We start from the raw sequence: 144,179 nt of genomic DNA on the forward strand, positions 1-144,179 counted from the left end.
GCACACCAGTTGTCCCATTATGGGCCAGCTACTGCCAAGCGTCAGCAGGCTGTATTGGCTATGAAGTGTTTGGGCGACAACAGACACACCGCGGAAGTTCTATCCGAGTTCTTGCAACAAGAAACGCAGTCGTGGCTGGGCACAGTAGATCTTGAGGCAGGCAAGGTAGTGAGTGATAACGGAAGGAATTTCATGGCTGCCATCTCCCTTTCCCAACTGAAACACATTCCTTGCCTGGCTCACACCTTAAACCTGGTGGTGCAGTGCTTATTGAAAACTTATCCTGGGTTCTCCGACCTGCTCCTCAAAGTGCGTTCACTTTGCTCACATATCCGACGTTCGCCTGTACACGCCAGCCGTATGCAGACCTATCAGCGGTCTTTGAACCTTCCCCAGCATCGCCTAATCATAGACGTTGCAACAAGGTGGAACTCAACACTGCACATGCTTCAGAGACTGTGCGAACAGAGGCGTGCTGTTATTTATTTGTGGGAGGATACACGGGCAGGCAGTAGGATGGCAGACATGGAGTTGTCAGGTGTGCAGTGGTCTAAGATACAAGACATGTGTCAAGTCCTTCAGTGTTTTGAGGAATGCACACGGCTGGTTAGTGCAGACAACGCCGTAATAAGCATGAGCATCCCCCTAATGCGTCTGCTGATGCAAAGTTTGACGCACATAAAGGAGCAGGCGTCTGCACCAGAGGAAGAGGAAAGCCTTGATGACAGTCAGCCATTGTCTGGTCAGGGCAGTGTACAGGACGAGGTAGCGGGCGAAGAGGAGGTGGAGGACGAGGAGGATGATGGGGATGAGTATATTTTTAATGCCGAACCTTTCCCGGGGGCACAGGAAATTGGTTGCGTGTCACGGCCGGGTTCTGGTTTTTTGAGGGACACAAGTGACGTAGATTTGCCTGCAACTGCCCCTCAACCAATCACAACCGGAGATTTGACAACTGGAACTTTGGCCCACATGGCGGATTATGCCTTACGCATCCTAAAAAGGGACACACGCATAACGAAAATGATGAACGATGACGATTACTGGTTGGCCTGCCTCCTTGATCCACGCTATAAAGGCAAATTGCAAAATATTATGCCACATGAGAACTTGGAACTAATATTAGCAACCAAACAATCAACTCTTGTTGACCGTTTGCTTCAGGCATTCCCAGCACACAGCGCACGTGATCGTTCTCACACGAGCTCCAGGGGGCAGCAGACTAGGAGTGTTAGGGGTGCACACATCAGAAGTGGCGTTGGACAGAGGGGTTTTCTGACCAGGTTGTGGAGTGATTTTGCTATGACCGCAGACAGGACAGGTACTGCTGCATCAATTGAAAGTGACAGGAGACAACATTTGTCCAGTATGGTTACTAACTATTTTTCATCCCTTATCGACAGGGGCGTAACGACCGCGGTCGCAGCGGTCGCCATTGCGACCGGGCCCCGCAGGTCAGGGGCCCCGGGCCGGCAGGTCAGGGCAGGGCCGGGCTGGACATCGGGCACTTCTGGCAAATGCCAGAAGAGCCGATGCCAGTAGTGGGCCGCTGCACTGTTCCTCCCCCCCCCCCCCGCCGCCGCCGCCGCCGCCGCCGCATTTAACTATACCGGCGTCTATGACACCGGTATAGTTCAATGCAATGATGGAGGAGAGCGTCACCTGACGCTCCCTCTCCCATCATTCCCCGCTCTGCCTCTGACAGTACACTGCGGGTGCGCGATGACGTCATATCATCGCGCACCTGCAGTGTCCTGGGCAGACTGCAGCCACCAGGAGCAGCGCGGGCAAAAGGAAAGGTGAGGAGAGTTTTTTTTTTTCTTTTTCACCGGACTGTGGGGCCATTATCGGGGGGGGGGGGGAAGATGAGATGCGGGCTGTGCTCTATATACCCCTGTGCTGGCTGTGCTCTATATACCCCTGTGCTGCATATACCCCTGTGCGGGCTCTGCTGTATATAGCCCTGTGCGGGCTGTGCTGTATATACCCCTGTGCGGGCTGTGCTGTATATACCCCTGTGCGGGCTGTGCTGTATATATCCCTGTGCGGGCTGTGCTGGATATACCACTGTGCGGGCTGTGCTGTACATACCACTGTGCGGGCTGTGCTGTATATACCACTGTGCGGGCTGTGCTGGATATACCACTGTGCGGGCTGTGCTGGATATACCACTGTGCGGGCTGTGCTGGATATACCACTGTGCGGGCTGTGCTGGATATACCACTGTGCGGGCTGTGCTGGATATACCACTGTGCGGGCTGTGCTGGATATACCACTGTGCGGGCTGTGCTGGCACCCAACACCATGTTGCAGTGCAGGAGATTCCTGCAACAGTCCGAGGCGTATCTAGGGGAAGGGGGTGGGGGGGCGTCATGGAGGTAGGGGGGGGGGGCCCCATTTGGAAGTTCGCACCGGGGCCCATAACTTTGTAGTTACGCCACTGCTTATCGATGTTCTCCCTCAACCGTCATTCCCATTTGATTACTGGGCCTCCAAATTAGACACCTGGCCAGAATTGGCAGAATATGCATTGCAGGAGCTTGCTTGCCCGGCAGCAAGTGTCCTATCAGAAAGAGTATTCAGTGCTGCAGGTTCAATATTAACCGAAAAAAGGACTCGTCTGGCTACCCAAAATGTTGACGATCTAACATTCATTAAAATGAACCACAACTGGATTTCGAAATCTTTTGCCCCACCTTGCCCGGCCGACACCTAGCTTTCCTATGAAAAGCTCTTGCCTGTGAATTACTTTTCTAATGTCTAATTTGCTGCAGCTGATTGTACAGCATACGACATGTTTACACCTCCCTAAATGGCAAAACTCCCCACACGGGGCCGTGGTATCGCGACTTGGCGCAAGCACCCGTGAGACTGCTGTTTGTCTGAAGAGGTGGGTGTGCTCGCTTTTGGTTGACGGCATTGCTACTGGGTCCCTCATAGTACAATGTAGTGTCTCTGGCGGTGGTGGTGCGCACCCAACGTCAGACACACCGTTGTAACATGAGGGGCCCTGGGGCGGTCCCGCCGGCCTCAAGAGAGTTCCCCCCTACCCCAGCTCAAAATGTGCTCTACCACGTGCAAAATTATGTCGCACAGCTCCACCAATCTTTAGTCTATTCGCTGACATCATTCAATGTCTGGCACTGACAATACAAATTTGTAGACATCTATGATGCAACTTAAAGTAGTCTGTGTCTGTGTCCTATATTGGCACCATTAAATAGTTACTGCCAAATTACTATGTCAGAAACTCAGTAGATGAGCCCACCCCTGTACCTAAGTATGCCACCTTTTTTTTTGTTTTGGTTGTTTTGCGAGACATTAACATCTATTTATATTTTGGGAGTACTGGGACAGACACTCCTTGCACTACTCCTCCACTCACCACCAAGCTGCCTGTGTATCCATGTAACCGCTGTAAAGCTGCCATGAGCCTATTGTATGTTATTTTAAGGCCTTTGATAGCCTGTCTGCGGTCCCTACTTTAAATACTCCTCCACTCATCACCAGCTGCCTGCCCGTGTATCCATGTAACCGCTGTAAAACTGCCATGAGCCTATTGTTTGTTATTTTAGGCCTTTGATAGCCTGTCTGCGGTCCCTACTTTAAATACTCCTCCACTCACCACCAAGCTGCCTGCCCGTGTATCCATGTAACCGCTGTAAAACTGCCATGAGCCTATTGTTTGTTATTTTAGGCCTTTGATAGCCTGTCTGCGGTCCCTACTTTAAATACTCCTCCACTCACCACCAAGCTGCCTGCCCGTGTATCCATGTAACCGATGTAAAGCTGCCATGAGCCTATTGTTTGTTATTTTAGGCCTTTGATAGCCTGTCTGCGGTCCCTACTTTAAATACTCCTCCACTCATCACCAGCTGCCTGCCCGTGTATCCATGTAACCGCTGTAAAACTGCCATGAGCCTATTGTTTGTTATTTTAGGCCTTTGATAGCCTGTCTGCGGTCCCTACTTTAAATACTCCTCCACTCACCACCAAGCTGCCTGCCCGTGTATCCATGTAACCGCTGTAAAACTGCCATGAGCCTATTGTTTGTTATTTTAGGCCTTTGATAGCCTGTCTGCGGTCCCTACTTTAAATACTCCTCCACTGACCACCAAGCTGCCTGCCCGTGTATCCATGTAACCGCTGTAAAACTGCCATGAGCCTATTGTTTGTTATTTTAGGCCTTTGATAGCCTGTCTGCGGTCCCTACTTTAAATACTCCTCCACTCACCACCAAGCTGCCTGCCCGTGTATCCATGTAACCGCTGTAAAACTGCCATGAGCCTATTGTTTGTTATTTTAGGCCTTTGATAGCCTGTCTGCGGTCCCTACTTTAAATACTCCTCCACTGACCACCAAGCTGCCTGCCCGTGTATCCATGTAACCGCTGTAAAACTGCCATAAGCCTATTGTTTGTTATTTTAGGCCTTTGATAGCCTGTCTGCGGTCCCTACTTTAAATACTCCTCCACTCATCACCAGCTGCCTGCCCGTGTATCCATGTAACCGCTGTAAAACTGCCATGAGCCTATTGTTTGTTATTTTAGGTCTTTGATAGCCTGTCTGCGGTCCCTACTTTAAATACTCCTCCACTGACCACCAAGCTGCCTGCCCGTGTATCCATGTAACCGCTGTAAAACTGCCATAAGCCTATTGTTTGTTATTTTAGGCCTTTGATAGCCTGTCTGCGGTCCCTACTTTAAATACTCCTCCACTCACCACCAAGCTGCCTGCCCGTGTATCCATGTAACCGCTGTAAAGCTGCCATGAGCCTATTGTTTGTTATTTTAGGCCTTTGATAGCCTGTCTGCGGTCCCTACTTTAAATACTCCTCCACTGACCACCAAGCTGCCTGCCCGTGTATCCATGTAACCGATGTAAAACTGCCATGAGCCTATTGTTTGTTATTTTAGGCCTTTGATAGCCTGTCTGCGGTCCCTACTTTAAATACTCCTCCACTCATCACCAGCTGCCTGCCCGTGTATCCATGTAACCGCTGTAAAACTGCCATGAGCCTATTGTTTGTTATTTTAGGCCTTTGATAGCCTGTCTGCGGTCCCTACTTTAAATACTCCTCCACTCACCACCAAGCTGCCTGCCCGTGTATCCATGTAACCGCTGTAAAACTGCCATGAGCCTATTGTTTGTTATTTTAGGCCTTTGATAGCCTGTCTGCGGTCCCTACTTTAAATACTCCTCCACTGACCACCAAGCTGCCTGCCCGTGTATCCATGTAACCGCTGTAAAGCTGCCATAAGCCTATTGTTTGTTATTTTAGGCCTTTGATAGCCTGTCTGCGGTCCCTACTTTAAATACTCCTCCACTCACCACCAAGCTGCCTGCCCGTGTATCCATGTAACCGCTGTAAAGCTGCCATGAGCCTATTGTTTGTTATTTTAGGCCTTTGATAGCCTGTCTGCGGTCCCTACTTTAAATACTCCTCCACTGACCACCAAGCTGCCTGCCCGTGTATCCATGTAACCGATGTAAAACTGCCATGAGCCTATTGTTTGTTATTTTAGGCCTTTGATAGCCTGTCTGCGGTCCCTACTTTAAATATTCCTCCACTCATCACCAGCTGCCTGCCCGTGTATCCATGTAACCGCTGTAAAACTGTCATGAGCCTATTGTTTGTTATTTTAGGCCTTTGATAGCCTGTCTGCGGTCCCTACTTTAAATACTCCTCCACTCACCACCAAGCTGCCTGCCCGTGTATCCATGTAACCGCTGTAAAACTGCCATGAGCCTATTGTTTGTTATTTTAGGCCTTTGATAGCCTGTCTGCGGTCCCTACTTTAAATACTCCTCCACTGACCACCAAGCTGCCTGCCCGTGTATCCATGTAACCGCTGTAAAACTGCCATAAGCCTATTGTTTGTTATTTTAGGCCTTTGATAGCCTGTCTGCGGTCCCTACTTTAAATACTCCTCCACTCATCACCAGCTGCCTGCCCGTGTATCCATGTAACCGCTGTAAAACTGCCATGAGCCTATTGTTTGTTATTTTAGGTCTTTGATAGCCTGTCTGCGGTCCCTACTTTAAATACTCCTCCACTGACCACCAAGCTGCCTGCCCGTGTATCCATGTAACCGCTGTAAAACTGCCATAAGCCTATTGTTTGTTATTTTAGGCCTTTGATAGCCTGTCTGCGGTCCCTACTTTAAATACTCCTCCACTCACCACCAAGCTGCCTGCCCGTGTATCCATGTAACCGCTGTAAAGCTGCCATGAGCCTATTGTTTGTTATTTTAGGCCTTTGATAGCCTGTCTGCGGTCCCTACTTTAAATACTCCTCCACTGACCACCAAGCTGCCTGCCCGTGTATCCATGTAACCGATGTAAAACTGCCATGAGCCTATTTTTTGTTATTTTAGGCCTTTGATAGCCTGTCTGCGGTCCCTACTTTAAATACTCCTCCACTCACCACCAAGCTGCCTGCCCGTGTATCCATGTAACCGCTGTAAAACTGCCATGAGCCTATTGTTTGTTATTTTAGGCCTTTGATAGCCTGTCTGCGGTCCCTACTTTAAATACTCCTCCACTGACCACCAAGCTGCCTGCCCGTGTATCCATGTAACCGCTGTAAAACTGCCATAAGCCTATTGTTTGTTATTTTAGGCCTTTGATAGCCTGTCTGCGGTCCCTACTTTAAATACTCCTCCACTGACCACCAAGCTGCCTGCCCGTGTATCCATGTAACCGCTGTAAAACTGCCATAAGCCTATTGTTTGTTATTTTAGGCCTTTGATAGCCTGTCTGCGGTCCCTACTTTAAATACTCCTCCACTCACCACCAAGCTGCCTGCCCGTGTATCCATGTAACCGCTGTAAAGCTGCCATGAGCCTATTGTTTGTTATTTTAGGCCTTTGATAGCCTGTCTGCGGTCCCTACTTTAAATACTCCTCCACTGACCACCAAGCTGCCTGCCCGTGTATCCATGTAACCGATGTAAAACTGCCATGAGCCTATTGTTTGTTATTTTAGGCCTTTGATAGCCTGTCTGCGGTCCCTACTTTAAATACTCCTCCACTCATCACCAGCTGCCTGCCCGTGTATCCATGTAACCGCTGTAAAACTGCCATGAGCCTATTGTTTGTTATTTTAGGCCTTTGATAGCCTGTCTGCGGTCCCTACTTTAAATACTCCTCCACTGACCACCAAGCTGCCTGCCCGTGTATCCATGTAACCGCTGTAAAACTGCCATAAGCCTATTGTTTGTTATTTTAGGCCTTTGATAGCCTGTCTGCGGTCCCTACTTTAAATACTCCTCCACTCACCACCAAGCTGCCTGCCCGTGTATCCATGTAACCGATGTAAAACTGCCATGAGCCTATTGTTTGTTATTTTAGGCCTTTGATAGCCTGTCTGCGGTCCCTACTTTAAATACTCCTCCACTCATCACCAGCTGCCTGCCCGTGTATCCATGTAACCGCTGTAAAACTGCCATGAGCCTATTGTTTGTTATTTTAGGCCTTTGATAGCCTGTCTGCGGTCCCTACTTTAAATACTCCTCCACTCACCACCAAGCTGCCTGCCCGTGTATCCATGTAACCGCTGTAAAACTGCCATGAGCCTATTGTTTGTTATTTTAGGCCTTTGATAGCCTGTCTGCGGTCCCTACTTTAAATACTCCTCCACTGACCACCAAGCTGCCTGCCCGTGTATCCATGTAACCGCTGTAAAACTGCCATGAGCCTATTGTTTGTTATTTTAGGCCTTTGATAGCCTGTCTGCGGTCCCTACTTTAAATACTCCTCCACTCACCACCAAGCTGCCTGCCCGTGTATCCATGTAACCGATGTAAAGCTGCCATGAGCCTATTGTTTGTTATTTTAGGCCTTTGATAGCCTGTCTGCGGTCCCTACTTTAAATACTCCTCCACTCATCACCAGCTGCCTGCCCGTGTATCCATGTAAGCGCTGTAAAACTGCCATGAACCTATTGTTTGTTATTTTAGGCCTTTGATAGCCTGTCTGCGGTCCCTACTTTAAATACTCCTCCACTCACCACCAAGCTGCCTGCCCGTGTATCCATGTAACCGATGTAAAACTGCCATGAGCCTATTGTTTGTTATTTTAGGCCTTTGATAGCCTGTCTGCGGTCCCTACTTTAAATACTCCTCCACTCATCACCAGCTGCCTGCCCGTGTATCCATGTAACCGCTGTAAAACTGCCATGAGCCTATTGTTTGTTATTTTAGGCCTTTGATAGCCTGTCTGCGGTCCCTACTTTAAATACTCCTCCACTCATCACCAGCTGCCTGCCCGTGTATCCATGTAACCGCTGTAAAACTGCCATGAGCCTATTGTTTGTTATTTTAGGCCTTTGATAGCCTGTCTGCGGTCCCTACTTTAAATACTCCTCCACTCACCACCAAGCTGCCTGCCCGTGTATCCATGTAACCGCTGTAAAACTGCCATGAGCCTATTGTTTGTTATTTTAGGCCTTTGATAGCCTGTCTGCGGTCCCTACTTTAAATACTCCTCCACTCACCACCAAGCTGCCTGCCCGTGTATCCATGTAACCGCTGTAAAGCTGCCATGAGCCTATTGTTTGTTATTTTAGGCCTTTGATAGCCTGTCTGCGGTCCCTACTTTAAATACTCCTCCACTGACCACCAAGCTGCCTGCCCGTGTATCCATGTAACCGCTGTAAAACTGCCATGAGCCTATTGTTTGTTATTTTAGGTCTTTGATAGCCTGTCTGCGGTCCCTACTTTAAATACTCCTCCACTGACCACCAAGCTGCCTGCCCGTGTATCCATGTAACCGCTGTAAAACTGCCATAAGCCTATTGTTTGTTATTTTAGGCCTTTGATAGCCTGTCTGCGGTCCCTACTTTAAATACTCCTCCACTCACCACCAAGCTGCCTGCCCGTGTATCCATGTAACCGCTGTAAAGCTGCCATGAGCCTATTGTTTGTTATTTTAGGCCTTTGATAGCCTGTCTGCGGTCCCTACTTTAAATACTCCTCCACTGACCACCAAGCTGCCTGCCCGTGTATCCATGTAACCGATGTAAAACTGCCATGAGCCTATTGTTTGTTATTTTAGGCCTTTGATAGCCTGTCTGCGGTCCCTACTTTAAATACTCCTCCACTGACCACCAAGCTGCCTGCCCGTGTATCCATGTAACCGATGTAAAACTGCCATGAGCCTATTGTTTGTTATTTTAGGCCTTTGATAGCCTGTCTGCGGTCCCTACTTTAAATACTCCTACACTCACCACCAAGCTGCCTGTGTATCCATGTAACCGATGTAAAACTGCAGTATTTTGCTTATAAAAAAGAAAATACTGGAGAGATATCAAATGCAGACATTTTAACATTAAAAACAAAAACACATACAACAAAAAACTGGTACAGTACAAAAATTGGCCACCAGCTACAAAAACTTTCTCCTGCAAGTAGTTAACTGAAAGGTTTTTTTCCATTGAAAACACAGATATGGCATCCACCGAGTGTTGTCCTGTCGCGTCTTCTTTATATTATTGCCAAGAAGCTGCAACTGAATAAAGCTGAGCTTCTACCTTCTGCCTCTTATTAACTGCTTTTTTTTTAAAAAATTGTCCACCAGCTACAAAAAATTGCTCCTGCAAGTAGTTAACTGAAAGGTTTTTTTCCATTGAAAACACAGATATGGCATCCACCGAGTGTTGTCCTGTCGCGTCTTCTTTATATTATTGCCAAGAAGCTGCAACTGAATAAAGCTGAGCTTCTACCTTCTGCCTCTTATTAACTGCTTTTTTTTTATAAAATTGGCTGTTCCGGCCTACTAAAGGTGTCTGTCTGCCCCTGCCTGGTGTTGTCCTCAACTGAATAAAGCTGAGCTTCAACCTTCTGTTCCAAATTACCATTTCTAAAAATGCCATTGGCTGTTCCGGCCTACTAAAGGTGTCTGTCTGCCCCTGCCTGGTGTTGTCCTCAACTGAATAAAGCTGAGCTTCAACCTTCTGTTCCAAATTACCATTTCTAAAAATGCCATTGGCTGTTCCGGCCTACTAAAGGTGTCTGTCTGCCCCTGCCTGGTGTTGTCCTCAACTGAATAAAGCTGAGCTTCTACCTTCTGTTCCAAATTACCATTTCTAAAAATGCCATTGGCTGTTCCGGCCTACTAAAGGTGTCTGTCTGCCCCTGCCTGGTGTTGTCCTCAACTGAATAAAGCTGAGCTTCTACCTTCTGCCTCTTACTAACTGCTGTTTTTTTAAAAAATTGGCTGTTCCGGCCTACTAAAGGTGTCTGTCTGCCCCTGCCTGGTGTTGTCCTCAACTGAATAAAGCTGAGCTTCAACCTTCTGTTCCAAATTACCATTTCTAAAAATGCCATTGGCTGTTCCGGCCTACTAAAGGTGTCTGTCTGCCCCTGCCTGGTGTTGTCCTCAACTGAATAAAGCTGAGCTTCTACCTTCTGTTCCAAATTACCATTTTTAAAAATGCCATTGGCTGTTCCGGCCTACTAAAGGTGTCTGTCTGCCCCTGCCTGGTGTTGTCCTCAACTGAATAAAGCTGAGCTTCAACCTTCTGTTCCAAATTACCATTTCTAAAAATGCCATTGGCTGTTCCGGCCTACTAAAGGTGTCTGTCTGCCCCTGCCTGGTGTTGTCCTCAACTGAATAAAGCTGAGCTTCAACCTTCTGTTCCAAATTACCATTTCTAAAAATGCCATTGGCTGTTCCGGCCTACTAAAGGTGTCTGTCTGCCCCTGCCTGGTGTTGTCCTCAACTGAATAAAGCTGAGCTTCTACCTTCTGTTCCAAATTACCATTTCTAAAAATGCCATTGGCTGTTCCGGCCTACTAAAGGTGTCTGTCTGCCCCTGCCTGGTGTTGTCCTCAACTGAATAAAGCTGAGCTTCTACCTTCGGTTCCAAATTACCATTTTTAAAAATGCCATTGGCTGTTCCGGCCTACTAAAGGTGTCTGTCTGCCCCTGCCTGGTGTTGTCCTCAACTGAATAAAGCTGAGCTTCAACCTTCAGTTCCAAATTACCATTTTTAAAAATGCAATTGGCTGTTCCGGCCTACTAAAGGTGTCTGTCTGCCCCTGCCTGGTGTTGTCCTCAACTGAATAAAGCTGAGCTTCTACCTTCTGCCTCTTACTAACTGCTGTTTTTTTAAAAAATTGGCTGTTCCGGCCTACTAAAGGTGTCTGTCTGCCCCTGCCTGGTGTTGTCCTCAACTGAACAAAGCTGAGCTTCCACATTCTGGCTTTCGCCCTATACTATCAGATATTAAACTGCATTTGGCCTACTAGTGTGGTTATGCCCTTGAAACAGTGTCTGCTGCTCTTGGGTTTGCTACTCCACTGAACAAAGCAATGCCGCCTGTTTAGTCCTGTTACCAATTTTGAACTGCATTTAGCCTACTTTATTCTTTGGCCCTATATCTGTTTCCTCCTCATCCTGCCCATTGCCCAGCCACTGCTAGATGAGTCTGCTGGTACATTGACCTAGACCACTACATTCCCCTTATACTCTACACAGCCAGAATCTGACCCTGCTGAAAGTAAGGTTCCCCTTCCCGCATGTTATACCACCTTACACAGGGACAGAGAGGAAGGTGCAGATGAAAGTGCAGGTTCCTTCATCAGGTGGGGGGGCATACTCGTTGGTGACGTCACTGGCACAGGGCCCCTCAGAGTACGCAAAAGTGTCGCTGCTGGTGGGAGGCGCCCCCGCCATGCAAACACACATCGCTGTACTTTGAGGGGCCCTGTGCCAGTGCCAATGCGAACGAGTGGGCCCCCCCTGCTTGCTCAGGATCACAGCACTTGCAACGTTGAAATACTTACCTTTCCCTGCAACACCGCCGTGACGTAGTCCGCATTTCCTGGGCCCACGAAAAACTTGAGCCGGCCCTACTCCCCCCACAACTTTTGCCAAATGACCCCCAATTCCCTATGCCCAACTATTATTATAAAGTTAATTAAGATTGACAAGCTTCAGAAACAAGAATGGATGTTTTTGGCATTAAAATGGGCACTGTAGGTGTTTTCCTGGCCTCCACTCACTGCCGACTATGCTTCCCCATTGACTTGCATTGGGTTTCGTGTTTCGGTCGATCCCCGACTTTTAGCGATAATCGGCCGACTGCACTCGACTCGACTCTGGACAAAATCGGGTTTCACAAAACCCGACTCGATCTTAAAAAAATGAAAGTCGCTCAACTCTAGTTATTATGGCAGAGAGGAATTTAGCAAATAGTATGGCTATGTTTAAAACATAAAATATTAAAATAAAACCAATTCATATTTAGTTTTGTAGTAATCATGAAACAAGCAGAATAAAGTAAACTTGGGCTTTACAATAGACGTAACAAAATAGCCACAACACGCAGTGAAACTACTGTATTTCAGGTCTTTTGCCAGAAAAAAATACCAAAGTTGTGGGTCCCAATTTCTGATTTTAGTTAAGCAAATACAAAAAGATACAAAACTCCTAGAAAAAAAATCACCATCAGGTTATGGAGACCAGATTAGGCATTTTCATTTTCATTGCTAAAAGTTAACCAATAGATGTATCCTGTTGCTGGTAGACGTGTGTAAATTGACCTTTAGTTTTTTTAGTGAATTTGACTTTGACATCTTGAGATTTGTGGTTCGCAGTTTTTATTACTTCTAGAGAGTAAAATTACAAAAACGTAGGTTCTTCTTTTGCATTTACAGTATACTGACATCGTTACAGTTGACGTCTCCAACTTATTCATGGTTGATACTTTGCTTTATTCCAGAGGACAGTAGTGCTAGTGTAGCAAATACTTGTTGTTTTATAATTGCAAAATTTCCAGGTACTTATAACGTTGGTAAATCTTTAGAAAAAATATACATGTCAATGGGAAAACTAGATGGGTATTTCCTGAAGGAACTACAGATAGTGCTTTGGAATGGTGCCCGGGCTGCCCCTGCAAGACTTTCACACTTGGGTGCCCCTCAGGCGGTCCGATTTGGTGGGTTGGGTCAATCTGGGTCTGATTTTGTGGGCGGGGTAAATCTAGGTCCGATTCGGTGGGCGGGGTCACTTTTGGTCCGATTCTGTGGGCGCGGCCACTCTGGGTCCGATTCGGTGGGCGGAGCCACTCTGGGTCCGATTTGGTGGGCGGGGCACCTTAGGGACCAATTTGGTTGGTGGGGTCACTCGGTCCGATTTGGTGGGCTGGGCACCTCAGGGTCTGATTTGGTGGGCTGGGCACCTCAGGGTCCGATTTGGTGGGTGGGGTCACTCTGGGTCCGATTTGGTGGGCGGGGTCACTCTGGGTCCGATTTGGTGGACGGGGTCACTCTGGGTCTGATTTGGTGGAAGGGGTCACTCTGGGTCTGATTTGGTGGAAGGGGTCACTCTGGGTCCGATTTGGTGGGCGGAGCCACTCTGGGTCCGATTTGGTGGGCGGGGTCACTCTGGGTCCGATTTGGTGGGCGGGGTCACTCTGGGTCCGATTTGGTGGGCCGGGCCCCTCGGGGTCCGATTTGGTGGGCCGGGCCCCTCGGGTTCCGAATTGGTGAGCGGGGTAATCTACTATATAATTGTCTAAGGGCACTTCCGTCTTTCTGTCTCACAACACCGCTACGTCATCATCTCGTGAGACCGCAATGCACTCTTGGGACCGGAGCGCGCAACAAGCATCGGGTACCGGCCACTCCAGGTGCAACAAGCATCGTGTACCGGCCGCTCTAGGAGGTGCAACAACCATCAGATACCGGCCGCTCCAGGAGGTGAGTATGTAACTTTTTTATTTTAATTCTTTTTTTTTTTTTTAACAGGGATATGCAGTATACTATGTGACTGGACAATTTACTACGTGACTGGGCAGTATAACTACGTGGCTCTGCGCTGTATACTGCGTGGCTCTGCGCTGTATACTGCGTGGCTCTGCGCTGTATACTACGCGGCTCTGCGCTGTATACTGCGCGTTCTGCGCTGTATACTGCGCGGCTCTGCGCTGTATACTGCGCGGCTTTGCGCTTTGTACTGTGCGGCTCTGCGCTATATACTGCGTGGCTCTTCGCTGTATACTACGCGGCTCTGCGCTGTGTACTGCGCGGCTCTGTGCTGTGTAATGCGCATGTCCGTGCTGTGTACTGCGCGTGTCTGCGCTGTATACTGCGCGGCTCTGTGCTGTGTACTGCACGGCTCTGCACTGTGTACTGCGCGGCTCTGTGCGGTATACTGCGCGGCTCTGCTCTTTATACTGTGCGGCTCTGCGCTCTGTACTGCGCGGCTCTGCGCTGTGTACTGCCCGGCTCTGCGCTGTGTACTGCGCGGCTCTGCGCTGTGTACTGCGCGGCTCTGCGCGGTATACTGCGCGGCTCTGCGCTGTGTACTGCACGGCTCTGCGCTTTATACTGCGCTGTGTACTGCGCGGCTCTGCGCTGTGTACTGCGCGGCTCTGCGCTGTGTACTGCGCGGCTCTGCGCTGTGTACTGCGTGGCTCTGCGCTTTGCCCTGTGCCGCTCTGCGCTGTGTACTGCGCGGCTCTGCACTGTGTACTGCGCGGCTCTGCGCGGTATACTGCGCGGCTCTGCTCTTTATACTGTGCGGCTCTGCGCTGTGTACTGCGCGGCTCTGCGCTTTGTACTGCGCGGCTCTGCGCTGTGTACTGCGCGGCTCTGCGCTGTGTACTGCGCGGCTCTTCGCTGTGTACTGCGCGGCTCTGCGCTTTATACTGCGCGGCTCTGCGCTGTGTACTGCGCGGCTCTGCGCTGTGTACTGCGCGGCTCTGCGCTTTGCACTGCGCCGCTCTGCGCTGTGTACTGCGCAGCTCTGCGCTGTGTACTGCGCGGCTCTGCGCTGTGTACTGCGCGGCTCTGCGCTGTGTACTGCGCGGCTCTGCGCTGTGTACTGCGCGGCTCTGCGCGGTATACTGCGCGGCTCTGCTCTTTATACTGTGCGGCTCTGCGCTGTGTACTGCGCGGCTCTGCGCTGTGTACTGCGCGGCTCTGCGCGGTATACTGCGCGGCTCTGCACTGTGTACTGCACGGCTCTGCGCTTTATACTGCGCGGCTCTGCGCTGTGTACTGCGCGGCTCTGCGCTGTGTACTGCGCGGCTCTGCGCTGTGTACTGCGCGGCTCTGCGCTTTATACTGCGCGGCTCTGCGCTGTGTACTGCGCGGCTCTGCGCTGTGTACTGCGCGGCTCTGCACTGTATACTGCGTGGCTGTGCAATATACTACGTGGACATGCATATTCTAGAATGCCCGATGAGTTAGAATCGGGCCACAGTCTAATAATCATAAGACTACGGATAGTGGTTTGGAATTGTGCTGTACTGTCACTTTAAGAGCTGATATTATCTGACAAAACTTGTGACCTGGTGAGCTGATGTAGAGTTCATAGGCGTTGGCATAGTAACTGGGTCTCACTGCGCATATCAATGAGCTAATCAGCCAGGTGGCAGTTATTTTTAGAAATTGCCTCAGAAATCAGGCCCATTATAAACGTATTGGAAAATTTCTCTATTGAAATGCATTGAAACACTTTTTTCAAACACAAATTGCGCAAAAACTACAAATCCGATCGGCACGAAAAATACTTAGCACACCTCTCAGGAACGCTGGCTTCGAAATGACACCTCACTGGAGTCTGTGAGTGAAGCGGTTCGGGCCGCATTACGTGCGGACTGAATAATAATAATAACTAGATGGGTATTTCCTGAAGGAACTACAGATAGTGCTTTGGAATGGTGCCCGGGCTGCCCCTGCAAGACTTTCACACTTGGGTGCCCCTCAGGCGGTCCGATTTGGTGGGTTGGGTCAATCTGGGTCTGATTTTGTGGGCGGGGTAAATCTAGGTCCGATTCGGTGGGCGGGGTCACTTTTGGTCCGATTCTGTGGGCGCGGCCACTCTGGGTCCGATTCGGTGGGCGGAGCCACTCTGGGTCCGATTTGGTGGGCGGGGCACCTTAGGGACCAATTTGGTGGGTGGGGTCACTCGGTCCGATTTGGTGGGCTGGGCACCTCAGGGTCTGATTTGGTGGGCTGGGCACCTCAGGGTCCGATTTGGTGGGTGGGGTCACTCTGGGTCCGATTTGGTGGGCGGGGTCACTCTGGGTCCGATTTGGTGGACGGGGTCACTCTGGGTCTGATTTGGTGGAAGGGGTCACTCTGGGTCTGATTTGGTGGAAGGGGTCACTCTGGGTCCGATTTGGTGGGCGGAGCCACTCTGGGTCCGATTTGGTGGGCGGGGTCACTCTGGGTCCGATTTGGTGGGCGGGGTCACTCTGGGTCCGATTTGGTGGGCCGGGCCCCTCGGGGTCCGATTTGGTGGGCCGGGCCCCTCGGGTTCCGAATTGGTGAGCGGGGTAATCTACTATATAATTGTCTAAGGGCACTTCCGTCTTTCTGTCTCACAACACCGCTACGTCATCATCTCGTGAGACCGCAATGCACTCTTGGGACCGGAGCGCGCAACAAGCATCGGGTACCGGCCACTCCAGGTGCAACAAGCATCGTATACCGGCCGCTCTAGGAGGTGCAACAACCATCAGATACCGGCCGCTCCAGGAGGTGAGTATGTAACTTTTTTATTTTAATTCTTTTTTTTTTTTTTAACAGGGATATGCAGTATACTATGTGACTGGACAATTTACTACGTGACTGGGCAGTATAACTACGTGGCTCTGCGCTGTATACTGCGTGGCTCTGCGCTGTATACTGCGTGGCTCTGCGCTGTATACTACGCGGCTCTGCGCTGTATACTGCGCGGCTCTGCGCTGTATACTGCGCGGCTCTGCGCTGTATACTGCGCGGCTCTGCGCTTTGTACTGTGCGGCTCTGCGCTATATACTGCGTGGCTCTTCGCTGTATACTACGCGGCTCTGCGCTGTGTACTGCGCGGCTCTGTGCTGTGTAATGCGCGTGTCCGTGCTGTGTACTGCGCGTGTCTGCGCTGTATACTGCGCGGCTCTGTGCTGTGTACTGCACGGCTCTGCACTGTGTACTGCGCGGCTCTGTGCGGTATACTGCGCGGCTCTGCTCTTTATACTGTGCGGCTCTGCGCTCTGTACTGCGCGGCTCTGCGCTGTGTACTGCCCGGCTCTGCGCTGTGTACTGCGCGGCTCTGCGCTGTGTACTGCGCGGCTCTGCGCGGTATACTGCGCGGCTCTGCGCTGTGTACTGCACGGCTCTGCGCTTTATACTGCGCGGCTCTGCGCTGTGTACTGCGCGGCTCTGCGCTGTGTACTGCGCGGCTCTGCGCTGTGTACTGCGTGGCTCTGCGCTTTGCCCTGTGCCGCTCTGCGCTGTGTACTGCGCGGCTCTGCGCTGTGTACTGCGCGGCTCTGCACTGTGTACTGCGCGGCTCTGCGCGGTATACTGCGCGGCTCTGCTCTTTATACTGTGCGGCTCTGCGCTGTGTACTGCGCGGCTCTGCGCTTTGTACTGTGCGGCTCTGCGCTGTGTACTGCGCGGCTCTGCGCTGTGTACTGCGCGGCTCTGCGCTGTGTACTGCGCGGCTCTGCGCTTTATACTGCGCGGCTCTGTGCTGTGTACTGCGCGGCTCTGCGCTGTGTACTGCGCGGCTCTGCGCTTTGCACTGCGCCGCTCTGCGCTGTGTACTGCGCAGCTCTGCGCTGTGTACTGCGCGGCTCTGCGCTGTGTACTGCGCGGCTCTGCGCTGTGTACTGCGCGGCTCTGCGCTGTGTACTGCGCGGCTCTGCGCAGTGTACTGCGCGGCTCTGCGCGGTATACTGCGCGGCTCTGCTCTTTATACTGTGCGGCTCTGCGCTGTGTACTGCGCGGCTCTGCGCTGTGTACTGCGCGGCTCTGCGCGGTATACTGCGCGGCTCTGCGCTGTGTACTGCACGGCTCTGCGCTTTATACTGCGCGGCTCTGCGCTGTGTACTGCGCGGCTCTGCGCTGTGTACTGCGCGGCTCTGCGCTGTGTACTGCGCGGCTCTGCGCTTTATACTGCGCGGCTCTGCGCTGTGTACTGCGCGGCTCTGCGCTGTGTACTGCGCGGCTCTGCACTGTATACTGCGTGGCTGTGCAATATACTACGTGGACATGCATATTCTAGAATGCCCGATGAGTTAGAATCGGGCCACAGTCTAATAATCATAAGACTACGGATAGTGGTTTGGAATTGTGCTGTACTGTCACTTTAAGAGCTGATATTATCTGACAAAACTTGTGACCTGGTGAGCTGATGTAGAGTTCATAGGCGTTGGCATAGTAACTGGGTCTCACTGCGCATATCAATGAGCTAATCAGCCAGGTGGCAGTTATTTTTAGAAATTGCCTCAGAAATCAGGCCCATTATAAACGTATTGGAAAATTTCTCTATTGAAATGCATTGAAACACTTTTTTCAAACACAAATTGCGCAAAAACTACAAATCCGATCGGCACGAAAAATACTTAGCACACCTCTCAGGAACGCTGGCTTCGAAATGACACCTCACTGGAGTCTGTGAGTGAAGCGGTTCGGGCCGCATTACGTGCGGACTGAATAATAATAATAACTAGATGGGTATTTCCTGAAGGAACTACAGATAGTGCTTTGGAATGGTGCCCGGGCTGCCCCTGCAAGACTTTCACACTTGGGTGCCCCTCAGGCGGTCCGATTTGGTGGGTTGGGTCAATCTGGGTCTGATTTTGTGGGCGGGGTAAATCTAGGTCCGATTCGGTGGGCGGGGTCACTTTTGGTCCGATTCTGTGGGCGCGGCCACTCTGGGTCCGATTCGGTGGGCGGAGCCACTCTGGGTCCGATTTGGTGGGCGGGGCACCTTAGGGACCAATTTGGTGGGTGGGGTCACTCGGTCCGATTTGGTGGGCTGGGCACCTCAGGGTCTGATTTGGTGGGCTGGGCACCTCAGGGTCCGATTTGGTGGGTGGGGTCACTCTGGGTCCGATTTGGTGGGCGGGGTCACTCTGGGCCCGATTTGGTGGAAGGGGTCACTCTGGGTCCGATTTGGTGGAAGGGGTCACTCTGGGTCTGATTTGGTGGAAGGGGTCACTCTGGGTCCGATTTGGTGGGCGGAGCCACTCTGGGTCCGATTTGGTGGGCGGGGTCACTCTGGGTCTGATTTAGGGGGCGGGGTCACTCTGGGTCCGATTTGGTGGGCCGGGCCCCTCGGGGTCCGATTTGGTGGGCCGGGCCTCTCGGGTTCCGAATTGGTGAGCGGGGTAATCTACTATCTAATTATCTAAGGGCACTTCCGTCTTTCTGTCTCACAACACCGCTACGTCATCATCTCGTGAGACCGCAATGCACTCTTGGGACCGGAGCGCGCAACAAGCATCGGGTACCGGCCACTCCAGATGCAACAAGCATCGTGTACCGGCCGCTCTAGGAGGTGCAACAACCATCAGATACCGGCCGCTCCAGGAGGTGAGTATGTAACTTTTTTATTTTAATTCTTTTTTTTTTTTAACAGGGATATGCAGTATACTATGTGACTGGACAATATACTACGTGACTGGGCAGTATAACTACGTGGCTCTGCGCTGTATACTGCGTGGCTCTGTGCTGTATACTGCGTGGCTCTGCGCTGTATACTACGCGGCTCTGCGCTGTATACTACGCGGCTCTGCGCTGTATACTGCGTGGCTCTGCGCTGTGTACTGCGCGGCTCTGCGCTGTGTACTGCACGGCTCTGCGCTGTGTACTGCGCGGCTCTGCACTGTGTACTGCGCGTTCTGCGCTGTATACTGCGCGGCTCTGCGCTGTATACTGCGCAGCTCTGCGCAGCTCTGCGCTTTGTACTGCGCGGCTCTGCGCTATATACTGCGTGGCTCTTCGCTGTATACTACGCGGCTCTGCGCTGTGTACTGCGCGGCTCTGCGCTGTGTACTGCGCGTGTCCGTGCTGTGTACTGCGCGTGTCTGCGCTGTATACTGCGGGGCTCTGCACTGTATACTGCGGGGCTCTGCGCTGTATACTACGCGGCTCAGCGCTGTATACTGCGCGGCTCTGCGCTGCATACTGCGTGGCTCTACGCTGCGTACTGCGCGGCTCTGCGCTGTATACTGGGTGGCTCTGCGCTGTGTACTGCGCGGCTCTGTGCTGTGTACTGTGCGGCTCTGCACTGTGTACTGCGCGGCTCTGCGCTGTGTACTGCGCGGCTCTGCGCTGTGTACTGCGCGGCTCTGCGCTTTATACTGTGCGGCTCTGCGCTCTGTACTGCGCGGCTCTGCGCTGTGTACTGCGCAGCTCTGCGCTGTATACTGCGCGGCTCTGCGCTGTGTACTGCGCGGCTCTGCGCTGTGTACTGCGCAGCTCTGCGCTGTGTACTGCGCGGCTCTGCGCTGTGTACTGCGCGGCTCTGCGCTGTGTACTGCGCGGCTCTGCGCTGTGTACTGCGCGGCTCTGCGCTGTGTACTGCACGGCTCTGCGCGGTATACTGCGCGGCTCTGCGCTTTATACTGTGCGGCTCTGCGCTCTGTACTGCACGGCTCTGCGCTGTCTACTGCGCGGCTCTGCGCTGTGTACTGCTCGGCTCTGCGCTGTGTACTGCGCGGCTCTCCGCTTTATACTGCGCGGCTCTGCGCTTTATACTGCGCGGCTTTGCGCTGTGTACTGCATGGCTCTGCGCTGTGTACTGCGCGGCTCTGCGCTGTGTACTGCACGGCTCTGCGCTGTGTACTGCACGGCTCTGCGCTTTATACTGCGCGGCTCTGCGCTGTGTACTGCACGGCTCTGCGCTGTGTACTGCGCGGCTCTGCGCTGTGTACTGCACGGCTCTGCGCTTTATACTGCGCGGCTCTGCGCTGTGTACTGCACGGCTCTGCGCTGTGTACTGCGCGGCTCTGCGCTGTGTACTGCGCGGCTCTGTGCTTTATACTGCGCGGCTCTGCGCTTTATACTGCGCGGCTCTGCGCTGTGTACTGCGCGGCTCTGCGCTGTGTACTGCGCGGCTCTGCGCTGTGAACTGCGCGGCTCTGCGCTTTATACTGCGCGGCTCTGCGCTGTGTACTGCGCGGCTCTGCGCTGTGTACTGCGCGGCTCTGCGCTTTATACTGCGCGGCTCTGCGCTTTATACTGCGCGGCTCTGCGCTGTGTACTGCACGGCTCTGCGCTGTGTACTGCGCGGCTCTGCGCTGTGTACTGCGCGGCTCTGCGCTTTATACTGCGCGGCTCTGCGCTGTGTACTGCGCGGCTCTGCGCTGTGTACTGCGCGGCTCTGCGCTGTGTACTGCACGGCTCTGCGCTGTGTACTGCACGGCTCTGCGCTTTATACTGCGCGGCTCTGCGCTGTGTACTGCACGGCTCTGCGCTGTGTACTGCGCGGCTCTGCGCTGTGTACTGCGCGGCTCTGCGCTTTATACTGCGCGGCTCTGCGCTGTGTACTGCACGGCTCTGCGCTGTGTACTGCGCGGCTCTGCGCTGTGTACTGCGCGGCTCTGCGCTTTATACTGCGCGGCTCTGCGCTGTGTACTGCGCGGCTCTGCGCTGTGTACTGCGCGGCTCTGCGCTGTGTACTGCACGGCTCTGCACTGTATACTGCGTGGCTGTGCAATATACTACGTGGACATGCATATTCTAGAATACCCGATGAGTTAGAATCGGGCCACAGTCTAATAATCATAAGACTACGGATAGTGTTTTGTAATTGTGCTGTACTGTCACTTTAAGAGCTGATATTATCTGACAAAACTTGTGACCTGGTGAGCTGATGTAGATTTCATAGGAGTTGGCATAGTAACTGTGGCAGTTATTTTTAGAAATTGCCTCAGAAACCAGCCCATTATAAATGTATAGGAAAATTTCTCCATTGAAACGCATTGAAAGACTTTTTTCAAACACAAATTGCGCAAAAACTACAAATCCGATCGACACGAAAAATACTTAGCACACCTCTCAGGAACGCTGGCTTCGAAATGACACCTCACTGGAGTCTGTGAGTTTAGCGGTTCGGGCCGCATTACGTGCGGACTGAATAATAAGAATAAGAAGAAGTTTACCACGGTGGAATAACAGTATAGTGCTTTGTTCCAAAGCACTATAATAAGAACTAGATGGGTATTTCCTGAAGGAACTACAGATAGTGCTTTGGAATGGTGCCCGGGCTGCCCCTGCAAGACTTTCACACTTAGGTGCCCCTCAGGCGGTCCGATTTGGTGGGTTGGGTCAATCTGGGTCTGATTTTGTGGGCGGGGTAAATCTAGGTCCGATTCGGTGGGCGGGGTCACTTTTGGTCCGATTCTGTGGGCGCGGCCACTCTGGGTCCGATTCGGTGGGCGGAGCCACTCTGGGTCCGATTTGGTGGGCGGGGCACCTTAGGGACCAATTTGGTGGGTGGGGTCACTCGGTCCGATTTGGTGGGCTGGGCACCTCAGGGTCTGATTTGGTGGGCTGGGCACCTCAGGGTCCGATTTGGTGGGTGGGGTCACTCTGGGTCCGATTTGGTGGGCGGGGTCACTCTGGGCCCGATTTGGTGGAAGGGGTCACTCTGGGTCCGATTTGGTGGAAGGGGTCACTCTGGGTCTGATTTGGTGGAAGGGGTCACTCTGGGTCCGATTTGGTGGGCGGAGCCACTCTGGGTCCGATTTGGTGGGCGGGGTCACTCTGGGTCTGATTTAGGGGGCGGGGTCACTCTGGGTCCGATTTGGTGGGCCGGGCCCCTCGGGGTCCGATTTGGTGGGCCGGGCCTCTCGGGTTCCGAATTGGTGAGCGGGGTAATCTACTATCTAATTATCTAAGGGCACTTCCGTCTTTCTGTCTCACAACACCGCTACGTCATCATCTCGTGAGACCGCAATGCACTCTTGGGACCGGAGCGCGCAACAAGCATCGGGTACCGGCCACTCCAGGTGCAACAAGCATCGTGTACCGGCCGCTCTAGGAGGTGCAACAACCATCAGATACCGGCCGCTCCAGGAGGTGAGTATGTAACTTTTTTATTTTAATTCTTTTTTTTTTTAACAGGGATATGCAGTATACTATGTGACTGGACAATATACTACGTGACTGGGCAGTATAACTACGTGGCTCTGCGCTGTATACTGCGTGGCTCTGTGCTGTATACTGCGTGGCTCTGCGCTGTATACTACGCGGCTCTGCGCTGTATACTACGTGGTTCTGCGCTGTATACTGCGTGGCTCTGCGCTGTGTACTGCGCGGCTCTGCGCTGTGTACTGCACGGCTCTGCGCTGTGTACTGCGCGGCTCTGCACTGTGTACTGCGCGTTCTGCGCTGTATACTGCGCGGCTCTGCGCTGTATACTGCGCAGCTCTGCGCAGCTCTGCGCTTTGTACTGCGCGGCTCTGCGCTATATACTGCGTGGCTCTTCGCTGTATACTACGCGGCTCTGCGCTGTGTACTGCGCGGCTCTGCGCTGTGTACTGCGCGTGTCCGTGCTGTGTACTGCGCGTGTCTGCGCTGTATACTGCGGGGCTCTGCACTGTATACTGCGGGGCTCTGCGCTGTATACTACGCGGCTCAGCGCTGTATACTGCGTGGCTCTGCGCTGCATACTGCGTGGCTCTACGCTGCGTACTGCGCGGCTCTGCGCTGTATACTGGGTGGCTCTGCGCTGTGTACTGCGCGGCTCTGCGCTGTGTACTGCGCGGCTCTGCGCTTTATACTGCGCGGCTCTGCGCTTTATACTGCGCGGCTCTGCGCTGTGTACTGCGCGGCTCTGCGCTGTGTACTGCGCGGCTCTGCGCTGTGTACTGCACGGCTCTGCGCTTTATACTGCGCGGCTCTGCGCTGTGTACTGCACGGCTCTGCGCTGTGTACTGCGCGGCTCTGCGCTGTGTACTGCACGGCTCTGCGCTTTAAACTGCGCGGCTCTGCGCTGTGTACTGCACGGCTCTGCGCTGTGTACTGCGCGGCTCTGCGCTGTGTACTGCACGGCTCTGCGCTTTATACTGCGCGGCTCTGCGCTGTGTACTGCACGGCTCTGCGCTGTGTACTGCGCGGCTCTGCGCTGTGTACTGCACGGCTCTGCGCTTTAAACTGCGCGGCTCTGCGCTGTGTACTGCACGGCTCTGCGCTGTGTACTGCGCGGCTCTGCGCTGTGTACTGCACGGCTCTGCGCTTTATACTGCGCGGCTCTGCGCTGTGTACTGCACGGCTCTGCGCTGTGTACTGCGCGGCTCTGCGCTGTGTACTGCACGGCTCTGCGCTTTATACTGCGCGGCTCTGCGCTGTGTACTGCACGGCTCTGCGCTGTGTACTGCGCGGCTCTGCGCTGTGTACTGCGCGGCTCTGCGCTTTATACTGCGCGGCTCTGCGCTGTGTACTGCGCGGCTCTGCGCTGTGTACTGCGCGGCTCTGCGCTGTGTACTGCACGGCTCTGCACTGTATACTGCGTGGCTGTGCAATATACTACGTGGACATGCATATTCTAGAATACCCGATGAGTTAGAATCGGGCCACAGTCTAATAATCATAAGACTACAGATAGTGGTTTGGAATTGTGCTGTACTGTCACTTTAAGAGCTGATATTATCTGACAAAACTTGTGACCTGGTGAGCTGATGTAGATTTCATAGGAGTTGGCATAGTAACTGTGTCTGACTGCGCATATCAATGAGCTAATCAGCCAGGTGGCAGTTATTTTTAGAAATTGCCTCAGAAACCAGCCCATTATAAACGTATAGGAAAATTTCTCCATTGAAACGCATTGAAAGACTTTTTTCAAACACAAATTGCGCAAAAACTACAAATCCGATCGACACGAAAAATACTTAGCACACCTCTCAGGAACGCTGGCTTCGAAATGACACCTCACTGGAGTCTGTGAGTTTAGCGGTTCGGGCCGCATTACGTGCGGACTGAATAATAAGAATAAGAAGAAGTTTACCACGGTGGAATAACAGTATAGTGCTTTGTTCCAAAGCACTATAACTAGATGGGTATTTCCTGAAGGAACTACAGATAGTGCTTTGGAATGGTGCCCGGGCTGCCCCTGCAAGACTTTCACACTTGGGTGCCCCTCAGGCGGTCCGATTTGGTGGGTTGGGTCAATCTGGGTCTGATTTTGTGGGCGGGGTAAATCTAGGTCCGATTCGGTGGGCGGGGTCACTTTTGGTCCGATTCTGTGGGCGCGGCCACTCTGGGTCCGATTCGGTGGGCGGAGCCACTCTGGGTCCGATTTGGTGGGCGGGGCACCTTAGGGACCAATTTGGTGGGTGGGGTCACTCGGTCCGATTTGGTGGGCTGGGCACCTCAGGGTCTGATTTGGTGGGCTGGGCACCTCAGGGTCCGATTTGGTGGGTGGGGTCACTCTGGGTCCGATTTGGTGGGCGGGGTCACTCTGGGCCCGATTTGGTGGAAGGGGTCACTCTGGGTCCGATTTGGTGGAAGGGGTCACTCTGGGTCTGATTTGGTGGAAGGGGTCACTCTGGGTCCGATTTGGTGGGCGGAGCCACTCTGGGTCCGATTTGGTGGGCGGGGTCACTCTGGGTCTGATTTAGGGGGCGGGGTCACTCTGGGTCCGATTTGGTGGGCCGGGCCCCTCGGGGTCCGATTTGGTGGGCCGGGCCTCTCGGGTTCCGAATTGGTGAGCGGGGTAATCTACTATTTAATTATCTAAGGGCACGTCCGTCTTTCTGTCTCACAACACCGCTACGTCATCATCTCGTGAGACCGCAATGCACTCTTGGGACCGGAGCGCGCAACAAGCATCGGGTACCGGCCACTCCAGGTGCAACAAGCATCGTGTACCGGCCGCTCTAGGAGGTGCAACAACCATCAGATACCGGCCGCTCCAGGAGGTGAGTATGTAACTTTTTTATTTTAATTCTTTTTTTTTTTAACAGGGATATGCAGTATACTATGTGACTGGACAATATACTACGTGACTGGGCAGTATAACTACGTGGCTCTGCGCTGTATACTGCGTGGCTCTGTGCTGTATACTGCGTGGCTCTGCGCTGTATACTACGCGGCTCTGCGCTGTATACTACGTGGCTCTGCGCTGTATACTGCGTGGCTCTGCGCTGTGTACTGCGCGGCTCTGCGCTGTGTACTGCACGGCTCTGCGCTGTGTACTGCGCGGCTCTGCACTGTGTACTGCGCGTTCTGCGCTGTATACTGCGCGGCTCTGCGCTGTATACTGCGCAGCTCTGCGCAGCTCTGCGCTTTGTACTGCGCGGCTCTGCGCTATATACTGCGTGGCTCTTCGCTGTATACTACGCGGCTCTGCGCTGTGTACTGCGCGGCTCTGCGCTGTGTACTGCGCGTGTCCGTGCTGTGTACTGCGCGTGTCTGCGCTGTATACTGCGGGGCTCTGCACTGTATACTGCGGGGCTCTGCGCTGTATACTACGCGGCTCAGCGCTGTATACTGCGCGGCTCTGCGCTGCATACTGCGTGGCTCTACGCTGCGTACTGCGCGGCTCTGCGCTGTATACTGGGTGGCTCTGCGCTGTGTACTGCGCGGCTCTGCGCTGTGTACTGCGCGGCTCTGCGCTTTATACTGCGCGGCTCTGCGCTTTATACTGCGCGGCTCTGCGCTGTGTACTGCGCGGCTCTGCGCTGTGTACTGCGCGGCTCTGCGCTGTGTACTGCACGGCTCTGCGCTTTATACTGCGCGGCTCTGCGCTGTGTACTGCACGGCTCTGCGCTGTGTACTGCGCGGCTCTGCGCTGTGTACTGCACGGCTCTGCGCTTTAAACTGCGCGGCTCTGCGCTGTGTACTGCACGGCTCTGCGCTGTGTACTGCGCGGCTCTGCGCTGTGTACTGCACGGCTCTGCGCTTTATACTGCGCGGCTCTGCGCTGTGTACTGCACGGCTCTGCGCTGTGTACTGCGCGGCTCTGCGCTGTGTACTGCACGGCTCTGCGCTTTAAACTGCGCGGCTCTGCGCTGTGTACTGCACGGCTCTGCACTGTGTACTGCGCGGCTCTGCGCTGTGTACTGCACGGCTCTGCGCTTTATACTGCGCGGCTCTGCGCTGTGTACTGCACGGCTCTGCGCTGTGTACTGCGCGGCTCTGCGCTGTGTACTGCACGGCTCTGCGCTTTATACTGCGCGGCTCTGCGCTGTGTACTGCACGGCTCTGCGCTGTGTACTGCGCGGCTCTGCGCTGTGTACTGCGCGGCTCTGCGCTTTATACTGCGCGGCTCTGCGCTGTGTACTGCGCGGCTCTGCGCTGTGTACTGCGCGGCTCTGCGCTGTGTACTGCACGGCTCTGCACTGTATACTGCGTGGCTGTGCAATATACTACGTGGACATGCATATTCTAGAATACCCGATGAGTTAGAATCGGGCCACAGTCTAATAATCATAAGACTACAGATAGTGGTTTGGAATTGTGCTGTACTGTCACTTTAAGAGCTGATATTATCTGACAAAACTTGTGACCTGGTGAGCTGATGTAGATTTCATAGGAGTTGGCATAGTAACTGTGTCTGACTGCGCATATCAATGAGCTAATCAGCCAGGTGGCAGTTATTTTTAGAAATTGCCTCAGAAACCAGCCCATTATAAACGTATAGGAAAATTTCTCCATTGAAACGCATTGAAAGACTTTTTTCAAACACAAATTGCGCAAAAACTACAAATCCGATCGACACGAAAAATACTTAGCACACCTCTCAGGAACGCTGGCTTCGAAATGACACCTCACTGGAGTCTGTGAGTTTAGCGGTTCGGGCCGCATTACGTGCGGACTGAATAATAAGAATAAGAAGAAGTTTACCACGGTGGAATAACAGTATAGTGCTTTGTTCCAAAGCACTATAACTAGATGGGTATTTCCTGAAGGAACTACAGATAGTGCTTTGGAATGGTGCCCGGGCTGCCCCTGCAAGACTTTCACACTTGGGTGCCCCTCAGGCGCTGGTTTGGTAGTTGTAGCCCCTCAGGGTTGAGGCTTGGTGGTCCGGGTCACTCTGGGTCCGATTTGGTGGCCCGGGTCACTCTGGGTCCGATTTGGTGGGCCGGGTCACTCTGGGTCCCATTTGGTGGGTCGGGTCACTCTGGGTCCCATTTGGTGGGCCGGGTCACTCTGGGTCCCATTTGGTGGGCCGGGTCACTCTGGGTCCCATTTGGTGGGCCGGGTCACTCTGGGTCCCATTTGGTGGGCCGGGTCACTCTGGGTCCCATTTGGTGGGCCGGGTCACTCTGGGTCCCATTTGGTGGGCCGGGTCACTCTGGGTCCCATTTGGTGGCCCGGGTCACTCTGGGTCCCATTTGGTGGGCCGGGTCACTCTGGGTCCCATTTGGTGGGCCGGGTCACTCTGGGTCCCATTTGGTGGCCCGGGTCACTCTGGGTCCCATTTGGTGGCCCGGGTCACTCTGGGTCCCATTTGGTGGCCCGGGTCACTTTGGGCCCGATTTGGTGGCCCGGGTCACTCTGGGCCCGATTTGGTCAACCCGGGTCACTCTGGGCCCGATTTGGTGGCCCGGGTCACTCTGGGGCCGATTTGGTGGCCCGGGTCACTCTGGGGCCGATTTGGTGGCCCGGGTCACTCTGGGGCCGATTTGGTGGCCCGGGTCACTCTGGGGCCGATTTGGTGGCCCGGGTCACTCTGGGCCCGATTTGGTGGCCCGGGTCACTCTGGGGCCGATTTGGTGGCCCGGGTCACTCTGGGGCCGATTTGGTGGCCCGGGTCACTCTGGGGCCGATTTGGTGGCCCGGGTCACTCTGGGGCCGATTTGGTGGCCCGGGTCACTCTGGGGCCGATTTGGTGGCCCGGGTCACTCTGGGGCCGATTTGGTGGCCCGGGTCACTCTGGGTCCGATTTGGTGGCCCGGGTCACTCTGGGTCCGATTTGGTGGCCCGGGTCACTCTGGGTCCGATTTGGTGGCCCGGGTCACTCTGGGTCCGATTTGGTGGCCCGGGTCACTCTGGGTCCGATTTGGTGGCCCGGGTCACTCTGGGTCCGATTTGGTGGCCCGGGTCACTCTGGGTCCGATTTGGTGGCCCGGGTCACTCTGGGTCCGATTTGGTGGCCCGGGTCACTCTGGGTCCGATTTGGTGGCCCGGGTCACTCTGGGTCCGATTTGGTGGCCCGGGTCACTCTGGGTCCGATTTGGTGGCCCGGGTCACTCTGGGTCCGATTTGGTGGCCCGGGTCACTCTGGGTCCGACTTGGCGGGCGGGGCCACTCTGGGTCCGACTTGGCGGGCGGCGCCACTCTGGGTCCGACTTGGCGGGCGGCGCCACTCTGGGTCCGACTTGGCGGGCGGCGCCACTCTGGGTCCGACTTGGCGGGCGGCGCCACTCTGGGTCCGACTTGGCGGGCGGCGCCACTCTGGGTCCGACTTGGCGGGCGGCGCCACTCTGGGTCCGACTTGGCGGGCGGCGCCACTCTGGGTCCGACTTGGCGGGCGGCGCCACTCTGGGTCCGACTTGGCGGGCGGCGCCACTCTGGGTCCGACTTGGCGGGCGGCGCCACTCTTGGTCCGATTTGGGGGGCCGGGTCACTCTGGGTCCGATTTGGCGGGCCGGGTCACTCTGGGTCCGATTTGGCGGGCCGGGTCACTCTGGGTCCGATTTGGCGGGCCGGGTCACTCTGGGTCCGATTTGGCGGGCCGGGTCACTCTGGGTCCGATTTGGCGGGCCGGGTCACTCTGGGTCCGATTTGGCGGGCCGGGTCACTCTGGGTCCGATTTGGCGGGCCGGGTCACTCTGGGTCCGATTTGGCGGGCCGGGTCACTCTGGGTCCGATTTGGCGGGCCGGGTCACTCTGGGTCCGATTTGGCGGGCCGGGTCACTCTGGGTCCGATTTGGCGGGCCGGGTCACTCTGGGTCCGATTTGGCGGGCCGGGTCACTCTGGGTCCGATTTGGCGGGCCGGGTCACTCTGGGTCCCATTTGGTGGGCCGGGTCACTCTGGGTCCCATTTGGTGGGCCGGGTCACTCTGGGTCCCATTTGGTGGCCCGGGTCACTCTGGGTCCCATTTGGTGGGCCGGGTCACTCTGGGTCCCATTTGGTGGGCCGGGTCACTCTGGGTCCCATTTGGTGGGCCGGGTCACTCTGGGTCCCATTTGGTGGCCCGGGTCACTCTGGGTCCCATTTGGTGGCCCGGGTCACTCTGGGTCCCATTTGGTGGCCCGGGTCACTTTGGGCCCGATTTGGTGGCCCGGGTCACTCTGGGCCCGATTTGGTCAACCCGGGTCACTCTGGGCCCGATTTGGTGGCCCGGGTCACTCTGGGGCCGATTTGGTGGCCCGGGTCACTCTGGGGCCGATTTGGTGGCCCGGGTCACTCTGGGGCCGATTTGGTGGCCCGGGTCACTCTGGGGCCGATTTGGTGGCCCGGGTCACTCTGGGGCCGATTTGGTGGCCCGGGTCACTCTGGGGCCGATTTGGTGGCCCGGGTCACTCTGGGTCCGATTTGGTGGCCCGGGTCACTCTGGGTCCGATTTGGTGGCCCGGGTCACTCTGGGTCCGATTTGGTGGCCCGGGTCACTTTGGGCCCGATTTGGTGGCCCGGGTCACTCTGGGCCCGATTTGGTCAACCCGGGTCACTCTGGGCCCGATTTGGTGGCCCGGGTCACTCTGGGCCCGATTTGGTGGCCCGGGTCACTCTGGGGCCGATTTGGTGGCCCGGGTCACTCTGGGGCCGATTTGGTGGCCCGGGTCACTCTGGGGCCGATTTGGTGGCCCGGGTCACTCTGGGGCCGATTTGGTGGCCCGGGTCACTCTGGGTCCGATTTGGTGGCCCGGGTCACTCTGGGTCCGATTTGGTGGCCCGGGTCACTCTGGGTCCGATTTGGTGGCCCGGGTCACTCTGGGTCCGATTTGGTGGCCCGGGTCACTCTGGGTCCGATTTGGTGGCCCGGGTCACTCTGGGTCCGATTTGGTGGCCCGGGTCACTCTGGGTCCGATTTGGTGGCCCGGGTCACTCTGGGTCCGATTTGGTGGCCCGGGTCACTCTGGGTCCGATTTGGTGGCCCGGGTCACTCTGGGTCCGATTTGGTGGCCCGGGTCACTCTGGGTCCGATTTGGTGGCCCGGGTCACTCTGGGTCCGATTTGGTGGCCCGGGTCACTCTGGGTCCGATTTGGTGGCCCGGGTCACTCTGGGTCAGATTTGGTGGCCCGGGTCACTCTGGGTCCGATTTGGTGGCCCGGGTCACTCTGGGTCCGATTTGGTGGCCCGGGTCACTCTGGGTCCGATTTGGTGGCCCGGGTCACTCTGGGTCCGATTTGGTGGCCCGGGTCACTCTGGGTCCGATTTGGTGGCCCGGGTCACTCTGGGTCCGACTTGGCGGGCGGCGCCACTCTGGGTCCGACTTGGCGGGCGGGGCCACTCTGGGTCCGACTTGGCGGGCGGCGCCACTCTGGGTCCGACTTGGCGGGCGGCGCCACTCTGGGTCTGACTTGGCGGGCGGCGCCACTCTGGGTCCGACTTGGCGGGCGGCGCCACTCTGGGTCCGACTTGGCGGGCGGCGCCACTCTGGGTCCGACTTGGCGGGCGGCGCCACTCTGGGTCCGACTTGGCGGGCGGCGCCACTCTGGGTCCGACTTGGCGGGCGGCGCCACTCTGGGTCCGACTTGGCGGGCGGCGCCACTCTGGGTCCGACTTGGCGGGCGGCGCCACTCTGGGTCCGACTTGGCGGGCGGCGCCACTCTTGGTCCGATTTGGTGGGCCGGGTCACTCTGGGTCCGATTTGGCGGGCCGGGTCACTCTGGGTCCGATTTGGCGGGCCGGGTCACTCTGGGTCCAATTTGGCGGGCCGGGTCACTCTGGGTCCGATTTGGCGGGCCGGGTCACTCTGGGTCCGATTTGGCGGGCCGGGTCACTCTGGGTCCGATTTGGCGGGCCGGGTCACTCTGGGTCCGATTTGGCGGGCCGGGTCACTCTGGGTCCGATTTGGCGGGCCGCGCCACTCTGGGTCCGATTTGGCGGGCGGCGCCACTCGGTCCGATTTGGCGGGCGGCGCCACTCTGGGTCCGATTTGGGGGGCGGCGCCACTCTGGGTCCGATTTGGGGGGCGGCGCCACTCTGGGTCCGATTTGGCGGGCGGCGCCACTCTGGGTCCGATTTGGCGGCCCGGGTCACTCTGGGTCCGATTTGGCGGGCGGCGCCACTCTGGGTCCGATTTGGCGGGCGGCGCCACTCTGGGTCCGATTTGGCGGCCCGGGTCACTCTGGGTCCGATTTGGCGGCCCGGGTCACTCTGGGTCCGATTTGGCGGCCCGGGTCACTCTGGGTCCGATTTGGCGGGCGGCGCCACTCTGGGTCCGAATTGGCGGGCGGCGCAACTCTGGGTCCGATTTGGCGGGCGGCGCCACTCTGGGTCCGATTTGGCGGGCGGCGCCACTCTGGGTCCGATTTGGCGGGCGGCGCCACTCTAGGTCCGATTTGGCGGGCGGCGCCACTCTGGGTCCGATTTGGCGGGCGGCGCCACTCTGGGTCCGATTTGGCGGGCGGCGCCACTCTGGGTCCGATTTGGCGGGCGGCGCCACTCTGGGTCCGATTTGGCGGGCGGCGCCACTCTGGGTCCGACTTGACGGGCGGCGCCACTCTGGGTCCGACTTGACGGGCGGCGCCACTCTGGGTCCGATTTGGCGGGCGGGGGCACTCTGGGTCCGATTTGGCAAGCGGGGGCACTCTGGTCCGATTTGGTTGGCTGGGTCCGATTTGGTGAGCGGGGCAATAATGATAAGACTACAGATAGTGCCTTGTAATTGTGCTGTACTGTCACTTTAAGAGCTGATATTATCTGACAAAACTTGTGACCTGGTGGGCTGGTAGAGTTTATAGGCGTTGGCATAGTAACTGGGTCTCACTGCGCATATCAATGAGGTAATCAGCCAGGTGGCAGTTATTTTTAGAAATTGCCTCAGAAATCAGGCCCATTATAAACGTATTGGAAAATTTCCCTATTGAAATGCATTGAGACACTTTTTTCAAACGCAAATTGCGCCAAAACTACAAATCCGATCGACACGAAATATACTTAGCACACCTCTCAGGAACGCTGGCTTCGAAATTACACCTCACTGGAGTCTGTGAGTTTAGCGGTTCGGGCCGCATTACGTGCGGACTGAATAATAATAATAACTAGATGGGTATTTCCTGAAGGAACTACAGATAGTGCTTTGGAATGGTGCCCGGGCTGCCCCTGCAAGACTTTCCACACTTGGGTGCCCCTCAGGCGCTGGTTTGGTAGTTGTAGCCCCTCAGGGTTGAGGCCACTCTGGGTCCGATTTGGTGGCCCGGGTCACTCTGGGTCCGATTTGGTGGCCCGGGTCACTCTGGGTCCGATTTGGTGGCCCGGGTCACTCTGGGTCCGATTTGGTGGCCCGGGTCACTCTGGGTCCGATTTGGTGGCCCGGGTCACTCTGGGTCCGATTTGGTGGCCCGGGTCACTCTGGGTCCGATTTGGTGGCCCGGGTCACTCTGGGTCCGATTTGGTGGCCCGGGTCACTCTGGGTCCGATTTGGTGGCCCGGGTCACTCTGGGTCCGATTTGGTGGCCCGGGTCACTCTGGGTCCGATTTGGTGGCCCGGGTCACTCTGGGTCCGATTTGGTGGCCCGGGCCACTCTGGGTCCGATTTGGTGGCCCGGGCCACTCTGGGTCCGATTTGGTGGCCCGGGCCACTCTGGGTCCGATTTGGTGGCCCGGGTCACTCTGGGTCCGATTTGGTGGGCCGGGTCACTCTGGGTCCGATTTGGTGGGCCGGGTCACTCTGGGTCCGATTTGGTGGGCCGGGTCACTCTGACTGACAGCAGGATAAGGGAATAGCTGATAACAGAGAATAGACTGACAGCAGGACAAGGGAATGGCTGATAACAGAGAGAATAGACTGACAGCAGGACAGGGGAATTGCTGATAGAGAGAAATAGACTGACATCAGGACGGGGAATGGCTGATAACAGAGAAAAATAGACTGACTGCAGTACGGGGAATGGCTGATAACAGAGAGAATAGACTGACAGCAGGACAGGGAATGGCTGATAACAGAGAGAATAGACTGACAGCAGGACAGGGGAATGGCTGATAACAGAGAGAAATAGACTGACAGCAGTACGGGGAATGGCTGATAACAGAGAGAAATAGATGGGTATTTCCTGAAGGAACTACAGATAGTGCTTTGGAATGGTGCCCGGGCTGCCCCAGCAAGACTTTCACACTTGGGTGCCCCTCAGGCGCTGGTTTGGTAGTTGTAGCCACTCTGGGTCCGATTTGGTGGGTGGGGCCCCTCAGGGGCCGATTTGGTGGGCGCTGTATACTGCGCGGCTCTGCGTTGTATACTGCGCGGCTCTGCGCTGTATACTGCGGGGCTCTGCGCTGTATACTGCGCGGCTCTGCGCTGTATGCTGCGCGGCTCTGCGCTGTATGCTGCGGGGCTCCGCGCTGTATGCTGCGGGGCTCCGCGCTGTATGCTGCGGGGCTCCGCGCTGTATGCTGCGGGGCTCCGCGCTGTATGCTGCGGGGCTCCGCGCTGTATGCTGCGGGGCTCCGCGCTGTATGCTGCGCGTCTCCGCGCTGTATGCTGCGCGGCTCCGCGCTGTATGCTGCGCGGCTCCGCGCTGTATAATGCGCGGCTCTGCGCTGTATGCTGCGGGGCTCCGCGCTGTATAATGCGCGGCTCTGCGTTGTATGCTGCAGGGCTCTGCGCTGTATACTGTAATAATAATAAGACCACAGATAGTGCTTTGAAATTGTGCTGTGCTGTCACTTTAAGAGCTGATATTATCTGACAAAACTGTGGCCTGGTAGGCGTTGGCATAGTAACTGTGTCTGACTGCGCATATCAATGAGCTAATCAGCCAGGTGGCATTTGGCAGTTAAGTTATTTTTAGAAATTGCCTCAGAAACCAGCCCATTTTAAACGTATAGGAAAATTTCCCTATTGAAATGCATTACAATGAGGGGAAAAAACATTTTCAAACGCAAATTGCGCCAAAACTACAAATCCGATCGACACGAAAAATACTTAGCACACCTCTTGGGGACGCTGGCTTCGAAATGACACCTCACTGGAGTCTGTGAGTGAAGCGGTTCGGGCCGCATTACGTGCGGACTGAATAATAAGAATAAGAAGAAGTTTACCACGGTGGAATAACAGTATAGTGCTTTGTTCCAAAGCACTATAACTAGATGGGTATTTCCTGAAGGAACTACAGATAGTGCTTTGGAATGGTGCCCGGGCTGCCCCTGCAAGACTTTCACACTTGGGTGCCCCTCAGGCGCTGGTTTGGTAGTTGTAGCCCCTCAGGGTTGAGGCTTGGTGGTCCGGGTCACTCTGGGTCCGATTTGGTGGCCCGGGTCACTCTGGGTCCGATTTGGTGGGCCGGGTCACTCTGGGTCCCATTTGGTGGGTCGGGTCACTCTGGGTCCCATTTGGTGGGCCGGGTCACTCTGGGTCCCATTTGGTGGGCCGGGTCACTCTGGGTCCCATTTGGTGGGCCGGGTCACTCTGGGTCCCATTTGGTGGGCCGGGTCACTCTGGGTCCCATTTGGTGGGCCGGGTCACTCTGGGTCCCATTTGGTGGGCCGGGTCACTCTGGGTCCCATTTGGTGGCCCGGGTCACTCTGGGTCCCATTTGGTGGGCCGGGTCACTCTGGGTCCCATTTGGTGGGCCGGGTCACTCTGGGTCCCATTTGGTGGCCCGGGTCACTCTGGGTCCCATTTGGTGGCCCGGGTCACTCTGGGTCCCATTTGGTGGCCCGGGTCACTTTGGGCCCGATTTGGTGGCCCGGGTCACTCTGGGCCCGATTTGGTCAACCCGGGTCACTCTGGGCCCGATTTGGTGGCCCGGGTCACTCTGGGGCCGATTTGGTGGCCCGGGTCACTCTGGGGCCGATTTGGTGGCCCGGGTCACTCTGGGGCCGATTTGGTGGCCCGGGTCACTCTGGGCCCGATTTGGTGGCCCGGGTCACTCTGGGGCCGATTTGGTGGCCCGGGTCACTCTGGGGCCGATTTGGTGGCCCGGGTCACTCTGGGTCCGATTTGGTGGGCCGGGTCACTCTGGGTCCGGTTTGGTGGGCCGGGTCACTCTGGGGCCGATTTGGTGGCCCGGGTCACTCTGGGGCCGATTTGGTGGCCCGGGTCACTCTGGGGCCGATTTGGTGGCCCGGGTCACTCTGGGGCCGATTTGGTGGCCCGGGTCACTCTGGGGCCGATTTGGTGGCCCGGGTCACTCTGGGGCCGATTTGGTGGCCCGGGTCACTCTGGGGCCGATTTGGTGGCCCGGGTCACTCTGGGTCCGATTTGGTGGCCCGGGTCACTCTGGGTCCGATTTGGTGGCCCGGGTCACTCTGGGTCCGATTTGGTGGCCCGGGTCACTCTGGGTCCGATTTGGTGGCCCGGGTCACTCTGGGTCCGATTTGGTGGCCCGGGTCACTCTGGGTCCGATTTGGTGGCCCGGGTCACTCTGGGTCCGATTTGGTGGCCCGGGTCACTCTGGGTCCGATTTGGTGGCCCGGGTCACTCTGGGTCCGATTTGGTGGCCCGGGTCACTCTGGGTCCGACTTGGCGGGCGGCGCCACTCTGGGTCCGACTTGGCGGGCGGGGCCACTCTGGGTCCGACTTGGCGGGCGGCGCCACTCTGGGTCCGACTTGGCGGGCGGCGCCACTCTGGGTCCGACTTGGCGGGCGGCGCCACTCTGGGTCCGACTTGGCGGGCGGCGCCACTCTGGGTCCGACTTGGCGGGCGGCGCCACTCTGGGTCCGACTTGGCGGGCGGCGCCACTCTGGGTCCGACTTGGCGGGCGGCGCCACTCTGGGTCCGACTTGGCGGGCGGCGCCACTCTGGGTCCGACTTGGCGGGCGGCGCCACTCTGGGTCCGACTTGGCGGGCGGCGCCACTCTTGGTCCGATTTGGGGGGCCGGGTCAATCTGGGTCCGATTTGGCAGGCCGGGTCACTCTGGGTCCGATTTGGCGGGCCGGGTCACTCTGGGTCCGATTTGGCGGGCCGGGTCACTCTGGGTCCGATTTGGCGGGCCGGGTCACTCTGGGTCCGATTTGGCGGGCCGGGTCACTCTGGGTCCGATTTGGCGGGCCGGGTCACTCTGGGTCCGATTTGGCGGGCCGGGTCACTCTGGGTCCGATTTGGCGGGCCGGGTCACTCTGGGTCCGATTTGGCGGGCCGGGTCACTCTGGGTCCGATTTGGCGGGCCGGGTCACTCTGGGTCCGATTTGGCGGGCCGGGTCACTCTGGGTCCGATTTGGCGGGCCGGGTCACTCTGGGTCCGATTTGGCGGGCCGGGTCACTCTGGGTCCCATTTGGTGGGCCGGGTCACTCTGGGTCCCATTTGGTGGGCCGGGTCACTCTGGGTCCCATTTGGTGGCCCGGGTCACTCTGGGTCCCATTTGGTGGGCCGGGTCACTCTGGGTCCCATTTGGTGGGCCGGGTCACTCTGGGTCCCATTTGGTGGGCCGGGTCACTCTGGGTCCCATTTGGTGGCCCGGGTCACTCTGGGTCCCATTTGGTGGCCCGGGTCACTCTGGGTCCCATTTGGTGGCCCGGGTCACTTTGGGCCCGATTTGGTGGCCCGGGTCACTCTGGGCCCGATTTGGTCAACCCGGGTCACTCTGGGCCCGATTTGGTGGCCCGGGTCACTCTGGGGCCGATTTGGTGGCCCGGGTCACTCTGGGGCCGATTTGGTGGCCCGGGTCACTCTGGGGCCGATTTGGTGGCCCGGGTCACTCTGGGGCCGATTTGGTGGCCCGGGTCACTCTGGGGCCGATTTGGTGGCCCGGGTCACTCTGGGGCCGATTTGGTGGCCCGGGTCACTCTGGGTCCGATTTGGTGGCCCGGGTCACTCTGGGTCCGATTTGGTGGCCCGGGTCACTCTGGGTCCGATTTGGTGGCCCGGGTCACTTTGGGCCCGATTTGGTGGCCCGGGTCACTCTGGGCCCGATTTGGTCAACCCGGGTCACTCTGGGCCCGATTTGGTGGCCCGGGTCACTCTGGGCCCGATTTGGTGGCCCGGGTCACTCTGGGGCCGATTTGGTGGCCCGGGTCACTCTGGGGCCGATTTGGTGGCCCGGGTCACTCTGGGGCCGATTTGGTGGCCCGGGTCACTCTGGGGCCGATTTGGTGGCCCGGGTCACTCTGGGTCCGATTTGGTGGCCCGGGTCACTCTGGGTCCGATTTGGTGGCCCGGGTCACTCTGGGTCCGATTTGGTGGCCCGGGTCACTCTGGGTCCGATTTGGTGGCCCGGGTCACTCTGGGTCCGATTTGGTGGCCCGGGTCACTCTGGGTCCGATTTGGTGGCCCGGGTCACTCTGGGTCCGATTTGGTGGCCCGGGTCACTCTGGGTCCGATTTGGTGGCCCGGGTCACTCTGGGTCCGATTTGGTGGCCCGGGTCACTCTGGGTCCGATTTGGTGGCCCGGGTCACTCTGGGTCCGATTTGGTGGCCCGGGTCACTCTGGGTCCGATTTGGTGGCCCGGGTCACTCTGGGTCCGATTTGGTGGCCCGGGTCACTCTGGGTCAGATTTGGTGGCCCGGGTCACTCTGGGTCCGATTTGGTGGCCCGGGTCACTCTGGGTCCGATTTGGTGGCCCGGGTCACTCTGGGTCCGATTTGGTGGCCCGGGTCACTCTGGGTCCGATTTGGTGGCCCGGGTCACTCTGGGTCCGATTTGGTGGCCCGGGTCACTCTGGGTCCGATTTGGTGGCCCGGGTCACTCTGGGTCCGACTTGGCGGGCGGCGCCACTCTGGGTCCGACTTGGCGGGCGGGGCCACTCTGGGTCCGACTTGGCGGGCGGCGCCACTCTGGGTCCGACTTGGCGGGCGGCGCCACTCTGGGTCCGACTTGGCGGGCGGCGCCACTCTGGGTCCGACTTGGCGGGCGGCGCCACTCTGGGTCCGACTTGGCGGGCGGCGCCACTCTGGGTCCGACTTGGCGGGCGGCGCCACTCTGGGTCCGACTTGGCGGGCGGCGCCACTCTGGGTCCGACTTGGCGGGCGGCGCCACTCTGGGTCCGACTTGGCGGGCGGCGCCACTCTGGGTCCGACTTGGCGGGCGGCGCCACTCTGGGTCCGACTTGGCGGGCGGCGCCACTCTGGGTCCGACTTGGCGGGCGGCGCCACTCTTGGTCCGATTTGGTGGGCCGGGTCACTCTGGGTCCGATTTGGCGGGCCGGGTCACTCTGGGTCCGATTTGGCGGGCCGGGTCACTCTGGGTCCGATTTGGCGGGCCGGGTCACTCTGGGTCCGATTTGGCGGGCCGGGTCACTCTGGGTCCGATTTGGCGGGCCGGGTCACTCTGGGTCCGATTTGGCGGGCCGGGTCACTCTGGGTCCGATTTGGCGGGCCGGGTCACTCTGGGTCCGATTTGGCGGGCCGCGCCACTCTGGGTCCGATTTGGCGGGCGGCGCCACTCGGTCCGATTTGGCGGGCGGCGCCACTCTGGGTCCGATTTGGGGGGCGGCGCCACTCTGGGTCCGATTTGGGGGGCGGCGCCACTCTGGGTCCGATTTGGCGGGCGGCGCCACTCTGGGTCCGATTTGGCGGCCCGGGTCACTCTGGGTCCGATTTGGCGGGCGGCGCCACTCTGGGTCCGATTTGGCGGGCGGCGCCACTCTGGGTCCGATTTGGCGGCCCGGGTCACTCTGGGTCCGATTTGGCGGCCCGGGTCACTCTGGGTCCGATTTGGCGGCCCGGGTCACTCTGGGTCCGATTTGGCGGGCGGCGCCACTCTGGGTCCGAATTGGCGGGCGGCGCAACTCTGGGTCCGATTTGGCGGGCGGCGCCACTCTGGGTCCGATTTGGCGGGCGGCGCCACTCTGGGTCCGATTTGGCGGGCGGCGCCACTCTAGGTCCGATTTGGCGGGCGGCGCCACTCTGGGTCCGATTTGGCGGGCGGCGCCACTCTGGGTCCGATTTGGCGGGCGGCGCCACTCTGGGTCCGATTTGGCGGGCGGCGCCACTCTGGGTCCGATTTGGCGGGCGGCGCCACTCTGGGTCCGACTTGACGGGCGGCGCCACTCTGGGTCCGACTTGACGGGCGGCGCCACTCTGGGTCCGATTTGGCGGGCGGGGGCACTCTGGGTCCGATTTGGCAAGCGGGGGCACTCTGGTCCGATTTGGTTGGCTGGGTCCGATTTGGTGAGCGGGGCAATAATGATAAGACTACAGATAGTGCCTTGTAATTGTGCTGTACTGTCACTTTAAGAGCTGATATTATCTGACAAAACTTGTGACCTGGTGGGCTGGTAGAGTTTATAGGCGTTGGCATAGTAACTGGGTCTCACTGCGCATATCAATGAGGTAATCAGCCAGGTGGCAGTTATTTTTAGAAATTGCCTCAGAAATCAGGCCCATTATAAACGTATTGGAAAATTTCCCTATTGAAATGCATTGAGACACTTTTTTCAAACGCAAATTGCGCCAAAACTACAAATCCGATCGACACGAAAAATACTTAGCACACCTCTCAGGAACGCTGGCTTCGAAATTACACCTCACTGGAGTCTGTGAGTTTAGCGGTTCGGGCCGCATTACGTGCGGACTGAATAATAATAATAACTAGATGGGTATTTCCTGAAGGAACTACAGATAGTGCTTTGGAATGGTGCCCGGGCTGCCCCTGCAAGACTTTCCACACTTGGGTGCCCCTCAGGCGCTGGTTTGGTAGTTGTAGCCCCTCAGGGTTGAGGCCACTCTGGGTCCGATTTGGTGGCCCGGGTCACTCTGGGTCCGATTTGGTGGCCCGGGTCACTCTGGGTCCGATTTGGTGGCCCGGGTCACTCTGGGTCCGATTTGGTGGCCCGGGTCACTCTGGGTCCGATTTGGTGGCCCGGGTCACTCTGGGTCCGATTTGGTGGCCCGGGTCACTCTGGGTCCGATTTGGTGGCCCGGGTCACTCTGGGTCCGATTTGGTGGCCCGGGTCACTCTGGGTCCGATTTGGTGGCCCGGGTCACTCTGGGTCCGATTTGGTGGCCCGGGTCACTCTGGGTCCGATTTGGTGGCCCGGGTCACTCTGGGTCCGATTTGGTGGCCCGGGCCACTCTGGGTCCGATTTGGTGGCCCGGGCCACTCTGGGTCCGATTTGGTGGCCCGGGCCACTCTGGGTCCGATTTGGTGGCCCGGGTCACTCTGGGTCCGATTTGGTGGGCCGGGTCACTCTGGGTCCGATTTGGTGGGCCGGGTCACTCTGGGTCCGATTTGGTGGGCCGGGTCACTCTGACTGACAGCAGGATAAGGGAATAGCTGATAACAGAGAATAGACTGACAGCAGGACAAGGGAATGGCTGATAACAGAGAGAATAGACTGACAGCAGGACAGGGGAATTGCTGATAGAGAGAAATAGACTGACATCAGGACGGGGAATGGCTGATAACAGAGAAAAATAGACTGACTGCAGTACGGGGAATGGCTGATAACAGAGAGAATAGACTGACAGCAGGACAGGGAATGGCTGATAACAGAGAGAATAGACTGACAGCAGGACAGGGGAATGGCTGATAACAGAGAGAAATAGACTGACAGCAGTACGGGGAATGGCTGATAACAGAGAGAAATAGATGGGTATTTCCTGAAGGAACTACAGATAGTGCTTTGGAATGGTGCCCGGGCTGCCCCAGCAAGACTTTCACACTTGGGTGCCCCTCAGGCGCTGGTTTGGTAGTTGTAGCCACTCTGGGTCCGATTTGGTGGGTGGGGCCCCTCAGGGGCCGATTTGGTGGGCGCTGTATACTGCGCGGCTCTGCGTTGTATACTGCGCGGCTCTGCGCTGTATACTGCGGGGCTCTGCGCTGTATACTGCGCGGCTCTGCGCTGTATGCTGCGCGGCTCTGCGCTGTATGCTGCGGGGCTCCGCGCTGTATGCTGCGGGGCTCCGCGCTGTATGCTGCGGGGCTCCGCGCTGTATGCTGCGGGGCTCCGCGCTGTATGCTGCGGGGCTCCGCGCTGTATGCTGCGGGGCTCCGCGCTGTATGCTGCGCGTCTCCGCGCTGTATGCTGCGCGGCTCCGCGCTGTATGCTGCGCGGCTCCGCGCTGTATAATGCGCGGCTCTGCGCTGTATGCTGCGGGGCTCCGCGCTGTATAATGCGCGGCTCTGCGTTGTATGCTGCAGGGCTCTGCGCTGTATACTGTAATAATAATAAGACCACAGATAGTGCTTTGAAATTGTGCTGTGCTGTCACTTTAAGAGCTGATATTATCTGACAAAACTGTGGCCTGGTAGGCGTTGGCATAGTAACTGTGTCTGACTGCGCATATCAATGAGCTAATCAGCCAGGTGGCATTTGGCAGTTAAGTTATTTTTAGAAATTGCCTCAGAAACCAGCCCATTTTAAACGTATAGGAAAATTTCCCTATTGAAATGCATTACAATGAGGGGAAAAAACATTTTCAAACGCAAATTGCGCCAAAACTACAAATCCGATCGACACGAAAAATACTTAGCACACCTCTTGGGGACGCTGGCTTCGAAATGACACCTCACTGGAGTCTGTGAGTGAAGCGGTTCGGGCCGCATTACGTGCGGACTGAATAATAAGAATAAGAAGAAGTTTACCACGGTGGAATAACAGTATAGTGCTTTGTTCCAAAGCACTATAACTAGATGGGTATTTCCTGAAGGAACTACAGATAGTGCTTTGGAATGGTGCCCGGGCTGCCCCTGCAAGACTTTCACACTTGGGTGCCCCTCAGGCGCTGGTTTGGTAGTTGTAGCCCCTCAGGGTTGAGGCTTGGTGGTCCGGGTCACTCTGGGTCCGATTTGGTGGCCCGGGTCACTCTGGGTCCGATTTGGTGGGCCGGGTCACTCTGGGTCCCATTTGGTGGGTCGGGTCACTCTGGGTCCCATTTGGTGGGCCGGGTCACTCTGGGTCCCATTTGGTGGGCCGGGTCACTCTGGGTCCCATTTGGTGGGCCGGGTCACTCTGGGTCCCATTTGGTGGGCCGGGTCACTCTGGGTCCCATTTGGTGGGCCGGGTCACTCTGGGTCCCATTTGGTGGGCCGGGTCACTCTGGGTCCCATTTGGTGGCCCGGGTCACTCTGGGTCCCATTTGGTGGGCCGGGTCACTCTGGGTCCCATTTGGTGGGCCGGGTCACTCTGGGTCCCATTTGGTGGCCCGGGTCACTCTGGGTCCCATTTGGTGGCCCGGGTCACTCTGGGTCCCATTTGGTGGCCCGGGTCACTTTGGGCCCGATTTGGTGGCCCGGGTCACTCTGGGCCCGATTTGGTCAACCCGGGTCACTCTGGGCCCGATTTGGTGGCCCGGGTCACTCTGGGGCCGATTTGGTGGCCCGGGTCACTCTGGGTCCGATTTGGTGGCCCGGGTCACTCTGGGTCCGATTTGGTGGCCCGGGTCACTCTGGGTCCGATTTGGTGGGCCGGGTCACTCTGGGTCCGGTTTGGTGGGCCGGGTCACTCTGGGTCCGATTTGGTGGGCCGGGTCACTCTGGGTCCGATTTGGTGGGCCGGGTCACTCTGGGTCCGATTTGGTGGGCCGGGCCACTCTGGGTCCGATTTGGTGGGCCGGGTCACTCTGACTGACAGCAGGATAAGGGAATGGCTGATAACAGAGAATAGACTGACAGCAGGACAAGGGAATGGCTGATAACAGAGAGAATAGACTGACAGCAGGACAGGGGAATGGCTGATAACAGAGAGAATAGACTGACAGCAGGACAGGGGAATGGCTGATAACAGAGAAAAATAGACTGACAGCAGTACGGGGAATGGCTGATAACAGAGAGAAATAGACTGACAGCAGGACGGGGAATGGCTGATAACAGAGAGAATAGACTGAGAGCAGGACGGGGAATGGCTGATAACAGAGAGAATAGACTGACAGCAGGACAGGGGAATGGCTGATAACAGAGAGAAATAGACTGACAGCAGTACGGGGAATGGCTGATAACAGAGAAATAGACTGACAGCAGGATGGGGAATGGCTGATAACAGAGATAATAGACTGACAGCAGGACAGGGGAATGGCTGATAACAGAGAGAATAGACTGACAGCAGGACGGGGAATGGCTGATAACAGAGAGAATAGACTGACAGCAGGACAGGGGAATGGCTGATAACAGAGAGAATAGACTGACAGCAGGACAGGGGAATGGCTGATAACAGAGAAAAATAGACTGACAGCAGTACGGGGAATGGCTGATAACAGAGAGAAATAGACTGACAGCAGGGCGGGGAATGGCTGATAACAGAGAGAATAGACTGAGAGCAGGACGGGGAATGGCTGATAACAGAGAGAATAGACTGACAGCAGGACAGGGGAATGGCTGATAACAGAGAGAAATAGACTGACAGCAGTACGGGGAATGGCTGATAACAGAGAAATAGACTGACAGCAGGATGGGGAATGGCTGATAACAGAGAGAATAGACTGACAGCAGGACAGGGGAATGGCTGATAACAGAGAGAATAGACTGACAGCAGGACGGGGAATGGCTGATAACAGAGAGAATAGACTGACAGCAGGACAGGGGAATGGCTGATAACAGAGAGAAATAGACTGACAGCAGTACGGGGAATGGCTGATAACAGAGAGAAATAGATGGGTATTTCCTGAAGGAACTACAGATAGTGCTTTGGAATGGTGCCCGGGTTGCCCCAGCAAGACTTTCACACTTGGGTGCCCCTCAGGCGCTGGTTTGGTAGTTGTAGCCACTCTGGGTCCGATTTGGTGGGTGGGGCCCCTCAGGGGCCGATTTGGTGGGCGCTGTATACTGCGCAGCTCTGCGCTGTATACTGCGCGGCTCTGCGCTGTATGCTGTGGGGCTCTGCGCTGTATGCTGCGCGGCTCTGCGCTGTATGCTGCGCGGCTCTGCGCTGTATGCTGCGCGGCTCTGCGCTGTATGCTGCGGGGCTCTGCGCTGTATGCTGCGGGGCTCTGCGCTGTATGCTTCGGTGCTCTGCGCTGCATGCTGCGTGGCTCCGCGCTGTATGCTGCGCGGCTCCGCGCTGTATGCTGCGTGGCTCCGCGCTGTATGCTGCGGGGCTCCGCGCTGTATGCTGCGTGGCTCTGCGCTGTATAATGCGGGGCTCTGCGCTGTATGCTGCGCGGCTCTGCGCTGTATGCTGCGGGGCTCTGAGCTGTATGCTGCACGGCTCCGCGCTGTATGCTGCGTGGCTCCGCGCTGTATGCTGCGCGGCTCCGCGCTGTAGGCTGCGCGGCTCCGCGCTGTAGGCTGCGCGGCTCCGTGCTGTATAATGCGCGGCTCTGCGCTGTATACTGCGCGGCTCTGCGCTGTATACTGCGGGGCTCTGCGCTGTATGCTGCGGGGCTCTGCGCTGTATACTGTAATAATAATAAGACTACAGATAGTGCTTTGAAATTGTGCTGTGCTGTCACTTTAAGAGCTGATATTATCAAAAAAACTGTGACCTGGTGGAGTTGATAGGCGTTGGCATAGTAACTGTGTCTGACTGCGCATATCAATGAGCTAATCAGCCAGGTGGCATTTGGCAGTTAAGTTATTTTTAGAAATTGCCTCAGAAACCAGCCCATTTTAAACGTATAGGAAAATTTCCCTATTGAAATGCATTACAATGAGGGGAAAAAACATTTTCAAACGCAAATTGCGCCAAAACTACAAATCCGATCGACACGAAAAATACTTAGCACACCTCTTGGGGACGCTGGCTTCGAAATGACACCTCACTGGAGTCTGTGAGTGAAGCGGTTCGGGCCGCATTACGTGCGGACTGAATAATAATAAGAATAAGAACTAGATGGGTATTTCCTGAAGGAACTACAGATAGTGCTTTGGAATGGTGCCCGGGCTGCCCCTGCAAGACTTTCACACTTGGGTGCCCCTCAGGCGGTCCGATTTGGTGGGTTGGGTCAATCTGGGTCTGATTTTGTGGGCGGGGTAAATCTAGGTCCGATTCGGTGGGCGGGGTCACTTTTGGTCCGATTCTGTGGGCACGGCCACTCTGGGTCCGATTCGGTGGGCGGAGCCACTCTGGGTCCGATTTGGTGGGCGGGGCACCTTAGGGACCAATTTGGTGGGTGGGGTCACTCGGTCCGATTTGGTGGGCTGGGCACCTCAGGGTCTCATTTGGTGGGCTGGGCACCTCAGGGTCCGATTTGGTGGGTGGGGTCACTCTGGGTCCGATTTGGTGGAAGGGGTCACTCTGGGTCTGATTTGGTGGAAGGGGTCACTCTGGGTTCGATTTGGTGGGCGGAGCAACTCTGGGTCCGATTTGGTGGGCGGGGTCACTCTGGGTCCGATTTGGTGGGCGGGGTCACTCTGGGTCCGATTTGGTGAGCCGGGCCCCTCGGGGTCCGATTTGGTGAGCGGGGTAATCTACTATATAATTGTCTAAGGGCACTTCCGTCTTTCTGTCTCACAACACCGCTACGTCATCATCTCATGAGACCGCAATGCACTCTTGGGACCGGAGCGCGCAACAAGCATCGGGTACCGGCCACTCCAGGTGCAACAAGCATCGTGTACCGGCCGCTCTAGGAGGTGCAACAACCATCAGATACCGGCCGCTCCAGGAGGTGAGTATGTAACTTTTTTATTTTAATTCTTTTTTTTTTTTTAACAGGGATATGCAGTATACTATGTGACTGGACAATATACTACGTGACTGGGCAGTATAACTACGTGGCTCTGCGCTGTATACTGCGTGGCTCTGCGCTGTATACTGCGTGGCTCTGCGCTGTATACTACGCGGCTCTGCGCTGTATACTACGCGGCTCTGCGCTGTATACTGCGCGGCTCTGCGCTTTGTACTGCGCGGCTCTGCGCTATATACTGCGTGGCTCTTCGCTGTATACTACGCGGCTCTGCGCTGTGTACTGCGCGGCTCTGCGCTGTGTACTGCGCGTGTCCGTGCTGTGTACTGCGTGTGTCTGCGCTGTATACTGCGCGGCTCTGCGCTGTGTACTGCGCGGCTCTGCACTGTGTACTGCACGGCTCTGCGCTGTATACTGCGGGGCTCTGCACTGTATACTGCGGGGCTCTGCGCTGTATACTACGCGGCTCTGCGCTGTATACTGCGCGGCTCTGCGCTGTATACTGCGTGGCTCTACGCTGTGTACTGCGCGGCTCTGCGCTGTATACTGCGCGGCTCTGCGCTGTATACTGGGCGGCTCTGCGCTGTGTACTGCGCGGCTCTGCGCTGTGTACTGCGCGGCTCTGCGCTGTGTACTGCGCGGCTCTGCGCTGTGTACTGCGCGGCTCTGCGCTGTGTACTGCGCGGCTCTGCGCTGTGTACTGCGCGGCTCTGCGCTGTGTACTGCGCGGCTCTGCGCTTTACACTGCGCGGCTCTGCGCTTTATACTGCGCAGCTCTGCGCTGTGTACTGCGCGGCTCTGCGCTGTGTACTGCGCGGCTCTGCGCTGTGTACTGCACGGCTCTGCACTGTATACTGCGTGGCTGTGCAATATACTACGTGGACATGCATATTCTAGAATACCCGATGAGTTAGAATCGGGCCACAGTCTAATAATCATAAGACTACGGATAGTGGTTTGGAATTGTGCTGTACTGTCACTTTAAGAGCTGATATTATCTGACAAAACTTGTGACCTGGTGAGCTGATGTAGATTTCATAGGAGTTGGCATAGTAACTGTGTCTGACTGCGCATATCAATGAGCTAATCAGCCAGGTGGCAGTTATTTTTAGAAATTGCCTCAGAAACCAGCCCATTATAAACGTATGGGACAATTTCTCCATTGAAACGCATTGAAAGACTTTTTTCAAACACAAATTGCGCAAAAACTACAAATCCGATCGACACGAAAAATACTTAGCACACCTCTCAGGAACGCTGGCTTCGAAATGACATCTCACTGGAGTCTGTGAGTTTAGCGGTTCGGGCCGCATTACGTGCAGACTGAATAATAAGAATAAGAAGAAGTTTACCACGGTGGAATAACAGTATAGTGCTTTGTTCCAAAGCACTATAACTAGATGGGTATTTCCTGAAGGAACTACAGATAGTGCTTTGGAATGGTGCCCGGGCTGCCCCTGCAAGACTTTCACACTTGGGTGCCCCTCAGATGCTGGTTTGGTAGTTGTAGCTCCTCAGGGTTGAGGATTTGGTGGGCGGGGCCACTCTGGGTCCGATTTGGGGGGTGGAGCCACTCTGGGTCCGATTTGGTGGGCTGGGTCAATCTGGGTCCGATTTGGTGGGCCGGGCCACTATGGGTCCGATTTGGTGGGCCAGGCCACTATGGGTCCGATTTGGTGGGCCAGGCCACTATGGGTCCGATTTGGTGGCCCGGGTCACTCTGGGTCCGATTTGGTGGCCCGGGTCACTCTGGGTCCGATTTGGTGGCCCGGGTCACTCTGGGTCCGATTTGGTGGCCCGGGTCACTCTGGGTCCGATTTGGTGGCCCGGGTCACTCTGGGTCCGATTTGGTGGCCCGGGTCACTCTGGGTCCGATTTGGTGGGCCGGGTCACTCTGGGTCCGATTTGGTGGGCCGGGTCACTCTGGGTCCGATTTGGTGGGCCGGGTCACTCTGGGTCCGATTTGGTGGCCCGGGTCACTCTGGGTCCGATTTGGTGGCCCGGGTCACTCTGGGTCCGATTTGGTGGCCCGGGTCACTCTGGGTCCGATTTGGTGGCCCGGGTCACTCTGGGTCCGATTTGGTGGCCCGGGTCACTCTGGGTCCGATTTGGTGGCCCGGGTCACTCTGGGTCCGATTTGGTGGCCCGGGTCACTCTGGGTCCGATTTGGTGGCCCGGGTCACTCTGGGTCCGATTTGGTGGCCCGGGTCACTCTGGGTCCGATTTGGTGGCCCGGGTCACTCTGGGTCCGATTTGGTGGCCCGGGTCACTCTGGGTCCGATTTGGTGGCCCGGGTCACTCTGGGTCCGATTTGGTGGGCCGGGTCACTCTGGGTCCGATTTGGTGGGCCGGGTCACTCTGGGTCCGATTTGGTGGGCCGGGCCACTCTGGGTCCGATTTGGTGGCCCGGGTCACTCTGGGTCCGATTTGGTGGCCCGGGTCACTCTGGGTCCGATTTGGTGGGCCGGGTCACTCTGGGTCCGATTTGGTGGGCCGGGTCACTCTGGGTCCGATTTGGTGGCCCGGGTCACTCTGGGTCCGATTTGGTGGCCCGGGTCACTCTGGGTCCGATTTGGTGGCCCGGGTCACTCTGGGTCCGATTTGGTGGCCCGGGTCACTCTGGGTCCGATTTGGTGGCCCGGGTCACTCTGGGTCCGATTTGGTGGCCCGGGTCACTCTGGGTCCGATTTGGTGGCCCGGGTCACTCTGGGTCCGATTTGGTGGCCCGGGTCACTCTGGGTCCGATTTGGTGGCCCGGGTCACTCTGGGTTTGATTTGGTGGGCCGGGTCACTCTGGGTCCGATTTGGTGGCCCGGGTCACTCTGGGCCCGATTTGGTGGCCCGGGTCACTCTGGGTCCGATTTGGTGGCCCGGGTCACTCTGGGTCCGATTTGGTGGCCCGGGTCACTCTGGGTCCGATTTGGTGGCCCGGGTCACTCTGGGTCCGATTTGGTGGCCCGGGTCACTCTGGGTCCGATTTGGTGGCCCGGGTCACTCTGGGTCCGATTTGGTGGGCCGGGTCACTCTGGGTCCGATTTGGTTGGCCGGGCCACTCTGGGTCCGATTTGGTGGCCCGGGTCACTCTGGGTCCGATTTGGTGGCCCGGGTCACTCTGGGTCCGATTTGGTGGCCCGGGTCACTCTGGGTCCGATTTGGTGGCCCGGGTCACTCTGGGTCCGATTTGGTGGCCCGGGTCACTCTGGGTCCGACTTGGCGGGCGGCGCCACTCTGGGTCCGACTTGGCGGGCGGGGCCACTCTGGGTCCGACTTGGCGGGCGGCGCCACTCTGGGTCCGACTTGGCGGGCGGCGCCACTCTGGGTCCGACTTGGCGGGCGGCGCCACTCTGGGTCCGACTTGGCGGGCGGGGCCACTCTGGGTCCGACTTGGCGGGCGGCGCCACTCTGGGTCCGACTTGGCGGGCGGCGCCACTCTGGGTCCGACTTGGCGGGCGGCGCCACTCTGGGTCCGACTTGGCGGGCGGTGCCACTCTGGGTCCGACTTGGCGGGCGGCGCCACTCTGGGTCCGACTTGGCGGGCGGCGCCACTCTGGGTCCGACTTGGCGGGCGGCGCCACTCTGGGTCCGACTTGGCGGGCGGCGCCACTCTGGGTCCGACTTGGCGGGCGGCGCCACTCTGGGTCCGACTTGGCGGGCGGCGCCACTCTTGGTCCGATTTGGTGGGCCGGGTCACTCTGGGTCCGATTTGGCGGGCCGGGTCACTCTGGGTCCGATTTGGCGGGCCGGGTCACTCTGGGTCCGATTTGGCGGGCCGGGTCACTCTGGGTCCGATTTGGCGGGCCGGGTCACTCTGGGTCCGATTTGGCGGGCCGGGTCACTCTGGGTCCGATTTGGCGGGCCGGGTCACTCTGGGTCCGATTTGGCGGGCCGCGCCACTCTGGGTCCGATTTGGCGGGCGGCGCCACTCGGTCCGATTTGGCGGGCGGCGCCACTCTGGGTCCGATTTGGGGGGCGGCGCCACTCTGGGTCCGATTTGGGGGGCGGCGCCACTCTGGGTCCGATTTGGCGGGCGGCGCCACTCTGGGTCCGATTTGGCGGCCCGGGTCACTCTGGGTCCGATTTGGCGGGCGGCGCCACTCTGGGTCCGATTTGGCGGGCGGTGCCACTCTGGGTCCGATTTGGCGGGCGGCGCCACTCTGGGTCCGATTTGGCGGGCGGCGCCACTCTGGGTCCGATTTGGCGGGCGGCGCCACTCTGGGTCCGATTTGGCGGGCGGTGCCACTCTGGGTCCGATTTGGCGGCCCGGGTCACTCTGTGTCCGATTTGGCGGCCCGGGTCACTCTGGGTCCGATTTGGCGGCCCGGGTCACTCTGGGTCCGATTTGGCGGCCCGGGTCACTCTGGGTCCGATTTGGCGGGCGGCGCCACTCTGGGTCCGATTTGGCGGGCGGCGCAACTCTGGGTCCGATTTGGCGGGCGGCGCCACTCTGGGTCCGATTTGGCGGGCGGCGCCACTCTGGGTCCGATTTGGCGGGCGGCGCCACTCTGGGTCCGATTTGGCGGGCGGCGCCACTCTGGGTCCGATTTGGCGGGCGGCGCCACTCTGGGTCCGATTTGGCGGGCGGCGCCACTCTGGGTCCGATTTGGCGGGCGGCGCCACTCTGGGTCCGATTTGGCGGGCGGCGCCACTCTGGGTCCGACTTGACGGGCGGCGCCACTCTGGGTCCGACTTGACGGGCGGCGCCACTCTGGGTCCGATTTGGCGGGCGGGGGCACTCTGGGTCCGATTTGGCAAGCGGGGGCACTCTGGTCCGATTTGGTTGGCTGGGTCCGATTTGGTGAGCGGGGCAATAATGATAAGACTACAGATAGTGCCTTGTAATTGTGCTGTACTGTCACTTTAAGAGCTGATATTATCTGACAAAACTTGTGACCTGGTGGGCTGGTAGAGTTTATAGGCGTTGGCATAGTAACTGGGTCTCACTGCGCATATCAATGAGGTAATCAGCCAGGTGGCAGTTATTTTTAGAAATTGCCTCAGAAATCAGGCCCATTATAAACGTATTGGAAAATTTCCCTATTGAAATGCATTGAGACACTTTTTTCAAACGCAAATTGCGCCAAAACTACAAATCCGATCGACACGAAAAATACTTAGCACACCTCTCAGGAACGCTGGCTTCGAAATGACACCTCACTGGAGTCTGTGAGTTTAGCGGTTCGGGCCGCATTACGTGCGGACTGAATAATAATAATAACTAGATGGGTATTTCCTGAAGGAACTACAGATAGTGCTTTGGAATGGTGCCCGGGCTGCCCCTGCAAGACTTTCACACTTGGGTGCCCCTCAGGCGGTCCGATTTGGTGGGTTGGGTCAATCTGGGTCTGATTTTGTGGGCGGGGTAAATCTAGGTCCGATTCGGTGGGCGGGGTCACTTTTGGTCCGATTCTGTGGGCGCGGCCACTCTGGGTCCGATTCGGTGGGCGGAGCCACTCTGGGTCCGATTTGGTGGGCGGGGCACCTTAGGGACCAATTTGGTGGGTGGGGTCACTCGGTCCGATTTGGTGGGCTGGGCACCTCAGGGTCTCATTTGGTGGGCTGGGCACCTCAGGGTCCGATTTGGTGGGTGGGGTCACTCTGGGTCCGATTTGGTGGAAGGGGTCACTCTGGGTTTGATTTGGTGGAAGGGGTCACTCTGGGTTCGATTTGGTGGGCGGAGCCACTCTGGGTCCGATTTGGTGGGCGGGGTCACTCTGGGTCCGATTTGGTGGGCGGGGTCACTCTGGGTCCGATTTGGTGAGCCGGGCCCCTCGGGGTCCGATTTGGTGAGCGGGGTAATCTACTATATAATTGTCTAAGGGCACTTCCGTCTTTCTGTCTCACAACACCGCTACGTCATCATCTCATGAGACCGCAATGCACTCTTGGGACCGGAGCGCGCAACAAGCATCGGGTACCGGCCACTCCAGGTGCAACAAGCATCGTGTACCGGCCGCTCTAGGAGGTGCAACAACCATCAGATACCGGCCGCTCCAGGAGGTGAGTATGTAACTTTTTTATTTTAATTCTTTTTTTTTTTTTTTTAACAGGGATATGCAGTATACTATGTGACTGGACAATATACTACGTGACTGGGCAGTATAACTACGTGGCTCTGCGCTGTATACTGCGTGGCTCTGCGCTGTATACTGCGTGGCTCTGCGCTGTATACTACGCGGCTCTGCGCTGTATACTACGCGGCTCTGCGCTGTATACTGCGCGGCTCTGCGCTTTGTACTGCGCGGCTCTGCGCTATATACTGCGTGGCTCTTCGCTGTATACTGCGCGGCTCTGCGCTGTGTACTGCGCGGCTCTGCGCTGTGTACTGCGCGTGTCCGTGCTGTGTACTGCGTGTGTCTGCGCTGTATACTGCGCGGCTCTGCACTGTGTACTGCGCGGCTCTGCACTGTGTACTGCACGGCTCTGCGCTGTATACTGCGGGGCTCTGCACTGTATACTGCGGGGCTCTGCGCTGTATACTACGCGGCTCTGCGCTGTTTACTGCGCGGCTCTGCGCTGTATACTGCGTGGCTCTACGCTGTGTACTGCGCGGCTCTGCGCTGTATACTGCGTGGCTCTGCGCTGTATACTGGGCGGCTCTGCGCTGTGTATTGCGCGGCTCTGCGCTGTATACTGCGCGGCTCTGCGCTGTATACTGCGCGGCTCTGCGCTGTGTACTGCGCGGCTCTGCGCTGTGTACTGCGCGGCTCTGCGCTGTGTACTGCGCGGCTCTGCGCTGTGTACTGCGCGGCTCTGCGCTTTATACTGCGCGGCTCTGCGCTGTGTACTGCGCGGCTCTGCGCTGTGCACTGCGCGGCTCTGCGCGGTATACTGCGCGGCTCTGCGCTTTATACTGCGCGGCTCTGCGCTGTGTACTGCACGGCTCTGCGCTGTATACTGCGCGGCTCTGCGCTGTGTACTGCGCGGCTCTGCGCTGTGTACTGTGCGGCTCTGCGCTGTGTACTGCGCGGCTCTGCGCTGTGTACTGCGCGGCTCTCCGCTTTATACTGCGCGGCTCTGCGCTGTGTACTGCGCGGCTCTGCGCTGTGTACTGCGCGGCTCTGCGCTTTGTACTGCGCGGCTCTGCGCTTTGTACTGCGCGGCTCTGCGCTGTGTACTGCGCGGCTCTGCGCTGTGTACTGCGCGGCTCTGCGCTGTGTACTGCGCGGCTCTGCGCTGTGTACTGCGCGGCTCTGCGCTGTGTACTGCGCGGCTCTGCGCTGTGTACTGCGCGGCTCTGCGCTGTGTACTGCGCGGCTCTGCGCTTTATACTGCGCGACTCTGCGCTTTGTACTGCGCGGCTCTGCGCTGTGTACTGCGCGGCTCTGCGCTGTGTACTGCGCGGCTCTGCGCTGTGTACTGCGCGGCTCTGCGCTGTGTACTGCGCGGCTCTGCGCTGTGTACTGCGTGGCTCTGCGCTGTATACTGCGTGGCTCTGCGCTGTGTACTGCGCGGCTCTGCGCTGTGTACTGCGTGGCTCTGCGCTTTATACTGCGCGACTCTGCGCTGTGTACTGCGCGGCTCTGCGCTGTGTACTGCGCGGCTCTGCGCTGTGTACTGCGCAGCTCTGCGCTGTGTACTGCGCGGCTCTGCGCTTTGTACTGCGCGACTCTGCGCTTTGTACTGCGCGGCTCTGCGCTGTGTACTGCGCGGCTCTGCGCTGTGTACTGCGCGGCTCTGCGCTGTGTACTGCGCGGCTCTGCGCTGTGTACTGCGCGGCTCTGCGCTGTGTACTGCGCGGCTCTGCGCTGTGTACTGCGCGGCTCTGCGCTGTGTACTGCGCGGCTCTGCACTGTATACTGCGTGGCTCTGCGCTGTGTACTGCGCGGCTCTGCGCTGTGTACTGCGTGGCTCTGCGCTTTATACTGCGCGACTCTGCGCTTTGTACTGCGCGGCTCTGCGCTGTGTACTGCGCGGCTCTGCGCTGTGTACTGCGCGGCTCTGCGCTGTGTACTGCGCGGCTCTGCGCTTTATACTGCGCGGCTCTGCGCTTTGTACTGCGCGGCTCTGCGCTGTGTACTGCGCGGCTCTGCGCTGTGTACTGCGCGGCTCTGCGCTGTGTACTGCGCGGCTCTGCACTTTATACTGCGCGACTCTGCGCTTTGTACTGCGCGGCTCTGCACTGTATACTGCGTGGCTCTGCGCTGTGTACTGCGCGGCTCTGCGCTGTGTACTGCGTGGCTCTGCGCTTTATACTGCGCGACTCTGCGCTTTGTACTGCGCGGCTCTGCGCTGTGTACTGCGCGGCTCTGCACTGTATACTGCGTGGCTCTGCACTGTGTACTGCGCGGCTCTGCGCTGTGTACTGCGCGGCTCTGCGCTTTATACTGCGCGACTCTGCGCTTTGTACTGCGCGGCTCTGCGCTGTGTACTGCGCGGCTCTGCGCTGTATACTGCGTGTCTCTGCGCTGTGTACTGCGCGGCTCTGCGCTGTGTACTGCGTGGCTCTGCGCTTTATACTGCGCGACTCTGCGCTGTGTACTGCGCGGCTCTGCGCTGTGTACTGCGCGGCTCTGCGCTGTGTACTGCGCGGCTCTGCGCTGTGTACTGCGCGGCTCTGCGCTGTGTACTGCGCGGCTCTGCGCTTTATACTGCGCGACTCTGCGCTTTGTACTGCGCGGCTCTGCGCTTTATACTGCGTGGCTCTGCGCTGTGTACTGCGTGGCTCTGCGCTGTGTACTGCGCGGCTCTGCGCTGTGTACTGCGCGGCTCTGCACTGTATACTGCGTGGCTGTGCAATATACTACGTGGACATGCATATTCTAGAATACCCGATGAGTTAGAATCGGGCCACAGTCTAATAATCATAAGACTAAGGATAGTGGTTTGGAATTGTGCTGTACTGTCACTTTAAGAGCTGATATTATCTGACAAAACTTGTGACCTGGTGAGCTGATGTAGACTTCATAGGCGTTGGCATAGTAACTGTGTCTGACTGCGCATATCAATGAGCTAATCAGCCAGGTGGCAGTTATTTTTAGAAATTGCCTCAGAAACCAGCCCATTATAAACGTATGGGACAATTTCCCTATTGAAACGCATTGAAAGACTTTTTTCAAACACAAATTGCGCAAAAACTACAAATCCGATCGGCACGAAAAATACTTAGCACACCTCTTGGGGACGCTGGCTTCGAAATGACACCTCACTGGAGTCTGTGAGTTTAGCGGTTCGGGCCGCATTACGTGCGGACTGAATAATAAGAATAAGAAGAAGTTTACCACGGTGGAATAACAGTATAGTGCTTTGTTCCAAAGCACTATAACTAGATGGGTATTTCCTGAAGGAACTACAGATAGTGCTTTGGAATGGTGCCCGGGCTGCCCCTGCAAGACTTTCCACACTTGGGTGCCCCTCAGGCGCTGGTTTGGTAGTTGTAGCCCCTCAGGGTTGAGGCCACTCTGGGTCCGATTTGGTGGCCCGGGTCACTCTGGGTCCGATTTGGTGGCCCGGGTCACTCTGGGTCCGGTTTGGTGGCCCGGGTCACTCTGGGTCCGATTTGGTGGCCCGGGTCACTCTGGGTCCGATTTGGTGGCCCGGGTCACTCTGGGTCCGATTTGGTGGCCCGGGTCACTCTGGGTCCGATTTGGTGGCCCGGGTCACTCTGGGTCCGATTTGGTGGCCCGGGTCACTCTGGGTCCGATTTGGTGGCCCGGGTCACTCTGGGTCCGATTTGGTGGCCCGGGTCACTCTGGGTCCGATTTGGTGGCCCGGGTCACTCTGGGTCCGATTTGGTGGCCCGGGTCACTCTGGGTCCGATTTGGTGGCCCGGGCCACTCTGGGTCCGATTTGGTGGCCCGGGCCACTCTGGGTCCGATTTGGTGGCCCGGGCCACTCTGGGTCCGATTTGGTGGCCCGGGTCACTCTGGGTCCGATTTGGTGGGCCGGGTCACTCTGGGTCCGATTTGGTGGGCCGGGTCACTCTGGGTCCGATTTGGTGGGCCGGGTCACTCTGACTGACAGCAGGATAAGGGAATAGCTGATAACAGAGAATAGACTGACAGCAGGACAAGGGAATGGCTGATAACAGAGAGAATAGACTGACAGCAGGACAGGGGAATTGCTGATAGAGAGAAATAGACTGACATCAGGACGGGGAATGGCTGATAACAGAGAAAAATAGACTGACTGCAGTACGGGGAATGGCTGATAACAGAGAGAATAGACTGACAGCAGGACAGGGAATGGCTGATAACAGAGAGAATAGACTGACAGCAGGACAGGGGAATGGCTGATAACAGAGAGAAATAGACTGACAGCAGTACGGGGAATGGCTGATAACAGAGAGAAATAGATGGGTATTTCCTGAAGGAACTACAGATAGTGCTTTGGAATGGTGCCCGGGCTGCCCCAGCAAGACTTTCACACTTGGGTGCCCCTCAGGCGCTGGTTTGGTAGTTGTAGCCACTCTGGGTCCGATTTGGTGGGTGGGGCCCCTCAGGGGCCGATTTGGTGGGCGCTGTATACTGCGCGGCTCTGCGTTGTATACTGCGCGGCTCTGCGCTGTATACTGCGGGGCTCTGCGCTGTATACTGCGCGGCTCTGCGCTGTATGCTGCGCGGCTCTGCGCTGTATGCTGCGGGGCTCCGCGCTGTATGCTGCGGGGCTCCGCGCTGTATGCTGCGGGGCTCCGCGCTGTATGCTGCGGGGCTCCGCGCTGTATGCTGCGGGGCTCCGCGCTGTATGCTGCGCGGCTCCGCACTGTATGCTGCGCGGCTCCGCGCTGTATGCTGCGCGGCTCCGCGCTGTATAATGCGCGGCTCTGCGCTGTATGCTGCGGGGCTCCGCGCTGTATAATGCGCGGCTCTGCGTTGTATGCTGCAGGGCTCTGCGCTGTATACTGTAATAATAATAAGACCACAGATAGTGCTTTGAAATTGTGCTGTGCTGTCACTTTAAGAGCTGATATTATCTGACAAAACTGTGGCCTGGTAGGCGTTGGCATAGTAACTGTGTCTGACTGCGCATATCAATGAGCTAATCAGCCAGGTGGCATTTGGCAGTTAAGTTATTTTTAGAAATTGCCTCAGAAACCAGCCCATTTTAAACGTATAGGAAAATTTCCCTATTGAAATGCATTACAATGAGGGGAAAAAACATTTTCAAACGCAAATTGCGCCAAAACTACAAATCCGATCGACACGAAAAATACTTAGCACACCTCTTGGGGACGCTGGCTTCGAAATGACACCTCACTGGAGTCTGTGAGTGAAGCGGTTCGGGCCGCATTACGTGCGGACTGAATAATAATAATAACTAGATGGGTATTTCCTGAAGGAACTACAGATAGTGCTTTGGAATGGTGCCCGGGCTGCCCCTGCAAGACTTTCACACTTGGGTGCCCCTCAGGCGGTCCGATTTGGTGGGTTGGGTCAATCTGGGTCTGATTTTGTGGGCGGGGTAAATCTAGGTCCGATTCGGTGGGCGGGGTCACTTTTGGTCCGATTCTGTGGGCGCGGCCACTCTGGGTCCGATTCGGTGGGCGGAGCCACTCTGGGTCCGATTTGGTGGGCGGGGCACCTTAGGGACCAATTTGGTGGGTGGGGTCACTCGGTCCGATTTGGTGGGCTGGGCACCTCAGGGTCTGATTTGGTGGGCTGGGCACCTCAGGGTCCGATTTGGTGGGTGGGGTCACTCTGGGTCCGATTTGGTGGGCGGGGTCACTCTGGGCCCGATTTGGTGGAAGGGGTCACTCTGGGTCCGATTTGGTGGAAGGGGTCACTCTGGGTCTGATTTGGTGGAAGGGGTCACTCTGGGTCCGATTTGGTGGGCGGAGCCACTCTGGGTCCGATTTGGTGGGCGGGGTCACTCTGGGTCTGATTTAGGGGGCGGGGTCACTCTGGGTCTGATTTGGTGGGCCGGGCCCCTCGGGGTCCGATTTGGTGGGCCGGGCCTCTCGGGTTCCGAATTGGTGAGCGGGGTAATCTACTATCTAATTATCTAAGGGCACTTCCGTCTTTCTGTCTCACAACACCGCTACGTCATCATCTCGTGAGACCGCAATGCACTCTTGGGACCGGAGCGCGCAACAAGCATCGGGTACCGGCCACTCCAGGTGCAACAAGCATCGTGTACCGGCCGCTCTAGGAGGTGCAACAACCATCAGATACCGGCCGCTCCAGGAGGTGAGTATGTAACTTTTTTATTTTAATTCTTTTTTTTTTTAACAGGGATATGCAGTATACTATGTGACTGGACAATATACTACGTGACTGGGCAGTATAACTACGTGGCTCTGCGCTGTATACTGCGTGGCTCTGTGCTGTATACTGCGTGGCTCTGCGCTGTATACTACGCGGCTCTGCGCTGTATACTACGCGGCTCTGCGCTGTATACTGCGTGGCTCTGCGCTGTGTACTGCGCGGCTCTGCGCTGTGTACTGCACGGCTCTGCGCTGTGTACTGCGCGGCTCTGCACTGTGTACTGCGCGTTCTGCGCTGTATACTGCGCGGCTCTGCGCTGTATACTGCGCAGCTCTGCGCAGCTCTGCGCTTTGTACTGCGCGGCTCTGCGCTATATACTGCGTGGCTCTTCGCTGTATACTACGCGGCTCTGCGCTGTGTACTGCGCGGCTCTGCGCTGTGTACTGCGCGTGTCCGTGCTGTGTACTGCGCGTGTCTGCGCTGTATACTGCGGGGCTCTGCACTGTATACTGCGGGGCTCTGCGCTGTATAGTACGCGGCTCAGCGCTGTATACAGCGCGGCTCTGCGCTGCATACTGCGTGGCTCTACGCTGCGTACTGCGCGGCTCTGCGCTGTATACTGGGTGGCTCTGCGCTGTGTACTGCGCGGCTCTGTGCTGTGTACTGTGTGGCTCTGCACTGTGTACTGCGCGGCTCTGCGCTGTGTACTGCGCGGCTCTGCGCTGTGTACTGCGCGGCTCTGCGCTTTATACTGTGCGGCTCTGCGCTCTGTACTGCGCGGCTCTGCGCTGTGTACTGCGCGGCTCTGCGCTGTATACTGCGCGGCTCTGCGCTGTGTACTGCGCGGCTCTGCGCTGTGTACTGCGCGGCTCTGCGCTGTGTACTGCTCGGCTCTGCGCTGTGTACTGCTCGGCTCTGCGCTGTGTACTGCGCGGCTCTGCGCTGTGTACTGCGCGGCTCTGCGCTGTGTACTGCGCGGCTCTGCGCTGTGTACTGCGCGGCTCTGCGCTGTGTACTGCGCGGCTCTGCGCTTTATACTGTGCGGCTCTGCGCTGTGTACTGCGCGGCTCTGCGCTGTGTACTGCGCGGCTCTGCGCTGTGTACTGCACGGCTCTGCACTGTATACTGCGTGGCTGTGCAATATACTACGTGGACATGCATATTCTAGAATACCCGATGAGTTAGAATCGGGCCACAGTCTAATAATCATAAGACTACGGATAGTGGTTTGGAATTGTGCTGTACTGTCACTTTAAGAGCTGATATTATCTGACAAAACTTGTGACCTGGTGAGCTGATGTAGATTTCATAGGAGTTGGCATAGTAACTGTGTCTGACTGCGCATATCAATGAGCTAATCAGCCAGGTGGCAGTTATTTTTAGAAATTGCCTCAGAAACCAGCCCATTATAAACGTATGGGACAATTTCTCCATTGAAACGCATTGAAAGACTTTTTTCAAACACAAATTGCGCAAAAACTACAAATCCGATCGACACGAAAAATACTTAGCACACCTCTCAGGAACGCTGGCTTCGAAATGACATCTCACTGGAGTCTGTGAGTTTAGCGGTTCGGGCCGCATTACGTGCAGACTGAATAATAAGAATAAGAAGAAGTTTACCACGGTGGAATAACAGTATAGTGCTTTGTTCCAAAGCACTATAACTAGATGGGTATTTCCTGAAGGAACTACAGATAGTGCTTTGGAATGGTGCCCGGGCTGCCCCTGCAAGACTTTCACACTTGGGTGCCCCTCAGATGCTGGTTTGGTAGTTGTAGCTCCTCAGGGTTGAGGATTTGGTGGGCGGGGCCACTCTGGGTCCGATTTGGGGGGTGGAGCCACTCTGGGTCCGATTTGGTGGGCTGGGTCAATCTGGGTCCGATTTGGTGGGCCGGGCCACTATGGGTCCGATTTGGTGGGCCAGGCCACTATGGGTCCGATTTGGTGGGCCAGGCCACTATGGGTCCGATTTGGTGGCCCGGGTCACTCTGGGTCCGATTTGGTGGCCCGGGTCACTCTGGGTCCGATTTGGTGGCCCGGGTCACTCTGGGTCCGATTTGGTGGCCCGGGTCACTCTGGGTCCGATTTGGTGGCCCGGGTCACTCTGGGTCCGATTTGGTGGGCCGGGTCACTCTGGGTCCGATTTGGTGGGCCGGGTCACTCTGGGTCCGATTTGGTGGGCCGGGTCACTCTGGGTCCGATTTGGTGGGCCGGGTCACTCTGGGTCCGATTTGGTGGGCCGGGTCACTCTGGGTCCGATTTGGTGGGCCGGGTCACTCTGGGTCCGATTTGGTGGCCCGGGTCACTCTGGGTCCGATTTGGTGGCCCGGGTCACTCTGGGTCCGATTTGGTGGCCCGGGTCACTCTGGGTCCGATTTGGTGGCCCGGGTCACTCTGGGTCCGATTTGGTGGCCCGGGTCACTCTGGGTCCGATTTGGTGGCCCGGGTCACTCTGGGTCCGATTTGGTGGCCCGGGTCACTCTGGGTCCGATTTGGTGGCCCGGGTCACTCTGGGTCCGATTTGGTGGCCCGGGTCACTCTGGGTCCGATTTGGTGGCCCGGGTCACTCTGGGTCCGATTTGGTGGCCCGGGTCACTCTGGGTCCGATTTGGTGGGCCGGGTCACTCTGGGTCCGATTTGGTGGGCCGGGTCACTCTGGGTCCGATTTGGTGGGCCGGGCCACTCTGGGTCCGATTTGGTGGCCCGGGTCACTCTGGGTCCGATTTGGTGGCCCGGGTCACTCTGGGTCCGATTTGGTGGGCCGGGTCACTCTGGGTCCGATTTGGTGGCCCGGGTCACTCTGGGTCCGATTTGGTGGCCCGGGTCACTCTGGGTCCGATTTGGTGGCCCGGGTCACTCTGGGTCCGATTTGGTGGCCCGGGTCACTCTGGGTCCGATTTGGTGGCCCGGGTCACTCTGGGTCCGATTTGGTGGCCCGGGTCACTCTGGGTCCGATTTGGTGGCCCGGGTCACTCTGGGTCCGATTTGGTGGCCCGGGTCACTCTGGGTCCGATTTGGTGGCCCGGGTCACTCTGGGTCCGATTTGGTGGCCCGGGTCACTCTGGGTTTGATTTGGTGGCCCGGGTCACTCTGGGTCCGATTTGGTGGGCCGGGTCACTCTGGGTCCGATTTGGTGGCCCGGGTCACTCTGGGCCCGATTTGGTGGCCCGGGTCACTCTGGGTCCGATTTGGTGGCCCGGGTCACTCTGGGTCCGATTTGGTGGCCCGGGTCACTCTGGGTCCGATTTGGTGGCCCGGGTCACTCTGGGTCCGATTTGGTGGCCCGGGTCACTCTGGGTCCGATTTGGTGGGCCGGGTCACTCTGGGTCCGATTTGGTTGGCCGGGTCACTCTGGGTCCGATTTGGTGGGCCGGGCCACTCTGGGTCCGATTTGGTGGCCCGGGTCACTCTGGGTCCGATTTGGTGGCCCGGGTCACTCTGGGTCCGATTTGGTGGCCCGGGTCACTCTGGGTCCGATTTGGTGGCCCGGGTCACTCTGGGTCCGATTTGGTGGCCCGGGTCACTCTGGGTCCGATTTGGTGGGCCGGGTCACTCTGGGTTTGATTTGGTGGCCCGGGTCACTCTGGGCCCGATTTGGTGGCCCGGGTCACTCTGGGCCCGATTTGGTGGCCCGGGTCACTCTGGGTCCGATTTGGTGGCCCGGGTCACTCTGGGTCCGATTTGGTGGCCCGGGTCACTCTGGGTCCGATTTGGTGGCCCGGGTCACTCTGGGTCCGATTTGGTGGCCCGGGTCACTCTGGGTCCGATTTGGTGGGCCGGGTCACTCTGGGTCCGATTTGGTGGGCCGGGTCACTCTGGGTCCGATTTGGTGGGCCGGGCCACTCTGGGTCCGATTTGGTGGCCCGGGTCACTCTGGGTCCGATTTGGTGGCCCGGGTCACTCTGGGTCCGATTTGGTGGGCCGGGTCACTCTGGGTCCGATTTGGTGGGCCGGGTCACTCTGGGTCCGATTTGGTGGGCCGGGTCACTCTGGGTCCGATTTGGTGGCCCGGGTCACTCTGGGTCCGATTTGGTGGCCCGGGTCACTCTGGGTCCGATTTGGTGGCCCGGGTCACTCTGGGTCCGATTTGGTGGCACGGGTCACTCTGGGTCCGATTTGGTGGCCCGGGTCACTCTGGGTCCGATTTGGTGGCCCGGGTCACTCTGGGTCCGATTTGGTGGCCCGGGTCACTCTGGGTCCGATTTGGTGGCCCGGGTCACTCTGGGTTTGATTTGGTGGGCCGGGTCACTCTGGGTCCGATTTGGTGGCCCGGGTCACTCTGGGCCCGATTTGGTGGCCCGGGTCACTCTGGGTCCGATTTGGTGGCCCGGGTCACTCTGGGTCCGATTTGGTGGCCCGGGTCACTCTGGGTCCGATTTGGTGGCCCGGGTCACTCTGGGTCCGATTTGGTGGCCCGGGTCACTCTGGGTCCGATTTGGTGGCCCGGGTCACTCTGGGTCCGATTTGGTGGCCCGGGTCACTCTGGGTCCGATTTGGTGGCCCGGGTCACTCTGGGTCCGATTTGGTGGCCCGGGTCACTCTGGGTCCGATTTGGTGGCCCGGGTCACTCTGGGTCCGATTTGGTGGCCCGGGTCACTCTGGGTCCGATTTGGTGGCCCGGGTCACTCTGGGTCCGATTTGGTGGCCCGGGTCACTCTGGGTCCGATTTGGTGGCCCGGGTCACTCTGGGTCCGATTTGGTGGCCCGGGTCACTCTGGGTTTGATTTGGTGGCCCGGGTCACTCTGGGTGCGATTTGGTGGGCCGGGTCACTCTGGGTCCGATTTGGTGGCCCGGGTCACTCTGGGTCCGATTTGGTGGCCCGGGTCACTCTGGGTCCGATTTGGTGGGCCGGGTCACTCTGGGTCCGATTTGGTGGGCCGGGTCACTCTGGGTCCGATTTGGTGGGCCGGGTCACTCTGGGTCCGATTTGGTGGGCCGGGTCACTCTGGGTCCGATTTGGTGGGCCGGGTCACTCTGGGTCCGATTTGGTGGGCCGGGTCACTCTGACTGACAGCAGGATAAGGGAATGGCTGATAACAGAGAATAGACTGACAGCAGGACAAGGGAATGGCTGATAACAGAGAGAATAGACTGACAGCAGGCCAGGGGAATTGCTGATAACAGAGAGAAATAGACTGACAGCAGGACGGGGAATGGCTGATAACAGAGAGAATAGACTGACAGCAGGACAGGGGAATGGCTGATAACAGAGAGAATAGACTGACAGCAGGACAGGGGAATGGCTGATAACAGAGAGAATAGACTGACAGCAGGACGGGGAATGGCTGATAACAGAGAGAATAGACTGACAGCAGGACAGGGGAATGGCTGATAACAGAGAGAAATAGACTGACAGCAGTACGGGGAATGGCTGATAACAGAGAGAAATAGATGGGTATTTCCTGAAGGAACTACAGATAGTGCTTTGGAATGGTGCCCGGGTTGCCCCAGCAAGACTTTCACACTTGGGTGCCCCTCAGGCGCTGGTTTGGTAGTTGTAGCCACTCTGGGTCCGATTTGGTGGGTGGGGCCCCTCAGGGGCCGATTTGGTGGGCGCTGTATACTGCGGGGCTCTGCGCTGTATACTGCAGGGCTCTGCGCTGTATACTGCGGGGCTCTGCGCTGTATACTGCGGGGCTCTGCGCTGTATACTGCGGGGCTCTGCGCTGTATGCTGCGGGGCTCTGCGCTGTGTACTGCGCGGCTCTGCGCTGTGAACTGCACGGCTCTGCGCTTTATACTGCGCGGCTCTGCGCTGTGTACTGCACGGCTCTGCGCTGTGTACTGCGCGGCTCTGCGCTGTGTACTGCACGGCTCTGCGCTTTATACTGCGCGGCTCTGCGCTGTGTACTGCACGGCTCTGCGCTGTGTACTGCGCGGCTCTGCGCTGTGTACTGCGCGGCTCTGCGCTTTATACTGCGCGGCTCTGCGCTGTGTAGTGCGCGGCTCTGCGCTGTGTACTGCGCGGCTCTGCACTGTATACTGCGTGGCTGTGCAATATACTACGTGGACATGCATATTCTAGAATACCCGATGAGTTAGAATCGGGCCTCCATCTAATAATCATAAGACTACAGATAGTGGTTTGGAATTGTGCTGTACTGTCACTTTAAGAGCTGATATTATCTGACAAAACTTGTGAGCTGATGTAGAGTTCATAGGAGTTGGCATAGTAACTGTGTCTGACTGCGCATATCAATGAGCTAATCAGCCAGGTGGCAGTTATTTTTAGAAATTTTCTCAGAAACCAGCCCATTATAAACGTATGGGACAATTTCCCTATTGAAACGCATTGAAAGACTTTTTTCAAACACAATTTGCGCAAAAACTACAAATCCGATCGGCACGAAAAATACTTAGCACACCTCTTGGGGACGCTGGCTTCGAAATGACACCTCACTGGAGTCTGTGAGTTTAGCGGTTCGGGCCGCATTACGTGCGGACTGAATAATAAGAATAAGAAGAAGTTTACCACGGTGGAATAACAGTATAGTGCTTTGTTCCAAAGCACTATAATAAGAAGAAGTTTACCACGGTGGAATAACAGTATAGTGCTTTGTTCCAAAGCACTATAATAAGAAGAAGTTATCCACGATGGAATAACAGTATAGTGCTTTGTTCCAAAGCACTATAATAATAAGAAGAAGTTATCCACGGTGGAATAACAGTATAGTGCTTTGTTCCAAAGCACTATAATTACAGGTAAGAACTAATTTAAAGTGTATAGCACAAACATACTATCTGATTTAGATTTTTGCCTCATTAACCTACTGTATATCTTTAGCATTAAACCTCAATGACAAATGGAAAATAGTGTAATCACTGTACAATTAGCGCAAAAAAGTATTTTCCATAACAGCATAAGCTGCAGCACAGATAATACTATCATGTTATAATACTGTGTGAAACTTGTTATGTAAGAAAGAGAAATGCCAATATAATTTCATATATGCAAATTAGTTATCTTAAAGAAAAGAAAACTATCTCACTACAGCCACTTGTTGGAAATAGCCTCCCAAAAACTTAGTGTCTTACCATTATACAAAACGTATCTTTTGTAATTATTGCCAAAAAAATACAATCTTGGTTTCATCAGACCATGAAATAATTTTTCCACTTGCTTTAGGCAGAAGGTTGTAGGTTTTAGCAAAATACAGCTAGGCTTGGAGTTTTTTACTTTGCAAGGCAAGACTTCTGTATTTTAACTCTACCCTACAGGTAAGATATATGGAGTATATGGGAGATTGTTGTCACATGCAGTACAAAACCAATATTTGCCAGAAATTCTTGCACTTCCTTTAATGTTGCTGTAGGTCTTTTGGCTGCCTCCCAGACAAAATTTCCTTATGTCTTTTCATCAATTGTAGTGTCAAATGAAAGCCACTTCTTGATGACCATCTTCACAATGATTCATAGTCAAGGCCAGTTTTAGACAAAGTGGGGCTCTGTGTAAAACTTTAAAGTGGGGCCCCAAATGCTCACATATTGCACCATCACACAGAAACATTTTGGTTGTATTTATATGTGCTGAGTTGAAGCCGTTAAAGGAGCATGATCGACAATATTGAAGTCGTTCGACACTTGTTCCCAAGTTTCTTTACACCGGCTGAGGAAGAATGATGGGGACAAACAGTCCTAGATACATTATAATACAGTGCAATGCACTCCCCATGTTCCTTAATAGAGTACAATGCAGACCCCCTCAGAGTATACTGCAGCCCCCTTCAGAGTATACTGCAGCCCCCCTCATAGAGTATACTGCAGTCCCCCTCATAGTGTATACTGCAGCCCCACACACACAGTATAATGCAGTCCCCTACTCACAGAATAATGCAGCCCCCCAATCACAGTATAATGCAGCCCACACACACAGTATAGTGCAGCCCACACAGTACATGCATACACATATATACACATACATACACACACAGTACACATACACTCACCGGCCACTTTATTAGGTACACCATGCTAGTAACGGGTTGGACCCCTTTTGCCTTCAGAACTGCCTCAATTCTTCGTGGCATAGATTCAACAAGGTGCTGGAAGCATTCCTCAGAGATTTTGGTCCATATTGACATGATGGCATCACACAGTTGCCGCAGATTTGTCGGCTGCACATCCCAAAGATGCTCCATACAAGGCAGGATGGATCCATGCTTTCATGTTGTTTACGCCAAATTCTGACCCTACCATCCGAATGTCGCAGCAGAAATCGAGACTCATCAGACCAAGCAACGTTTTTACAATCTTCTACTGTCCAATTTCGATGAGCTTGTGCAAATTGTAGCCTCAGTTTCCTGTTCTTAGCTGAAAGGAGTGGTACCCGGTGTGGTCTTCTGCTGCTGTAGCCCATCTGCCTCAAAGTTCGACGCACTGTGCGTTCAGAGATGCTCTTAGGCCTATCTTGGTTGTAACGGGTGGCGATTTGAGTCACTGTTGCCTTTCTATCAGCTCGAACCAGTCTGCCCATTCTCCTCTGACCTCTGGCATCAACAAGGCATTTCCGCCCACAGAACTGCCGCTCACTGGATTTTTTTTCTTTTTCGGGCCATTCTCTGTAAACCCTAGAGATGGTTGTGCGTGAAAATCCCAGTAGATCAGCAGTTTCTGAAATACTCAGACCAGCCCTTCTGGCACCAACAACCATGCCACGTTCAAAGGCACTCAAATCACCTTTCTTCCCCATACTGATGCTCGGTTTGAACTGCAGGAGATTGTCTTGACCATGTCTACATGCCTAAATGCACTGAGTTGCCGCCATGTGATTGGCTGATTAGAAATTAAGTGTTAACAAGAAGTTGGACAGGTGTACCTAATAAAGTGGCCAGTGAGTGTATATACACATATAAAATACTCACCTCTCCTCCTCATTCGCTGCGCTGCTCCAGGCTCTGCTCTGGTCTCATCAGCTCTACTTCTGTCACAGCGTGGCGAACAATGATGTGACATCATTGTTCGCCCACTGAGTCAGGAGCAGAGGGGGAGAGATGGGAGAGGGAGCATCATCTGACATGCTCTCCTCCATCATTGCTTTCAGCTGTATCTATGATGCCGTTAAATTGAATGCGCGATGCGAGGAGTGAGCCCTTCCTATGGGCCCCACTGTGGCCGCATGGTGTGCAGCTATTAGTGGCATGCCACTGGATGGGGGCCCCTGGAGGAGCGGGAGCCCTAGGCAGCTGCCTGGTCTGCCTGCCCCTAACGCCAGCCCTGTCAATGGTATATCTAATGCCTTGGCAATTTTTCTGTACCCTTCTTACTGATAACTTTCAAAAATAAGATCCCTTTGATGTGTTCTAAGCTGTTTATGAACCATTGTTGTGCTGTGAGTGGCTCATTCTGAACACAACTATATTTAAGAGGATGTTCACACCAATGCAACCACATTATTTTGTTTTTGTTATTTTTTCCCCTCATACTGATTTCACTTTATTTCCTAATGGATGTATGCAGTGTAGGGATTTAGTCTACTCACAATCCAATTAATCTCTTGCTGATCTGTCAGGGTCAGATATATACCATTACTTTGATCTCATGTGTATCTGCAGTGTACCTATCACAAAGTAGTGGCAATGCATGTTGTGACACAAATGCCAAGATAAATCTATTAGATGTCAAAGTCATTATTTTGGACCTCCACAGGGCCTATCATTAAAGTTGTTGTATGTAGTGGACAACTACATTAAAGAAACCAGCTGGGTGGTGTACATAATATGTCCATCAGATTATGACTAAGATGGACTTACAATCTGTTGCTTGTTGTCCCTTATGTCAATCAATTGGGAGTCAATCAGTTATTATGGTATAGGAATCTAAGAAACAGTATGGTTATGTTTAAAACACAACGTATTAATATTAAACCAATACATATTCAGTGTTGGAGTAATCATATTAAGTATCAGAATAAATTAAATTTGGGCTTTACAATAGGTGTAAAAAAAAAGCTACAAAACATAGTGCAATTGCTGCTGAATTTCAGGTATGTTGGTTCTTGCTCTCCGAGATGTGTAACTTTCCAAGGCACTCTTCATAAAAAGGATTGCCAAACTCATGCAGAAAAACCACATTTCATGGTTTTAAAAATGCCCCTATAAGAATCTGAACACAAAAAAATCCACATAAACCTTCTAAACCACTTCCATTCCTCCGTTTTACTGCTGGTGTTCCCGATTTCCTCTTCCAGGACAGAAAATCTGGAGGCCACTGTTGAAAATAGTCCCAGTGGTTATATACCCAATTAGTTGGAAGAAACTGTCTCCAAGCTCTTGTTTCATCCACGTCAGAATATGACCACCGCCACCACCTTGTGGCCAAATATTGGCGGCAGAGGTCATTGGATGCCCTTGTGAGAAGATAAAACCAAGTGAACTGTGAGGAACACCAGCAGCAGGATGTCAGTGCAGCAAGATCTGGTTGGTAAGTATGTGGAGGTTTTATGTTCTGACCCATTTTTTATGTTGTTTAATGCAATCGACATGGAATTTAAGCCCTTAGAACAAATTGAAAATCCTGTATATATGTGCTGGGTTCCGTAAGTGTGAAAGACGCTGAGCTCTAATCATTGAAAGATAATCATTTAAAGGCTGCTGTTAATCAGATCATCAAAATGGAGCAATTGCTAGCGTTCATGCACAAAAGCTCTGACCAATGATCTGTAACACAATCGATGCATGTAGATAAGTTTTCATGACAATTGAGGGGTGGTGAAGACAGGCTGCCATCATTAACACTTTATACTACAATAATGATACACATCTAGTATTGGTGCTTCCATAAAAGTCCAATCTATCAAAATATAACAGTAATTAACCTATACAGTAAATGCTGTATAATGGAAAACAAAATTGCCAATTTTGATCACTACATTGCATGTATTCCAAAATGGTAACATGCCCTCATACAGGTCTTTTGCCCGAAAAAATACCAAAGCTGTGGATCCCAATTTTACGTTAATAAAAAAAATATATACAAAACTCCAAAAGGAAAAATCACTTAGTCCTGTACATGTTAAGGAGAACAGATTGAAAATTTTCATTGTTAAACTTTTACCGATAGGTGGTCGCATCATGCCATCGGTTGGTCTGTGTATGTGGACCCTTATTTCTTTCAGTGAATTTGAGTTTGGCATCCTGAGATTTGTGGATCAAAGTCTTTAATATTTCAAGAGAGAAAAACTGTAAATAGTTTTTTTCTTTGAAATGTACAATATACTGACTCCGTTACAGTTGACGTCTCCAACCTAATATTTTGATTTATTCTAGAGGACAGTAGCGTCAGTGCAGCAAATAATTATTGTTTTATAATTGTACAACTTCCATGTAGTAATAAACTTGGTAAATATTTTAAAAAGATCAATTTTAATGGGAAAATTACATGTAAGAACTACTTTAAACAGTATAGCACAAACATACTGTCTAATGTAGATTTTTGCCTCACTAACCCACTGTTTGTCCTTAGCATTAAACCTCAATGACAAATGCAAAATAGGGTATATTACTGTACAATTAGCACAAAAAAAGTGTTTTCTATGATAAACTAAACAGCAGAACAGCACAGATAATGATATTATGAAACAGTTGTTATAATACTGTGTGAAACATATGCAAGAAAAAAAATATCATTATCTTTTCCTATATGCAAATTAAGTAACATCTCTAGAAGTCAAACTTTTCTTCCTTTTGGCTCAGCAAAAACTCTTTCTTTTACAAGTATTCATTCTCGTCCGGACTATTGCAGTTCTCTGTTAATCAGTCTCCCTCTTACTAAACTCTCCCCTCTCCAATCCATTCTTAACGCGGTAGACAGGATCATATTTCATTCCAACCGCAATACCGATACCTCTACCCTGGCCAGTTGTTCCACTGATTGCCCATCTGCTACAGGGTCAAATATAAACTTATCACTCTCAGCCACAAAGAGAGGTTCAGCAGCACCCTACATCTTCTCCCACATCTCAGTCTACCACCCTACCCATGCCCTACAATCTGCTAATGACCTAAAACTAAAATCCTCAACAATCTGAACCATCCACTCCCATCTCCAAGACTTCTCCTGTGCTTTGCCCATTCTCTGGAATGCACCACCCACGACAATTCGCCTCACCTCACTTATCTAACTATCCAGTTTTACTCATACAACATTTTCTCCAAAATCAGGATCCTCATAGCATCTGTTCTCACACCATTAATGTACTTAATAGCCTCTGTATCAGCACTTGTTCACATTCTGGCTGGTGACCGGTCATGCAGCATCATGTGAATACCCTATTTATTATATTGATGGCTGGATCATACAATACAAACACTTTAAACTTTTTACCCTTTTTGTCTCTCCTATTTCCTCATAGATTATAATCTTGCAAGAAGCAGGGCCTTTACTCCTACTGGTATCTGAGTTATCTGTTATTCTGTAATGTCTGTACAAAGTCCCCTCTAAAATGGAAAGTGCTGCAGAATATGTTGGCACTTTTGAAATAAAAATTATTTTTAGTAGTAGTTAGTGTTGAGCGATACCTTCCCATATTCAAAAGTATCGGTATCGGATTGGATCGGCCGATATCCAAAAAATATCAGATATCGCCGATACCGATACCCGATACCAATACAAGTCAATGGGACACAAATATCGGAAGGTATCCTGGATGGTTCCCAGGGTCTGAAGGAGAGAAAACTCTCCTTCAGGCCCCGGGATCCATATTCATGTAAAAAATAAAGAATAAAAATAAAAAATATGGATATACTCACCCTCGGACGGACCCTGGACCTTAGCGGTGCAATCGGCAGCCTCCGTTCCTAAGAATGCAGTGAGTGAAGGACCTTCGATGACGTCGCGGTCAGGTGAGCGGTCACATGAACGGTCATGCGACCAATCACAAGACCGCGACATCATCACAGGTCCTGTACACTCACTGCATTCTTAGGAAAGGAGGCTGCCGGTTGCACCGCTAAGGTCCAGGGTCCATCGGACGGGTGAGTATATCCATATTTTTATTCTTTATTTTTTACATGAATATGGATCCTAGGGCCTGAAGGAGAGTCTCCTCTCCTCCAGACCCTGGGAACCATACGCACCGCACACGCCTGGGAACTTATAGGTACTTCCGATTCCGATTTCCGATATCACAAAAATATCGGAACTCGGTATCGGAATTCCAATACAGCAAATATTGGCTGATACCCGATACTTGCGGTATCGGAATGCTCAACACTAGTAGTAGTACTATTATTAGCATTATAAATTCTTAAAGACTAAAAAATATCACGAGAGCCACCTACTGAAAATAAACAACAAATAACTACCCTTTAGCCGGCTGTCCAATATAATTAGGAATATCGTCGAGTCAAACACCCATCAGTGCAGAGCAGCATTTGGCTGGATGAAAGAGATGCCCTCGATGAAGCTTGGAGGAGGAATATATTGGGGAAAAAGTCAGATATTGTAAGGTAAATTTCAGCATAGCTGTCTCAAATAAATGGCATGGACAACATAGTTGCCTATTTTATTTTTAAACAGAGCTAATTTAATTGAATAAAGCAGCATGGTGGCTCAATGGTTAGCACTCTTGCTTTACAGTGCTGGTGTCCTGCATTCAAATTCCACAAAGGACAACATCTGCAAGGAGTTGTACACTCACCGGCCACTTTATTAGGTACACCTGTCCAACTTCTTGTTAACACTTAATTTCTAATCAGCCAATCACATGGCGGCAACTCAGTGCATTTAGGCATGTAGACATGGTCAAGACAATCTCCTGCAGTTCAAACCGAGCATCAGTATGGGGAAGAAAGGTGATTTGAGTGCCTTTGAACGTGGCATGGTTGTTGGTGCCAGAAGGGCTGGTCTGAGTATTTCAGAAACTGCTGATCTACTGGGATTTTCACGCACAACCATCTCTAGGGTTTACAGAGAATGGCCCGAAAAAGAAAAAAAATCCAGTGAGCGGCAGTTCTGTGGGCGGAAATGCCTTGTTGATGCCAGAGGTCAGAGGAGAATGGGCAGACTGGTTCGAGCTGATAGAAAGGCAACAGTGACTCAAATCGCCACCCGTTACAACCAAGGTAGGCCTAAGAGCATCTCTGAATGCACAGTGCGTCGAACTTTGAGGCAGATGGGCTACAGCAGCAGAAGACCACACCGGGTACCACTCCTTTCAGCTAAGAACAGGAAACTGAGGCTACAATTTGTACAAGCTCATCGAAATTGGACAGTAGAAGATTGGAAAAACGTTGCTTGGTCTGATGAGTCTCGATTTCTGCTGCGACATTCGGATGGTAGGGTCAGAATTTGGCGTAAACAACATGAAAGCATGGATCCATCCTGCCTTGTATGGAGCATCTTTGGGATGTGCAGCCGACAAATCTGCGGCAACTGTGTGATGCCATCATGTCAATATGGACCAAAATCTCTGAGGAATGCTTCCAGCACCTTGTTGAATCTATGCCACGAAGAATTGAGGCAGTTCTGAAGGCAAAAGGGGTCCAACCCGTTACTAGCATGGTGTACCTAATAAAGTGGCCGGTGAGTGTATGTTCTTCATGTGTTTGCATGGGTTTCCTTGGGGTATTCAGTTTTCCTCCCACATTCCACAGGCAAACTGATAGGGAATGCAGATTGTGATTCTCATTGGAGACAACGATGATTATGTCTGTAAAGTACTGAGAAATATGATAGCGCTATATAAGCAATACATAACGATAATAATAATTTGAATAATTTTTCCCCATGTAGTACGGCAAATAATACTCCATACACTGCAGGACATCTCCATTATTTCTGCTAGACATTTACAAATAAATGACCCAGTGTGTACCTAAGCAGTTTATCATTGTCCAATTCGTGCAGCCAGATTGTGCAGGTACACGGCGAGGTAAATGGTAGTTAATTAATTGGTATATTTTCAGGCAGATTATCAGAGCAGCGGCACATTGTTAGATCATGAAGAGTATAAATATTTACTAAACATGTCAAAAGCAGTGACGGGTAGTGTTGAGCATTCCGATACCGCAAGTATCGGGTATCGGCCGATACTTGCGGGTATCGGAATTCCGATACCGAGATCCGATACTTTTGTGGTATCGGGTATCGGTATCAAAACAACATTAATGTGTAAAATAAAGAATTAAAATAAAAAATATTGCTATACTCACCTCTCCGACGCAGCCTGGACCTCACCGAGGGAACCGGCAGCGTTCTTTGCTTAAAATGCGCGCGTTTCCTGCCTCCCGTGACGTCACGGCTTGTGATTGGTCGCGTGCCGCCCATGTGGCCGCGACGCGACCAATCACAGCAAGCCGTGACGTAATTTTCAGGTCCTGAATGCCTAATTCTAGGCATTCAGGATTTTAAAATTACGTTACGGCTTGTGATTGGTCGCGTCGCGGTCACATGGGCGACGCGACCAATCACAAGCCGTGACGTCACAGGAGGCAGGAAACGCGCGCATTTTAAAATTACGTCACGGCTTGTGATTGGTTGCGTGCCGCCCATGTGACCGCGACGCGACCAATCACAGCAAGCCGTGACGTAATTTCAGGACTGAATGCCTATTTCTGCATACATACTTAGATACATACCATAACTTCACCCCTTGATGAAGCTAGAGGCGAAACGCACGTTGGGTGGGGTTTGACATGCACTAGTAAGTAGTGTTGAGCATTCCGATACCGCAAGTATCGGGTATCGGCCGATACTTGCGGTATCGGAATTCCGATACCGGTATTCCGATACTTGCCGCGTATCGGATACCGGAATCGGAAGTTCCAAGATTCAAAATTCAGAAATTCAGCCAATGAGAATGATTCCAAGTGTGGGCACATCCTGTTTAGCATGGAGGGCATGAAACTACTGGCAAGGCTGTGATTGGCTGCTGAAATGATGTCATGATGCAGTTTAAAAGTCGCTGGCGCCATTTTCCGATCACTCTGCTGTGAATTCAGTTAGTGACAGGACGCTGTTTGCTGACTGAGGGACAGTTTAGAGATAGCGATTTGCTTCTTTGTGCTTTCCAAAGGCTAATTTAGCAACCGCTGTGTTCACCTACTATTCACCTTGCTTTTGCCTTGTAGCGCTGTTTTCACAGCGATCTGCAAGGTCTGTGTGTGTGTGTGTGAGTGCAGCCCACTCTCTAGTCTGAGTGCAGCCACATAGGCCATCCATAGCTGGTTGTATTCAGTTCAGGGAGGGTGGTTCATTGCCTCATACTGTTCTTTTTTTTTTTTTTTTTTCAAGTAGTGTAGTCTGCTGCTAATTTATTCAAAAAAATCCTATTAGTGTCTTTCCACCCGTCTCCAGCTAATTTGTGGAAAAACACTACATAGGATAAAGTAGAGGAGGGTTTTTGGGCCTTGCAGCGCCGTTTACGGCTGTCTGCACGGTCTCCGTGTGACTGCAGCTCGCCCTGTAGTCTGTGAGCAGCCGTAGCCTGGTTGTCTGCAGCTCAGGGTTGTTCACTGCGTCATACCGCCAAATCAATTTTTATTTTTTTTCAAGTAGTGTAGTCTGCTGCTAATTAATTTAAAAAAATCCTATTAGTGTCTTTCCACCCGTCTCCAGCTAATTTGTGGAAAAACACTACATAGGATAAAGTAGAGGAGGGTTTTTGGGCCTTGCAGCGCCGTTTACGGCTGTCTGCACGGTCTCCGTGTGACTGCAGCTCGCCCTGTAGTCTGTGAGCAGCCGTAGCCTGGTTGTCTGCAGCTCAGGGTTGTTCACTGCGTCATACCGCCAAATCAATTTTTATTTTTTTTCAAGTAGTGTAGTCTGCTGCTAATTAATTTAAAAAAATCCTATTAGTGTCTTTCCACCCGTCTCCAGCTAATTTGTGGAAAAACACTACATAGGATAAAGTAGAGGAGGGTTTTTGGGCCTTGCAGCGCCGTTTACGGCTGTCTGCACGGTCTCCGTGTGACTGCAGCTCGCCCTGTAGTCTGTGAGCAGCCGTAGCCTGGTTGTCTGCAGCTCAGGGTTGTTCACTGCGTCATACCGCCAAATCAATTTTAATTTTTTTTCAAGTAGTGTAGTCTGCTGCTAATTAATTTAAAAAAATCCTATTAGTGTCTTTCCACCCGTCTCCAGCTAATTTGTGGAAAAACACTACATAGGATAAAGTAGAGGAGGGTTTTTGGGCCTTGCAGCGCCGTTTACGGCTGTCTGCACGGTCTCCGTGTGACTGCAGCTCGCCCTGTAGTCTGTGAGCAGCCGTAGCCTGGTTGTCTCCAGCTCAGGGTTGTTCACTGCGTCATACCGCCAAATCAATTTTAATTTTTTTTCAAGTAGTGTAGTCTGCTGCTAATTAATTTAAAAAAATCCTATTAGTGTCTTTCCACCCGTCTCCAGCTAATTTGTGGAAAAACACTACATAGGATAAAGTAGAGGAGGGTTTTTGGGCCTTGCAGCGCCGTTTACGTCTGTCTGCACGGTCTCTGTGTGACTGCAGCTCTATCTGTTGTCAGTTCAGCCCCCAAAAAAGAAATAAATAATAAAGTTCACCAAACACACCAGTTACACCACTTTACATTTGTGTAGGCCACATTAGCTCATATTAAAGTCTAGTCCACACTTTAGAAAATTAGTGTTTCTTATACCTGTTAGGAGGAGTTGCTCAGGAATAAGCACACAAAGCCGTTAGTACTTTTCTGCTTATCTTTATCAGTCAACCAAGATGAAGAAGGCAGTGAGTAAGGCACGTGGGCGTGGGCGTGGGCGCGGAGCAGGGAGAGGACGTGGGGATTCTGTGCCTGCTGCGGGCACCGGTGACTCATCAGCACCCACTTTCACCAGGCAACAGTCGTTCATGCGCAGCTTTGTGTCAGAGCGCCGTACACCGCTGCTGCGTGAAGACCAAATTGAAGCCGTTGTCGGATGGATGGCAGCTAATGCATCAACTTCCATTAGTGCCACATCCTCTCAGACACAGAGCACTGGAGAGCAGCCATCTGTCTCTTCACCACCTGCCAAATTGCCCAGGCAGACAGAGAGCCCAGGACAGGAGCCGTCTCTACTTCTGTTCTCTGAATCTCTTGGCTTGGAAACAGGGGGCCAGCCAAGCAGCATTGGAGAAATGGAAGAAGAGGCAGGGTGCAGTGATGCCCAACAGCTTTTTCTGTCTTCCTCTGAAGAGGCGGGTGGGCCAGTGGCTCCGGTCACCACATCGCAGGCCGCATCAGCTGATGATGACACTCAGGTGCCACTTACTGGTGCGTGCTCTGCTGCTGAGACTACCCAGGAGGAGCAGTTGGGGGCAGAGGGTAGTGTAGATGATGAGGTCCTCGACCCATCTTGGCGTGAGGGACAGGAAGGTGGTGGGAGCAGCTCTGAGGAAGAGATTCCCCGTACGGCCCAAAGAGGGAGAGGGAGGGGGAAGACTGCGGATCCTGCAGCCTCCGCTTTGGCACCCGTTAGGAGCATGTCTCTTCCAAAAGCCAAAAAGGGCGCTCCCAAGACTTGCAGTGCCTGGTCCTTTTTTGACACAGTTGCAGATGACATTTGCTATGTCAGATGCAACGTGTGTCATCACAAAGTCAAAAGAGGTCGAAATGTCAGCAGCCTCAATACCTCCAACATGTGGAAACATGTGCGCACCAGGCACCCGGCGTTGTTAGAAAAACACACTGAAGAGGTAGGCCAACCAACAGCGGCAGCTACCACCTCTTCAGCTCGTGTTGCCTCTTCCTCTAGCTCACACGCAGCTGGTTCGGCTTCCTCCCAGGATCGCCGTGGAAGAACCTCTGGCCCTGTTGTCCAGAGACCCGCTGTAATTCCACCCGCAGCACCACTTTCCCAGTCATCCACACACTCCCAGCCCAGTCTACAGCCATCGGTAGTACAGGCATGGGAGAAAAGGCGGCCTTTCTCGTCAAACCACCCACGAGCACAGGCTCTGACTGCAGGCATTGCCAAACTTCTGTCACTGGAAATGCTGTCATTCAGGCTGGTGGAGACTGACAGCTTCCGTGACTTGATGTCATTGGCAGTCCCACAGTACAATGTGCCCAGCCGCTTTTACTTCAGCAGGCAAGCCGTCCCTGCCCTGCACAAGCATGTGGAGGGACACATAAAACACGCGCTACTGAACGCCGTCAGTAGCAAGGTCCACCTCACCACCGATGCGTGGACCAGTCAACATGGACAGGGGCGATACCTTTCCCTCACTGCCCATTGGGTTAATGTCATTGAGCCGGGTACAGACCGTGCGAGTGGCGCAGGACGTGTCCTGCCCACTCCAAGGATTGCAGGAATCCATTCTGTACGCATTGACTCCTCCTCTTACACCAGTTCCTCAGAATCATCGCTGCAGGAGCCGTCACAGTCCACCTCCACATGGACCCGTGATGAACGTGTACCTGTTACGACCGACATGAGCACAGCCGTGGCCAAACGTCAACAGGCCGTGTTGAAATTAATTTTTTTGGGGAATCGTAGCCACACAGCGCAGGAGCTCTGGAATGCCATCAAGCAGGAGAGCGATGTGTGGTTTGTGCCAGCGAATCTCCAGCCAGGCATGGTAGTGTGTGATAATGGCCGAAATCTGGTGGCAGCTCTGGGCCTCGGCAACCTCACTCACATCCCATGTCTGGCACATGTGCTCAATTTGGTCGTGCAGAGCTTTTTGAGGGACTATCCGGATCTTGATGCACTGCTGCACAAGGTCCGCCTAGAGTGTGCTCACTTGCGGCGTTCCAGCACGGCAAAAGCGCACATTGCGGCTCTGCAGCGCCGACACCGCCTGCCGGAACATCGCATCATATGTGACCTACCTACCAGGTGGAATTCCACGTTACATATGTTGGAGCGGTTGTGTGAGCAGCAGCAAGCTGTAATGGAGTACCAGCTGCTTCAGGCGCAAAGAAGTCGCACTCAGCGCCGTACAGACTTCACAACCACAGAGTGGGCCACTATGAATGACGTCTGCCAGGTTTTGCGTCCCTTTGATTATTCCACGCGGATGGCGAGTGCAGATGATGCACTAGTCAGCATGACTGTCCCCCTTATCTGCCTGCTTGAAAAATCACTGCAAGCGCTAAGGGATGATGTTGTGGAAGAGGTGGAGGATGAGGATTCACCATTTCCATCATCTTCTGGACAGTCAGCGCCACGTGGTTCCTCACAAACGCTTAGGCAGGGGACAGTTTGTGAGGAGGATGAGGAGGAGTCAATGGAGGAGGAAGACGTCCGTCCAGAGGAGGGAGTTACCGAATTGTCCAGTACTCAGTGTGTACAGCGAGGGTGGGGTGATGACGAGCGGGCAGAGATCACGCCTCCAGCAGGGGACAGCGTTTCTTGGGCAGTTGGCAGTCTGCAGCACATGGTGGATTACATGCTGCAGTGCCTGAGAAACGACCGCCGCATCGCCCACATTCTCAACATGTCTGATTATTGGGTGTTCACCCTCCTCGATCCTCGCTACCGGGACAACGTAGAAAGCCTCATCACACCGTTGAACCGTGAGCGAAAAATGCGGGAGTACCAAGACACACTGGTCAATTCCATCATCTTCTCCATTCCAACTGAGAGAAGTGCTGCTAGTGCATTCCAAAGCAGCTCAGTGCGTCCAGGCAGTGGTGGAGGCTCTGCACAAAGAGGGAGCAGAAGCAGTGCCTCTGCCCAAGGCAAGACCAGTATGGCCCAACTGTGGCACAGTTTTCTGTGCCCCCCACAAAAGTCTACACCATCACAGACGGCTCCAGTCAGCAGGAGGCAACGGTTCCGTCAGATGGTGACAGACTACATGTCTTGCCCTCTTGCTGTACTCCCAGACGGCTCTTCCCCTTTCAAGTTTTGGGTCTCAAAGCTGGATACATGGCCAGAGCTAAGCCAGTATGCATTGGAGGTGCTGTCTTGCCCTGCGGCCAGTGTATTATCGGAACGTGTCTTTAGTGCTGCAGGTGGTGTACTAACTGACCGTCGCATGCGACTATCCTCCGATAACGTTGACCGGCTTACTTTCCTGAAAATGAACAAGGCCTGGATCTCGCAGGAATTTGCCACTCCTCCTCCTGATTAAATAATTAGGTCACTGTATACGTTATCCAGGTCTCCTGTTGTGTTCATCTTTCTACCACCTGAACTTAAATTCCTGTGCTCCAACACCGCCAGTTGAGGCTCAGAAGTGCCGTCTGCACAGTCAAAACATACGACCCAGTGTTATTGGGTTTCAGTAACGTCAGCTGATCCCCAGCTGTGTAGCCGGCAATGTGTCATGCGACCGCCACGCTGACACAACAACTGAAATGTAAGGGAATCTGTCCCCCCCCCCCAAGGCGTTTGTTACTGAAAGAGCCACCTTGTGCAGCAGTAATGCTGCACAAGGAAAAGGTAGCTATTTTTGTTTAGCTCCTTGCACACGCAGAACTTAACACTTATAAAATTTGTCCCCTGCAACCGTAAAACCGTCCCGGAGGTGGGACTTTCCTTCGTAATGTGACGCAGCACAGCCGTCATTCCTACCCCCCCGGCGCCGCGCACCGGCTCCTCAGCGTTGTTTTATTCCGTCCCGGAGCCTGCGCTGTTATGTTATCCCGTGGCCAGGCACACTTAGCGCTGCCCGTCTTCTGGCATCATTTGGTGTCAGGATGGCTGCGCCTGTGCGGCCGCGCTGGCAGAGAGCCCGCCTCGCAGTGTCTTCTGATTTAATCCCACTGGGGGCCTGGGATCCATGGACATGCGCAGTGCATATCTGAACCTCCACCTCTCACTCATTTCCCTATGGCTTCTTCAGACTGTTCGGTGTCAGCTGGTCCCTAATAGCATGCCACGGCCGTGACACCGCACAGTCTTAAGAAGCCGTAGGGAGGGGAGTGAGAGGCGAGGATATGCACTGCGCATGTCCATGGATCCCAGGCCCCCAGTGGGATTAAATCAGAAGACACTGCGAGGCGGGCTCTCTGCCAGCGCGGCCGCACAGGCGCAGCCAGCCTGACACCAAATGATGTCAGAAGATGGGCAGCGCTAAGTGTGCCTGGCCACGGGATAACATAACAGCGCAGGCTCCGGGACGGAATAAAACAACGCTGAGGAGCCGGTGCGCGGCGCCGGGGGGGTAGGAATGACGGCTGTGCTGCGTCACATTACGAAGGAAAGTCCCACCTCCGGGACGGTTTTACGGTTGCAGGGGACACATTTTATAAGTGTTTAGTTCTGCGTGTGCAAGGAGCATGATGAAAAGAGCCACCTTTTCCTTTTGCATCTTTTGTGCTGCACAAGCTGGCTCTTTCAGCTACAAACGCCTTGGGGGGGGGTTAAAGGTTCCCTTTCGACTTTCTCAGGCTTCGGCCTACATTGTGTTCCTCTGCTTTTCCACCTGTCCCTGGGCTCCAACACCGCCAGTTGCCGTCCAGAAGTGCTGTACGCACAGTCAACAGTCCCTCCTCTGTTATTGGGGTTCAGTAACGTCAGCTGTTCCCCTGCTGTGTGTGTGGCAATCCCTCCTACCTCCTCCAACCTCCTCCTCCTCCTCCACCTGTCCCTGGGCTCCAACACCGCCAGTTGCCGTCCAGAAGTGCTGTACGCACAGTCAACAGTCCCTCCTCTGTTATTGGAATTCAGTAACGTCAGCTGTTCCCCTGCTGTGTGTGTGGCAATCCCTCCTACCTCCTCCAACCTCCTCCTCCTCCTCCACCTGTCCCTGGGCTCCAACACCGCCAGTTGCCGTCCAGAAGTGCTGTACGCACAGTCAACAGTCCCTCCTCTGTTATTGGGGTTCAGTAACGTCAGCTGTTCCCCTGCTGTGTGTGTGGCAATCCCTCCTACCTCCTCCAACCTCCTCCTCCTCCTCCACCTGTCCCTGGGCTCCAACACCGCCAGTTGCCGTCCAGAAGTGCTGTACGCACAGTCAACAGTCCCTCCTCTGTTATTGGGGTTCAGTAACGTCAGCTGTTCCCCTGCTGTGTGTGTGGCAATCCCTCCTACCTCCTCCAACCTCCTCCTCCTCCTCCACCTGTCCCTGGGCTCCAACACCGCCAGTTGCCGTCCAGAAGTGCTGTACGCACAGTCAACAGTCCCTCCTCTGTTATTGGGGTTCAGTAACGTCAGCTGTTCCCCTGCTGTGTGTGTGGCAATCCCTCCTACCTCCTCCAACCTCCTCCTCCTCCTCCACCTGTCCCTGGGCTCCAACACCGCCAGTTGCCGTCCAGAAGTGCTGTACGCACAGTCAACAGTCCCTCCTCTGTTATTGGGGTTCAGTAACGTCAGCTGTTCCCCTGCTGTGTGTGTGGCAATCCCTCCTACCTCCTCCAACCTCCTCCTCCTCCTCCACCTGTCCCTGGGCTCCAACACCGCCAGTTGCCGTCCAGAAGTGCTGTACGCACAGTCAACAGTCCCTCCTCTGTTATTGGGGTTCAGTAACGTCAGCTGTTCCCCTGCTGTGTGTGTGGCAATCCCTCCTACCTCCTCCAACCTCCTCCTCCTCCTCCACCTGTCCCTGGGCTCCAACACCGCCAGTTGCCGTCCAGAAGTGCTGTACGCACAGTCAACAGTCCCTCCTCTGTTATTGGGGTTCAGTAACGTCAGCTGTTCCCCTGCTGTGTGTGTGGCAATCCCTCCTACCTCCTCCAACCTCCTCCTCCTCCTCCACCTGTCCCTGGGCTCCAACACCGCCAGTTGCCGTCCAGAAGTGCTGTACGCACAGTCAACAGTCCCTCCTCTGTTATTGGGGTTCAGTAACGTCAGCTGTTCCCCTGCTGTGTGTGTGGCAATCCCTCCTACCTCCTCCAACCTCCTCCTCCTCCTCCACCTGTCCCTGGGCTCCAACACCGCCAGTTGCCGTCCAGAAGTGCTGTACGCACAGTCAACAGTCCCTCCTCTGTTATTGGGGTTCAGTAACGTCAGCTGTTCCCCTGCTGTGTGTGTGGCAATCCCTCCTACCTCCTCCAACCTCCTCCTCCTCCTCCACCTGTCCCTGGGCTCCAACACCGCCAGTTGCCGTCCAGAAGTGCTGTACGCACAGTCAACAGTCCCTCCTCTGTTATTGGGGTTCAGTAACGTCAGCTGTTCCCCTGCTGTGTGTGTGGCAATCCCTCCTACCTCCTCCAACCTCCTCCTCCTCCTCCACCTGTCCCTGGGCTCCAACACCGCCAGTTGCCGTCCAGAAGTGCTGTACGCACAGTCAACAGTCCCTCCTCTGTTATTGGGGTTCAGTAACGTCAGCTGTTCCCCTGCTGTGTGTGTGGCAATCCCTCCTACCTCCTCCAACCTCCTCCTCCTCCTCCACCTGTCCCTGGGCTCCAACACCGCCAGTTGCCGTCCAGAAGTGCTGTACGCACAGTCAACAGTCCCTCCTCTGTTATTGGGGTTCAGTAACGTCAGCTGTTCCCCTGCTGTGTGTGTGGCAATCCCTCCTACCTCCTCCAACCTCCTCCTCCTCCTCCACCTGTCCCTGGGCTCCAACACCGCCAGTTGCCGTCCAGAAGTGCTGTACGCACAGTCAACAGTCCCTCCTCTGTTATTGGGGTTCAGTAACGTCAGCTGTTCCCCTGCTGTGTGTGTGGCAATCCCTCCTACCTCCTCCAACCTCCTCCTCCTCCTCCACCTGTCCCTGGGCTCCAACACCGCCAGTTGCCGTCCAGAAGTGCTGTACGCACAGTCAACAGTCCCTCCTCTGTTATTGGGGTTCAGTAACGTCAGCTGTTCCCCTGCTGTGTGTGTGGCAATCCCTCCTACCTCCTCCAACCTCCTCCTCCACCTGTCCCTGGGCTCCAACACCGCCAGTTGCCGTCCAGAAGTGCTGTACGCACAGTCAACAGTCCCTCCTCTGTTATTGGGGTTCAGTAACGTCAGCTGTTCCCCTGCTGTGTGTGTGGCAATCCCTCCTACCTCCTCCAACCTCCTCCTCCTCCTCCACCTGTCCCTGGGCTCCAACACCGCCAGTTGCCGTCCAGAAGTGCTGTACGCACAGTCAACAGTCCCTCCTCTGTTATTGGGGTTCAGTAACGTCAGCTGTTCCCCTGCTGTGTGTGTGGCAATCCCTCCTCCAACCTCCTCCTCCTCCTCCACCTGTCCCTGGGCTCCAACACCGCCAGTTGCCGTCGAGAAGTGCTGTACGCACAGAGCCAAACACCTCGCCAATGTGTTAGTGGGGTTCAGCACCGCCAGCTGTTCCCCTGCTGTGTATACGGCAACGTGTACTGCGACCGCCACGCAGTCACAACAAGTTTACTTTAAGGGAACCTGTCCCCCCCCCCCCCCCAGGCGTTTGTTACTGAAGGAGCCACCTTGTGCAGCAGTAATGATGCAAAGGGAAAAAGTGCCTCTTTTCGTGGTGCTCCTTGCACATGCGGAACCTAACAGTTATGAAATGTGTCCCATCACAGTGTTAAACCGTCCGGTAGGTGGAACTTTCCTTTGTCGTGTGACGCAGCACAGCCATCATTTTTACCCCCTTGGCGCCGTGCGCCGCCTCCTCAGCGTTGTTTGAATCTGTCCCGGAGCCTGCGCTGTTAGGTTAGCCCTTGGCCATGCACACATTTTGCGCTGCCCGTCTTCTGACATCATTTGGTGTCAGGCTGGCTGCGCCTGTGCGGGTGCGCTGGCCGAGATCCCGCCTCGCAGTGTCGTCTAATGTAATCCCACCGCGGGCCTGTGATCCGTGCCCGTGCGCAGTGCATATCCTCGCCTCTCACTCCCCTCCCTACGGCTTCTTCAGACTGTGCGATGTCAGCTGGTCCCTAATAGCATGCCACGGCCGTGACACCGCACAGTCTGAAAAAGCCGTAGGGAGGGGAGTGAGAGGCGAGGATATGCACTGCGCACGGGCACGGATCACAGGCCCGCGGTGGGATTACATTAGACGACACTGCGAGGCGGGATCTCGGCCAGCGCACCCGCACAGGCGCAGCCAGCCTGACACCAAATGATGTCAGAAGACGGGCAGCGCAAAATGTGTGCATGGCCAAGGGCTAACCTAACAGCGCAGGCTCCGGGACAGATTCAAACAACGCTGAGGAGGCGGCGCACGGCGCCAAGGGGGTAAAAATGATGGCTGTGCTGCGTCACACGACAAAGGAAAGTTCCACCTACCGGACGGTTTAACGCTGTGAGGGGACACATTTCATAACTGTTAGGTTCCGCATGTGCAAGGACCATAATTAAAAGAGCTAAGTTTACCTTTTCCAGCATTAGTGCTGTACACAATGGCTCTTTCAGCTACAAACGCCTGGGGGGGGGGGGGGGTTAAAGGTTTCCTTTCAACTTGCTCGAGTGCAGGCTTCGGCCTACACTCCGCTCCCCCTGCTCCTCCTGCTGACCCTGGGCTCTAACACCGCCAGTTGGGGCCCGGTACTGCTAGCTACACAGAGAAAAACACCAGCCAATGTGTCAGTGGGGTTCAGCACCGCCAGCTGTTCCCCTGCTGTGCAGCCGGCATCGTGTCCTGCAAAAGCCACGCAGACACAAGAACTGAAATTGAAGGGAACCTGTCCCCCCTCCCCCAGGCGTTTTTACGTTATCCAGCCACCTTGTACAGCGGTAATGCTGCATGTGTGCAAGGTGGCTCAGAAACGTATTCTCCTCGCACATGTGGAACTGAAAACACGTCTGCAATGTGTCCTCTGTGTGACCATTTAACCGTCCCGGTGGTGTGACTTTCCTTTGTAATGACACGCTGCAACCCCCTTGGTAGCGCTGCCCGTCTTCTGGCATCATTGTTTGGCTGGCTGCGCCTCTGCGGCCGCCCTGACCCACACAACGCCCCTCGGTGTCTTATTTATTGGGACTGCGAGGGTGTGATTGATGGGCAGGATCAGTGCATCAGTTCGCCTGTCCCTCCTCTCCTTCCGCCTTCTTCGGACTGTGCGGCTTCATGGCCGTGGCATGCGATAAGGGATCAGATGACGCCGCACAGTCTGAAGCGGGTGTAAGGACCCGAGTGTGAGAGGCCAACATATGTGCTGCGCCAGGCCCTGAATCCCAGCCCCGCAGTGTTTTGACAATGTTAAGACACTGCGGGGCTGGGATTCATGGTCATCGCGAAACGCACCGGCCGACATTAAATGATGTCAGAAGATGGGCAGCGCTAACAGCGCTAGGCCAGGGGATAACACGACAGCGCAGACTCCTGTACAGCAAATAACAACGCTCAGGAGGCTGCACCCAGCACCAAGGTGGGATTCTTGACATCTGTGCTGCGTCTCATTACAAAGGGAACTCGCGCCTCCAACACAGTTTGACTGTATAAAGGGCTAAATGTTATACGTGTTTCATTCAGCGTGTGCAAGGAGCGAAATTAAAAGAGCAACCTTTGACTTGTGCAGCACTACTGCTGCATAAGCTGTGGCTCTTCTACTTTCTAACCCCTGAGGGGGGGTTAAAGGTTACCTTTGAAATTGGTTCAAGTAGGCTTCGGCCTACACTCTGCTCCCCCTGCAGAGCCCGGGCTCCAACACCGCTAGTTGCTGTCCGGAAGTGCTGGCTGCACAGAGCCAAACACCTCGCCAATGTGTCAGTGGGGTCCAGCACCGCCAGCTGTTCCCCTGCTGTGTAGCCGGCAACGTGTCCTGCGACCGCCACGCAGACACAACAGACCCAAAGCTGCCGCCAGTGCAGGCTTCGGCCTACACTCCCCTCCCCCTGCTCCTGCTCCTCCTCCTCCTGCTGACCCTGGGCTCTAACAAACCGCCAGTTGGGGCCCAGATGTGCTAGCTGCACAGAGAAAAACACCAGCCAATGTGTCAGTGGGGTCCAGCACCGCCAGCTGTTCCCCTGCTGTGCAGCCGGCAACGTGTCCTGCAAAAGCCACGCAGACACAAGAACTGAAATTGAAGGGAACCTGTCCCCCCTCCCCCAGGCGTTTTTACATTATCCAGCCACCTTGTACAGCGGTAATGCTGCATGTGTGCAAGGTGGCTCAGAAACGTATTCTCCTCGCACATGTGGAACTGAAAACACGTCTGCAATGTGTCCTCTGTGTGACCATTTAACCGTCCCGGTGGTGTGACTTTCCTTTGTAATGACACGCTGCAACCCCCTTGGTAGCGCTGCCCGTCTTCTGGCATCATTGTTTGGCTGGCTGCGCCTCTGCGGCCGCCCTGACCCACACAACGCCCCTCGGTGTCTTATTTATTGGGACTGCGAGGGTGTGATTGATGGGCAGGATCAGTGCATCAGTTCGCCTGTCCCTCCTCTCCTTCCGCCTTCTTCGGACTGTGCGGCTTCATGGCCGTGGCATGCGATAAGGGATCAGATGACGCCGCACAGTCTGAAGCGGGTGTAAGGACCCGAGTGTGAGAGGCCAACATATGTGCTGCGCCAGGCCCTGAATCCCAGCCCCGCAGTGTTTTGACAATGTTAAGACACTGCGGGGCTGGGATTCATGGTCATCGCGAAACGCACCGGCCGACATTAAATGATGTCAGAAGATGGGCAGCGCTAACAGCGCTAGGCCAGGGGATAACACGACAGCGCAGACTCCTGTACAGCAAATTACAACGCTCAGGAGGCTGCACCCAGCACCAAGGTGGGATTCTTGACATCTGTGCTGCGTCTCATTACAAAGGGAACTCGCGCCTCCAACACAGTTTGACTGTATAAAGGGCTAAATGTTATACGTGTTTCATTCAGCGTGTGCAAGGAGCGAAATTAAAAGAGCAACCTTTGACTTGTGCAGCACTACTGCTGCATAAGCTGTGGCTCTTCTACTTTCTAACCCCTGAGGGGGGGTTAAAGGTTACCTTTGAAATTGGTTCAAGTAGGCTTCGGCCTACACTCTGCTCCCCCTGCAGAGCCCGGGCTCCAACACCGCTAGTTGCTGTCCGGAAGTGCTGGCTGCACAGAGCCAAACACCTCGCCAATGTGTCAGTGGGGTCCAGCACCGCCAGCTGTTCCCCTGCTGTGTAGCCGGCAACGTGTCCTGCGACCGCCACGCAGACACAACAGACCCAAAGCTGCCGCCAGTGCAGGCTTCGGCCTACACTCCCCTCCCCCTGCTCCTGCTCCTCCTCCTCCTGCTGACCCTGGGCTCTAACAAACCGCCAGTTGGGGCCCAGATGTGCTAGCTGCACAGAGAAAAACACCAGCCAATGTGTCAGTGGGGTCCAGCACCGCCAGCTGTTCCCCTGCTGTGCAGCCGGCAACGTGTCCTGCAAAAGCCACGCAGACACAAGAACTGAAATTGAAGGGAACCTGTCCCCCCTCCCCCAGGCGTTTTTACGTTATCCAGCCACCTTGTACAGCGGTAATGCTGCATGTGTGCAAGGTGGCTCAGAAACGTATTCTCCTCGCACATGTGGAACTGAAAACACGTCTGCAATGTGTCCTCTGTGTGACCATTTAACCGTCCCGGTGGTGTGACTTTCCTTTGTAATGACACGCTGCAACCCCCTTGGTAGCGCTGCCCGTCTTCTGGCATCATTGTTTGGCTGGCTGCGCCTCTGCGGCCGCCCTGACCCACACAACGCCCCTCGGTGTCTTATTTATTGGGACTGCGAGGGTGTGATTGATGGGCAGGATCAGTGCATCAGTTCGCCTGTCCCTCCTCTCCTTCCGCCTTCTTCGGACTGTGCGGCTTCATGGCCGTGGCATGCGATAAGGGATCAGATGACGCCGCACAGTCTGAAGCGGGTGTAAGGACCCGAGTGTGAGAGGCCAACATATGTGCTGCGCCAGGCCCTGAATCCCAGCCCCGCAGTGTTTTGACAATGTTAAGACACTGCGGGGCTGGGATTCATGGTCATCGCGAAACGCACCGGCCGACATTAAATGATGTCAGAAGATGGGCAGCGCTAACAGCGCTAGGCCAGGGGATAACACGACAGCGCAGACTCCTGTACAGCAAATAACAACGCTCAGGAGGCTGCACCCAGCACCAAGGTGGGATTCTTGACATCTGTGCTGCGTCTCATTACAAAGGGAACTCGCGCCTCCAACACAGTTTGACTGTATAAAGGGCTAAATGTTATACGTGTTTCATTCAGCGTGTGCAAGGAGCGAAATTAAAAGAGCAACCTTTGACTTGTGCAGCACTACTGCTGCATAAGCTGTGGCTCTTCTACTTTCTAACCCCTGAGGGGGGGTTAAAGGTTACCTTTGAAATTGGTTCAAGTAGGCTTCGGCCTACACTCTGCTCCCCCTGCAGAGCCCGGGCTCCAACACCGCTAGTTGCTGTCCGGAAGTGCTGGCTGCACAGAGCCAAACACCTCGCCAATGTGTCAGTGGGGTCCAGCACCGCCAGCTGTTCCCCTGCTGTGTAGCCGGCAACGTGTCCTGCGACCGCCACGCAGACACAACAGACCCAAAGCTGCCGCCAGTGCAGGCTTCGGCCTACACTCCCCTCCCCCTGCTCCTGCTCCTCCTCCTCCTGCTGACCCTGGGCTCTAACAAACCGCCAGTTGGGGCCCAGATGTGCTAGCTGCACAGAGAAAAACACCAGCCAATGTGTCAGTGGGGTCCAGCACCGCCAGCTGTTCCCCTGCTGTGCAGCCGGCAACGTGTCCTGCAAAAGCCACGCAGACACTTGCTCTTGGACCTTCTGCTCCCCATCCTGGTTCCAGTACCGTCAGCTGGTTCCGGGCAGAGCCTTTGGCTTAGGTGCCTCCCTTTGGTATCCGAGTTCCACCAACGTCAGGTGGTCCTTGGTAGTGCTTTCAGGCACGGGTACCTCCTGCTTAGTAACCGGGTTCCAGTAACGTCAGCTAGTCCTCGGTAGTTCCATTGGCTCTTGGACCTTCGGCTACCCATCCGGGTTCCAGCACCGTCAGCTGGTTCTCGGCAGTGTCTTTTGCTCTTGTACCTTCTGCTCCCCATCCTGGTTCCAGTACCGTCAGCTGGTTCCGGGCAGAGCCTTTGGCTTAGGTGCCTCCCTCTGGGTATCTGAGTTCCACCAACGTCAGGTGGTCCTTGGTAGTGCTTTCAGCACAGGTACCTCCTGCTTAGTAACCGGGTTCCAGTAACGTCAGCTGGTCCTCGGTCGTTCCATTGGCTCTTGGACCTTCGGGTAGCCATCCGAGTTCCAGTTCCATCAGCTGGTTCTCGGCATTTTCTCAGCCTTCTTGTACCTTCTGCTACATTTCCAAGTTCAAGAGACTAAACACGATGACCCGGAAGACCACCCCTAAGATGACGACGACACCAGAGACGACAACCACCGTGATGACGACGACCCTGGAGACGATGACCCTGAAGACCACCCCGATGACGACGACCCCGGAGACCACCCCGATGACGACGACCCCGGAGACGACGACCCTGGAGACGACGACGACCTGGAAGACCGAGAAGCAGAAGAACAAGAGGCTGCAGAACAAAGAGCAGAAGGACATTAAGCATAACACAAAATATCAGAGCAAAAAATATTATGTAAATTATAAGCAGAAGAAGACTAAGCAGTGTATGGGGGTGAGTCCGTTCCTCCTCGTGGTGCCCCTGGATAAAGCCTGATGCTGCAGGCCAAACTGAACGCGGACAAATGTAACTGTTTTGTGACAGGCAGAACGGAAGGTGTAATCTTCAAACTTTTATAGATAACAACTACGGGAATGCCTGTCACAAATAAGAATATGATGAAGAAGTAGAATATGATGAAGATAATAGTAAACTAAAAACAATATGAACAATGTAACCCAAAAAATAATAGGTAGAAGATGAAGAAGAAGATGAATAAGGTGAAGAAGTTGATGTCAAAGAAGCTGATGATGAGGATAATTAAGAAGAAAGCGTGGGAGAAGTAAAAAAAAAGGTGAAGGGCGTGGAAGCAGTGAAACATCAATATCTGACATTAAAAAAAAATTAACATAGTCAAATTCTTTCTAACGCCGAACGTCATAAAAAAAAACGCAAAATCCTGCTATTCTATTACATTGGGCTAAACCTCTGTGCCTTTAATATCTCCGCCACGTCCCCCAATACATCCTACATTATTCTTAGTTGTTTTCCTTCATGTAGAATGAACCTACAAGTGTATAAAGGGTTTATTTTAATTCCGATATTTTCGTCCCATTGACTTGCATTGGGATCGGGTATCGGTATCGGATTAGATCCGATACTTTGACGGTATCGGCCGATACTTTCCGATACCGATACTTTCCGATATCGGAAGGTATCGCTCAACACTACTAGTAAGACATTGTTAAATTTCTGCCCCTGTGCTTAACTCTATACTCCATACCTATGGATCTATACTGCCTGTTACTCTTTGATAGTTAATCTGGGTGTTTGCCTGTATACATTAATATTGCATATTATGATGCCGTGATTACAATGGTATCCATTTGTAATATCTAGATTATGTTTGGTATAATATACTCTCTTTTCCTTATCATAATTGACTTTATGTACTTTACCCTTAAAGGGTATATTATACTGTCTACCATTTTCTCACCAGCAACAAGTGTCTTGTGTCTTTTATGTCTTGTATGTTTCTAATAATTTTTAATCTTTGTTAAAATAAGAATCACCTTTATTCATATCTGCATGAATTTTACTTTTTTTTTAGAGGTTTACCTATCACTATGTGCAATCTGTGGCCCACTCTCTTTGTGCTCATTTTATATATATATATATATATATATATATATATATATATATATATATATATATATATATATATATATATATATATATATATATATATATCAAAATGTATATAAAATTAACCTTTACATAAATTCAAGTATTAACTAAAGTTTAGATTTTTTATTTGACTTTTTTGAACAATCACTGCCCTTAGTTTAAATATTGCTCAACCGTTTTATAGAAATAGCAACAGTGTAATAAATAACAATATTTTTATCTTTAATTGAGACATTTACTTGAAAACTACTTGACAATGGGTTGATAAACAAATCTGAGATTGATTATTAAACCGAGTTTTCTTTAAGCTGCCGTGTGTTGTAGCATAATGAATTTGCAACTGCATCCACTTTATTGACAAGGAGAAAAGACGCCTCGGCTTTATCTGCGTTGGGACCTGTATGTGCTCAATCTACAATAATTCATACCCTGTGTATTTGTTTGGCATCTGAGCCCTAAAATGCTTCATTATACTCCTTCATGATATACACGTCTAGCTTCTAGATTAATTAGCAGAGTTATTCATATTTTCCAAACAAGCATATAACAAACGGTGACAGACAATTGCTGGCAAGAATAAAGCAAGGAGTGAAAGCCCCCAACAGTGTACGTTTCTCAGTTACACTTGGTATGTAGAATAATAACGCAGCACAAACATGTCTCTCTAATTGGGAAGAAATTTGGTTTTAAGAAAGGAAATAAAATATCGAAAAGCAAAAAATAAAGAATTCCAATAAATAAACATGATAAATGGAGCTGAGCAGATCAGGCGCAATTCGAATTTGGCTGACTTTCCCAGGAAATTCAATTTGCAGAGAAGATTTTTGCTAATTGAATGTCCCTAATTATAGTCCCTGAGCATAATAAACATAAGAAGTAAAAAACTAAAAAAATAATTGATACTGACCTCATCGGTTAGTTCTTCAGCCCCATCGGTTCTCACGGTCATCTGTCCAGTTCTCGGCACTTCCTCTTATCACCGTCACAGAGCGCTGAATCCCCAGACCAGGATTTCCAGCTGATGAGTTACAGAAAGTTTCTGTGCAAATATGCAAGAGATTCCGATATCATAGCTGGATTGATCCATAAACAAAGTGCATAAAAGATGATAGATAAATAGATATATAGATAGATAGATATGAGACGGATAGATCATAGATAGATTCTTACAAATTTTGGATTTTTTTCCCCACTTAAATAGAAAAAAAGCTATACATGTTTATTATCTGTACACTCATATTGACCTGAAGAATTATAATTTCAGGTCAGATTTAGCATTTAGCGAACATGGTAAATAAAAAACATTTGTGGAATTTCATTTTTCTAGCAATTTTGCCAAATTTGGATTTTTTTTCCCATTTTCCAGTACACTATGTGGTTTAATCAATGGTGTCATTCAAAAGAACAACTCTTCCCACACGAAACAAGCCCTCATATGGCTATATTGAAAAATATAAAAGTTGTGGCACTGGGAAGAAGGGGGAGCAAAACATGAAATCGCAAAAATGGAAAATCGCAAGGGGTTGAGTGCGATAAAATATACTTTATTTGTGGGACAAGCCCTTGAAGGACCTGATTAATTTATTCATACATATATATTTTTTACTGTCGAGTGAAAGCGGGAAACATGATATAATAATATGAAGCTTTCCCATGGACGCCACAATAGTAAAGCAAATTTTCTTAAAGTCGCTACTCTCAATCTGTTTATAAAAAGCCTAGGTGTTATATTATTTTAGCACAATATCACTATACCTGTTACCATTGTATTATAAGTATACGCAGTATACGGGGCTGTATACACTGACATGAACCTAATGTACATTGTCATTTCAGCTATACATCGGCACACAAAGCTCCTTTCATGCTGTTTTGCTTCATTTGCTTGGGAATGTTATTTTGAACATGGATCTATAGATCAATAAAATGAGCTCAAATTACTTGAGCCACACGCTATAAATGCATGTACCATTTTCTGCTTATTTTTCATTTTTCCTTTGCAGCGTTTTGGTGCAAGGACATCGTTTTAATATGAATTTATGGTAAAGACATTTGCATCAAAGACACGGGACTTAAAGATGTTTAAAGTATATGCAGGCGCCAGAGGAATTGATATAAAGAGAAATAATGTAGTTTACTTCCCGGCACAAATATATTCTGTGAATATTGGCATCATTCTGTGGGAGAAAACTAGTATATAACCCAATATTGTTCTAACAAACCCGTATTTGTATATGAATGGAAACTCGGAGGTAGAAGACTCTATAAAGTCAATGCTAGAGATATTCTTTTGGATTTCTTTAAAGCTCCTATTTCTGGAGCAATGGAGCTTAAAGTAACTGTCCATTTTTTAACACCATGTTAAGATCCAACATTCTGTGCTGAATTATTTCATCATGTATCTTTAAGGCGGTCGCTACACGGCTCAAAATCCACTGCATAAAAATAGTAATGATAGATTATAAAATTCTGTCTGATTGCCAGCTGCAGCGGGTACTCAGGAGCCTCCAGCAATGGGGTATAAACCCCTGATTTAAAAAATAATCCCAGACTGGTTTTTCCAAAGTCTTTCAGTTATTTAATTGCTAGTGTACCGACATATAAGCTGTGGCACATACAGATTAAGGCTTCTTTCACATTTCCATCTTCCTCCGCACGTCGTAATACGTTGGTTTGTGAAAAAACAGGATCCTGCAAAATTGTATGCAGGATCCTGTTTTTTCCCATTGACTTGTATTAGCGACGTATGAGCACACGTTATGTCCGTCATGCACTGGATCCTGTGCATTTTGGTGGACCGTCATCTGCTAAAAACATTCAAGGGAACATTTTTCTGTACGTTGTATCCTGTGTTTCCTACTGCGCATGCCCGGCAGGAAATCTCTCTCTCCCCGGGATTTTTGACTTTAGCATTCCGGACAGCGGACCGTTGAAACACTGCATCCGCTGCCACTATTTCCCAAACGTCCGTCGGTACGTCGCACCCATGCTTTATGACGGCCGACTACCGACGGAAATGTGAAAGAAGCTTAAGCAGTTCAGAGATTAACCCATTCATGACGCAGCCAATTGCCATTTTTTTTTCATTTTTGTTTTTTACCTCCCCTTATTCGAAGAGATAAAACTTTCACAATTTTTCTGTCCATACAGAAGTATGACAGTGTTTTATTTTTTTTTTGCTGGACCAGTTGTACTTTTAAATTACACCATTTATTTTACTACATAGTGTACTGGAAAACGAGAAAAAAGTGTGAAATTCTGAAAAAAAAAAGCACAATTCATACATAGTTTTTTGGGAATTTTTTTTACGGCATACATTGTGTGTTAAAAATTACCTTACAATATGATTCTCCTCATCAGTACGATTACAGTGATACCCAACATGTTCAGTTTTTTAAATTATTTTATTAATGAAAAAAATCAGAACTTTGAAAAAAAATGTTTTTGATTGTGTCGCCATTTTCCAAGACCCCTTAACGTTTTTAATTTTTGCCAGTGGAGCCGTGTGAGGGCTTTATTTTTTCGAGGTGAGATGACATTTTTATTCATTCCATTTTGAAACAGATATGACATTTTGATAACTTGTTACAGCATCAAAATTAAACAAGATGTGTCACATGCCCAGATTAGGTAATAAAATGTTAAAATTACGTTTACCTGAGACTACAGGTGGGTGTAGTTTTATTCCCCCTCTACTATGTCATGTACTGTAGTCATAGGTGATGGGAAAATACAGTGAGAGATGGATATGTTTCCCATCATTTTTTCCTGTAAAATCCATTTTATTTTGCGTTTGATGTGTATGGAGACACGGGGATCAGCTGGTGCTCTAATCCGCTAGCTGAAACCACATGGACCAAGGATCATCCCACCGAACGCCGACTCTCTTTTCACCGTGGGCTTAATGCTACTCAGACAACACAGGGTGAAGGTAAGAAAATGTGGCAATACTTTATTGAACCACAAAACAGGCAAATAACACATAGAACAGTCACAGCAAAATACCCAAGATGGTGCATATTAGAGAGTATCACTCTTCCGCTGACTTGTCGGGATAAGAGTCGCGGTGACTTCAGAGCTTCCAGGGCTTATTACCCAACCTGTGACATACACAGAGAGGATGTATCCAAAAGCTTAGGAAGATGGCAGTCCTTTGGGGTACAAGGCTAGTTGACCAGAGGATCACAACCTTGCTTCTTCAAACATCTTCATGGAGCCAGGCGACCAACAGGTCTCATTCCTGACTACCTCAAATGTATCCATGGATTTGTGATTGTCAGTGGAGCAGATCTGTATTCTTCCAGTCAGAGCTGAGGTACCCTAAGCTGGCATTCAGTAGAAAGACAAATCTGTGTCCCTTGTAATGGAGCCATGATGTCTTGACTGCTTTCCTGTACAGAGTTTCTTGTTCTTTGGATCTCTTTGCTGTCTGGATGTCTGGAGGTATTGGCTAAATCCCTGTCTATGGAGGTATCTATCCCTTTTATAGTTAACAAATGTCCTTCAAGTCAGCATTCACAGGTAAAGGGGAAGATGTTATGAACTGGTGGCCTAGGAGCAGCATGAGATGTACTCTGGAGAAGGTGGTACCTGTACTGACCGCAGACCCTGAACTTAACACCGCAACTAGAAGTAGCCATGGAATGTACCTAACACTCCCTAGACATCTCGACACAGCCGGAGGACTAAATACCCCTAGAGATAGAAAAGGGGAAACTATCTTGCCTCAGAGAAAATCCTCAAAGGATAGACAGCCCCCCACAAATATTGACTGTGAGAGGAGAGGGAAATAACATACGCAGACAGAAATCAGGATTTAGCAAAGGAGGCCACTTTAGCTAAATAGAAAGGATAGGACAGAGTACTATGCGGTCAGTATTAAAACACTAGAAAATATCCACCACAGAAAATACAAAATCTCCACATCTAACTAAAGATATGGAGGGTATATCTGCATCTCCAGAGATACCAGCTTGGCTAAAGAAATCCTTATACAGACAAGACAAAACATGGAAAAGAACTGAACAATAAGGCCCACAGCATGTGGACTGCAAAAATCAAAGCCAGAACTTATCTTTGTTGAAATGAACAGCAAAGCAGGAGAGACCAGGCAGGGATGTGAATCCTCCAGGAACAATGGACAACTGGCACTGACTAAAGGGTCAAGCAAGACTAAATAGCCCAGTCAGAACTGCAATAAGTGGACACACCTGATGAATGCTGCGATCCAAAGACAGCAGCGCTACCACTTATAACCACCGGAGAGAGCCCAAGAGCAGAATTCACAACAGGAAGAATGATGATGAGACCAACTCGCATGGTTTGATTATGTAATTTTATTTGCATTGCTTTTCCTCTGTTTTCCAAGCCAATAAACTATGTGGCTTGGACATTGTTCCATTCCCCCTGTATAACTAGTTATCCAGGATAACAGCATAATATAATATGTTACATCAAATGTCAACTTACAAATCAATATTACAGGCTTATATGAACAAAAGTCTGTGTTTTATGATCAGCCAGAAAGTAACACATACTTTCAAAAGTCAATATATGGATAACAGTCTATTCCTCCTGGATTTCTGAAAACATATGTGTTAGGGCTGGCAGAATGCACCGAGTAAATAGAGAGATGTTATTTGGAGCGTTCGCAGCCCGGTGTTCACCGTGCAGGAAAAGAACCTGCTGCTGGCAAACGGCGGCACTATATGGCGGTAGAAGCGATCTCTGTTGCTTCACAGAGTCGCTAAAAGAAAGGGCTGTGTCCTGTTAGACTCCACAGGAATACACAGTAACTGCTGAGCAGATAGCAGCTTGTGGTCACGCAGTCAAGGAGGCAAACATACAATCTCCTCACCTGAGGAGCCGGTATTCTAGGTGGCGTATTTCAGCCGGGGCCCTGAAACCATACACACAATCTCCTCACCGGAGGTGCTGGTATTCTAAGTGGCTTATTTCAGCCGGGTCCCTGAAACCACACAAGCGTGACCACATTGGCGCAAAACTCATAACATGCATTGATACTAGCGCATGGCCGTGCGGTCATGCGAACCTTATATAGCTGCAGCAAGTACAAGACCTTCCTAGAAGGTCCAATGAGAGGCTGCCACAGAGCCTGAGCACCTTCAGGACCTTCCTGGAGAACCAATGGGCTTTGCTGCAGTATCCAAGCATGTGACCCTTGATCTCCAATGAGAGATCTTACCCTGGGCATGCTCAGAAGGAGAAAAGCAGGACTTAGTCCCAAAAGCGTCTGCTCGCCGCTGCCCAGCACTGGCTTCAATGGCAGAAGCTGGAAAAGCTGCAGTAACCCTTTGCACAGAGTCAAACTTAGCGAGACCCTGGGACCGACATCTCCACTGAGCATGCTCCACTGCAGCAGGAGAAGAATGGGAGACCGCAGCAGAGATGGCCCGAGATTCCCCCTGTGCAGAGGCGGGAACACGACCCCTAACAATATGTCTGCTTAAATAAGATAAAATGCTGTGTCATCACAGTATGTTTCATTGTCAGTCCATAAAAGTGGAGTAATACTCTGACAACATTGTTCTTAGCAGGAACCTGTGAGTCAAAGATGCATCCAAACATTTTCTCCATGCTGTTCCCATTCCATTTGAGCATTGTTTGCATCCATTTCAGCAATTTTTAAGCCCTCCTGTTAAAGTCTTCCAGAAAAATGCACGAGTTTCCCATTTACTTCCATTACAGTAGGCACCCAAGTCCAGCCCTTCCGATCGTCCAACCTTCTCGATTCGAGTACCGAGCACTCGAGCATTTTAGTGGTCGCTCATCATTGCACTGCAGTAATTTTTTGGCTTCAGTAGTCAGGTGATGAAATTACAAGGCGCTATCGTTTTCAGACTACCAATGCAGCCTGTGTTCGATTAACAGGGGTGACAATGAGTATGTCTGCTTTTCTAATTTTTAAGGAATACATGAGACTTGTAAAGTTTTTGCTGAGGGTGAACAGCACATAACTAGTGTTGAGCATTCCGATACCGCAAGTATCGGGTATCGGCCGATATTTGCTGTATCGGAATTCCGATACCGAGATCCGATACTTTTGTGGTATCGGGTATCGGTATCGAAACAACATTAATGTGTAAAAGAAAGAATTAAAATAAAAAATATTGCTATACTCACCTCTCTGACGCAGCCTGGACCTCACCGAGGGAACCGGCAGCGTTGTTTGCTTAAAATGCGCGCTTTTCCTTCCTTCCGTGACGTCACGGCTTCTGATTGGTCGCGTGCCGCCCATGTGGCCGCGACGCGACCAATCACAGCAAGCCGTGACGTAATTTTCAGGTCCTTCTAGGCATTCAGTATTTAAAAATTACGTTCCGGCTTTGTGATTGGTCGCGTCGCGGTCACATGGGCGACGCGACCAATCACAAGCCGTGACGTCACGGGTGGCAGGAGACGCGTGCATTTTAAAATGCGCGCGTCTCCTGCCTCCCGTGACGTCACGGCTTGTGATTGGTCGCGTCGCCCATGTGACCGCGACGCGACCAATCACAAAGCCGGAACGTAATTTTAAAATACTGAATGCCTAGAAGGACCTGAAAATTACGTCACGGCTTGCTGTGATTGGTCGCGTCGCGGCCACATGGGCGGCACGCGACCAATCAGAAGCCGTGACGTCACGGAAGGAAGGAAAAGCGCGCATTTTAAGCAAACAACGCTGCCGGTTCCCTCGGTGAGGTGAGTACAGCAATATTTTTTATTTTAATTCTTTATTTTACACATTAATATGGTTCCCAGGGCCTGAAGGAGAGTTTCCTCTCCTTCAGACCCTGGGAACCATCAGGAATACCGTCCGATACTTGAGTCCCATTGACTTGTATTGGTATCGGGTATCGGTATCGGATTAGATCCGATACTTTGCCGGTATCGGCCGATACTTTCCGATACCGATACTTTCAAGTATCGGACGGTATCGCTCAACACTACACATAACTCTTTAGATGTGTAGCAGCTAACCTGTGGACTTACAGGTAAAGATAATATCAGCTCGCCACATTTTAGGTTTAGCTGCTCCTTCATGCACTGTGCTTCACTTCTGAATAGGTGCAGAAATGAATTCTCAGGAAGCAAATAGATCCAGCAATGGAGATAAAAGCAGCTAAATGTGATGCAAACTTGTTACAATCCAATGCACATAATCAGCACACAACCGACTGAGCTGCTGAACTTGTTTCAGTCTAAAAGCCTGTTCTGTTATGTACTGTTTAACTAATGTACACTAAAGTTGACATGTTCGACACCTTTATCTTCCTGATATATTATGGCTGGTGTATTTTTACACCAAAATATGTTGCAGACATTTTAAGTTTTTCTTCTACCACTTACAATTTTCATTCAAAAAATACTTTCCAAAAGATAGTTGTAATTGTAAACAGTTCCTAAACCATATTATACAGCATGGATCAGGTACACTATTTTTTTAAGTATGAAGCGGAGTAATGCCTGATTTATGCAAAGCGATGTGCTGCTGATAATTATTTTTAAGCCAGCTAACCATTATTGCACCTACTGAACAAGTATTTTGGTTGTCTGGCGTTCGCTGATGACTTTAGATGGGACAATAGCGTTACATCATTTTTTTGCATACCAATCATTACTTAATTACAAACTGCAGCAAAAATGTGTGCAGGCCCCGCTATTATATAGCATTTTGTAACGTAAGGCTGTGCGTGAATAATTTGTAAATTTTAATAGAGCTACCATGTAGACTTTGCATTACCCATTCTGCTTAGCATGTCCTAGAGCTACCCTGGCCTTCACCCTTTAACCAATATACAGGGATCTGGACTTACACAGAGTCTGCAGGGTAATGTTTGGCTAATTGATTGTAGGATTTTTTGTAGTTTAGGAAGTGCCACCATCAGGCCAGTTTTGCATTATATGAGGTCATGTAGCAAACTGGTAGAAAAGGCACATCAAGCTGTGTCTAAACAAGTAGAGGGAAAATACCAGAATATATAAGGAAACAGGGATTAAATCAGGAAATAACCAAAGTCAAAGCCAGTAAAACTGAGTCAATGTCAGAGTTGGTAGGCGGATGAAAGGTTAACTCAGGAAACAATCAGCAATGAGAATGAAAAGCTACAGTTGTAGCTACTTTTAATTAGTGTCATTTGGATGTTTTAGGTTGTCATTATGATTAGTGTTGAGCATTCCGATACCGTAAGTATCGGGTATCGGCCGATATTTGCGGTATCGGAATTCCGATACCGAGTTCCGATATTTTTGCGATATCGGGAATCGGGATCGGAATGCATATTCATGTGTAAAATAAAGAATAAAAATAAAAAATAGGGATATACTCACCCTCTGACGTGCCCTGGTTGTAACCGCTGCAACCGGCAGCCTCCGTTCCTAAGAATGAGCGAGTGAAGGACCTGCGATGACGTTGCGGTCTTGTGATTGGTCGCGTGAGCGGTCACATGAGCGGTCACGCAACCAATCACAAGCCGCCACGACATACTGATAGGGAATTTAGATTGTGAGCCTCAACGGGGACAGCGACGATAATGTGTGCAACCTGTAATGCGCTGCGGAATATGTTAGCGCTATATAAAAATAAAGATTATTATTATTATTATTATTATTATTATTGGGATTTTTTGTTTTTCCGTGTTCGTTTTTCACTCCCCTCCTTCCCAGAGCCAGGCATTTAACTAGTTAATAGGCGCGGGCAGATCACGATTCTACCCGCGCCTATTGCGGGCACATGTCAGCTGTTCAAAACAGCTGACATGTCCCGGCTTTGATGCGGGCTCACCGCCGGAGCCCGCATCAAAGAGGGGCTTCTGACCTCGGACGTACTATCCCGTCCGAGGTCAGAAAGGGGTTAAGCAGCTATCCAGGCCAAATGTTTATTTCAAATGTAAAAACCAATCTGTTACCCACTCTCTTGAAGTCCAGGAATGCCTCTCAACTGCTGGAGAAAACATGTAAAGGGATTATCCATGATAAACTTTTAGTTCTCCAAAGGCTTGCATAGATATTAAATACAAACTGAGCTGTTACTCACCCTCTTAAGGTCCAGCAATGCCTCTTCACGGATGCCACAGTCTTTCATGATAGGTTGCATTGTGACTTCATTACTACAGAGCACGAGTACAATGATTTGCTTCAACAGTAGTATGCACAGTAGTCATGAAGTTACCACCACACCCTATCAACAAAGAATAGGGCAGCAGCAGAGAGGCATTGCTGGACCTCTGAGGGCTAATAACAGCTCAGTTTATTATTTCATAAGTCTGAGAGCCTTTGGGAAATGAAAAGTGTATACCAGACAATCCCTTTAAAGGTTTTCTTACAATCCATTTTGATGTATTTTTGATGCATACAGAGCATTGAAAACATATAAGAGTGGATAGCTAGATAGGACTAAAGGGACGTTTACAATACAAGATAATTGTGAACGAGCGTTGTTAAATTTGATTTGTTCACGACGGTCTTGCCATGTAATCAGGCTGCCAGTCAAACGATGAATGAGCAAAATGCTTATTCATTGGGCAAAACATCATCGTCGGTGGTATATCGTCCTGTGTAAACAGGATTCACATTTCCGAGAACCATAGCAGCCCATGCACAGAAAGCTAGTATAAATTACTTGGTGCACATCATTTGCTTTGGCCTAACTAGGCAATCAAACGACCACCAACTGATAAAAGTTTACAGATCGGAGGTCGTATTGTGTCACCATTTGATCTGTGTAAACGGACCTTTAAGCGACAAATGATGGTCCTTTAAGTCAGATAAACTGCAATTTATGCCTGAATCCAGCATGTGATAGATACAGCTAAAACTTGAAATATCTTATTGACTTCCAGTGAGCTCCATAGGGGGTTCTGAATGGAGGCCCATTGCTAATGTGAACATAGCCTTATCCTGTCTCCAACTGATGGACATGTCCCTAAAGTCTATAAGTGGAAAGTAATATGCCTCTGTAACCACAATCATTTCTTTATCTTATCTACCTAATTGCAATTAAGAAAATTAAAATTCATAGTGTTGCATCTTCTTCCTTCCCCCGAGAGTTGCATCAAACCATTGTCCGTCCAGCTGATAACTTGTTCCTACTTTATATTTGATATTTGTTTTAATGTGTCTTATAATTTACAATGGATATATTTCTCATCTAATTGTAATAATGATCTCGATGAAGATGGAACAGTAAGTGATGCAAATTATACAATGCATGACAGACACCTATTATCAGTGGAAATTACACGGTAAGGCTGAGACGTGAACCCGCAGCTCCATTCACGGTGAGGATGACAGGTAATATATTTGTTTGAAAATTCATTTATCACAACAACATTATTTGGCGTTCTCACTAATAAATTAATTGACAAGATATGGGACTTTGTTAATTGACTCAATTGAAGTTTTTGCTATGTATGTGAAAGTCTATCATGTAGCTATGACAGGGTATATTAGAAAGGCAGGAACTTGTATTAATTGCATATTTCATTTACTTTTAAAGCTTGAAGGGTAAAACGTTTTTTTCAATTCATTAACTATCTATAAATATCTTTTGAGAATTCCTCTAGGTCAAGACACAATGATTCATATACAAGTCACTGTAAATTTTGGGTCACTTTTGAAAAAAAAAGTTAAGAGTTATCTTACAACCATCATAAGTAGTCGGAGCGATACCGTCCGATACTTGAAAGTATCGGTATCGGAAAGTATCGGCCGATACCGGCAAAGTATCGGATCTAATCCGATGCCGATACCCGATATCAATACAAGTCAATGGGACACCAAGTAACGGACGGTATCCTGTATGGTTCCCAGGGTCTGAAGGAGAGGAAACTCTCCTTCAGGCCCTGGGATCCATATCAATGTGTAAAAGAAAGAATTAAAATAAAAAATAGGGATATACTCACCTCTCCGACGCAGCCTGGACTTTACCGCCGTAACCGGGAGCCGTTGTACCTAAGAATGCGCTCTTGAAAGACCTTAGGTGACGTCACTGCTTTGTGATTGGTCGCGTAGCGGTCACGCGACCGCTACGGACCAATCAGAGCGCCGTGACGTCATCTAAGGCCCTTCAAGCGCGCATTTTTAGGTACAACGGCTCCCGGTTACGGCGGTAAAGTCCAGGCTGCGTCGGAGAGGTGAGTATATCCCTATTTTTTATTTTAATTCTTTCTTTTACACATTGATATTAATCCCGATACCGATTCCCGATACCACAAAAGTATCGGATCTCGGTATCGGAATTCCGATACCCACAAGTATCGGCCGATACCCGATACTTGCGGTATCGGAATGCTCAACACTAATCATAAGGCAAAACATAAGGTAAAAACAAAATGAGCACATACACTGCTGTATGTAAAAAGCAATAGTGCATATACAGTGGTGTGAAAAAGTGTTTGCCCTCTTCCTTATTTCCTATTCTTTTGCATGTTTGTTACAGTTAAATGTTTCAGATCATCAAACAAATTTAAATATTAGACAAAGATAACATAAGTAAACACAAAATGCAGTTTTTAAATTAAGGTTTTTATTGTTAAGGGAAAAAGAAATCCAAACCTTCAGGGACCTGTGTGAAAAAGTGATTGGCCATTCTCTTAAACGATTCACCCCAAGCCATTTTCCGTTTTTGCATTTGTTTTTTGCTCACATACTTCCCAGAGTCATAACTTTTGTATTTTCCATCAATATAGCCGTGTGAGGGATTGTTTTTGACGAGACGAGTTAACACTTTTGAACAACATCATTGATTTTACTATATAATGTACTAGAAAATGGGAAAAAAATGTGCAATTTCACAATTGTTTTTTGCTTTTTGTTTTTTACCATGTTCACCAAATGCTAAATCTGACCTGCAGTTATGATTCTCCAGGTCATTACGAGTTTGTATATATCAAACATTTCTAGATTCTTTTTTATTTAAGTGATGAAAAAAAATCCAACGTTTGCTATGAAAAAAGTGCCATTTTCCAAGACCCTTAGTGTCTCCATTTTTCAGGATCTGGGGAGGGGTGAGGGCTTATTTTTTGTGTGACCAGCTAATGTGTTGATCAATATCTTTTTGGGATCGATATGATGCTTTGATACTATTTACAGTTATTGCATTTTATTGCAATGTTATCACGATCAAAAAAATGTAATTCTGGCTGATTTAATTTTTTCGTTACGCCATCTACAGATCAGAATAATTCTTTATATATTTTGATAGAACAGGCATTTCTGAATGCAGTGATACCAAATATGTGTATTTTTGAATTTTTTTATTGTTTTATTTGAAATGGGGCAAAAGGGGGGTGATTTTAACTTTTATATTTATTTAATAGTTTTAAAAACTTTTTTTTTTCACTTTTTACTTGCTTCAATAGTCTCCTTAGGAGATTTGAAGCTGTGATCTTCGTATCGCTTGTGCTTCAGAGAGAAGGGCTGTAGCCCTGCTCTGTGTAGCAGAAATGCTCGTCTGCTATGAACGCCGGCCACTGGGTTGTGCTCAAAACAGATCGGCCATGACAACCACAGGGGTCTCCTGCAGACCCCAGGTTGTCATGCCAACTCATTGTTGCTCCGTCATCATGTAACAGGGGGGGCAGATGGCCATGGTTTGTGACGCATTTCCATTGTGTGCATGTTAAATGCCGCTGTCAGAGATTTAACAGCGGCATTTGGCATGTCAACAGCAGCAGGTGGATTACGATTCCACCCATGGCTGTTAGGGGCATTGGGGGAAATTAGTGGGGGAAATAAGTATTTGATCCCTTGCTGATTTTGTAAGTTTGCCCACTGACAAAGACATGAACAGTCTATAATTTTAAGGGTAGGTTAATTTTAACATTGAGATATAGAATATCAAAAATAAAATCCAGAAAATCACATTGTATAAGATATATAAATTTATATGCATTTTGCAGTGAGAAATAAGTATTAACAACCATTAAGAGTTCTATCTCCAACTGACTAGTTAGACGTTCCTAATCAACTCATTACCTGCATTAAAAACAGCTGTCTTACATAGTCACCTTTATAAAAGACTCCTGTCCACAGACTCAATTAATCAGTCAGACTCTAACCTTTACAACATGGGTAAGACCAAAGAGCTTTATAAGGATGTCAGGGACAAGATCATAGACCTTCACGAAGCTGGAATGGGCTACAAAACCATAAGTAAGACGCTGGTGTGAGAATCAGACAACTGTTGGTTCAATAGTAAGAAAATGGAAGAAATACAAAATGACTGTCAATCGACATCGATCTGGGGCACCATGCAAAATCTCACCTCGTGGGGTATCCTTGATCATGAGGAAGGTGAGACATGAGCCTAAAACTACACAGGAGGAACTTGCTAATGATCTCAAGGCAGATGTGACAACAGTCAAAAAGAAAACCATTGGTAACACATTACACCATAAAGGTTTAAAATCCTGCAGTGCCCACAAGGTCCCCCTGCTCAAGAAGGCACATGTGCAGGCCTATCTGAAGTTTGAGAATGAAGACCTGGATGATTCTGTGAGTGATTGGGAGAAGGTGCTGTGGTCAGATGAGCCAAAAATTGAGGTTGTTAGTATTATCTTAACTCGCTGTGTTTGGAGGAAGATAAATGCTGCCTATGACCCAAAGAACACTGTTCCCACTGCTAAGTATGGAGGTGGAAACATTATGTTTTGGGGGTGTTTCTCTGCTAAGTTACAAGACTACTTCACCGCATCAATGAGAGAATGGATGGAGCCATGTACCGCAAAATCCTCCTTTCCATTAAAAATGGGACGTGGCAAGGTCTTAAAGGAAACACATTAAGGTCATGGAGTGGCCTAGCCAGTCTCCAGACCATAATCCCATAGAAAACTTATGGAGGGAGTTGAAGCTCCGAGTTGCCAAGCTCCAGTCTCAAAATCTTAATGATTTAGAGATAATTTGCAAAGAGGAGTGCACCAAAATTCCTCCTGACATGTGCGCAAACCTCATCATGAACTGCAAAAAACATATGACTGCTGTGCTTACCAACAAGGAATTTTGACACCAAATATTAAGTCTTGGTTGCTAGAGGGATCAAATACTTATTTCTCACTGCAAAATGTAAATAACTTTATATAATTTATACAATGTGATCTTCTGGATTTTATTTTTGATATTCAATCACTCAATGTTAAAATTAACCTACCCTTAAAATTATAGACTGTTCATGTCTTTGTCAGTGGGCAAACTTACAACATCAGCAAGGGATCATATATTTATTTCCCCCATTGTATGTCAGCTGATTAAATCAGCTGTCATATGCTTGAAAAGATGTGGGCTAAGAGCCAGAGCCCACATCAAAGTAGGAGCTACAACATGCGTCATATATATGGCACATGTTGTAAAGGGGTTAAAACATAAATAAACTGTGGTTTATCACATCTTTGTGAAGTTGAGTTCAAATTCCCAAGCCACACCAAGGCCTGATTTTTACCACACCTGTTCTCAATCAAGAATTCATGTAAATAGGACCAGCCTGACAAAGTGAAGTAGTCAAAAAGATCCTCAAAATCTAGACATCATTCAATACAAAGAATTTCTGGAACACATGAGAAACAAAGTAATTGAGATTTATCTGTCTGGAAAAGGTTATTAACCCATTTCTAAAGCTTTGGAACTCAGTAAACCACAGCAAAACCATTATCCACAACTGGAAAAAACATGAAACAGTGGTGAACCTTCCTAGGTGTGGCCAGCCTACCAAAATTACCCCAAGAGCGCAGCTACAACTCATACAAGAGGTCACAAAAGACCAAACAACAAAATCCAAAGAACTGCAGACCTCGCTTGCCTCAGTTAAGGTCAGTGTCCATGACTCCAACATAAGAAAGAGACTTGCCAAAAATGGCCTGAATGGCAGAATTCCAAGATGAAAACCACTGCTGAGCAATATGAACATAAACACTTGTCTCAGTATTGCCATAAAACATCTTGATGATCCCCAAAACTTTTGGGAAAATGCTATGTGGACTGACGAGACAAAAGTTGGAATTTTTGGAAGGTGTATGTCCCATTAAATCTGGCATTGAAGTAGCACAGCATTTCAGAAAAGAATCATCATATCATCAGTAAAATATGGTGGTGGTAGTGTGATTGTCTAGGACTGTTTGGCTGCTTCAAGACCTGGAAGACTTGCTGTAGCAAATGAAACCTTGAAATCTGCTGTCTACCAAAAATCCCGAAGGAGAATGTCCAGCCATCTGTTCATGCCCTCAAGCTAAAGCGCGCTTGGGTTTTGCAGCAGGACAATTATCCAAAACAAACCATCAAGTCCACCTCTTTATGGCTTAATAAAAACAAAATTAAGACTTTTGAGTGGCATATTCAAAGTCCTGACCTTAGTCCAATTGAGATGCTGTGGCATGACCTGAAAAAGGTGGTTCATGAACGGAAATCCTCCAATGTTGATGAATTGCAACAATTCTGCAAAGAAGATTGGGCCAACATTCCACCAGAGCGTTGTAAAAGACTCATTACCAGGTATAGCAAATGTTTGAATGCTCTTGTTGATGCTAACCAGTTTTTAGGTTTAGGGGGCATTCACTTTTTTTACACAGGGTCCTGTAGGTTTGGATTGATTTTTCCCTTAATAATAAAGACCTTCATTTAAAAACTGCATTTTGGGTTTACTTGTGTTAACTTTGTCTAATATTAAAATTTACTTGGTGATCTGAAACATTTAGGTGTGACAAATGTGCAAAATAATAGGAAATCCTGAAGGGTGCAAACATTTTTTCACACTGCTGTAAATAACATAGGTACTTAGTAAACACTGTTTTTGATAAAAAAAAAAAGCATAAAACCATCTCACCGCATCAAAGTGTACACTATTTGGGATGGTCCTATCTTCTAATATGAAACCTCTCCTTGTGTCAGATGATGTCAATATAAATGGGAGCAATGCAGGGCCGGAGCCCAACTTTTCAGACACCCAACCGTGGGAAGCTATATAAATGAAGTGTCAATCTCATAAAGGGGGAGCCATTACCATTTGGACAAAGTACAAGAAACGAAAGAAAAACCCAGAAAAATGAGCCGGCGTTTAAGTTGGCATGCATGCAACATATTGAAGTTTGTTCATACTGTGGCCATTTAGCAGACAAAGTCTAAGATAGAAACAAAATGAACATATACCTTGATGTAAGTTAAAAGAATAGTGAATATAAAAAACATAGGGTAAGTACCTAAATAGTATACCTAAATAGTAAACACTGCTTTTGATCAAAAAAATGTAAAAAACTATCCCACCTTGACATGGTGTACCCCAACCATCATAAGAAATATAAAATGTTCACTTGCAGTAATCCTGCAACTTGTATGAATTATTAATTAATATCAATCAACTTTTCTTTTGTTTGGTTGCTATAAAATCTGTGTAACTCTACATAGCTGGCTGCTCTACTGCTTCTGACAAAAATCTGCTCTGGCATGATGTCATCTGCTTTCTCTGCTCTTCCTCCTCCTCTTCTCTCAGAAGCATAGTGTTAGAGATACCAGCAAGGGGAGAATAGAAAGATTACAGTACAGAAGGGAAGTAACCAATAGAGTCTTCAGCCATATCACGCTGCTGCAATGCAGGTAGAAGCTAGCTCCACTTTGTGGCGATAGAGTGGAGAGAGGTCATGCACACAGATGAAGCAGATGTGCTATGCAGCAGCGAAGCTACCACCAGGTGGCAGCAGACAAGTCCAACAAGCCGGGTAAAATCCAAGATTGTAGCACAGTGCCAAAGGAATAAGCAAACTCAGGGTCAGAGACAAGGCAGGGGATCAGTAACGCTCAGGAGCGAATATACCAAAGACAAGAGACAAAAGCAGTTCAGTGTCCAAGCCGAGTTCAAGTACCAAGAAGTCCAGACACAAAGAGAGCACACAGAAACAGGACAGAGATCAGGGTATAAGTCTACGTTCACATTTGCGTTGTGCGCCGCAGCGTCGGCGCCGCAACGCACAACGCAAACAAAAACGCAGCAAAACGCATGCACAACGCTGCGTTTTGCGCCGCATGCGTTTTTTTGTGCAGTGAGTCATTCTTCATCCCACCCACAAAAAAAAAAGTGTCTACACAGTAGATAAGGACCACCAATGGCTAGAAGAGGGTTGGTGTTTATGTAATTGTGTATATATACCCTGGCAGACATGAATTCCTCCCATTTTGCTGGTATTCATGATGGAGCATCCCATGGACAGTATCGTCATGGATATGGAGATGGAATTTGCCTTTGCTCATGCCTATGCTGTCGCCTGTTCTCATCAAAGGGAAAGGGAAAAACGGAGATGGAGTCGTCGCCGCTTTTGGATACACCCTATCTTGGAAGTCCGGGAGAGCCGTGGAGCATACCATAGCTTGTTTGGCGAACTGAATGACAACCTGGAGAAATATTTCCAGTACACCAGGATGTCTCAGGAGAGCTTCCGGTATCTTCTGCGTCGGGTGGAAGGATCCATTAGCAGGCAGGACACGCAGCTCCGGAGAGCTATTTCCGCAGAGGAACGGCTGCTGGTGACTCTACGGTACGTAGCTGTTTGAATAACTGAGATATGTTCTTCCCTTTTTTTTTTTTTTTTTTTTCTTAATTTTTTTTGGGGGTGGTATGGTCAATGTACTTTTATAAATTGCAATGTACTTTAATGTAATTTCTTTATCTTCTTGGCAGTTTCCTGGCTACCGGAGAGACCTTGAGATCCCTTCAATTTCAGTTCCGGATTGGAGTCTCCACTCTCTCCGGAATTATTGCTGAGACATGCCGTGCTTTGTGGGATAATCTCCGGGAGGAATTTTTACCCGTCCCTACAAGCGATATCTGGTTGGCCAACGCACAGAAATTTGACCAAGTGTGTTCGTTTCCAAACTGTATTGGCGCGGTGGATGGCAAGCACATTCGGATTACCAAGCCAGGGAAAAGTGGATCCCTTTTCTATAACTATAAAAAATATTTTTCCACTGTGCTGATGGCAATTGCCGGTGCGGACTGCCGTTTTCTCGCAGTGGACATTGGTGCGTTTGGCCGTTCAAATGACTCGCGCACATTTAAAGAGTCAGATATGGGCCAAAAATTATATGGGAACAATTTTAATTTCCCACAGCCACGACCTCTTCCCCACACCGAAGGCCCTGCGATGCCATTTGTTGTGGTTGGGGATGAGGCATTCCAAATGTCTGCCAACCTATTGAAACCCTACTCCAGTCGGGGCTTGGACCACACCAAAAGGGTGTTCAATTACAGACTGTCCAGGGCCAGAAGGACTGTGGAGTGCGCCTTTGGCATCCTTGTCTCCAAATGGCGGATATTAGGATCCGCCATTAATCTGAAAACTGAGACAGTGGATGAGGTGGTGAAGGCGTGTGTGGTCCTCCACAATTATATTCTGTCCAAAGAGAGACTGAACGTGGATATCGATGAACCCATAGCCAACCCATTGCCCGATTTCCATGATCATCCTCTGAGGACAAGTGTGGAAATTGCGCAGATGAGGGATCATTTTGCGGCCTATTTTGTGTCAGATGTTGGCCGTGTGTCATGGCAAGATACAATGGTGTAGTAAACTGTTGGACTGTATTCTGGTGTGACTATGCTAAAAATAGTTCACCAATGTAATGTGCCTTATCTAATAAACTTGGAACCCTTTGTTTTTAAAATGTTGTGTTTTAATAAAAAAATTTTCTTCAGTTTTCTACCCTGCTTCAAAGACAAAATTTATACCATACCATATAACATATTTATTTGTTTGTCAGATCGCCGTGTATCGTTGTGTTTTGACAGCAAAAACAACGATACCAGCGATGTTTTACAATGGTAATCAGGGTAAATATCGGCTTACTAAGCGTAGGGCGGCGCTTAGTAACCTGATATTTACCCTGTTTACCAGTGTGAAAGTTTTAAAAAAAAACAGGACATATACTCATCTTCGCGTCCCCCGGCGTATGCTTCCTGCACTGACTGAGCGCCGGCCAGAAAGTGAATGCACAGCACAGCGGTGATGTGACCGCTCTGCTGTTAGGGCCATCACTCAGTCAGTGCAGGGAAGCGGATGCCGGGGGACGCAATTCTGAGTGTATGTACTGTTGTTTTATTTACATTTAACACTGGTAACCAGGGTAATCATCGGAAGCGCGGCGGCCTGCGCTTAGCAACCTGATGTTTACCCTGGTTACCCGGGGACTTCGGCATCGTTGGTCGCTGGAGAGCTGTCACACAGACAGCTCTCCAGCGACCAAATAGCGATGCTGCAGTGATCTGCATCATTGTATGTTTCGCTGCAGCATTGTTAAGTGTGAAGGTACCTTTACGGTATGTGTCCACGTTCAGGATTGCATCAGGATTTTGTCACGATTTTTCATCAGTATTTGTAAGCCAAAACCAGGAGTGGAACAATTAGAGGCAAAGTAGAATAGAAACATCTGATCCACTTTTGTATTTATCACCCACTCCTGGTTTTGGGTTACAAATACTGATGAAAAATCGTGACCAAATCCTGATGCAATCCTGAGCGTGGACACATACCCTTAGTGATTGAAAACACCTCATACACTTTATTGTTTGTAAACACCTCATACAGCAATGAGAGACACACCAAAAAAGGCAAAATAAAAATGGTAAAAATAGTGTCTGACATTGCATATATGAGTTGTTTGAAGCACAAAATATGTGTAGACGGCGCACGGTGTGACTTGCTGAGAAGTATACAGGAAAATAAGAGCAAATATTGTATTAAAACCAAAATTTTTTATTGGGGGGAAACAGAAAAAAAAAAGGGGAAATAAACTTAGGGGGTATCAACCTGTGCCACCATGGGGGAATGGTAGGTTTCTTTTTGGGAATGGGGAGCGGAAAATGAGGATGATGACAACGACGACGAGGAGGAGGATGTTGACCTATTATAGTCCAGGAGGCTGGATGGCAGGTCTAAACCCTCCGCAGGGTATAATGGGGAGGAAACCGCCACCTCTGTAGGGGAGGGAGGAGGCAACACGAGCCTTTGTGAGGTTCTTGGTTGGCTCTGGCTGCTCCTGCTGCGGCTAGAGCCCCGATGTCTACTTGTTGTTTGTACTGGAGCAGCCAGAGCCTCACTGCGTGTCCTCTTGCTTTTGTGTTTTCTTTTCCTTTTCTTTCCACGATCTCCCCTAGAATGATGGCTGTGGGAGGATGAGGGCCTGGCAGGAGCAGGAGTCGGCGGCACACTGCTATGGTGCCTGTGGTGGCGTCGCTCAGCACTTGGACCAGGGTGGGGTGGCTGGAGTGGCTCTGCAGCAGTAGTCGGAGTCATGCTAGCCAGCGACGGCACTACGGGCAGTGTTGCTGACTGCATGACCCGAGCCTGCTGCAGAGCCCTCACGTAGGAAGTGTTGCAGTCCTGCATCACCGAAATCTGGAGTTCCGGCGTAAGGTGTTCCACCATGCCCTTACCAATAGTGCTTAAAAAATGTTTTGCCGGATTTGAGAGCTCGGCTTCCAGATTTTCAAGGCGCCGTTCGATACTGGACAGACGAGTGTCCATTTTATCGCTCAGCGCCTTGAAACAGTTCTGGAAAACCGTGCTCAAATGCAAAAATTCGGGCATGGCTGGCCTGTCCGAGGCCCGCTGGCGCTTCCCAAACGAAGGTGCGCCAGAGGCCTCGTGCAGGGGAACACCTGATGGACCGGCTGCCGGTTCTCCAGATGGTGGTGCAAGCCTGCTGTCGCTGTGGGAGGGCTGTGACGGGTCAGATGGCGATTCATGAAGGTCCGCTCCTGCGGGGCGAGCTCGCTCGAGGGTGCTGCTGTGTGTCCTGTGAAAAGATAAGGAAAGAATTAGCCTTCAATTAATTAACTATCACATACGCCAACTCCTGTAATAAAATTAACATTACATGACACATCAAGACATTATCCCCTGTCTCTCAGTCTGTGTGGCCTATAATAAATTGCTGATTGTTATCGCCAGCTGACCATTAGGGCTGACGATAACAATCATGGACATACCTACGGCAGAAAATGACTGGTCATTCCCGCTGCCAAAGCCAATGCATACCTCTGTCATCGTTTTCAAAAAATTTTTGAAAAAAAAATCTTTCTTGATGCTGCCTATGCGGCCAAATTAGTAAAAAATTTAAAGTCAAGAAAAACATTTAAAAAAAAAAAAAAAAAAGTCACTTTGCTGATCTGATGGCAGGAACGGCCATGACGTTAGGATCATGTGATCCAGACGTCATCATTATTCCTGCAATCAGAACTACCCTGACTCAGAACGTAACTTGTCATGGACTACAATGACTCACGCCTAACCCAAAAAATTACTAATGGGCTATATACCATTCCACTAGGGTAAAAGGATGGCCAAAATTCTACGATGACTACATGGATGGCCAATACACTATGTTCCTTTGGAAATATACTATGTGTATATGTAGATAGAAGGTGTACTATGTGGCTGCGATATAGTGGCCTGGCAATATACTATGTGGATGCACAATGTACGTGGCTGGGCAATGTATTATGTGGCTGTGCAATATGCTATGTGTCTGGGCAATGTACAATGTGGCTGTGCAATATGGTATGTGTCCAAAATACTTACTGTCGGCGGGTAAGGACCGGTCTTAGGAACTGGAGTGCCCTGTTATATTTATAGGGCACCGACTTGGACGCAGCAGCACCACTCCGAGCTTGCTCCTCCGCAGCACGGATCCCCTTATTGAAACGGTCCTTCATGGATCGCCATCTGGTCCTCAACTTTTTCACTGTGAATGTAAAGACAAAAAAATGGTTACATATTTAGCATTTTAAAAGGATAAAACAACCGTGTGCGATGCAAAGTTTAGGCGTTGATCGCATCACACACGGTTGTGTTTATCCTGGCAAGATGGGTCATAGCAGCGTATCAGCAATACTCACTAAAGTTGCCTTTGGCCTTCGCTGAGGCACTGTCAAAGCCATCCCACAGCGACTTTGCCACCTCTGCCCACAAACGCCTCGACACCACCTGGTCCATGTGCCGAGGGTCACGGCTGTCCCACAACGGGCCACGCTCCTGGATGCTGGAGATCAGGAGGTCCACATCAATACTGTCTCCTTGGGCCCGTTGTGAAACCTAGAAAAATTAGAAAACAAATAGGTTACAAATATGCAAATAATAACAACCACCAGTACCTGGCATGATAGGTACCTTTGCCCTATCCTTTGCCATTTGATGTATGTATATTGATGTTTTCTACACCTGTGTTTTGGAATGTTTGTGTGCAGGGAGTTCAACTTTATTTTACCTTCCCCCAATACTTGCTGCCCTGAAAATCTATAATGTAATTAAAGGCCCCGTCTCACATAGCGATTTACCAACGATCACGACCAGCGATACTACCTGGCCGTGATCGTTGGTAAGTCGTTGTGTGGTTGCTGGGGAGCTGTCACACAGACAGCTCTCTCCAGCGACCAACGATCAGGGGAACGACTTCGGCATCGTTGAAACTGTCAACAACGATGCCGAAGTCCCCCTGCAGCACCCTGGTAACCAGGGTAAACATCGGGTTACTAAGTGCAGGGCCGCGCTTAGTAACCCGATGTTTACCCTGGTTACCAAAAAAAACAAACAGTACATACTCGCCTTCTGATGTCCGTCAGGTCCCTTGCAGTCTGCTTCCTGCTCTGACAGTGCCGCCGTACAGTGAGAGCAGATCACAGCGGTGACGTCACTGCTGTGCTGTGCTCTCACTGTACGGCCGGCGCTCACAGTCAGAGCAGGAAGCAGACGGCAAGGGACCTGACGGGCATCAGATGGTGAGTATGTACTGTTTGGTTTTTTTTACATTTACGCTGGTAACCAGGGTAAACATCGGGTTACTAAGCGCGGCCCTGCGCTTAGTAACCCGATGTTTACCCTGGTTACCAGTGAAGACATGGATCGGTGTCACACACACCGATTCAGCGATGTCACCGGGACCTCACCGACCAAAAAACGGCCCAGGCCATTCCGACACGACCAGCGATCTCACAGCAGGGGCCTGATCGCTGGTACGTGTCACACATAGCGAGATCGCTACTGAGGTCGCTGTTGCGTCACAAAACTTGTGACTCAGCAGCGATCTCGCTAGCGATCTCGCTATGTGTGACGGGGGCCTAAGCTTAGTAAACATCCCTAGTGAAAGCAGGATGCTCCTCAAATGTAATGTTCCTCACAGCAGGATGCTACTGAAAAAAAAGATAAAAAAAAAAAAAAAATACTCACTCGCCGGCCTGACGCCACATCTTGGCCCCGATCTCTCTGCTCCCGCTGACTGCCTTCCCCCTCACTTGAAGAAGCCTGGAAAAATTGTATACAAAAATTATTGTCAATGCTACAAATGGCAGCGAATAGTAAGCAACTGGACATAATTACTCACCGCACTCCCCCGCGCCGATTGGCTATGCTCAGAAGAACTTGGCATTCTTGCAAGTTTGTTCTGCAATGAAAAAATGAGCAAAAAATCACATCCAATGCCACATACAATAAAATAGGCCCAAAATATTAAAACAACCACAATTGACTGTTGACTGATAGGACAATGCAAACTCAAAAAGCGACACCACAACGCCATACATTGCAAGAGAATACAATCGAAGAAACAATACAAGAATAGACCCAAACAAAATTAAGCAAAAATAGACACCTATGTCAAAATTTTTAAAGATAAAAACTTAAAAAAAAAACATTAGAGGAAAAAAAAAAAGGCACAATGAAATAGCAAACTAATGAACGCCATAATTTACAATTACAACAAGACATGATCCCAAACAACACCATCTGGTGACATCCACCGAAGTACATCAGAAAAAGGCGATAAATACCATTCTAGCTAATAAGCAATAAACATTACGGGACAACCGCTGTTACAATATACAGCAACCAAAAGAAAAACCATAGTCAAATAGAAAAGAAAACACAATAAATTTAAAAAAAAGGTCCCCAACTAAAAAAAAAAAAAAAAAAAAAAAGGACATACTACACACTTGGCAATGGAAACATTCAAGAAAGGAGATACATACGGAAGCCATACGGAAAACGACGTAAAACCATCATAGATAAAAACCAAAAAAAAAAAAGGGAGAATACAATTGAAAAGAGAATTGCATAGCAGCACGGAACAATACAATACAAATGAAACATCATAAATGTAGCCCCCCTACCAGCAAGAAAAGACACTCAAGGAAAGAAAAAAAAATGGCAACAGCATAATAAAACACAGCAAGACATGAGCCAAGAAAACGCCATACGGTTACCCCCAACAATAGAAACCATAAAAAGACATGCACCAGAAATTTACCAAGAAAAAATGAGCCAAAAAAAATACATTGAACAACCGCATGACACCAGAACAACCCAAAATCCATAAAACCAATCCAAAACCAAGCAAGGCCGGTGACAAGAAACGCCATCATATAACGGCAGAAGTACATCAAAACCAGATTAAAAAACACAAATTTTTCACTAACAACCCACAGTGCCATAACCGTACAATAGCACAGACCAAACATTGCACAAATTAAATCAAAATCAAAAAATAAAACACAGAATAAAAAATATTCAAAGAGAAATATATACTTACAGGTTTGTCAAGCAGATTCTCCTCTCTGTGTCTTTTCTCCTCACAGTCTGGTCAGCACTGAATAGCCTTGTGAAAGACAATGACAACCCCCCTTTTTTTATATATATATATATATATATATATATATATATATATATATATATATATATATATATATATATATAGTGTTTTTTTAGTGTCTAGACAAAGTCTAGACAATGTTTTGCATTTTTTATTGGAAAACGCATGCGTCGTACAACGCACCACGACGCAAGTACTTGCATCGTCTGCGTTGTCAATGCAAGTCAATGGGGAAAAAGGACGCATCGACGACGCAAACACGACGCAAACACGACGCATGCGTTTTTTACAAAGTCTGCGCCGCCCAAAAAATGCAACATGTTGCGTTTGCCGCGCCCTGACAGGTGCGCCCTAACGCCGCATGCGGCGTACAACGCAACAAAACGCATGACAACGCATGCACATGCGGCGCCATGCGGCCCCAATGTTAAAGATAGGGCCGCACGCCGCATGCGTTTTGTTGCGGCGATGACGCTGCGGCGCACACCGCAAATGTGAACGTAGCCTAACACAGACACGGGTCGAGTAAGGAATAACAGCAGGACAAGTCAGGGTGTAACAGAGTCAGCTACTCACGCCGTAGGCAGAACTATAACTGACACCACCTGCAGGATGCAGTGAAGAGAAAAAGCCAGCCTGAAGCCAAAGCGAGGCAGAGAAAAGTTGACCCTAGACATGATCAGACCGGGAAAGAAAGACAGAATAGAAAACCCGGTCTGGATCATGACAAGCATGGTTCAGATCAGTTTTTAATACAAATGTGTGCTATCCAAGTAAAAGGTTGAGCAGCACTGAGACTGTATGATAGAAAAACTACATGGTGTTAAAAGTAAAAAGTTTTAAAGGGTTAAAGGGTTGTGTTCATTTCCATTTTTCAAGAGAGCACCTCTCCCCAGCCTCTTGGCTTTCTGTGTGCTGGGCGGCATTGATAGCCTGACTGATGGACAATGAGGACAAGTGGGATGAATGTGACCTTGGCCCCAAATGTGTGCTTGGCCTCTACAGCATCAGAGGACACAGGGGCCCTGAAGCTGGCAGAATTCAGTTATTTGGGCAGCATCAGAGCAGCGCTTATAAGATTTGCGAAGTTACTTGTTTTTACAAGCATTACCCATTGATGAGGATTAGACAACAACCCCTTTAAAGATCATCGTAATTGCTTATATTAGCCATCATGTACTATGCTATCATGTTCAATTCTTTAGGAAACATTCAAATCTTTAAACTTTGGCTTGTAAAAGAAATGTTATAAAAAAAAGTATGAATTATATAAACATACTTGATACTGTGCATAACTTTTAAAACACGTTTTCATAACTGTACATTTCAGACATAAAATAGGTTAAAACTGTATGTGCAGAAAAAATAACGTGTAAAATATTGAAAAATAAAACATGTTATGATTCTGTCAGGAGATACCATGAACTGTGAAGCTTAACCCCTTCCCGACATCTGACGTAATAGTACGTCAGATGTCGGGTCCCCTGCTTTGATGTGCGCTCCGGCGGTGAGCGCACATCAAAGTCGTGACCTGTCAGCTGTTTTTTACAGCAGACATGTGCGCGCAATAGCGGCGGGTGAAATCGCGATCACCCGCCGCTATTAACTAGTTAAATGCCGCTGTCAAACGCAGACAGCGGCATTTAACTACCGCATCCGGCCGTGCGGCCGGATATGAGCGCATCGCCGACCCCGTCACATGATCGGGGGTCGGTGATGCTCCTCCATTGTAACCATAGAGGTCCTGGAGACCTCTATGGTTACTGATCGCCGGTGGCTGTGAGCACCACCCTGTGGTCGGCGCTCACAGCACACCGGCATTTCTGCTGTGTAGCAGCGATCTTATGATCACTGCTGCATAGCAGAGCCGATCGGGCTGTGCCTGCTTCTAGCCTCCCATGGAGGCTATAGAAGCATGGCAAAAGTAAAAAAAATAAATAAAAAAAAATGTGAAAAAAATAAAAAAAATATAAAAGTTTAAATCACCCCCCTTTCGCCCCAATCAAAATAAATCAATAAAAAAAAACCCCAACCTACACATATTTGGTATCGCCGCGTTCAGAATCGCCCGATCTATCAATAAAAAAAAAGCATTAACCTGATCGCTAAACGGCGTAATGAGAAAAAAAATCGAAACGCCAGATTTACGTTTTTTTGGTCGCCACGACATTGCATTAAAATGCAATAACGGGCGATCAAAAGAACATATCTGCACCAAAATGCTATCATTAAAAATGCCAGCTCGGCACGCAAAAAATAAGCCCTCACCTGACCCCAGATCACGAAAAATGGAGACGCTACGAGTATCGGAAAATGGCGCAATTTTGTTTTGTTTTGTTTTTTGCAAAGTTTGGAATTTTTTTTCACCACTTAGGTGAAAAATAACCTAGTCATGTTAGGTGTCTATGAACTCGTACTGACCTGGAGAATCATAATGGCAGGTCAGTTTTAGCATTTAGTGAACCTAGCAAAATAGGCAAGCAAAAAACAAGTGTGGGATTGCACTTTTTTTGCAATTTCACTGCACTTGGAATTTTTTTCCCGTTTTCTAGTACACGACATGGTAAAACCAATGATGTCGTTCAAAAGTAAAACTCGTCCCGCAAAAAATAAGCCCTCACATGGCCAAATTGACGGAAAAATAAAAAAGTTATGGCTCTGGGAAGGAGGGGAGCGAAAAACGAAAACGGAAAAACGGAAAAAGCTCCGGGGGTGAAGGGGTTAATGCAAAACTAACCAGATCCACTAGTCCTTTAAAGATGATATGAAACCATGGCGTCTGATTCTTGTGATAAAAAAAAGCATTGTTTGACATTGTTGGCCCTCTACATAGAGAACCCTAAAGAATGATTAGAAAAGATTCTGTAATTTTAATATGGATTTTCTTCCTGTCTCAGCAGTACATTACATTGACAACATCGCCCTCTGCTGGTTAACCTCGACTAGTGAAACTTTCACTACATGTTCGAATGCCAAAACGAAAGATCTGATAAATTCATGATAGCAGTGAACTGGATTAGTGGCTATGCTAGAAACATGAAGGTATCCAGGCAGAATTTGAATGTAATGATATCATAGTACTGAAGTGTGACTATAATGAGAAAAGAAGCAGTGAATCATAAACTTTATACAGTTCTACAAAGGCTTAAATAATGTGTTGTGTCATCCACAAGAGTGCTTTTTCATATGCATTTTATGTTTCTTTATGCCTATAAAGGAGTAACAAAAAAAATAAACTTTTGGAGAGTCGCCATATTCCTAGGTTCACATGCAAGAAGATACAAAGAAACACATTGTTGAGGATTTAAAGTGAATCTTTGTTATAAAATCTTAAGTGCAGCTATACTTGGGATACTGTCTTATTGGGAGTTTTGTCATCTTATTTTACCTATGTCAAGTCTTGTACGCAGGCTCCATACAGGAGAGAAGCTGTGGGGGTACGGAGGTGGCAGTCATACCTGGACACTGGAGTCTGAGGAGGGTGGAAGGCCCATCATCACTTAGTAGGATCCCCTACCTCCCAACTGTCCCTGATCCTGCAGGACATCCTCCGATTATGAAAGCTGTCCTTGCAGCATGTCCTGATTTTACCTGTATGTGTCTCCTTAGGGGGCATCATACTGTGTGTGGAGAGCAGACAATGCAGGAACATTATAGCATGTGGGGGGCATCTTTGAGGCATCATACTGTGTGGTGCGGCATTGTGGGGGCATCATACCGTGTTGGGGTCATGTTGGGGGTATCATATTTGGGTTATTATGCTCTGCGGGAAAGCTAATGTGCTTCAGAAAGACAAGTATTTTTGCTGAGTAAAGTTATATTGTAAAAAAAAAATTGGCAATATGTGTCCCATTTTTGTTATTCAAGGTTGGGAAGCAGGTGTACCACATAAATGAAGAGGCATCATACTGTCTATGAGGCACCATGCGGTGATCGTACTCTATCTGAGGGATAGATTTTGGGGAGTCCTACTGTCGGAAGTGGCATCATGAGAGAGGAAAGAAAGAAAACTACGGCATACAAAATCTTTTTATTTTGTGGTTAAAGTATTCCCAAAATAGTGACTGCGACAGCCATTTATTCATACGACTGGCCGAAACTCTTCCTAATCAAGAATGGTCCCCTATAACAAGGTTGTGACAATACAAAGACCAAAAATGTCTATTCAGCTTTCTAAAAGAGGCCCAACATAATTAGTGTAAAGAAAAACAAATGGATGAAAATTTTTTTGCACACATTAACGTTGATCTTATTTTTAACTTGCCTATACATTAGTTACTAGAAATGGTTACGAAGGCCAATTTAGACTCTTTCCACCAAAAACCTTTATCCTTAAAATGGTTGTCAGTACTTTAATATTTAGATCTACTATTATGATAGCTCATCAACATCAGTATAATAGTGGTCTGACACCGAGCACACCACCGATCAGCCTTTTATCAGTTCCGTTGATAGCTGGATGTAAATAAGGCATTGAGCAGAACCATGCAGGTCCATACACTGTGTAGTGGCCACTCCCGGCTACTGCAGTTCATCCACTATTAAAGTAAATAGTAGCTAAGCTACGGGAAGCAGTTTCGGCTCCAAGTTGGAAACAGCACAGATATAGATATTTGAATCCTTTCAGTGAAATAAGGGTGCTAAATCCCAAAATGCAACACACCTGTCTCATCTACAGTGGGGAAAATAAGTGTTTGATACACTGCATATTTTGCAAGTTTTCCCACCTACAAAGAATGGAGAGGTCTGTAATTTTTATCGTAGGTACACTTCAACTGTGAGAGACAGAATCTAAAAATAAAAAACAGAAAATCACATTGCATGATTTTTAAATAATGAAACTGCATTTTTTTTGCATGAAATAAGTATTGATCACCTACCAACCAAGAAGAATTTTGGCTCTCACAGACCTGTTAGTTTTTTTTTTCTTTTAGAAACCCTCTTACTCTGCATTCATCACTTTTGTTAATTACACCTGTTTGAACGTGTTACCTAAATAAAAGACACCTATATACACACTCAATCAATCACATCCAAACTCTCCACCATGGCCAAGACCAAAGAGCTGTCTAAGGACTAGGAACAAAATTGTAGACTTGCACAAGGCTGGGATGGGTTCACGGAAAAGCAGCTTGATGAGACAGTAGCAACTGTTGGCACAGTTCTTAAAAAATAGAAGAAGAAACGCAAGATAAACTGTCAATCTTCCTCGGTCTAGGGCTCCGTGCAGGGTAAGGATGATTCTGAGAATGGGCAGGAATCACCCCAGAACTAAACAAGGGGACCTGGTCCAGAGTCTCAAACATTATTAACTAACTACACTATCATGGATTTAAAATCCTGCTGGGCACGCTCATGCCAGCACATGTCCAGGCCCATTTGAAGTTCACCAATGACCATCTGGATGATCCAGAGGAGGGATAGTAGAAGGTCATGTGGTCAGCTGAGACCAAAACAGAACTCTTAAGTATCATCTCCACTCGCCATGTTTGGAGGAAGAAGAAGGATGAGTACAAACCCAAGAACACCATCCCACTCATGAAGTATCGTGGGGGAAACATCATACTTTGGGAGTGCTTCTCTGCAAAGAGGACATTACGACTGCACCTTATTGAATGTATGGGGTTATGTATTGCTAGATTTTGGCCAACAACCTCCTTTGAAGATGGGTCATGGCTGGGTCTTCCAGCATGACAATGACCCAAAACACACAGCCAGGGCTACTAAGAAGTAGCTCTGTAAGAAGCATTTCAAGGTTCTGGAGTGGCCTAGCCAGTCTCCTGAACTGAGCCCAATAGAAAATCTTTGGAGGGAGTTGAAACTCAATGTTGCCCAGCAACAGCCCCAAAACCTGTAGGATCTGGAGAAGATCCATATGGAGGAGTGGACCAAAATCCCTGCTACAGTGTGAGTAAACTTGGTCAAGAACTACAGGAAACTTCTGACCTCTGTTATTGCAAGCAAAGGTTTCTGTACCAAATATTAAGCTCTGTTTTTCAAATAATTTCATGCAATAAAATGCAAATTAATTATGTAAAAATCATACAATGTAATTTTCTGGATTATTTTAAGTTTATGCCTCTCACTCTTACAGACTTATTGAATATAAAGAAATGTGGGAAACCTTAGGTAGGAAAACTATATCCAAGTTCTCCCTAATAAATTCACAGCTAGGAAAGAGGACCATCATTTTTCTACTCAATCATTTCAAGTTCACATTTCTGCATTACATGCATTTCAAAAATACATTTTTTAATTTCCTTGCAAACTTCCCAGGAACAAGCCTGGAGCATTTTAGGTTCTGACATCAACCATATCTTTTCTGCTAAGAAAAATTTCTAATGTACAGCATAAATTCAAAGTTTTGCAATCACATTCTTAACCCCTTAACGACCGCCGATACGCCTTTTAACGGCGGCCGCTAAGGGTACTTAAACCACAGCGCCGTTAATTAACGGCGCTGTGGAAAAAGTGAATAGCGCCCCCCAGAGTCGGATTTTCTCTGGGGTCTTGGTTGCCGAGGGTAGCCGAGACCCCAGAGAACATGATTCGGGGTTTTTTTACAGACCCCCGAGTTGCGATCGCCGGTAATTAACCGTTTACCGGCGGTCGCAACAAAAAAAAAAAAACGCGATGTGCCGTTTAATTTCTCTGTCCTCCGATGTGATCGCACATCGGAGGACAGAGAAATAGGGTCCCCGATGGCCCCCAATAGCCCCCCGATACTTACCTACCTCCCCCGGTGCTCCTCGTGCGTCCCCATGGGCGCCGCCATCTTTTTTCCGGGAAAAAATGGCGGGCGCATGCGCAGTACGCCCGCCGCCCGGCACCCGGAAGATCTTTGGGGTCTCGGCTGCCGGGGGTAGCCGAGACCCCAAAGAACATGATCGGGGTCGGTTTGCACCGACCCCTGTTTTGCGATCGCCGGTAATTAACAGTTTACCGGCGACAGCAAAAAAAAAAAAAAAAAAGCGATCTGTATTTCTCTGTCCTCTGATGTGATCACACATCAGAGGACAGAGAAATAGGGGGATTCGGGGACCCTATAATACTCACCCGGTGTCCCTGGGTCCTCTTCGGTCTTCTCCTGCCAGCCGGCTTTTTCCTTATGGCGGGCGCATGCGCAGTGCGCCCGCCATCTGCTGCCATCTGCCGGCCGGCAGGAGAAGACGAGTTGGGGCTAAAATTAGGGTTAGGGTTAGGGTTAGAGTTAGGGTTAGAGTTAGGGTTAGGGTAAGGGTTAGGGTTAGGGTTAGAGTTAGGGTTAGGGTTAGGGTTAGAGTTAGGGCTAGGGTTAGGGCTAGGGTTAGGGCTAGGGTTAGGGTTGGGGCTAAATTTAGGGTTAGGGTTAGGGCTAGGGTTAGGGTTAGGCTACTTTCACACTAGCGTTTTTTGGCTTCCGTCGCAATGCGTCGGAGAAAAAACGCATCCTGCAAAAGTGCTTGCAGGATGCGTTTTTTCTCCATTGGCTTGCATTAGCGACACATTGCGACGGATTGCCACATGTCGCATCCGTCGTGCGACGGATGCGTCGTGCTTTGGCGGACCATCGGCACAAAAAAAGCTACATGTAACTTTTTTGTGCGACGTGTCCGCCATTTCCGACCGCGCATGCGCGGCCGGAACTCCGCCCCCGCCTCCCCTCACAATGGGGCAGCGGATGCGTTGAAAAAACAGCATCCGCTGCACCCGTTGTGCGGCGCTTACAACGCTAGCGTCGGTACGTCGGCCCGGCACACTGCGATGGGCCGAGTACGACGCTAGTGTGAAAGTAGCCTTAGGCTTCTATCACACTTGCGTCGGTACGGGGCGGTCGCAATGCGTCGGCCCGACGTATCGACGCACGTTGTGAAAATTGTGCACAACGTGGGCAGCGGATGCAGTTTTTCAACGCATCCGCTGCCCAGTCTATGTCCTGGGGAGAAGGGGGCAGAGTTACGGCCACGCATGCGTGGAAATGGCGGATGCGACGTACAAAAAAAAGGTTACATTGAACTTTTTTTGTGACGACGGGGCTAAAGTTATGGTTAGGGTTGGGGCTAAAGTTAGGGTTAGGGTTGGGGCTAAAGTTAGGGTTAGAGTTGGGATTAGGGTTTGGATTAGGGTTGGGATTAGGGTTACATTTGGGATCAGGGTTAGGGGTGTGTTGGATTTAGGGTTTTGATTAGGGTTATGGTTAGGGTTGAGATTAGGGCTGTTTTGGGGTTAGGGTTGTGATTATCGTTAGGGTTGTGATTAGGATTATGGATCGGGTTAAGATTAGGGTTAGGGGTGTGTTGGAGTTAGGGTTGGAGTTATAATTTGGGGGTTTCCACTGTTTAGGTACATCAGGGGGGTCTCCAAACACGACAGCCAATTTTGCGCTAAAAAAGTCAAATGGTGCTCCCTCCCTTCTGAGCTCTGCCGTGCGCCCAAACAGTGGTTTACCCCCACATATGGGGCATCAGCATACTCGGGATAAATTGGACAACAACTTTTGGGGTCCAATTTCTCCTGTTACCCTTGTGAAAATAAAAACTTGGGGGCTAAAAATCTTTTTTGTGGGGAAAAAAAATATTTTTTTATTTTCACTACTCTGCATTATAAACTTCTGTGAAGCACTTGAGCATTCAAAGTTCTCACCACATATCTAGATAAGTTCCTTAGGGGGTCTAGTTTCCAAAATTTGGTCACTTGTGGGGGGTTTCTACTGTTTAGGTACATCAGGGGCTCTGCAAACGCAACATAACACCCACACACAATTCTATCAAAGTCTGAATTCCAAAATGGCGCTCCTTCTCTTCCGAGCTCTGCCGTGCGCCCAAACAGTGGTTTACCCCCACATATTGGGTACCAGCATACTCAGGACAAATTGGACAACAACGTTTGGGGTCCAATTTCTCTTGTTATCCTTGTGAAAATAAAAATTTGGGGGCTAAAAAAATCTTTTTTCTGGGAAAAAAAAATATTTTTTATTTTCACTACTATGCATTATAAACTTCTGTGAAGCACTTGGGCATTCAAAGTTCTCACCACATATCTAGATAAGTTCCTTAGGGGGTCTAGTTTCCAAAATTTGGTCACTTGTGGGGGGTTTCTACTGTTTATGTACATCAGGGGCTCTGCAAACGCAACATAACACCCACAGAAAATTCTATCAAAGTCTGAATTCCAAAAATGGCGCTCCTTCTCTTCCGAGCTCTGCCGTGCGCCCAAACAGTGGTTTACCCCCACATATTGGGTACCAGCATACTCAGAACAAATTGGACAACAACTTTTGGGGTCCAATTTCTCTTGTTACCCTTGTGAAAATAAAAATTTGGGGGCTAAAAAAATATTTTTTGTGGGAAAAAAAAATATTTTTTATTTTCACTACTATGCATTATAAACTTCTGTGAAGCACTTGGGCATTCAAAGTTCTCACCACATATCTAGATAAGTTCCTTGGGGGGTCTATTTTCCAAAATGGGGTCACTTGTTGGGAGTTTCTACTGTTTAGGTACATTAGGGGTCTGCAAACGCAACATAACGCCCGCAGACAATTCTATCAAAGTCTGCATTCCAAAATGGCGCTCCTTCCCTTCCGAGCTCTGCCGTGCGCCCAAGCAGTGGTTTACCCCCACATATCGGGTACCAGCATACTCAGGACAAATTGGACAACAACTTTTGGGGTCCAATTTCTCTTGTTACCCTTGTGAAAATAAAAACTTGGGGGCTAAAAAATCTTTATTGTTAAAAAAAATATATTTTTTATTTTCACGACTCTGCATTATAAACTTCTGTGATGCACTTGGGCATTCAAAGTTCTCACTACACATCTAGATAAGTTCCATGGGGGGTCTAGTTTCCAAAATGGGGTCACTTTTGGGGGGTTTCTACTGTTTAGGCACATCAGGGGCTCTCCAAACGCGACATGGCATCCGATCTCAATTCCAGTCAATTTTGCATTGAAAAGTCAAATGGCGCTCCTTTGCTTCCGAGCTCAGCCATGCACCCAAACAGTGGTTTACCCCCACATACGGGGTGTCGGCGTACTCAAGACAAATTGTACAACAACTTCTGGTGTCCATTTTCTCCTGTTACCCTTGGTAAAATAAAAATTTGGAGGCAAAAAGATCATTTTTGTAGAAAAAATGTGATTTTTTTATTTTCACGGCTCTACGTTATAAACTTCTGTGAAGCACCTGGGGGTTTAAATTGCTCACCACACATCTAGATAAGTTCCTTAAGGGGTCTAGTTTCCAAAATGGTGTCATTTGTGGGGGGTCTCCACTGTTTAGGCACATCAGCGGCTCTCCAAACGTGACATGGCGTCCGATCTCAATTCCAGCCAATTCTACATTGAAAAAGTAAAACGACACTCCTTCTCTTCCAAGCTCTGCGGTGCGCCCAAACAGTGGTTTACCCCCACATATAGGGTATTGACGTACTCAGGAGAAATTGCACAACAACTTTTGTGGTCTAATTTCTCCTGTTACCCTTGTGAAAATAAAAATTTGGGGGCAAAAAGATCATTTTTGTAGAAAAAATGTGATTTTTTATTTTCACGGCTTTACGTTATAAACTTCTGTGAAGCACTTGGGGGTTCAAAGTGCTCACCGAATATCTAGATAAGTTCCTTAAGGGGTCTAGTTTCCAAAATGGTATCACTTGTGGGGGGTTTCCACTGTTTAGGCACATTAGGGGCTCCCGAAACGCGACATGGCGTCTGATCTCAATTCCAGCCAATTCTGCATTGTAACAGTCAAACGGTGCTCCTTCACTTCCAAGCTCTGCGGTGCGCCCAAACAGTGGTTTACCTCCACATATGGGGTATCGGCGTACTCAGGAAAAATTGCACAACAAAATTTGTGGTTAAATTTCTGTTTTTACACTTGTGAAAATTAAAAAAAATGGTTCTGAAGTAAAATGTTTGCAAAAAAAAGTTAAATGTTCATTTTTTTCTTCCACATTGTTTCAGTTCCTGTGAAGTACGTAAAGGGTTAATAATCTTCTTGAATGTGGTTTTGAGCAGCTTGAGGGGTGCAGTTTTTAGAATGGTGTCACACTTGGTTATTTTCTATCATATAGACCCCTCAAAATGACTTCAAATGAGATGTGGTCCCTAAAAAAAAATGGTGTTGTAAAAATGAGAAATTGCTGGTCAACTTTTAACCCTTATAACTCCCTAACAAAAAAAAAAATTGTTTCCAAAATTGTGCTAATGTAAAGTAGACATGTGGGAAATGTTATTTATTAACTATTTTTTGTGACATATCTCTCTGATTTAAGGGCATAAAAATACAAAGTTTGAAAATTGCAAAATTTTAAAAATTTTCGCCATATTTCCATTTTTTTCATAAATAATCGCAAGTAATATCGAAGAAATGTTACCACTAACTTGAAGTACAATATGTCACGAAAAAACAATCTCAGAATCAGTGGGATCCGATAAAGCGTTCCAGAGTTATAACCTCTTAAAGTGACACTGGTCAGAATTGTAAAAATTGGCTCGGTCATTAAGTACCAAATTGGCTCTGTCACTAAGGGGTTAAACATCATGTCTGTTGTCCTGGCTATAAGAATTAGGGATCACAGTTTCAGTTAGTGAAATGCAAGAAATTCTTCATACTCCTCAAGGCTAGGGATGAGCCAACCTGAATCGTGATATTTGGGGTTCGCAAAGGACACCTAGTGTCCAGTGCCGAACGTCAAACATGGATATCTAAATGTAAGTCTGTGTTACTGTTTGGGTTCACCAGCCAAATAAAGCTTGTTGAAGGGCTGCAGCACCTTTTTTTTCAAATCACTGTTAATTTTAGTTTTCATATCCACATCTGTTTCCAGGACAATTGTCCTGCTTTTACCCCCATTTTGCTTCCATTGCAGCCAATCAATAAGCTTTAAGTCTGTGGGCACTTCTGGCCCAGTCACTGCGATGCCAAGCATAATGGCCGGATCACGTGTTGCGACGCCATTCTGACTCCAGAACCTGGTGCCCTAAGAGCCTGTTTTAGACTGAGATAACAATCTGTCAAAAAGTAAGAAGAAAGGGGGAGAGGAAGTGGAAAGAATTAGATTTATAACAACTTATAGTCATGAATGGACTAACATGAAAGACATTCTGACCAAATATTGGTCTATATTGATGACTGAGCCCTCCCTGAGACCAGTGTTGGACAATTTCCCATCCATGACCGCAAGGAGATCACTGTATTTGGGTAATTTATTAGACAGAAGCCATTACATTCCACCTATCAAGAATCCATTTGGCACTAGGAGTCATATTTTGGGGTGTTTTCAATGTGGCCACCGTCTTGCCTGCGCAACTGTCCTATGTTTCTCCACCATTGAGTCATCAGATGGTTTAAAATAATTACAAATCAGACAGCATATTACTTGTAGCACTACAAACATTATATACAGTATCATGCTACATGTGGTTGTTCTCTGATATATGTAGGATTAACATCAAGAGGGCTCCGCGTTCGTGTACACGAACACATTCGGGACATTTGCTCGGCCAGGATGGAGGCTAATCCCTCTGACCTTAAGACAATCCCTCTTCACTTCAAAAAATACCATGATTGTGACACTGGGTCTCTTTTGGTCAGGGGGATCTAGAGTCTACATTTGGGTATCAGAGGTGGTAATTACAAAAAACTCCTGGCACAACGGGAGACTAGTTGGATTGTGCAACTTAACACTATCGCACCCAGAGGCCTCAATGAGTCCCTCATTTTTCCTCGTTCATGTCAGTTTTTTTGGGGGGGTATTAATACTGACTCACTGCATTTCAGCTCCTTTCCATCCTTTTCCTCCTTATTCTGGACCAAATCTGGATCTTTTTTATTTTTTTATATAAAATTTTAATACATTGTCTGTTATGTTTATTATCTTTTCAGTTTTTAGAACTGTTTCAAGTCATCATTAGTGTTGAGCATTCCGATACTGCAAATATCGGGTATCGGCCGATATTTGCTGTATCGGAATTCCGATACCGAGTTCCGATATTTTTGCGATATCGGAAATTGGAATCGGAAGTGTGCGGTGCGTATGGTTCCCAGGGTCTGGAGGAGAGGAGACTCTCCTGCAGGCCCAGGGATCCATATTCATGTAAAAAATAAATAATAAAAATAAAAAATATTGATATACTCACCCTCGGACGGCCCCTGGCTCTTAGCGGTGCCTCCGTTCCTAAGAATGCAGGGAGTGAAGGACCCTCGATGACATCGCGGCTTGTGATTGGTCGCGTGAGCGGTCACATGAGCGGTCACGTGACCAATCACAAGCCGCAATGTCATCGAAGGTCCTTCACTCTGCATTCTTAGGAATGGAGGCAGACGCTTGGACCGGTGAGAGCCGGGGCCGTCGGAGGGGTGAGTATATCAATATTTTTTATTTTTATTCTTTATTTTATACATGAATATGGATCCCAGGGCCTGAAGGAGAGTTTCCTCTCCTTCATACCCTGGGAACCATTCCGATATTTTGTGTCCTATTGATATGCATTGGTATCGGGTATCGGTATCGGCGATATCCGATATTTTTTGGATATCGGCCGATACAATCCGATACCGATACCTTTGCATATCGGAAGGTATCGCTCAACACTAGTCATCATTGACCTGATTATCATTGCACTCATTGTGATTGAACTAAAGCCCGCATTATCCACAATGACATCTGATTAGCATACATCTGTGGCTCTATTTAATTTGCCACACATTGCTGTTATTTCACATATATGTCTGTGTAGGGGGTTTTGTTCTTCCATTACTCAATTGTAGGGTTGAGCGACCTTAGCTTTTTTAGGATCGAGGTGGGTTTTGTGAAACCCGACCTTCTCGGATGTCGGATCGTATGGAATCGGCCGATTCTACTGTAAAGTCGGGTTCCGGACCCGGAACACAAAACCCAATGTATGTCAATGAAATTATCTCTCTCTCTCTCTCTCTCTCTCTCTCTCTCTCTCTCTCTCTCTCTCTCTCTCTCTCTCTCTCCTCCGTGCAAGGCATATGTTATTTTTTGACTCCGGAAATTACTACGTCCGAAAACGTAACATAGCACTATGATGCCGCAGGAGCCGGAACCTATGTCATCACGCTGCCCACAATTAATTGGCTCAAAAAAATGGCGGGGAAGGCGTCATTCGAAACGCGACTTTGGCGCCAAGTTCGCGTTCCACGTGGCCGACCCACACTGGGATCGGATCGGGTTTCATGAGACGCCGACTTTGCCAAAAGTCGGCGACTTATGAAAATGAACGACCCGTTTCGCTCAACCCTACTCAATTGTACTTTTGTTGCTTATGACCACTGATGCAATATTATGGCGGTGCGCATGTGGGCTGCATACATGCCTTCTCCTCTGTTGGTGCAGCGTCTTTGGTACCTCTCACGCATGACCGAAGGATTCTTGAACTTGTTTCACCCCCTGCGCACATCCCCTTGAGAAAGCACAGTATTAACAAGCGAAACGCGCGTTGGGGGCTCTCTAGGATTCAGCCCAGTGCCTCCTGCCTGCCACTAATACTGGTAAGTGTTGCTCTTTATGTTGACATTATCATACCATCTGATAATTATTTATATTATTTATTATACTGAGTGGCTCTCTGACTATATTTACATGTGTTGGGTTGGTAATTGGCACCAGTTGTCCTCTTTTTCCATTCTTGTGCACTTTAATACTACTTTTGTACTCTTTTTGTATTATGTATATTACACTCCCTGACAGAAGTTATGTCGCTTATCCATGTTTTGTAAATAAAAGCTTGTTACCTGACGTTAAATTCATCCATAGGTTGTATAAATTATTCTTTTGAAAGCTGAAACCCTCCGAAATGTGGTTTAGGTTAAGAAAATAAATTGGCATCAATGCAGAAATATTGATCAGTTAATGGACACAGAAAGGTGAGATTTTGGCAAAACAAAAGTTTTGTCGCCCACAGAAAGTAATGTGATATTCTAACAAATAATTAACTTAAAATACAAATATATGTTGCATAACATGGGTGAATGAAGTTGTGGTGCTATTAGAGTCATAAAATAGGTGCAGCATGTCCAAAAAACATCCTTGGCTAGAGTGCCATAGCAACCTGGTGCAGGGTGCCCTTTATGGCAAGTGTATTGTTGGATCGGGAATTTACCATGGAAAGGGGTATGATCACAGACAGGCAAAACCGCATGTTCACAGCCAATGTCGGGAAGCTAACATTCAGTAAAATGAATCAGGTGTGGATCCAACAGGATTTGCCCATACCTTTGGCTGACTAGACAACTATACCAACTGCACCCAGCCATTGTTATACTCTATTTGCCAATCATTTAATTTTGGGGCCTCCTGAAATAAAAAAAAGCTAACAAGAAAAACAAAAACAAGAAACAAAACCAATAATAAAAAAAACGCAAAAGCAGTGTTGGCTATTTCGTTCTCCGACTCTTCCACCTACATTACTAATCCACCTCCACCTCCTCCAACTACTCCACCTCCTCCTCCATTTGGATCTCCACCTCCTGGTTATAGATTGATATTCTTTTTTTTTAAATTCTAATTTTCTTTTAGGTTATTTCCCCCCAAAAAAAGAAACAGCAAAAACAGTATTGGTTACATCTTCCCCTGCGTCTTCCACCTCCACCGCCACATTAACCTCCCCCTCCTCCTCCACTATGACCTCCTCCTCCTGGTTCAAGACTTTTTATTATTATTTTTATTTCCTATTAATGTATGCCATTTCCTTATGCACATTTGTTTGCAGAGCAACTGTCCGGTTCTTACCCCAAGTTTGCTTCTTTTGTAGCCCCCTACACCAGTTACTAACCACATTTTACAGCGCAATTGTTTGGGCCCCCATTTGCTTCTATTGGCTGTGAGCTGGTCTTATTATGCTGGGAAGGGCCCTATAATCATAGAGCTTCCAGCCTATTAATATCAGCCAATCAACAAGCCTGTAAGTCTGTGGACACTTTCGGCCCCTTCACAGCCATGACAAATATTGGCATGGCTGTGATTAGCCGGTGCACCACGTGACCAGGCCTGTATAAAGGCTGGTTCACATGTTACGCCTCCAATCTGACTGCAGAGCTTCAGAGTATGGTGAACTAACCATCTGTTGTACACTTCCATAACAACCTGGCACAGGGTATCCAAAAAACATCCTTGTGTAGAGTGCTCCAACAGCCTTGTGTAGAGTGCCATAACAGAAAGGCGCAGCATGCCCTAACAGCCTTGTGTAGAATACCTTGGCAGCCTTGTGTAGAGTACTATAACAGACTTGTGTAGAGTTCTTTAATAACCTGGTTCAGTGTGCCCTGCCAGCCTGTTGCAGAGTGCCCGTACAGGCTGGTGCACACTGCCCGTACAGACTGGTGCCTGCTGCCTTTACATCCTGGAGCATACTGCCTGGGGCAGCATGCCATAACAGCCTCATACAGCAGGCCATAGCAGCCTGGTGCAGTATGCCATAACAGTTATGTTTAGAGTGCCCTAACAGCCTGGTGCAGCAAACACTAGCAACCTGGTGCAGCATGCAATAACTACCTGGTGCAGGATGCCATAACAGCCTGATGCAGCATGCCATAAAAGCCTGGTGCAGCGTTCCTTCACAGCCTGGTGCATACTGTCTGCACAGTCTGGTGCACACTGCCTATTCTGTCTGAGGCATACTGCCCATACAGCCTGGTGAACACTACTCATACATCCTGATTCGCACTGCCTTTACAGCCTAGTGCACACTGTCCTTACAGCCTGATTAATAGTGCCCTATCAGCCTAGTGCAAAGTTCCTTATCAGCCTGGTGCACACTGGCCTTACACCCTGGAGCATACTGCCCTAACTGCCTGGTGCACAGTGCCTTTATAGCAAGTGTTCTGTTGGATCATATGGTTAGCATGGAAGGGGTTGTGATCGCAAAAAGGCACATCTGCCTGTCTACAGCCATGATAGGGAAGCTAACATTCATTAAAATGAACCAAGCGTGGATCCCACAGTACTTGTCAATACTGACAAGACAACTATACTAGCCGCACTTAGCCATTATTATACTCTATTTGTCATTTGTTTACTTTGGGGCCCACCAAATAAACAAAAAAAAAAAAAGAAAAACAAACAAAAAAAACAAAAAAACTGTTGGCCACCTCCTCGTCTACCTACACAGCCAAGTCCACCTCCACCTACTCCACCTCCTCCTCCATTTGATCTCTGCCTTCTGGTTCTAGATTGTTATTTTTTATTTATTTTTTGTTCTATTTTCTTTTAAGTTATTTTAAATCTATATTTTACCTTCTCCCCTGCCTCTTCCATGTAAACACGTACCGCACAAGGATGCCGTCCGTGTGCCGCAAAAGTACCACATGGACGGCCGCCGGGGAAGACTCGCCACAGTAAGTGCTGTTCACCGGCGGTGGGTGCTGAAGACAGCTCTCATCATTATCCCCTGCTCTGCCAGCAATCAACGAGAGCAGAGGAGAATGATGAGAGTTATATTAAAGTCAGAAAGATGACAGCAGGTGGGGGCTTTTGGAACTCTTACTCCCATCATCTGACACTTGCTGCCACTTATAAGAGTGACAGCAGTAGTGGATGATCAGGGTGTTCCTCAGCCGCCGCCTGAGATATAGCGAAATAAATGAATGAAAAACCCGGCATGGGTTCCCCCCTATTTTCTTTAGCCAACCAGGCTAAAATCGCAGCTGGGGACTGCAGCCCTCAACCGTCAGCTTCAGCAAGGTTGCTTATCAAGAACAGAGGGGTCCCCATGCTGTTTTTTTAATTAATAAAATAAATTTAGAAAAACGGCGTGGGGTCTCCCCCGATTTTTGACAACAGATTTTTGCTAAAGTTCACAGCTGTAGGCTGGTATTCTCAGGTTGGTTAGGGGCCATTGATATAGGACCCCCCAGCCTAAAAACAGCAGCTCACAGCCACCCAGAAAAGGCACATCTATTAGATGAGTCAATTCTGGCACTTCCCACTTGCCCTGTAGCACTGGCAAGTGGGGTTCATATTTGTGGGGTTGATGTCATCTTCCTATTGTCTGGTGACATCAAGCTCAAGGGCTTAGTAATGGAGAAGCCTCTATATAATTCGTTTTGCTATTTTGTCTGAGTACGCCGATACCCCATATGGAATGCTACTGTTTGGGCGCATGGCTGGGTTTGGAAGGGAAGGAGCACAAATTGACTTTTTGAATGCAAAATTTTATAGAATATTTAGCGGACGCCATGTCCGTTTGAAGAGTCCTTGATGGGCTTAAACAGTGGAAACACCCAACAAATGACACTTTTTGGAAACTAGAACCCTTTGGGACCTTATCTAGATGTGTATTGAGCATCTTGAATCCCCAGGTGCTTCACACAATTTTATAACAATAAGCTGTGAAAATAAAAAAAGATACCCTCCATAAGTGACCCCATTTTACCAATTAAACCTCTCAATGAATTAATCTAGGGGTGCAGTGATTATATTGACAAGACAGGTGTGTCACAAATGTTTATACCATTGAGCAGTGAAGAAAAAATAATTTACATTTTTACCACCAAGATTGTGTGTTAGACCCAGGTTTTACATTTCCACACTGGAAAATGGGTAAAAATGGCACTAGAATTTGTCCCACACTTTCTGCAGAATGTAGAAATACCCCATATGTGGCTGTACAGTACTCGGGAAGGACAGAGGGCTATTTTCCTTCTGGAACGCAGATTTTCCTAGAATAGTTTGTGGATTCCTTATGAAGAGCCCCTAAGTGCTAGAAAAGCATAATCCCCTCTCAACTGACTCCAGTTTGGAAAGTCTGATATTGAATGTAATGTTCCGTCCATGTGCCCTGGGCCTATTTGATGATGAATGGAATATTACATCATTGCGATCAGCGACACACACACGGGGGAGGGGGTGTGGGCGATCAGCTGACACCCGGCACTAGGTGCCAGGAGTGGTCACACACCGCTCCCAGCACTTTAAACCCCAAAATGCTGTGATCGAACACGATCACAGCATTCCAGGAGCAGGCAGAGGGCTGACAGCCCCTCTACCTTTGGATCCGAGACTCTGCGGCGAGATGTGGGGTCCCAATCATAGCCATGGTGACCCAATGCTGTCATGATGATATTGGGGTCACCAGACTGGGCAAACTTGCTGATCATGCCTAGTGCATGATGAGCACATTTGTCTGTCAGTGTAGAGCTGACAGTTTCTGCAACATGGAGATTCTGCTTCATCTAGATGCTGTAGAAGCGATCAGAATGCAAAAAAATGATTTTCCCATAGTGGACAAAGTAAAAAAGTTAGAAAAAAGTATATTTGTAAAAATATTAAAAATAAAAAATAATAATAAAAAAATCTAAATATATTGTATCTCTAAACAAATAATTGAATGAAAAAAAAAAAAAGTACACACATTTTGTATGACCACGTCCGTAACGACCAAACCTATATAACTGTCCCACTAGTTAACCTCTTCAGTGAACACCATAAAAAAATTAAAAACAAGGCTAAAAAAATGCTTTATCACCATACTGCCGAACAAAAAGTGGAATAAAATGTGATAAAAAAGATGGATATACATAAACATGGCCCAGCTGAAAACATCATTTTGTCTCACAAAAGACAAGCAATCATACAGCTCCATCAGTGGAAGAGTAAAAAAGTTATAGCTCATACAATAAAGCGATGCAAAATAAAAAAGATATTAATGAAGTATCTCTGCAATCGTACTGACTCGAAAAAAAAAAAAAACTTTTTTACCACACACGGAATGGCATAACTCACCCAAAAGAAATTCCTGAATTGCTGCATCACAAAAATTGGAATAAATAGATATCAAAAAATGTCATGCACCCAAAAATGGTACCAATAAAAACGTCAGCTCGTCCCGCAAAAAACAAACCAGCGCGACTCTGTGGGCCAAAAATATGGAAAAATTATAGTTCTCAAAATAAAGTGATGCTAAAACAATTTTTTGCAATAAAAAGCGTCTTTTAGTGTGTGATAGCAGCCAAACATAAAAAACCTATATCTGATACCGCTATAATCGCACCGACCCAAAGAATAAAGCGCCTAATCACTTACACCGCACAAGTAACATTGTTAAAAATAAATAAAATCAATTATTCACCTACTGTTCAATTTTTCATTCTGCCTCCCAAAGATCACAGTAAGGCTCGGCGCACATTTTTCCTGCGCTCTGCATAGAGTGCTTACATCGGGGTTTCCGTGTAAATCTCTGAAATGCATGATTCAGAAAGAACCTCTGGCAGAAGATTCTCTATAATGAGGCAGGCGGAAGCACTGCGAATGCCGTCTGGCCTGTGATCCAGCGGAGTCCGTCTTTTTAGGCAGGCACAAAAATGCCATCAACCACAGTTTTTGGCACTTCTGAAAAGAAGGACACCACTGAACAGAGGCCAGACGGAGTCTAGAGTAACTCTGCTGCCTCATTATAGTGAATGGATTCCTAGGGGGTTTCATCTGAATCACGCCACTCAGAGATTTAGATGGAAACCCCAAAGTAAGTGCTCAGCATACAGAGCCAGATAAATGTGATCTCAAACGTAATGTAAAATGTTCCCAATAAATGCTTCAACTTAATCCACAAAAAAAGCACAGTACAGCATAGTACAAAGGCTCTGGAAAAGTGAAATGGCTCCTCACCCACCAAAGAAATTCAGCAAATTTTGTGCTCTCAAATCCAAATGCCCCCTTCCTTTTGAGCCCCACAGTGTACCTAAACCACTTATAGCATCTACATTTGGCATTTCTGAAAAGACAAGAACCCCCTAGCTTTCAAGTACTTGTCTCCAGAAGCACAGGCTGGGCATAATGTACTGGTGACTGGAACATACTGGTCACAACAGCGGCGGTTTGCAATTTTCACTTGGCAACATTCATTGCTGCTTGTGCAGCGCCCCAGAGTCCTGGTCGTTGCAGTACTGTGGCTCCGCCACTATGGGGAGCCATGGTGCGTCCGATGGCACTGAAGGAGTTCATCTGATCAGGTATCACAGACACCAATACGTTTCACAGCCGGGCCTCCGGGGGGAGCTAAGGGTGCTATTCATTAGGCCACTCCCCACCATAGTGGGTAAACTGGGGGTCAGGCAGGAAGTTAGATCAGAAAGCTGACTGGGTTGGAACCAGGCAACACCTTGTGGCAGAGGGTGTTGTAGGGGAAGATACAGTAGGGTCTCTGTCAGGGGTGGGATCCTGACAGAGGCTTGGCAACGAGAACGAACGTAACGGGACCGTGCCTGCTCTGGGTAGCGGCGGTGCCCAAGAAAGGATTAGAAGAGAGATAGATTGTGCTGAGTGAGAAACGGGATCACGCAAAGGAGAAATACCAGTAGGAGTCGTGCTGTAAGACCGAAGCAACATCCTACTGAGGCGCACTACCGGTGGCCGGAACGCCGAGGGAGTAGAATAACATTCAGCTTCAAGCAATACTCCAAACAGCGGCAGGACAGTCAGTCTCAGGCGGGCTGTCTAACTCAAATCACCTATGAAGTCTTGGGAGGCAATTGTGGGAGAGGGGCGTCTCTAGGGTCCCGGAAGAACTCCAGGCCTACCCGTCAAACGGGTGCCGTTCCTACCCGAACCTCAGGGAGGGACGGAGGATTAGCAGAACATCATCTAGTCGAGTTGTGAGGGAACATCAGAAACAGACACAACAGTTGTGGGGTACTTTCCGTAAGCACAGCAGGGAAGGACTACAACACATAGCGCAAGGGGGAAGGCACAGATTTCCTCCTGTGAAGAGAACTCTGGAAGTGTCATTGGACCGGCCGGACTTGCGCAGCCTGGTGAGCCGTATTCTGGATTGAGGACCCAGAGATCTTCAGTAAAGAGGTAAAGAGACTGCAACCTGGTGTCCTCATTATTTATCGCGACCTGCACCCCACAACTGCACCGTTACAACACCACTTATTGCACCGGACGTCCCCCACTGACAGACAGGGCCACGGACCGGGTCTAGCCACCGTGACAACCCCAGGACTGAGATCCCAGAGGCCCGGCTCCGGGTACCCCTCGGCCCTGCGGCGGTGTGGGGGCGCTCCAAACTTGGCGTCACGAACAGGATCTACTTAAGCCTGAAGAATCAGGTCATGTGTGCCTTGGAACTGTGATTTACTGTGCTTGGACTGTACTTTATTGAGAGACTGTGTGCTGCGCCATTTGCCGCCAAAATCCGCCGCCATTGCAGCGCTGAGGAGAGCGCAGGAAGTGAAAAGGGGCGTGAAGTGGGCGTAGGCAAGCTGGAGAGCGCGAACAGCAATGGCCGCCCAGTCCAAATATTTCTGTGTCCTGAGGACGTGTCCGTCAACAGCTGAGGTCCGCCTCCTGATCCTGTTTGGAGGGTGGAGACCATGGAGACGGGGCCGCCCACGAAAGAGACCGCGGGAAGAGGACATTGGAGAAAAGGCAAAGATGGCGACACCAGGAACACCACGTGGGGCTGACCCGGTCCGGCCTGAGGCTGTGCAACCTGACATAGCCCCAGAGGCGCCAACGCTGCGGGGTCTGACCCTCACAGAGCCACCGATAGGCCGACCCCCTTTGCCGCTGTCTGAGGAATGTGTGGCTGCAGCCGAGGCCCGACAGCTAGCCCGCCGGCTGGAGGCCGATGCCCGCGTGCTTACTCGGCTAGGCCAGCCCACGGAGATCCGTTTGTCCCCAGTGTCCCCTGTTCCCTCCCACTTGGCTGCGGCTGGAAGTACGCTACCGACGCCAGACCTAAAGATCATGCCGGACGCCGAGCATCTACGGCGTCTGATGGCAGCGTGGCGGAGCCGGCCCCAGCCTGCAGCGTCGATTGACTTGGTCAGAGCCCCGGAGATCCCGCCATCACACTGGGGTGTAGTGGTCTCCTTCAACCCCCGATATGGACGCGGGGTTATCCAAGAAATTGGGGAGCCGCTACAAATCCACGTGGATCGGGAGGAAGTGGAGCCCTGCAGCGGAAGATTTCCCCGCGACCTGGAGCCAGGTGATGCGGTGACTTACACCAGATGGAGGAGGGCTACGGGAGAGGCTGGCTGGATGGCGCGAGGCGTGCAGCGATGCATTGCCCTCCAGGCTGCTGCCGGAACACCGGACGAAGATGATCCCATGGGGAAAGCAGCAGAGCCCGGCCCCGCGGAACCTCGAGAAGCCCGGCCTCGCCGTGCCCCGGAGGAACGTGTGCACCTGCCAGCGAGAAGGGCCTCCCGGCGAGGGATCTTATCGCTGCTGGGACCGGAACCGCTTCCTGGCTCACCAGTGCGATCCGTTGGCCTGGTGAGGCCAGATCGGAGACCACCACAGTAAGATTTTACTGTACTTTCTTACTTGTAAATAGTTACTGTTTTATTGCTTTTATGTTGCTGCTAAAACCCGTCCAGGGTTAACTCTAAAGGGGATCCTTCTATGGACCTGGGATCCCTATTGTTTTGTTTTCTTGTTTGTCTTCCAAGTTTTTGCACAACGTTTACAGAACTGCTGAAATCATGAACAGTGCATGATCCGAACTTCTTGTATATAGTTTGCACCTTATTAAAGGCGCTCCCTACTGGTTTTACTTAAAGAAGGACTCTTTGCGAAGATACCGCACTGGAACCTTTGCTGAGTATGGACTGGTAGCTTGAGAAAATACGCTACCTCACAGAGACTTGGTCCTCTCTTAAAGGGGATGTTCATTTGCCGCATTTCGATAGAAATATTGCTTAAGACAAGTAGCAATAATGTTGATGAGAGAAAAGTGATGATAATGTTGTACGAGAAAGTTATATGTGTTTAATTAGTTAAATGTGAAGAAATACTGATGATGTGCTCTGAGAAGTAAAAGGTGAAAGACAGAAGAAGGATGCAGTGGACCCGTAGGGATAGACGTGGTGTCCAGCATGCATGAAAGGAAGAAAGATAATGAGAAGGCTTAATGTTCAATAGAAAATGTTTTGATAATGCTGATAGAAAGTTAGGATAGAAGGTAAACCCTGAGTCCTCATAGGAGTCATGTAGAGATGACTTAGTGCTCTTAAACTGAAAGTAATGTTATGTTCTATACTGTGTATAGTAGTTGAAAAGGCAGTAGGCCCTGGCTGAACGGGGCGGTCCTGTAATAGAAAGGAGAGGCAGTAGGTCTGGTGCCGATAGGACAGGCGGTCCTGCAGATTTAAAGGAGGAGAATGGGAAAGTTAAAGTGCCTTATAATGTGATTATAGGAAGGTCTTTAGTGGATTTAGAGTGTGAGTCCTTAAAGGCAATGTTAAATTATTGTTCAACAATTTTGCACTCAGTAGAATACCCGGTTGGGTAACAGGAGTTATTCATAGCCTGTAATTTATAATGTTAACCATGTTTGTAACGTTCAAGTGTTCTTACCTCCCATAAAGGGAAGCCTGTTCAAGAATACTTATTGTTATTACACTCAACGAAACTGTATGTCTTTTTGCTAACTTGTATTGTTGTTTTCTTCCCAGTCCCGGAGTACTGTGTTTAACCAGGGGGGAGTGCAGCACCCCAGAGTCCTGGTCGTTGCAGTACTGTGGCTCCGCCACTATGGGGAGCCATGGTGCGTCCGATGGCACTGAAGGAGTTCATCTGATCAGGTATCACAGACACCAATACATTTCACAGCCGGGCCTCCGGGGGGAGCTAAGGGTGCTATTCATTAGGCCACTCCCCACCATAGTGGGTAAACTGGGGGTCAGGCAGGAAGTTAGATCAGAAAGCTGACTGGGTTGGAACCAGGCAACACCTTGTGGCAGAGGGTGTTGTAGGGGAAGATACAGTAGGGTCTCTGTCAGGGGTGGGATCCTGACAGAGGCTTGGCAACGAGAATGAACGTAACGGGACCGTGCCTGCTCTGGGTAGCGGCGGTGCCCAAGAAAGGATTAGAAGAGAGATAGATTGTGCTGAGTGAGAAACGGGATCACGCAAAGGAGAAATACCAGTAGGAGTCGTGCTGTAAGACCGAAGCAACATCCTACTGAGGCGCACTACCGGTGGCCGGAACGCCGAGGGAGTAGAATTACATTCAGCTTCAAGCAATACTCCAAACAGCGGCAGGACAGTCAGTCTCAGGCGGGCTGTCTAACTCAAATCACCTAAGAAGTCTTGGGAGGCAATTGTGGGAGAGGGGCGTCTCTAGGGTCCCGGAAGAACTCCAGGCCTACCCGTCAAACGGGTGCCGTTCCTACCCGAACCTCAGGGAGGGACGGAGGATTAGCAGAACATCATCTAGTCGAGTTGTGAGGGAACATCAGAAACAGACACAACAGTTGTGGGGTACTTTCCGTAAGCACAGCAGGGAAGGACTACAACACATAGCGCAAGGGGGAAGGCACAGATTTCCTCCTGTGAAGAGAACTCTGGAAGTGTCATTGGACCGGCCGGACTTGCGCAGCCTGGTGAGCCGTATTCTGGATTGAGGACCCAGAGATCTTCAGTAAAGAGGTAAAGAGACTGCAACCTGGTGTCCTCATTATTTATCGCGACCTGCACCCCACAACTGCACCGTTACAACACCACTTATTGCACCGGACGTCCCCCACTGACAGACAGGGCCACGGACCGGGTCTAGCCACCGTGACAATCCCAGGACTGAGATCCCAGAGGCCCGGCTCCGGGTACCCCTCGGCCCTGCGGCGGTGTGGGGGCGCTCCACTTGTTTCTGGCGAATACCCATGGAGTCAAAATCAGTAGTACATCTGTAGATAAATTCCCAAAGGGGTATAATTTCCAAAATAGGGTCACTTTGGAGCACCTGCCAGGGCCCTGGAGTACTCGGTACCGGGTCCGGTACTTAAGGGATGCGTCACGGTGGCAGTGACTCGATCTATGGCCCTGGGTGCCCAAGTAAAAAGGAAGGTCTTTAAATGGGTTTGTGAAATAATAAAAGTTTGTGATGCCACCTGTGGTACTTGGTCAGGGGTGACCGATGCTTCTTAAAGGGGTTCTCTGGGGTGATGTCATGGCAGCAGGGATGGTATAGCTTCCCACCGGTGAAGCTGGGTCCCCAGGGCTCCCGGTGTGTTTGGCAAGGATGGTGCCGGAAAGTAAATGGAGGACACAGAGTTGCAGTCTCTTTACCTGGTTTACTGATGGTAGACAGCCACAGTCCAAAGTACCAGCAACAGGTGTTGGTGAGGTCCAGTTGGCCAGGAAGCAATTACAGATCCCTTTCACAGGTGACATTTGTAAGCCTTCCATCTCATGCTTTTAAGCGAGTTCCTTGATGCCTGTGGCTTCTGTCAAGGTCCTCTCTCCTGTCGACTTAAAATCTACTGTCCTCCAGTTCTGCTGTGGGAAATAAAGTACTACACAGCCTCGGGCTCCCGGTGCCCGGCTCCTGCGCTTCAGCTTGGAAGGAGCGCAACCGCAGCTCCCTTCAAGCTCCCTTGTTCTCCTGTGCTTCTTGACTCAGGCACTTGCTATCAATGCAACGTTCCTGCTTTTCCTCTCTGGCCTGGAGCTGCAGCACCACACATACCTGCACGGCCCCAGCTCTGCTCACACTCCTCTCTCCTTCACTTCTCTCACTCAACTAACTAAGGCTACGTTCACATTTGCGTTGTGCACAACGCAAACAAAAACGAAACAAAACACACGCTAAAACGCTGCGTTTTGCGACGCATGCGTCCTTTTTCGCCGAAAGTTGGACGCAAAAAAAATGCAACTTGCTGCGTTCTCTGCGCCCAATGCTTGCGGCCAAAAAAATGCATGCGTCACACAACGCATGTCTATGCGCCCCCATGTTAAATATAGGGGCGCATGACGCATGCGGCGATGCTGTGGCGCTAATGTGAACGTAGACTAACACCTCCTCCAGACAGAATATATATATCTGGGGAAGCTCCCCTGAAACCGTGTTCAGAGCTCCCCTTCTGGCCTGGAAACAAAATGTGTTGCACGTAGATGTACTACCTGTTAAAGGGATCTTCCTTGTTTCCAGGCATGACTTCACCCTCCCGGAAAGGAAGGCAACATCATTGTAACAACCGGTTACCTGGGGTGTTACAACTTGAGGGGGCATTATGCTTTTATAGTATTTAGGGGCTCTCTATATAGAGTCCACAAACTCTTCTAGGAAAATCTGTGCTCCAGGAGGCAAATAGCGCTCTGTTACTCCCAAGTCTAAGTCTAAGCAGTACTGTACAGCCACATATGGGGTATATCCATGTTCATTAGAAATTGTGGGACAAATTTTGGTGCTATTTTTGCCCACTTTTTGTCTGAAAATGTAAAATCTGAGGCTAAAATGAAATTTGATGGTAAAAATGTAGTTATTTTTTCTTCACTGCTCAATGGTGTAATTTACTGTGACAGACCCAAGGTGTCAATATGATCATTGTACCCCTAGATGAATTTATTAAGAGGTGTAGTTTGTAAAATGGGATCACTTATGGGGTGTTCTGCTATTCTGGCACCTCATGAGCTCTCCCAATGGATCATGGTACCTGCAAACCATAACAGTAAATTCTGGCGCTTTTTGCATTCTGAGATTTGCAGTGCACCTGAAAAATATTTCCTAATTACATGTAGGGTATTGGCGCACTCAGGAAAAAATGGACCTCAGTTTGTTGTAAAAAAAAATCTTACTAGCCCTAAGAAAAATTAAAAACTTTGGGCTTAAACAACAATTTGTCACAAGGGGTCACTTGTGAGGGATTTCCACTGTTTAGGCACATTAGAGGCTCTCCAAA

Source organism: Ranitomeya variabilis, chromosome 3 (genome assembly GCF_051348905.1).
Source record: "Ranitomeya variabilis isolate aRanVar5 chromosome 3, aRanVar5.hap1, whole genome shotgun sequence".
NCBI lineage: Eukaryota > Metazoa > Chordata > Amphibia > Anura > Dendrobatidae > Ranitomeya > Ranitomeya variabilis.